At 37.7% G+C, this 144,179-nt stretch overlaps 1 protein-coding gene and 2 long non-coding RNA genes across 4 annotated transcripts; 2 read left to right on the forward strand and 1 right to left on the reverse strand.

Annotated features, from left to right (window-relative positions):
• Positions 1 to 10,423: 10,423 nt before the first annotated feature.
• LOC106541764 (uncharacterized) lies at positions 10,424 to 15,808 on the forward strand. The gene is made up of 3 exons (XR_001312997.2): positions 10,424 to 11,308; positions 13,711 to 13,819; positions 15,102 to 15,808. It is a non-coding gene; the product is annotated as an uncharacterized LOC106541764 (long non-coding RNA).
• A 20,505-nt stretch (positions 15,809 to 36,313) lies between these two features.
• ELL2 (elongation factor for RNA polymerase II 2) lies at positions 36,314 to 77,410 on the reverse strand. Of its 2 annotated transcripts, XM_014057748.2 has the most exons (12): positions 77,138 to 77,410; positions 68,950 to 68,997; positions 59,457 to 59,578; positions 55,259 to 55,422; positions 53,469 to 53,728; positions 49,694 to 49,818; positions 49,474 to 49,567; positions 45,777 to 46,350; positions 41,776 to 41,842; positions 40,370 to 40,541; positions 38,885 to 38,929; positions 36,314 to 37,732 (listed from the first exon to the last, which is right to left on the reverse strand). In XM_014057748.2, the coding sequence occupies exons 1-12, from the start codon at positions 77,267 to 77,269 to the stop codon at positions 37,616 to 37,618; spliced, it is 1,920 nt and encodes a 639-aa protein (XP_013913223.1). In that variant the 5' UTR covers positions 77,270 to 77,410; the 3' UTR covers positions 36,314 to 37,615. The 2 variants fall into 2 exon arrangements, with proteins under 2 accessions (XP_013913223.1, XP_087571862.1); XM_087715736.1 differs by lacking the exons at positions 68,950 to 68,997; positions 77,138 to 77,410 and adding an exon at positions 68,587 to 68,673.
• Positions 77,411 to 85,435: 8,025 nt separating this feature from the next.
• LOC148045352 (uncharacterized) lies at positions 85,436 to 87,531 on the forward strand. The gene is made up of 3 exons (XR_015696682.1): positions 85,436 to 85,917; positions 86,483 to 86,593; positions 87,363 to 87,531. It is a non-coding gene; the product is annotated as an uncharacterized LOC148045352 (long non-coding RNA).
• Positions 87,532 to 144,179: the final 56,648 nt, after the last annotated feature.

Raw genomic sequence — 144,179 nt, forward strand, 5'->3', positions numbered from 1 at the left:
AAGACCAGATGGCGCAAGTGGTCAGGACCCTGGTCTCAGGCTGTTGTCGCTAAATGCCAGGTCTGTTGTACATAAAGCACCTCTCGTCCGGGACTTAATTTTAGACGAGAGGGCAGACCTGGCATGTATTACTGAGACCTGGCTGGGCCCAGAGGGAGGAGTCCCCCTTGTAGAACTGTGCCCAGAAGGATTTCAGGTGCTGCATCAGCCGAGAGCCCAGAGAAGGGGTGGGGGTGTGGCCGTTGTTATCCGGGAGTCGTTAGTTCCTCGTAGGGTCCCTGCTCCGGAGATTGTCGGGTGTGAGTCTTTGCTGTTAAAGTTGGACCTCAAGGGTCAAGTGGGTCTGCTGCTAACGTACCTGCCTCCCAACAGCGTTGCAGCAGCCCTCCCCTCGCTCCTCGAGTCGGTAGCCGAGCTGGCAATTGAGTTCCCTAGGTTGATGGTCCTGGGGGACTTTAATTTGCCGTCGCTCGGTGAAAACTCTGATGGGGCGCAGGAGTTCATGGCTTCCATGACAGCCATGGGCTTGACTCAAGTAATCCGAGGCCCAACCCATTCAGCGGGACACATGCTTGACCTTGTATTTCTCTCGGAGCAGTGGATGTGTGATCTTGGTCTGAGGGGGAGTGACATCATACCCCTGTCGTGGTCAGACCATTGCCTACTGAGGCTCGACTTCCGGAGGCCAAACCCCCACTGTAGGGAGGAGGAACCGACCAGGTGGTTCCGCCCCAGGCGTCTTATGGAGCCAGCAAGGTTCCAGACAGAGCTTGGGGTTATTCCTGACACTTTCGCCCACAGTCCGGCAGAGACTCTGACTGCTGCGTGGCACTTGGCAGCGTCAGAGGCCCTCGACCGGATTGCGCCACTGCGGCCCCTCCGAGGCGGCGGATCCCGGAGACCCCCTTGGTTCACCGAGGAGCTCCGGGAGATGAAGCGCCGGAGGAGATGCCTAGAGCACCGTTGGAGGTCCGATAAGTCCGCATCGAACCGAGCAATGGTAACCACCTGCACCAGGGAATATACTAGGGCACTTAGGGCAGCTAAAAGATCACACATAGCCTCCCTGGTCGCATCCGCTGAGTCCCGTCCAGCTGCCCTGTTTAGGATAACCCGCTCCCTATTGAACAAAAGGGAGACGGGGGAACCCTTGCAGGGCAGAGCTGAAGAATATGCCCAATTCTTAGCGGACAAAATTGCTCGGTTTCGGACGGACTTGGACTCCACACCTGCAGTTCCAGCCGAGGCACAGGGGGACCAAGTAGAACAGCTCTGGGTTGAGTTTCAGGAGGTTACCCCCGGGGATGTGGACAAGGCCATGAGAGCTGTAAGTTCCTCCACCTGTGTTCTGGATCCGTGTCCCTCATGGCTGGTTTCTAACTGCAGTGAGGTGACACGAGGCTGGATCCAGGCGGTTGTAACCGCCTCCCTTCGGGAGGGGAACTTCCCCGCCGCACTGAAAGCGGCGGTGGTGAGACCCCTCCTGAAGAAACCATCCTTGGATCCAGCTGTCCTTAACAACTATCGCCCGGTCTCCAACCTCCCCTTTCTGGGGAAGGTTGTTGAGAAGGTGGTGGCCTTCCAGCTCCAACGGTCCTTGGAGGAAGCAGACTATCTAGACCCCTTCCAGTCAGGCTTCAGACCCGGTTACAGCACAGAAACCGCTTTGGTCGCATTGATGGATGATCTTTGGAGAGCCAGAGATGAAGGACATCCCTCCATCCTGGTCCTCCTTGACCTCTCAGCGGCTTTCGATACCATCGACCATGGTATCCTTCTGCGACGACTGCGGGAGGTGGGAGTGGGAGGCACCGTGTTACGGTGGTTCTCCTCCTACCTCTCGGACAGGTCGCAGTCGGTGTTAGTGGGAGGGCAGAGATCGTCCCCAAGGCCCCTAAAATATGGGATGCCGCAGGGTTCGGTCTTATCCCCCCTACTATTTAACATCTACATGAAACCGCTGGGAGAGATCATCCGCAGGCACGGGATCAGATACCATCAATATGCGGACGATACTCAATTGTATCTGTCCGCCCCGTGCCAAATCAATGAAGCGGTTGACGTGATGGACCGGGGGCTTGAAGCCGTCATGGACTGGATGAGGGCTAACAAGCTTGTGCTCAACCCAGAAAAGACCGAGTGGCTGTTGTGTTTTCCTCCCAAAGATTTGGCCAATAATCCAACACTCAGGCTGGGGGGTCAAATTTTACACCCCTCAGAGAGGGTCCGCAACTTGGGAGTCCTCCTGGATCCACAGCTGTCATTCGACCATCATATAGCGGCTGTGACCAGGGGGGCATTCTCCCAGGTACGCCTGGTGCGCCAGTTGCGACCCTACCTGAATCGGGAGGCCCTCACAACAGTCACTCGGGCCCTTGTGACCTCTAGGCTGGAATACTGCAACGTGCTCTACATGGGGCTGCCCTTGAGGAGCATCCGGCGACTTCAGCTAGTACAGAACGCAGCCGCGCGAGTGATTGCGGGTGCACCCCGATTCACCCGCATTACACCTATCCTCCGCGAGCTGCGCTGGCTACCTGTCGATCTCCGGATGCGCTTCAAGGTGCTATTGATCACCCATAAAGCCCTACATGGCAGTGGATCTGGATACTTGAGAGACTGCCTTCTGCCAATTACCTCCCTACGACCTATAAGATCCCATAGATTAGGCCTCCTCCGCATTCCATCGGCCAGCCAGTGTCGGCTGGCAACCACAAGGAGGAGGGCCTTCTCAGCAGTGGCCCCGACCCTTTGGAACGAGCTCCCCGTAGAGATTCGTACCCTCTCCACCGTCCAAGCCTTCCGCACAGCCTTGAAGAACTGGCTCGCCCGTCAGGCCTGGGGATAAGGATTCCTACCCCGCCCGAATGTTGTATGCATGTTGTTCATTATTTTATTACGTGTTGTTGTCTTAATGTTGTATTTCCCCCTTCCCTGGTTTTCTGTGAGCCGCCCTGAGTCCCCTCAGGGAAAAGGGCGGCCTACAAATGCAAATAAAACCTCTAAACCTCTAAACCTCTAAATAGAAATGAGAATGCAATTGCCATTAATTTTTCTCCTTGCCCTACTTTCTGAGTGTGGCTTGAGACATTCAGTTCTTACGCTAATGTAGATATCAATAAGGCACCACCCGCCTTTTGAGAAAGAAGCATGCATGGTGACGAGGCCGAATTGGTGGACTTACGGTAAAATAATATCTTTCAACTTGGGTGACCCTATTCTCAAGTCTAAGGAGGAGCTAGAATCAGAAGGTCATATCTGCCATTGTTTTCCATATTTACAATTGAAAGAAAAATTTAAATTAGACAAGAGGAATTATGGGTTTAACTGATAAAAATGAATGGGAAATCTTAATGTGAGATAACGATGAACATATTATTGTTAAATTCTAAAAAATGTTATTGAATTTGGAAAATGAACAAGTAAAGCATTGTATGATTCAGTGGGCTAGGAACTTTGGCTATAATGTAATGCTTGAACAATGGGAGAATATGTGGAAGAAAGCTTTAAAATGTACTTTAAATTGTAGCATAAAAGAAAACATATATAAAATGATGTATTGTTGGTATTTAACTCCAGACAAGTTGTCAAGAATGTATAATGGTATTTCAAATGGGAATGTAAAAATAAAGAAGGGAGTTTTTATCAGTTATGGTGGACATAAATAGATAAAGCAAAGAAATATTGGAGTAGGATTCATATCTTAATACTGAACATTCTTAAGGTGACTATAGAAGCCCAGAGACTTTTCTTTTAATGGAAAAAGACCTGGGAATTTTTTTGGGGGAACTTTGATGTTATATATGTTGACGGCAGCAAGACTACATTAAGCACAGAAATGGAAGGCCACCACGATCCCCACAATGGATAAATGGCTGCAAAAACTGATGGAGTTACCAGAGATGGCTAAATTGAGTGCTTTGATCAAAGAAAGAAAAAACGTAAATACTTTTATTTCTACTTAGAAATCGCTTCTAGATTTTATGCTTGAGGTGGAATAAAAATGAAACTTTGACTTTGAGGTTTACTGATTAGACAGATTTGTTGTTATACAAAATGGCTAGTTTAAATTGTTATGTAAAGTAAAAAGTTGAGGTTTGATGTTTATGCCTTATTTATTGCACTGAAGGAATCATAAGTCAATACCTTTTCTTTCTTTTCTCCTCTCTTTTTCCCCTACTTTTCTCTTCCTTTTTTCTCGTACTATGTACTTTTCCATTTTATTCATATGCCACATTATAAACTAATAAAAATTGATAATATAAAAAAGAGAAAGAAGCATGCAAAATTAAAACAATATGTATATTATGTTTCAGACCATATAGCAGTTTTCTAACATTTTAATAATTGATAGACAAGTAAGTCCCTTAGATAATATAATATAAACAAAGGAAGGTTGAGTTGCGAAAGCATACATAAATATTTATTCTGCAACTGAAAGTTTGTTGTCCCCCAAATGAAAGTTTTAAAAAAGTGACAAAATTCCCCATCACAATACCTGGTTTTGTTCCTTATAGAACCTCATTCCTACAAAACAAGGCAGTGATTATCAGTACAAAGAAGCATCTCATGCAAAGCATATTCATTCCCATGTTAAGTTACCAATGCCAAAATGGACACTAACAATAAAACATAAGGTAAAGTGAAAGGCCTGGCAACAAGGACTGATAAGGTCTGTGTTTGCAATTCACCCTTGAAAGACTGTTTGCCAGGACTTTGCTGAATTCCTTTGCTAGGAATTCAGGTTAGCCAAATAAAAAGAGGTTTTTTGGGGGGGAGGGACAAGGATTGTTTCATGATTTTGTGAAGCCTAGGACAGAACAATCATAGAAATAATTTTAAACTACATAGAAAAGTGGCAAACAAAGTGGTTTGTTCACCTGGAGACAATGCAGTGGGATTCCATACTGTAAAGGTAAAGGTAAAGATTCCCCTTGCATATATATGTTTCCAACTCTAGAGGGCAGTGCTCATCTCTGTTTCAAAGCCGAAGAGCCAGTAATGTCCAAAAACGTCTCCTTGGTCATGTGGCCGGCATGACTAAATGCCAAAGGCGCACAGAACACTGTTACCTTCCCATCAAGGGTAGTTCCTATTTTTCTACTTGCATTTTTACATGCTTTCAAACTGCTAGGTTGGCAGAAGCTGGGACAAGTAACGGAAGCTCACTCCATTATGGGGCGCTAGGGATTCAAACAGCTGAACTGCTGAACTTTCTGATCGATAAGGTCAGCATCTTAGCCACTGAGCTTACAAGGCATATACAAAAAGAGGAGAAGGTCAAAGAACACAGGGCAGACCCAGAAGAAGATGGAGAGACAAAGGGTGTCCATACTACAACAGTACCAAATAACAATGGTTGAGGCTACCAGAAGAGCAAGAGCCAGAACTTGGTGCCTCCCTTAATACCTGAAGTGCTAAAAGAGAAAGGAAAGAAGAAGTTCCTTGCAGGATTTATAGGCTGTATCAGAAAGTTATAATATTGTGGTTCAATATTATTTTTAATTGGTAAAAATAATTAATTTTCAGACTTCAATAATAATTAGGGCAATGTTGCTTTTCACTACCTTTTCCACTGATTAAAAATAAACTTTGGACTTTTCTATTAATCTATTTATTTCTTTGGAGGTTAATGAGAACTCATGATGGATAAAACTGGAGATGTTGCAAAAAATGCTGGTCTTGCTCAGCGAGAACATGAGCAAACATAAAAACATCAGGATTTGTTTGAACATGAGTAAAATCTTCATGATTGCAGAATCTTGAGGACTAGAATGTCTTGACCTATGAGTTAGAAAGTTTAATCTTTTCCTGAAGAGCCTTTTGAGGTAAAGATTTACACATGTCTAATGTTCAGGTTTTAAAAACTATTAAGGAAGCTTAGCTTTTATGTGCCTTTTGAAACACCATTTTTTTTAGCCCTGTTTGCTCTTAAATTGACTTTTTTTCCCTTTCTAATGTATGAATAAAGCAAATATATTCCAGGAGGGGAGAAATGTATTATGTACCATTTTCTTTTTCCTCAGAAAGCTCTGGATAAGATTAAATACTTCTGATAACTGAAGGAGGCTTGTGAAAATATACAATCACAGTGTGTTGTTCCATCCAGTTTTTCAACCTGAACTTAATATTTACATTTGGGTTTCTTTTTCTTAAATATAAAATAACATTTGAAACATATTTGAATCAGAAGCTAACCCAAATATTGAAAGGGCATCCTATCCTGTGAGTTTTGTGTGAGATCAGAAAATATGAGCTAGTGGAAGGAAAAGACCTGCTTCTGGCATGTGAAACCTTTTGGGCTTTAGTATCATCACCACACAGATAATGCCAACTGCACATCTCAATCCTGGGTTACACAGGTGAGTTGTCAATATCTTGACCCAGTGTCCGGAGACTAGGTCTGGATAGGGAGGAATGGACTTTGGTTCAATCCTGCCAAGACTGCCTGGTTGTTGGACCTTCCAACTTGTGTATATTATAATCATTGATCTTGGATGTGATTGCACTTTCCTATTTGGGATTGAGGAAAAGTTTAATTCTATTTTAAAGGATTTTTAGCACATCAGGATTAGTCTACTAATTCTGATTTCAAAATAACTACATGAAATATTAACGAACCCTGAAGTCTTTATTTAAATGGAGATAATTATACTTGAGATGATTTTATTACATGATCTTGACAAAAACATTACCTTAAATCAGGAGTGTCAAACTCAAAGACTGGGGGCCGGATCTGGCCTATGGGGTGCTTAGATCTGGCCCATGGAGCCGCCCTGGGAACAGTGAAGGACTAGCCCACAGTGCCTGTGCCAGCAAAAATGAAGCTCTGTAGGGCCACTTGTGGCCCTCCCAAGCTCCATTTTTGCCAGCAGGGGGTTGCAGGAGGCTGTTGCAGCTGAAAATGGAGATCAGGAGCCCGTTTTTGGTAGAGTGCTCAGGCACGCACTATCCCCATCCTGACTATGGCCTCTCCGGCTCCCTGAGGCCAAACTCAACCCTGATGCGGCTCTCAATGAAATCGAGTTTGACATTCCTGCCTTAAATAAATGTGAATGCCTGTTAATTTTCTTTATTTACAGCAAGTATATCTGAAGGATTGCTTACATCCATGTTTACTTCCCTAAAGCTAGGGCTGTCCTCGAGGAGGGGGTGGTGGTGTTAAAACATCTTCCAATTTGCTCATTCATTTTTAGTACAATATTGCAAATTATAATGTAGTACAAAATTAATTATTGATTGATAATGCTTATAATTTTGAATGCCATCAATAAACCACCCTCCCCCTTTTTGTTATATATGTTTAGAAACACATTAAAATATTTTCCAGTTATTTTTGCAATTCTTTTTGGAATTATGTAGCATTGTATATACTTTTAATATATGAGCTGCTATGCTTAGCTATCTTTTCCAAGTATGTTTCTAAAGCTGGGAGTTATTCTTTATATGTCATTTAGATATAATATATAAGTGACAACCATTCTTTAGTCTGCTCACTAATATTTAATGTATTTTAATATTTTCCCTTTCCATGGTTTTGCTATTTTTTGCGACTCATTTTGCAAGTTCTTCCCTGAATGGGTAGAAATCTTTTAAATAAACAAAGGAAAATTCACAGAGTTCAGGCCACAATGAAGACTTTTCAAATAATTTTAAAATAAAGAAGCATAATACGTATCAACTGTTATTAACAATTAGTCAGATCACAGCTTATTAAAAAACAACCCTTTCTTCCCAACACAACTGGCTTGCTGTTGAGCATTATTTTGGAGGAATGAATATTCTGTAGGCCGAATGGGAATGGTGGAGTATCTCAGAGAATGTGGACAATGGATTAAGATGCCAATCTATCAATGGAGCAATGTTAGTTCTCATCATTCTCATGATTAAAATGCTGCAAGTCTTGCCACAGTTATAAATAACTTATTGTTGTATGTCAGTGTAGTTATTGCAACTACTTATTGTTGCAATAAAATGCATAGTAAGTACATTCAGTTCTCATTCCAGTTCTTTTAGTGTGTAACTTTCCATTTCGCTTTCTTTGGAGTTGGTTCCCTAAGTGTGTTCTGTGGTTTTGTTATCCTCAAGGGATCCCTGCTGACACCTCACTCTGGTTTCTCAACTGCCTTGTTGCGGTTTCAGTCCTGCTTGCATTTATCAAGTTACTCTGGTACTACCATGAGTGACAATGGATAGAACAGAAAAAAATTGATATGTAAGGTAACATTTATTTTATGCATTTTTGATGGAACTAGAAAATAGGTAGAAGAGATGGGAGAAGCAGAACCCAAAACCAAAATGCATGTTTCACATCAATAATCTTTTTCTAGATATATTTTTCTTTCCTATAGGCTTTGATAAAATTAATTTAGATGACATGCAGTAATTTCTTTTTGCCTTATGTAGATGAGAAATTATAGCAAGGAATAAAAAAGAGGAAAGGATTTTAGACAAGTTGGGTGCCTCTACAAAAGAATATCCCTTTTCAAAATTTACATTTTTATTAGTGCTGTAGAAGATTCCTTTATACCTGAAATCCAAAGCCTATCAAATAGTCATCAGACCAATATCAATGTCTAGAATGGAAAGTCAGCAATGGAGAAACATGAACAGGCTCTCCAAACTTTGTAGCACCGGAGTGTCAAACCCATGTCATCATGTCAGTGTCCCTTGGCATATTGGGACTTTCTCCCCCTTTGCTAAAATGGGTGTGAGCGTGGCCAGTGGGTGACGCATCCAACCCGTGGGCCTGGAGTTTGACAACCCTGTTGTAGCAGGTTAAAGTAGTCACTTGGCACAAGACAAGCTAGAAAAATGAAAACAAGATAAATATATTTGGCATTACCCCCAGACATCATTCCTGAGAAAAAATGATAATTGCCATGTAATTTTTTGTAGCACAATTAAAAAAAAGGTTTATAACAGCTCTAGAGTTAAAGCTGGAAGGTTGATAGCAACATGGATGGTTGGAAATATAAGGTTTGACTGATTGAAAGATGGCACACACCCTGCAAAGCTCAGCTAGGGATCTTCTGCAGACCATACAGAATGGAGATTTCAGTGCACACAGGTAGACTCTGAAACTAAGGGCGGGGGGACGACAAATGTTAGAATGAATGTGAATGAAAACTTGGGAATGCACAGATATTTTAAAGAATACTATACAAATATAAAGCCATACAAAATCCTGTTGGGTTATTTAGAAAGCGCAAGTAAGCCTGGATGAATGCTGACTGTCAGTGAGGGCAGGGTAAGAGAAAATGGCCCTGTGCAGCAAGGCGGCTCATGACTTGTCCTTGCTTATTCAGTTAGGAAGTCCATGAAACAGTAAAGAGGGAAACAAACGGAGGCAAAGCATCTAAGAGATGACTTGCAGAAGAGCAATCCACAGTTTAATCACAACTTCAAGATTTTAAATCAGATCTTTAATCCTGCTGACATGGAATACGTCTTATCAAACTTAATGGGGTTTATTTACCAGTATCTACACGAATGTGGTGCATAGTGTGTAAAACTTATAATGGAATCATCTTTTGTATTAAAGTATTTTGCATTAATTAATTAATTAAAGTAATTATCAATGTTGCCTCCATGACATTATCTAGCTTTTTCCTGAGCACTTCCAGAATAATTTCCCTGCATAACTTTGAACTACTCTTTAAATTCAGGGCTTTGATTCACAAAATAACCATAACCATTTGATATTATCTTCCATACATGCAATGGCCCAGATCCCATAGCAGAGGTGGTATTCAGCAGGTTCTGACCAGTTCTGGAGAACCAGGAGCGGAAATTTTGAGTAGTTCGGAGAACCAGTAAATACCACCTCTGACTGGCCCTGCCCCCATCTACACTCTACCTCCCAAGTCTCATCTGATTGGGAGGAAATGGGGATTTTGCAGCAACCTTCCCCTGGAATGGGGAGGGAATGGAGTTTTACAGTATCCTTCCCCTGCCACGCCCACCAAGCCTTGCCCACAGAAGCGTAATAATTTTTTTTAAATCCCACCACTGTTGCATAGCACTTAGTTATGAGGTGATTAGGATTATATTATATGCTCAGAAAAACAAGTAAGATGATCTGTCTAATATTTGTAAAGGGATACATTTAACTCCAAACAGCCCTGGTTCTGTTCAGAATTAAATTAACTCTCTTCAGCCAACTCTGAACAGTTCACTGGGAATTATAACTATGTCTCTCATATCCATTGGAAAACAACACAAGAAGCTTGTGAACACAAGATCCCTCATGGTTCTGTCTCAGTCTACTTAGGTGCATATTTCTCCACCTGATTATTAGAGGGCATGTCAAATGGAAAGAAGCCAATGTTAGTCTGGTGGAAAGAAACAGGATACCTGATTCTTCTAATGGAATCTTCTTGAGGAGCAATCTACCTTGATCTGAAGCAGTTAATCAGTAGAAAAGGGTCGTTTAAAAATATCTTTCTTTGACACGTACAGGACTTCCTTCTTCTACAGCAGGGCTCTCCAAACTTGGCAAGTTTAAGACTTGTGGATTTCAACTCAAGCTGCTGGCTGAGGAATTCTGGGAGTTGAAGCGCATAAGTCTTAAATTTGCCAAGTTTGGAGATCTGTTCTACAGGATGTATTCCTTTAGGAGCTGTCCTAAGTTCCCATTTTTATGGCTTTAGGAAAAGTTTGGCGAGATTCTTCCTTTACAGCTTCTTTGAGCTAGTTTACAATAAGGCTGTTTATAGTAATTTGAGTTAGTTTAGAGTACTTTAAATTTGTATATTTTGTGTGCTGTTAACTTTTTAGGTACCTTATGGGTTGAAAGACATTATATGAACCACAATCACAATAACAATAATACACATTATTTTAAAAAATATGACATGCCCGAAAGGTCATGGGAGCACAAAGTGGAACAAGTCACCGAAAATGGGACAGTGAAGATCTTGTGGGACTTTCGAATACAGACTGACCATCATTTGGAACCCAATAAGCCAGATATCATGGTTGTTGAGGGCCAAAGCATACAGTTTATTGACAAGAGATGCCAGAGTCGAAGAAAAACAAAAAAAATTACAAAATATCACTACCTGGCCATCAAAACTACATGGCTATGGATGAAACATATAACAGTGATACCCATTTGTCATCGGGGCACTTGATACCATATCCAAGAACTTTATAAAATACACTAATAAATTGCAGCTTCCTGCAATAATACCAGCAGAACTGCAAAAAACTGTGCTACTCGGAACATTGTACATTTTAAGAAGATACTTGGTTGATACCTAGGATGCTGGCAGCAACCCATATCAACCATCAGTACCAGTCAAAGGTATTTGTGACACATTTTTAAAAGTTCAGTTGACTGTGTTTCATATTTAATGAATTAAAGAGATAACAACAACAACAAAACAACAATAACAACAACAATAGCCTCAATAGTTACAGGTTGATTACAAAAGGTTAAAAGGGTTAAAAATATGGTTTTCATTGACTTCCCCTTCAGATCTAAATTTAAAGAAAGTAAAGACACTGGAGGTGAAACAAATATTTCTTTAGAGTTAAGCAGAATTGAGGAAATGTACATATTTTAAGACAATTTATAAAATGAAGCCAAGGTATGCAAATTTGCCCAGAACCTATGAAAAGCTTCGAGGAATGTGGGTGCATTCCAAATCATCAACAAGGTCATATGCTTATAACCCAAAGTTGGGTGCATATATAGACCACAAAATTGGAAGAATTTCCTCTCTTTATACATGGTCTCCATAAGGCAGGATGAATATACCTAATAGGTTATTCTTATGCACAAAGTATCATTAATGAAATTTTTTGAGGATATAGTTCATCCATTTATGTTATGTAATGCCATCTTGCCCTGTAGATGGCATCATTGTTCCATTATGTTACATTTTCTAATTTCATTAACATAGAAAAATACTGCAATTGATCAAAGTTTTAAGTCTGACCTATTGCGAAGTTTAATGAAGAGCTTTGCACAGTTTAAAGAAGAGCTTTATTTTGAACAATTTCCACCCAGTTTTACCAGGCAGAATATTCAGATAGAAATAAAATAGAAAGAAAACAAATAAAATGAACACATTTCATAATTCAGAAAATAGTAATCCATGTTGCTATCATGTTTCATATAATCTAATACTTTGGGCTCCTGATCTAACACTGGTATTGCCTGGTATGTTCCATTAATGGCCCTGGACAGATATTCACATCTATTACCCTGTTTCCCCGAAAATAAGACTTCCCCGGATAATAAGCCCAATCGGGCTTTTGAACGCATGTGCTAAAATAAGCCCTCCCTTGAAAATAAGCCCTCCCCAAAAATATTGCAACACAGCAGCAACCATGAGGTGGCCACGCTCACTGCCTCCTGTACCTCAAAAATAATAAGACCTCCCTGAAAATAAGGCCAAGCGCTTATTTCAGGGGGTCAAAAGAAAATAAGACCCGGTCTTATTTTGGGGGAAATACCGTAGTATCCACTGATCTCAGGGAAACCTATGAGTATTGTAAGCATTTGCAAGCACATTCACATGAAATGTTTGCACAATTTCCCCCTACCATATATATCATAGACACAGGCTGATAGATTGTTTTTAGGGGGAAATAATAGAAGAAAAAGTATCCAGTAGATTCCAGTGAAATTAAACAGGGATTAAGAGTTTATGTGGCATTTATAAGCCATGGGATCTATTTAATTTGGGGGGTGAGCAATGTGTAGCCTTTGAGTTATAGTTAGCCACCAGCACCTGGGAGCTAAAGCCAGTTTGGTCACTGATCAAAGAAAAATGGGCTGTGCTGAATCATAGCTGGAGAACTATAGAGCTTGTAGTCTTCATTTAATTGGTAGTTACATAGCTGTTTTCTGTGTAACATCTGAACATTTCCTAAAAGAACTGCAATGAATATATTTATTTAAAGGATGTACATCACAAGTTAGCAACACAGAGCTTGTAGCCCTGGCGCTTGTGTTATCCTTCCAAAAAGAATGTGCCTTCCCCAAAATTAATTGTTTGATTTTTAAGAACAAACTGCAGGATGCGTGAGTGATAAACAAGGCTGGATTTTCTATACCCAGGCTAGGATTATTTGACTGATCCTGGCAGGAGGAAACAAAACACTGTTATTCTTCTGGGAAGACTCTCATCTAGCATTTCAGCCCGGTTTAGTCCATTAACTTTTTGCAATGCTCATGCTTGGAAGGTTTGTCTAATTTAACTGGTTCTTTTTCTTCCTTTCCAACCCAACAAAGGTTTTTTTTTTCTGTTCATCAAATAGAATATGAGCAGATTTGATGGATGTATCTTGGTGGGAGGAACAGTAAAAGAAAGATCAAGTTTTCAAAATGGGTTAAGTCAGATGAGGCAATTTCCCCTTCAAATTCTTTCAGTGTTTATCTATGGCAGTGGTTCCCAAACTTGGCAACTTTAAGACTTGTGGACTTCAACTCCCAGAATTCTCCAGCCAGCAGAGGAACCACTGATCTATGGAAAAGGCAGATGCAAGAGACTTACAATATTATTGCCTCCTTCAGTCTAAGCCCCTTCCACTTGGTCAAGTGATCTAGGCAGAAGAATGTGCATCCTCCCCTCAGCTTCTCAGCGCACCCACATACACAAATGTCTTGTCAATGCTGATAAAGGACTTGGGGAACCATGTCAGATGTCATGCTTTAAGTGTTTTCCCTGTCTTATTTTATCTCTCTGTTTTATCCAGAGGTACTTTAGGGTACTTTGATGAGAACGGCATCAAAGAAAAACCAGAAAGTCCAGTTGCCTTCAGAAAAAGCACCTTTGGGACAACTATGATCTGGATGACTGAGAAGGTCCATAAACATCTCCCTGTTTTACTTTTTATAATAGTTCTGTCAGATTAAGTACAGTATGTTGAGAGAGTTTGGCCCCAGGCAACACTTAATAATCTTTATGAATTGAATTATTGAGATACTTAAATATCATCTGTTGTATACAGTTTTCATTGTCTTTTTCTCCGTCCCCTTCTATTTCCTGAGATTTTAGTTTTCGCATGTCTTAGAAAACATCAATATCTCACATGTACTAAGTTAAAATCCTCAGGATAATAGAATTTAATATTAACCAGTATCCATCTGTACTTTCAATCATTTCTGCATGCATGGAAATGTACACCCAACAAACTTAAATATTAATTTACAAATTATATTTGACTAAAACAAGAACAGACTGAAAAAACACACTGTCTTAGGTTATCAGTCCAGCATCATAGCTCACTTTTGCCAGGTACTTTTCAACCATCATGTTTCTGTATCAGGGGTGGGTTTCAACCGGTTCGCGGCGGTCCCTGTGAACCGGTTGGTCGCTGAACCCGGAAGTAAGTAACTTCCGTGAACGGCGAAGGGTGCGCCCGCCCGCCCGCCCGTGGTCCTTACCCGGTTTTGACGAGTTCTGCGCTTCCACACATGCGCAGGACACATACAGCGCCTGTGCGATCGTCCAGGAGCAGCTGGAGCGTCGCGCAGAAGCTAGTACGCATGCGTGCACTGCGCGCGTGCACGAGGACGCCGCCGGCCCCGTTCCAACCGAACCGGTTGGAACGGGGCGAGAAACCCACCACTGTTCTGTATTCTCCATTGGACAAAAAACTACAGTTTTCTTCAAGGGTGAAAGCGTATGTAGTTTTTAAAACAGCACAGAATACATTATTCTGCATAGAGCACAGCTCTACCCCCTCCCCCATGTCCCAATAGCTGATATGACCATAAAAAGCTCACTAAGACCATTAAGTGGTCTTAGTTTAAAATAATGCTGTGAATATTTGTTTCATGAAATAAATAAATTAAACAATAAATGCCAAATAGAGGGGGATGCGTTACTAAAATCATGTTTTTTTTATGAGTCAGTAACCAAGGAAAGCTTAGCTACCTTCCTAGATTATTAGCTGCTCTTTGAGGTACACACGCTAGTTAGATATGAAACAAAATGCTATTACATTGAGGAAATTCCATGCCCCTAATTGACCTTCTAGCCTTAGGAGCAATACTACTTTTAATTAAAACCATTTGATATGTTCTCTTTAAATACTTATATATTGGAGCTGAAATGATTATGTACTTCAAAATGTCTTTGCAGAACTCTGATTCATACACATGTGATTCTGTTGCCAGTCTATCAACAGCCTGGAGACACATCTGTGCATCAATAGAACAACCAATAAACAATGAAGTATTCCAGTGTCAATGAACAATGAAGTTGTCATCAATGTAGGAAAGAAAATTCCTACCATTTTCTTCTGTTTATGTGCAATATATTGCAAGTTATAAGTAAATTGAATCAGAATGCAGAGAGAAACATTGGAAAAAGTCACAAATCATTAAACATTAGGGTAACAATCAGTGAGTTATAAATAAATAATGTTTATTTTTGAGTTTTATACCAAGGTCAAACATTTTAGAAGTTCTCTGATATCTTAGTATGCCATCATTTGAAAATAAACTTTCAAACAAACTGTCATCCACTAAGCTTGCTTTCAAAATTGATTCCTGATGTATTGCATGTACCTTGACCGGGCACAATCTTTCTCATGTATGTATCTGTCTGTCTGTCTGTCTGTTTGTCTGTCTGTCTGTCTGTCTGTCTGTCTGTCTGTCTTTCTACTGGCCGATCTGCCTCTCTGTATCTCCCACACAGATTTGAAGTGCTACATTAACAAAGTACCATCTGTTCTAAGGGGAAAAAAATAGTAGAAAAAATAAAACAAAACACAATTTTAGTATTCATATGGCAAAATGGTAGTAGAAAGAATGTTTTTATACAATTTTTTGTTTGTTTGATAGCTTCTATTCTACTATCATAATTCCTGATCTGCAAATTCCATATCCTGTTTTTTTTCTTCCTATTTCTATGGATTTTTCTTTAAAAGAACCCTAAAACTCATCCTAATTGGCCAACTTATTCAATGTATATTTAAATAAAGGAACGGAATGTGGAACCAGGTGATTCATGTTCAAATCACTCAGGTGCCACTTGGTGACAATAAATGACACATTACATCTAAGAGTAGTTTATGCAGAATAGTTGGAAGACAAAACAATGGGCAGAAGACTATTAAATATGCCTTTTGAATTGTTTGATGAACAATGGAATGAAAAATAAACCCAAATTAAAAGATGAGTTTGTGTTTATTTTTATGCACACATACAAACAAACAAACACATATACATTAAATGTTATCTAATTCTTTATCATTGTTAAGTATTATCACTGTATAGGAATTCGGGCTTCTTTGGCATCAAAATAAATGCTAGGTGATAATTTAAAAAAATGCAACTCAAATTAATTTAGTACATCCTTGAAGAGTACACACTTCCTGAATGACAGGAAGGCATTATTTTTCTCTACAGCAATATATTGTGGACTCACAATTTTATAAGGCTTTGGATTTTAAGAAGCCCCATCACAAACCTTGATCTTGCTATAGAAAAAAAGTCTACTGCTGTTCTTTCAGATCATGACCTGAATGATTCTCTGGGCCTTACAGCTCTCAAAATTCTAGTTTTGTGGTGTGTGTGGCATACAGCGAGGAAGAAAAACAAAATTTCTAAAACACTTCAGTGTCAACCTCTGTGTCAGTTTTGAACAACAATTGCAAAATCTCTTTATGTTTCATTGCATCTACTGAACATTTGCTTTTCATGATGTGTGCAATATTTGCTTTTGAAAGATAGCATTTTTTCCAGAGAGTTTATTCATGCTGATGCAATAGGATGCCTTTAGGGAACCAGCCAAATAGGGCAAAGCAGGTTGGAAAGGATTGGGGACAATATGACATATATAAATGGGATGTGTGTTGATAGAGCAATTGTGACTCAAAAATATTTATTGTGGTAGTGGGGATAGTTTTTTTAAATTAAATTAATAAATTAACATTTTGAGAAACAATCAGTTCAGTGCTAGTGAGAAACAGAAGAATATAGTTAATAGTTTCAATTTCATTTAATGGTAGGAGTTTGAGAAATCTTGCTAATATTACCATTATTTATTTATTTGCATTGTAAGTCTGTGGATTCAGCTATTGCAATCACCCGTCATCACTGATATTACCGTAACATCGTGGTGGGTTTACTCTAGAGAAGTGATTCTCAAGCTAGGCAACTTTAAGTGTATGGATCTTCAACTCCCAGAATTTCCCAGAAAGCATGGGGAATCATGATTAGTACTTTTAAAAATTAAATATTTTTCTATTTAAAAAGTTTTCTTTCTTCTCAGACATCAGTTCCTGATTTTATCTACCATTGCCTCATGTTTCACTTGAAAAGTTACTTCCTCCTACTTCATGGGATGGAGTGAGTAAGATGAAGTAAAGCTGTGCATTTGTCAAACCTTACAAAGATTACAATCCATAGGACTGAAAACAACAACAAAAGATGCAGTATCACAATATTTGAGATCAAGCATAATCTACAATGACACCACCATTAAAGACGAATAATAATTGTGGCAATCCTGTGCATATCCCAGGATGATGTAGACTATATGCAAGCCAGTAGTTAATTACAAACAGGCTTTGCAATCCTCTGTTGTCCTACTCATTCAGTGAAATTTCCTGATTCACCAAGTTTGAATACCAAGCTGAGGTTGGGCTTTCATAAATGATGTGCTGTTTGTCATCAGCTTCCTTGCTTTTATAGCAATGCCCTGTTTTTAATGAGCTGATGCTTAATTCTAATGACTGGTCTCCACCCTGGGAGGTGAGCAGCAGCACAAGAAAATAAGATATGAGGTTGGGTTTGCTGAGGAAGGAAATTTACTCATCTGAACTAGGAATGATGCTCTTCTTGATTTCAAAGACATATTTGAACCTTTGGAAATCACTAAATTTTCAAATTGGACTAGCAATAATGAGGAATGGAGGGAATTTTAGTACAGCCACAATTTCTACATCTCCAGAGTGTGTATGTACAATTCATTACAATCACAATCCAGATAAGAGATTCAACTTAAAAATACATATACAAACATTTATTTTATGGAGAACTTTTTTATGTTTAAAGAGTCAGTTTGGCCTAGTGATTAAGGCACCAGGCTAGAAACTGGGAGACCATGAGGGTCCCGCCTTAGGTACAAAGTCAGCTGGGCAAATCATTCTAGCTCAGCCTTAGGAAGAAGGTAAAGGCAAAACCACTTCCCAAAATGTCTATGGAGATGCTTAGTCATCCAGGTATTGGTTGTCACAGAGGTGCTTTTTCAAGAGGCGATTGGACTTCCTGGTGTTTCTCTGAGGCGAAGAAGCTTCTGGATGAGAAGCAAAATGTCTTCAAAGAAAAACCAGAAAGTCCAGCTGCCTCTTGAAAAAGCACCTTTGGGGCACTTCCAAAAATATTGCCAAAACAGCAATAACCCTGCAGGGACTATGCAGTCAGTCAGCAGGACTTAATACTAACTAGATCTAGATAGGTTAGATAGACAGACAGACAGACAACAGACATAGACAGACAGACAGATAGATATCACTTATTTAAGAATGAAGTGTGATGACTGCATGGTTGCCAACAGGCAATATCCAGTCTTTAGGGTAGGCTTCTTTAAACTGATCCTCTTTAGTTGTGTGGTGCTACAACTCTAATTTGACACAATAGAATGGCCAATGAATGTGCTGATTGAAAGAATGATGAGAATTTTAATCTAAATATCTAAGAGGATACCAGAGTAGGCAGACTAGTCTAATGGAGCAAACTGTATGTGCCTTAAAGTCACTGCATTCCAGAGGGATCCTTAGGGGTGGGGGTAACCAGTACAGCAAGTGATATCACACGAATCATGCTACAAATTATGCATGTTGCATCTGCCTGTGACATAATTGCAGTTTATACTTATTATTTTCATGGCACTTAGAATTCCTGTGTCCACCACAAGCAGCAGTCAATGGTTTATTGAATAGGCCACTGTTGGCTAACTTCACACATTGTACTAGCCTATAAATCATGGCTGGCATGATTTGCAAACAGCTGTGGTGTACATCACATTACTTTTAAACATGGGATGGATACAGACCTGCTTTTTGTAGGTCTTGGCCAATAGACAAAACAGCATAAGCTCACATCCCAATCCTCTACCATATTTTCTCTGGTCCTAATGTTGCTTTGGCCTTTTTTTTGGGAATAGCTATGGCAGCTATGGGGAAACAGGTTCCATACAGTAACAGCATGCAGTATGAGTAGGTGATTATCTTCTAGTACAATGATGGATAACCTTTTCGACACAGAGCGCTGAAAGCATGCGTATGCACACCTATAACACAATGCGCCCCCCATGCATGCATGTGTGACCCCTGTACAAGTGCCCTGCCCTGTGCATACGCATGCAGCCCCCTGCACACACCCCATCCCTGTGCATGCATGCATGACCCCCACATGTGCCCCCTGCCCCCATACATGCATGCACATCTCTTGCATGCCCTTCGGCCCCCGTGCAGCAGGAACCTGAAAACCAGCTGGCCAGTGGGAGGCGTGCGCGTGTGCACTGCGGAACTGAGCTGGGATGACGGTTCATATGCTTGCAGAGAAGCCTCTGCCTGCCACCTGTGGCCAGCGTTCCCTCTAAGCTGCGTGCGTAAGCGGCTGCGCAGGTAACAAAGAAACATTGCGCACAAGTTTCAAACTGCAGCGCAGTGTTTTTTAATGTCTTTACATGTGACTGAAAATATCCCCCTTCCCTCTCTTCTGAACTCTGATTTCTGATTGGTGAAATCAAGGAAGACTCTGCCTGGAGACCGATGACGCTGCAGAAGGGAGAATTCCTATTGGTCCTCTGGGGCTTCGTCAGTTCCTGGGAAAATGGGATTTGCTGGTTGTAGCCTGCGTTTCTCTGCACATCCGGGGTTTCTCAGGCATTGTCTCATCTGAAGCCCCGTTCTGAGCTCAGCATTTTTTCTGCGATCCCTTCGCTTTGGGGAGAGAGGGGAGCAGCATGGGATTGGACTGCCTGAGCCAAAGCGGTCCACGGGATCTTGAGACTTGATTTTTGAGCAGTACCAATCCTTTCCACTCTTTCCTTTTCCTTTCTGTCCTTCTTCTAACTTCCTTTCTTTTTCCTTTTCTTTCTCTTTGCCTTTCCTTTTTTTCCATTTCCCTTTCTTTCTCCTTTCCTTTCCTTTTTCCTTTCCTTTCTCTTTTCCTTTCCTTCTTTTCCTTTTCCTTTCCTTTTTTCCCCATTTCCTTTCTCTTTTTCTTTCCTTTCCTTTTTCCTTACCTTTCCTTTTTCCTTTCCTTTCCCTTTTCCTTTCCTTCTTTTCCTTTTCCTTTTCTTTCTCCTTTCCTTTCCTTTTTCCTTTCCTTTCTCTTTTCCTTTCCTTCTTTTCCTTTTCCTTCCCTTCTTTTCCATTTCCTTTTCTTTCTCCTTTCATTTTTCCTTTCCTTTCTCTTTTCCTTTCCTTCTTTTTCTTTTCCTTTCCTTCTTTTCCATTTCCTTTTCTTTCTCCTTTCCTTTTTCCTTTCCTTTCTCTTTTCCTTTCCTTCTTTTCCTTTCCTTCTTTTCCATTTCCTTTTCTTTTCCTTTTCCTTTCTCTTTTCCTTTCCTTTCTTCTTTCCCATTTCCTTTCCTTTTTCCTTTCCTTCTTTTCTATTTCCTTTCTCTTTTCCTTTCCTTTCTCCTTTCCTTTCCTTTTTCCTTTCTTTCTTTCCCATTTCCTTTCCTTTTTCCTTTCCTTCTTTTCTATTTCCTTTCCTTTTTCCTTTCCTTTTCTTGTTTCTCATTTTCTTTCCTTTCCCTCCCCCTCCCCTCCCTTCCTTCCTGGGGGTCTGAGGGAGAGGGAGGGGACCCTTTTCCTCCTTGTCCCCCTCCCAACATCTGCTCTGATGGCAATTATGGCTAAAAAAAATTCAGGTGCTCAGGCATGAAAATGTGCTGCTCGAACACTATACTTTTCAGCACACACAGAAAAAAAATTAGAGGGAACATTGCCTGTGGCACCCATGCCATAGGTTCGCCATCATGGTTCTAGTAAATGGGTTCTATAACAGCAGTTAATACAAGCAGAATTAAGATTGTTGAAACCCTATTTTTTAAATTCCTTTTATTAGTTTGTGGAGTGCAGTATAACATAATGACCAGTGAAAGCAGTATATATATTATAATAGACAATTCATGTGTGTGATAAATAACAGATGTCCTGAGGTTATGCTGATCCCATTCAGTAAGCAGAGAAGTTTCTTTATACTGCCTGTAATTCTCCAATTACTATGTTTAAATAGTCCTAAAATGTACACCTGAATTTTCTAACACTTCTAATCTTCTAACACTCAGTTATTGCTAAAACATTTCCTATTACCTTCATCATGATCAGACTTGCTTGGCACCAGGGCTTCTCAAATGACTACTGGAACATTTCATGAGTCAGCAGTCTTCAGGATTCCCTCCCACTTAAGAAGATGAACAACAACAACAAAAAAAAAATAGCTGGCTTATATGACCAGGAGTTAGAAGTACCTAATTAAAAGGGCTTATGATACTGCTGCATTGATTAATTTCTTATGTGTAGAAACATTCTGCCAACCTGATTTTTACCTTTATATAGGCAACCCAGGGACACAGAAAAGCAGTAAAAGAGAATCAATGAAACATATGGCTCTTGTCACAACTTGTCACAGTGCAGGGTGTCTACTATCTGCTTAATCAGTCCTGTTTTATTCCTGGAGACTTCTTCCATTTTGACCCCCTCAGTTTTAATTCTTTCAACCAGCATTGCTTATCTACTAAGCTTGGGGTCTTGCTTTAAACAGGATGAATTCCTTAAAGACCCCCCTTTTTTGCAAAAGGGTGAACAGTTCAGCTGCTTATACAATAGCTGTCAACCTCCCATCAGTTGCCTTAGAAAGGCCACCTCCCCTTAAAGGTCCTGTCAATCATAGGAAATCAAATGATAAATACATATTTTTAATTTGTGACTGTTTATTCTTGTTCTCTGTAGGATTATTTTGTTATTTTGAGGGGTTCCTAGCTCCTTGCATTTATTTGGACCCCCTCATTCTTCCAAGGCTGCCAATAATTTTCTTTGGTATGGAAGAGACAGTGTCAAGTGCATAAGAATCCACAGTTAAAAAATGAACTTGATTTTATTTGTGATAGGTTCAAATCCAGTCATGGAATTCACCAAGTGACTTTGAGCTAATCTCCAGTTAGCATTTTCTATGACGATAAGAGAAGAGGTGGAGAACCAAGAAAGATTGCTTCTCCTTCTGGACGATGCAGATTCAAAAATACAAATTGGTGTTGATAAGAAGCCAATGGGAGGGGCACCCTCATAATCCTGACCAGCAAATCAATTTACAGTTCTACTACACTGGTAAGCATTATTTTAGGATTGAAGTAATCTTGAGCTGTTTTGTCCAGTCCTTTAGGGAAAGGGTTAGGTTTAGGGTTAGGGTTAGGATTAGGGTTAGGGTTAGGCAAGCATGTTTGTAAGGATGTAGCATTTGAGGAAGAATTACCATGCCAGCCAACAGAACACATGATAAACAACAGTGTAGCGAGACAAATACCTAGACAAGCAGGAATATCATATCTCACAAAATACTGGCATTTTTATTCTCCTGAAGCTTCAGACAGGATCCAGGAAATAGTGGATGCCAATGACATTGTCATAGACCTAAGCATATCCAACAGAACTGAAAGCACAATTAGAAGTAGATGCAAAAGCACTATATTTTATCCAATAAAATATGGTGGTGGCAATACCAGCTATATGCCTTTACCAGCTTCAGTTATTAATTCAACCACAATACTGGGTGGACTTGGAGTCTTTAATTATTTAATGAGATTATTATAATTTATTGTAGGATGCGGTTCATGTTTTGTATTAAACCATAAGGTAGTCTCGGTGGCTTTCGTTTAATATCCAGCCATTCTGATTTTAAAGTGATTTTTAGAGCTGTGATAATCTGACTTCTTCTTTAGGGCAAAAAATAATTTTGTTCCCATCTCTTCATCTGATTAAATCACATCTGACTTTCAGAAACATTTTAGTTCAATTCTATCCATTCTTTCCAATGTTTTGGAATTTTATTTTCAATTTTCTAGCACCTCCAATCATTCCATCTAGATATGGTTCAGATTTCATATATTTCATGTGTCAATCTTTTTATTTTTTTCCATTACCAACAGTGTTTTTTTTCCTAGGCTTCATCAGCATTGCAGCATTTCAAGGTTGTTTCCCTTTCTGTGTTGTTTTTTCTTAGACCATTAGTAGTATGTAATTTAACTGAATGAATACATTCCGTCACATAAAAAAAAGAATAATTTTCCCACAGTGTTGTCCAGTTATATTTAATGGGAAAACCCAAGGGTTTCAGGTTTCTTGAGCCTAAACTGTAGTTTAAACTGGGCTCTAAATTGGTCCCTCCCTGAATCTTATCAGGATTTGAAAGTGTAATTCATAAAAAAAAAAAATTGGGTTGGAAGTTTTTAATATTTGCCTGCAAGTTATTTGGGTAGGATGAATGAGCTATTGGCCTAAAATTCAATTAAATGTACAGTACAGTGTTTGCCATGTAAATATGTATAGTAGATCCTGCCCACATCCCACTAATGACTAACCTCATATTTATTTTATAAAAAAAGATTTGTTTGCAATGAGTTTGAAATGAAAGCCTGCATTATTTACAAATGAAGAAGAATGGAGCAAAAACGCCCTTGGTTCATGAAATATGTCACAGTGGAGATACACTATATTGCCAAAAGTATGTAGGTTGAGTAAATTCCCTGATGGCTAAAGACATTTTTTTTAAAGAAAGCCACATGAAAGCAATTGAAAAGTTAAACGTTGCTTTTTAAAAAAAAATTGCCAACCTGTCCCCTGGCAGACCCAGAGAAAACAGAACTGCAAATGTGCATCTTTAGAGAGCTAAATTAAACTCTGGAGAACTTGATAACCATATGCCTCTCTTATGGTAACAACTTCCTTCCACCCTCCCCCAATGGAGCATCGCTTCTTACCTATTTTAGAGGGTGTAAGAAGTGAAGTGAGGACTAAATAGAATGAAAGACAGCAGGAGGAAGGGAAAACAGAGCACTGCCTCACTTTATTTATTTATTTATTTATTTATTTATTTATTTATTTATTTATTTATTTATTTATTTATTTATTTATTTATTTATTTAGTCAAACATGTAAAAGATAACAGGTATAACTATAAACATGGATATGAACAAAGGAAATGAGTACAAATAAATGGGGACAGTAGACAGGGATGGTAGGCACTCTGGTGCGCTCATATACGTCCCCTTTACGGACTTCTTAAGAATGGGGTGAGGTCCACGGTAGACAGTTTAAGGTTGAAGTTGTGGGGGTTTGAGGATGTAACAACGGAGTCGGGTAGAGCATTCCAGGCATCGACCACTCTGTTGCTGAAGTCATATTTTCTGCAACTGAGTTTGAAGCTGTTAACCTTGAGTTTGTATCTATTGGTTGCCCTTGTATTATTGAGGTTGAAGCTGAAGTAGTTGTTGACAGGCAGGACATTGTGGCAGACAATTTTGTGTACTATGCTTAGGTCAGACCAAAGGCGGCGTAGTTCCAGGTTGTCCAGGTTGGTGCTCAGACCAATTGAAAATATCTTACTTACACACAGCAGCAGCAGGAAAGTAGGGCAGCAGCTTTTTGATCTTGCCGTGCCCTTCATGTCCTCCCTTAAGCTGAGAAGAAACAGCTCTGGGCCCATGGATTGATGACACCACAATGTGGGGCAATGGGCACACCTGCCCTTCAGCTCCCCAGCATGGAGCCATTTCTTCTCTGCCTGAGGGTTGTGTGCCTGGCAAGTTGCTGCCCTACTTCGGGCAGTTGGTCCTAAATGAAGAAACCAGACTAATGTTCCTTCATTACTTATTCAGTTATTAGCTATATGGAGCTGTTATTAGGAAGATATATTAAGCCTGATTTGGACTATAGCACTTTTTATTATTAAGGGTTATTTATATAACTGAATGCATTTCCTGCATTCCTAATTACATGGGTTACAATTATTTTCAGATGAATGTACATAGAGTCTTTCTCTTTAGTTACTCATGTTGAAAACCAGGGTGAAATTAAGAGAATGGAGGGAGGAAAGGAGAGAGTGAGGGTTTGATATAGTATCCCAGTTGCTTCTCCATAATTAGAACATAGAATAATAGAGTTGGAAGAGACCTCGGAGGCCTTCTAGTTCCTCCTGCTTGAGCAGGAGACCCTATACCATTCAGACAAATGGTTGTCCAATCTCTTTTTGAAAGTCTTCAGTGATGAAGCACCCACAAGTTCTGAAGGCAAGCTATTCCATTGGTTGATTGCTGTCACCATTAGGAAATTTCTCTTTAGTTGTAGATTGTTTCCCACCTTGGTTAATTTCCAACCATTGTTTCCTGTCTTGCCTTTTGGTGCTTTATAAAATAGTTTGACCCCTTGTCTTTCTAGGAGCCCCTAAAATATTGGAACAGTACTATTATGTCACCCCTAGTCCCTCTTTTTAGACTAGACAGACCAGTTATAACAGTTCTTTGTATGTTTTAGCCCAGTGGTTCCCAAAGTGGGTGGTACCGTCCCCTGGGGGGTGGGTGGGATGGCTTAGGGGGGGTGCTAAGAGGCAAGGGGGGCAGCAGAGGAGTGCTGGAGGTAGCCCCCTCTAGCGAGCCATTTAGAACCAGTTCACTCACTCATGCCCGCCCACCCGGAAGCTGCTTGATCACTCGCTCCCCTCGCCCGTCCGCACTATGCTAGCCCTGCCCACCGCTCACTGATTGGCTGACTCACCAATCACCCTGCCCGCCTCTAAGTGCCCTATCTAAACCCAGTTACCATTTTCTGCTTGGCTTTCTATAGATAGGGCTCTTAGAGGCAGGCGGGGCGATTGGTGAGCCAGCCAATCAGTGAGTGGTGGGCAGGGCTAGCATAGTGTGGATGGGCAGGGGGAGCGAGCGATCAAAGGGAGGCCCCTTCACCTCCCTTCGCTCCCACTTTGTCTTGATGAGGTTGCCGCAGCTGCCGGGTGTGGGCAGATGGAGGTAGCCAGAGCGGCGGGCCAGCCCAGGTGGGTGGGCGAGCAAGCCTGATCCTCCATCGCTCACCCACTTGCCCACCTGGGCCCCTCTGGCTACCTCCATCCGTCCACGCCTGGCAGCTGCAGCGACTTCATCAAGACAAAGTGGGAGCGAAGGAAGGCAAAGGAGCCTCAGTGCCCTGCAGATCCTCCTTTGCTAGCTTGCTATTTTGCCTGCATGGGGTACCTCGGTGGAAGCCCTTTGCTGGTGGCCAGACCTCCCCCCCCGGTGACAGGTGGTAGTTTGCGCGGTGTGGCCAGTGCCTAGGAGATAAGCTCCCACCGCCGTCCCTACCCCCATGTCCGTGCTTGCAGGCCGCCATGCAACCTTGTGCTATAAGCAAGCCTGGGATCCTTGCAAGGTTGCTGAATCCTAAGGGACCAAAATTTGAAAAACAGATGAAATTCTTTCTGGAAATCAGAAGCACGCACACATACACACACACACACAGAGAGAGAGAGAGAGAGAGAGAGAGAGAGAGAGAGAGAGAGAGAGAGAGAAAGAGAGAGAGAACGCAAAAGTGTCTGGTTCTGAATATAATCCTCCCTAGTGCTTGGGAAAAAAATAGAGGAAAATTTGGATATACATTTTGAATTAATTTGGAAAGAAAATTGCTAAAATACTGATTCATGCAGTAGCATTTCTTGTTGAATTAGCAGAGTAATATTTACAACAACCAGCTAAGATAGTTTTATCTGTCTTATAATGTGCGTGGGTAGAGGATTTAGGCATGTGCAATGTTTGCCTGTGATTATATAATAAATTCACAGCTTATACATTTGAATTAGATGTTTTTCAATTCATGTTTAACCAATACTTGATATACTTGTATTCAATACATAAGGTGTTAATTATGTCAATGGAAGAGATAGGAAACTGCATTAGTGATATATGTCAATGCGTTGATTTGTACTAAAAATGTTTAGCTTAAAGAAGTTATAAGGAATCACAAATATGAGTGTGGAAAATGTAATGTAGTTGTGGATGACCCTTTGCATGAGTTGTATTGGGACAAATAAAAAAATCATAATAATAATAATTAAAAAAAGAAAATGATTCCCCAAAGAGGTAAAAGTCTACATATTGCTAGAGTTATTCTTGCTTCCAAACTGTTGAGGAAGGGGATTGGACTCCATTGTCTATATTTCCATTTCCATCCTCCTAGTTCTTTAGTGAAAATTAGAACCCAAGAACATATAGATTTGTTAAAATGTTCCCATTCTCACTTTCCATATTGGGAATCCCTAGGTACCATGCAATAATCTTATCAAATAATTCAAGCAAATGTTGGTGACATTGAGCTGAAGCCAAAGTTCAAGAAACCATACCAAGAGTTTTGATTACAGAAAGAAATTTCTGATTACTATTCTGCACTATGGACAGTGGTTAAGAAGCTCCTTGTTGCATTTCCAACATCATATTTGGTGGAACGTGGCTTCAGTGTGGTCATCCAACTTCTCTCCAAGCAAAGAAATTGACTCCAGATTACTGAATGTGGTGATTTAAGACTCCTGCTAAGTGACTTAAAACCAGACATTGAGAAACTGGTATCCCTTCATCAAGCCCATCCATCACATTAAGAATTTACTGAACAGTGAAGTAGTTACTAAATTTTTCTAAGTTTACTAAGTTACTAGTTACTAAGATTCTTGATAAATGACTATCAGACTTTGAAAACCTGGTATCATTGGATCATGTTCAACAATTTTGTTGAATTAACATTAACTACAAAGGTTTTTAAATTGGATTTTGAATAAATGTGCAATTAATTGTTACAGTTTTGAATTTTACTGTTACTATCTTCCTTCCGTCGTGCAAACCACCCAGTCACATGACTCCCCCAGCCATGCCCACCAAGCCACGCCCACAGAACCAGTCATAAAAAAATTGAATTCTACCACTGGGTGGGGGGCACTGAGGATCAGTTTGTAGCACCAGTGGGGCAGTGGACTGAAAAAGTTTGGAAACCACTGTTTTAGCTTCTAGCTGCCTAATCATTTTTGTTGCTCTTTTCTGCACTTTTTCCAGAGACTCAACATCTTTTTTTTATATTGTGGTGAGCAGAATTGGATACAGTATTCAAAATATGGTCTTAATAAGCAGTGACGTGCGGTGAGCTTCATGGCCAGTGAGGCAAGCGTGAAAGCCCCGCCGAAGCCCCGGCGCCGCGTCCGCCATAGAGCGGGGCCCTCACCGGCCATGAAGCTCACCGCACGTCACTCGGCAGTTCAAACTCTGATCTGCAGCCCAAACTTTCTCTTCCCAGCAACTTGGCCTGTTGGACACAGTGGTGGCGGGGGAGGAATGGGCTGGGGGGGCTGGCTGGCTGGGGAGGGGGGAACCCTTTAAAGCCCTGCTGCCATGTCTTCCCAGCAAGACTTCCTTTCGGCTCGCAGTTTCCCTTGCCTGCCTTAACCAAAGCTTGGCGCCCTGCCTCTGCTTTCGCGCTCTCCCTCTCTCAGCTGTGCAGCAGCTTCGGCGGCAGCTCTCGGCCTACGGCAGCAACATCGTGCAGGCTGTGGAAGGAGAAGGAGGAGGAGGGGGGAACCAAAAGAGGCGTTTAACGGGCGTGCGCCCCACAGCCAGGACCGTCATTGCGCCTCAAGCTGCGTTTCTTCCTGCAAAGCCCTTCGGGCAACCCGAGAGCTCCGCCTGATGCCCGAAGGGCTTTGCAAGAAGAAACGCAGCTTGAGGCGCAATGACGGTCCTGGCTGTGGGGCACACGCCCGTTAAATGCCTCTCTTGGTTCCCTCCTCCTCCTTCTCCTTCCACAGCCTGTGCGATGTTGCTGCCGTAGGCCAAGAGCTGCTGCTGAAGCTGCTGCACAGCTGATAGAGGGAGAGCGCGAAAGCAGAGGCAGGGCGCCAAGCTTTGGTTAAGGCAGGCAAGGGAAACCGCGAGCCGAAAGGAAGTCTTGCTGGGAAGGCGTGGCAGCAGGACTTTAAAGGGGCCCCCCTCCCCAGTCAGCCAGCCCACCCAGCCCATTCCTCCCCCGCCACCACTGTGTCCAACAGGCCAGGCGTCTCACGTTTATGGCGGACATAAACGCGAGACACCTGGCCTGTTGGGACACAGCGGCGAGAACATCCCTGCCGCCTCCGTGCTCCGCCGCCTCGCCCCCCCCTGCCTCCTCCGACCCCACCGCTGTGAAGAAAGAAAAACACACACACACCTCACAATAAAAAAATTACAAATTAAATTACAATAAATTTGAATCCCCCCCTCCCTCCATCCGATCCACCTTTTCCAGCTGTGGAAACTCTCTCAACTCTCCTCTTGTCCGCCCAACTTAAGCGTGCTTAACGTAAGCGTGCTCATAAGGCATGATTCGCTGCTCCCCGATCAGGAGGCGGGAGAATCAGTGCCTCTTTTGCATATGAAAGTTTTCGGTTTTTAACTCCTCCTTAACTTTTAAAAGGCGAACAATTCCTTAGGCAAAAGAGGCCCTGAGTTCTCTGGCCTCCTCCCATAGTTAACACTGAGAGCAGATACCAAGCCACTGTGACTTTGAATCTGGTAGCAACTACCCTGGCTTTAATTATTTAAAAAAAATTATTTAAAATTCTTTCTTTTCCCTTAGGAGACTGGTGAGGCCCCGCCTCCCCTGCCTCTAGTGACTGCACGTCCCTGTTAATAAGGCTTTGCAAAGTAGTAATCGAATGTCACATTATTTTGATTCTATCCTTCTATTAATGCAGCCTAGGATTGCATTGGCTTTTTTGGCTGCTGCCACCGCATACTGATGATTCATGTCTAAATGATTGTCACTAGGACTCTAAAATACTTCTCACAGCTAGTGGCATTAAGTTAAGTTTCACCTAAACCAAGTTAAGCCAAGTTAGAATTAAAAGCTTGTGTCCTAGTTAATTTCTTCCCTTCTTTCTCCATCAATTTGTCTGAATGTATGCATGGGCCCTTTAGTTTTTTTTAGTTTTTAGTTTTATTAAACATTTATAGGCCGCCCTTTTCCCTGAGGGGACTCAGGGCGGCTTACAATAATAGGGGAGGGGAGTGCAGGACAAAACACAAAAGAAACTGTGTGTAACAAATAATTAGCAGTAAAAACACAACATTCATTCAACATTCGGGAGGGGCGAGAGTAAAGTCTTATCCCCAGGCCTGACGGGATAGCCAGATCTTGAGGGCTGTGCGGAAGGCCTGGACGGTGGTGAGGGTGCGGATCTCCACGGGGAGATTGTTCCATAGCTTGCCATAAGCTTGCAGGTCGACAGTATCTTGATTTTAATGTACGTATGTCTAGCACTTAGTACAAGGTTAGTACCTTGCTATAGAGGCTGCTGTTATTAGAGACATTGAAATCATTTGCATCATGAAGGTAAAGGGAATATATACGTATAAAACTGAAATTTTCCTTCCTTTGCTTTATTTCTATCATCCATCTCTGACGCTCATTTTGAAAGACAGAAAACATCAATGCAATTAAAGCAATTACACAGTGCAATTAATGTGACTGTGAAATGCAACTAAGGAAATTCAGGAAGATGTCTGAAGTTATGCTTCATCTCTAGTCAAGCCAGCCACACTGTCTGTCTCTAAGAGCTTCTGCCCTATTTCATATACTGTTGTAGCTTTCAGGTGAGAAATTGCAGGAAAGCACTATGTAATAGGAAAAAAAAACTCTGTTTTTGGAGAAGACTTTCCAAGAATACAAAAGTCCTTCTGTTCTAAAGATTAACAAACTGGTTTTTTAGGTGGAAAAAGAGATTATATATGACCAGTAGGCTTGTCTGTGTGAGGTCAGTTCTTCATTAATCAGTAAGTAGTACTGTATGCACCAAGTTCTTTGCTGTTTAGGGACCTGATTGTCAGGCTTTATGAAAAGACAATTAAGTCTTCTACACTTTTTTTCCTATGGCAATGCTAGAGTTAAACAGGCACCAGTAAGAAATTCATTTGCATAGCCTAAACTAGACTAGACACAAATATATAGGCATTAAGAAAGTGAACAAAGAGCAGATTGTGAAACAGCACCATTGCTACAGTGGGTAAAATCTCTCTGGAATTTATGCTTCACAAATACTGTTATATGGAATCTTGTATGATTCCACTTTACTGTACAAAACACTAATATTGTGGATGCAAAATCAATCAATGCAAAAATGTACAGTGAATAAGATTGAATTGGAAGCAGGCAACATACAAATCAAGCTATGGGACAGCAATTACAGGAGAGAAAAAATCATATTTTTTATAAAGGAAGCAAACTTTACATACTGTGTCATTCCGGTTTTACATTGAAGAAGTGTGGCATTTTTAAAAATGGTATTTATCAGCATGTTATTTGTACCCTGTTATTCCTAAAAAACTGATGAGCGTGATAATCTAGAAATCATACCAATCTGTCAATGCTACAAACAATATAAAATGCACCTAGCTTTTCAAACATGTTTCCAATTTTTTTGGGGGAAGTGAAATATCTTCCAGCTTGGACTGGAATTTTTCGTAGCAAAATTCTACCAGTGCCTTTTTAATCAGAGAATTCTGCAAGTGTATCTGCTGTTTGTGTGTGCATGTTCTCTGCAGAGAAATTATTGGGTCAGCAATCTGAACACCCATTGATTGATTGATTTGCCTTTTTTTTAATCCACTGAAAAGAGCCCTGTGCTTTTCCAAATACTGTAATTTGGCACAATCTCTTTATTTGACTTTTGTTCTGAACAAGGCAGTTGCTTCCTTACTTCCATGAAATATAGGAATGTGTTCTAATGTTCACTTTCCACTTTGTGCTGTGAGTATTCAAAATGCTAAGACTAAAAATTTGTGCAATTCATTACAGGCAGCATCACTGCTGAAACATTTTAATATCACCTCGCAATAGATAGCTTTTAGAGTCACAATATTTCACCATTTGCCTAAGCAGCAAACTATGACTCCTGGCATAACATCGCTGAATATGTAGGATTTCTTGTGTTCCTTTCTCTGATTTTGTTGTAAAATCCTATGGTTGAGAAGGTTAACTAAGGGAATCAGGACAACCACACTTCAAAATATAGGCCAGGTATAGGTGCTGATTTAATCTCATTTGTAGAAATTGTTCAGAGAAAAAAAATCACCAGTAAAAGTGGAAAAAATGACTCTGTTTTCTTATTTTCTCCTGGCAGTGCTAGATTTGGAGAGGGCTGGATAGGAGGAAAATATTTAAACTTACTTACATCACTAAAAAAGAACAAAATCCAGCCTAAAACAATGCATGGTCATGATGAATCTCAATTATTGTTGGTATTATAGGTAGTCCTCGACTTACAACAATTCACTTAGGGACCGTTTGACATTACAACAGCACTGAAAAAAGTGACTTATGACTATTTTTCTATGACTGCTACAGCATCCCCATGGTCATGTGAATAAAATTCAAATGCTTGGCAATTGACTCATATTTATGAGGGTTGCAGTCTCCCAGGATCATGTGTTGAAAGAAAAGTCATAAAATGGCGCAAAACTCACTTAACAAATTTCTCACTTAACAACATACATTTCAGGCTCAATTGTGGTTATAAGTTGAGGACTACCTATATTAGCAAAGTAGTCTTAGGTAGGTCCAGTTAAGACCTTTACTTGGCTATTGACTTCACCATTCTCCTGGGCCCAGATGTTTCCTTTCTGAGTGGGAACAAGGCTGGAGAGAGGGCTGCAAAAAAAATCATAATATAACTAATTTCGTTGGTTCTTCAGTCTAGGGCTGTAATGGCGAACTTATGGCAAGTGTGCCACCTGTGGCATGCGGAGTCATTTGTCAGGGCACGCGAGGCTTGCCCTGTCAGCTGGCCAGTGCACATGCGCACACTGGCCAGCTGACTTCAGCCATCTTTTGAGGCCATTTTTCACCCTCCGGAGGCTTCAAGCCTCCGGAGCGCAAAAAACCGGCCCTATGGGCAAACCGGAAGTTCAGGAACGTACTTCCAGTTTGCTCTTAGGGCCAGTTTTAGCCCTCCAGAGCCTTCAGGAGGCTTCCCTGAAGGCTCCAGAGGGCAAAAACTGACCCCACGAGCAAACTGGTGGGCCAGTTTTAGCCCCCCGGAGCTATCAGGAGGCTTTCCTGAAGGCAAAAAATGACTCTACTAGCAAACCGGAAGTCCATTCCTGAACTTCTGGTTTGGCTGTAAGGCCAGTTTTTCACACTCCGGGGGGGGGGGGTGAGGCTATTTTCGCCACCCCCAGGCTCCCATAAAGCATCTGAAGCCTGGGGAGGGCGAAAAAACCATGCCAAAAATGGGGGGGAAGCATTGGTCATGCGTCCATGCATGCTGGAGTCGTGCACATAGCATTATGGGTGTGGCAAGCCCGCACATGACCCCCCTGCTTTTGACACGTGAGCCAAAAAAGGTCCGCCATCACTGGTCTAGGGGCAAAGACTCTGAGTCTGACATAATACACTGTTGCCTCCACAATTGGAAGGAAGCAATGATGCTGCTGAATTCAAAGGGCAGGTAGTAAAGAAGTGTCAATTTACATTGCTTGGAAAAGCACATTGGGAATAGTCCTCTGCTCAGATAAAATAGTCTTCTCAGGAGAAGACTATCATTCCCGAATAGCCCTGTTTCTACAGTCAGTTCTGGTCATCATTAGCTGCATGTGGGTAACAGGCATTCAAATATTGGTGCAATTTTATGGCACTTTTACCTTATGTTTTGTTTTGTTTGTTCCTAAAGCCTAGTTAACCTTGTTTTAAATTGCAAAGTACATTGAACTCTGTTAAAACTTTAATAAGCCCAGTCGGGCTTTTGAGTGCATGCACTAAAATAATCCCTCCCCTGAAAATAAGTCCTCCCCAAAAATATTGCAACACAGCAGCCATGAGGTGACCACGCTCGCCGCTTCCTGCACCTCAAAAAACCTGAAAATAAGGCGAAGTGCTTATTTCAGGGGTCAAAAGAAAGTAAGACTCTGTCTTATTTTCAGGGAAACACAGTAATATAGAACACTTTAGAATTTGTTTCTAAAATATTTTGGATATTTTGTGGTGGGATATAAATATAGCTCTTGATTAAAATTCTCTAAAGCAAGGGGGTCAAACTCACATCATCATGGCAGGGGTCATGTGACATATCAGGACTCCCCCCCCCCCTTGAACAGGGTGTGGGCATGGCCAGCATGTGATGCATTCGGCCTATAGGCCGGGAGTTTGACAGCCCTGCTCTAAAGGAACTATAACTTATCTTGTGCTAGAGAATTCTAGAATGTAAAGCTTGGAAAGTATCTTAGGAGATCATGAAAGATCAATCTCCTGCCCAGGGCAAGAATGCAACACTACAGTTTCTCTGTCATTGGCTATCCAGTCTTAGTTAAAGTATTTTCAGCACAAGACAGTCAACCACTTTGTGAGACAGTCTGCTCCACTGTTAAATAGCTATTATGGTTGGAAACTCTTCCTGATGTCCCTCAACATCTCCTGCCTTATAATTTAAAATAATTTTTTTCTTGTCTACATTCCTGGAACAATGCAGAGCAAGTCTGTCCTGTCTATAACACGAAAACCCTTTGGATTTATGAAGACAGATATCATGTCTCCCTGTGGTCTTCTTTTCTTCAGGCTAAATTCATACTTTTCTTCTAAACCTCTGATTATCTTGGTTCTTTTCTCTGGAGATGCTCCAATTTGTCAATATCCTTTCTAAAATACAGTGCCTAGATCTGGATGTAATATTCTAGTTGTGATCCTACCAAGGCAGAAGAGAAAAAAACAATCTCTGTGGAACAAAGCTTTGCTTTCAAATAAGATGAGTTAAACAATGTGAACAATGTGATACACCTTTTCACTGATTTCATAGTGCGGTTTTCTGTTTTGCCGAGTTGTCCAGAAAGGGAATCTAGCTGACAGGGACACACAGGAAAGTTACTTTATTATGAATTTTTTTTTTGTTTTCTTTTGTAATAAGATACACCATTTCCACAATACACCAAAGCTGATTGTGTAAATGAATTAGAAGTGCCAGTTCAACTGGAGTTTTAAAATTCTTCCTTGTTAACCATTAAAATGAGTAACTAAATTATTGATCTTTCCCATACGGTAAGTACCCAGTATAATATTTTCATTATGAAGCAGACAGATATAGTTTCATAGGATTAATGTAACAGTATACATGAAGCAACACGATTTGTATGTGCAACATTTAGGATTTGGGATGGAAATAGCAAGAGACAAAGGTAATTTTATCTGATGAGTAAAGAGCAAGTGATCAATCACATTCTCCTTCCTGTATAAATGCTAGGACTGTGCAATGCTTTAGATTTCATTTGGATGATATATTTTGAAAGTGCAGGTGAACAAACATGGCTTGTGTCAGCAAGTCATGAAAGCACTGTGCTTTCCCCCCTCAACAATGCAGCTGTGGTAGGGAGCTTTCAATAGCAAGCAATGCAATCCTAGAAGCAAATGTAGCAGCCTCAATGACTGTGTATACGGTAAATTCTCATTGTATTTTCATGTCTTTTAAAATACCTCAGCTAAATCAAATCAAAACAAAACATTCTACGGCCTTATTATATACCACTGTTAAAAAAAGAGATCTGATCATTTATGCAAATATATATCATTTATGCAAAAATAACTGCATTTATGCAAAGCATAACTGAAATAAAATAGCATGTTTCAAGCAAATGTATAATGAATTGCTGCATGATTGCCATTTTCCATTCTGGGTCCATTGGCTGAAGATATTTTGACTATTGTTCTAGAAGTGTCTAGAGTGGCATTTTAGGACACTAGGTATAAAGCACTGTTCCAGTGGGTGTCATGGTCCCATCAGAGCCCAGTTCTGAGGAGGAGATGAAGCCAGGGTCAACAGAGGAAGAGGGTGTAGACTCTCTGGCCTAGGAGGAATGACCGGAGGAGGAAGAGGTAGTTCTGGGTCCCTCAGGCCTTGAAAGAGTCACCAGAGAGGAAGAGGGGGTGCAGAATAACTGAGTTAAGGGGGATGGAAAAGACAGGTAGAGGAGCTCAGAACTTCCAGAGATGAGCAACTGCCTTCCCAGACAATCTTCTAGTGTAGAGAATGGGAATGAGGCAGTGCTTGGATGTCTGTGTGAGTGTGCCACTTCCTGAGTTCTTCTGTGTACCTAAAACACTGCAGGATTTGGTACAGACTCAAAGCTGGCATATTATGAAGTCTGCTACCTTCCTCTCAAACCTGAGATACTATAATGGCTACAATTGCGCTGCCTCACTATTATCTAAACTTTTTTGTAAGACAATAATACACCAACTCAGATTCTATTGTAAGTTAGATTCTAGTAAGCAATACATGACAACAGAGTTGATGCTGAAGACAAGTTTATTAAAGATACTACCAAAATTTTTGGCAAACATTAAAAAAAATTAGATTTGTAAACATAATGCTTCCCTTTTCAATTGGCAGCACTTTGAAAGAAATATATTAAGACAAAAAGAAAAGACAAATATAAGTCTAAGTTTTGACCAAATAACTTATGTTCCCACATGATAAAATGGTTTAATTAAATTAAACCAATTAACACCATGAAATGAAAGTTTGTGCTGTTTGATGATCACAGTATTTTGTAGTTAAATACATCTTTGTTATATCCTGATCCTCAGGAAAAAAAATCTTTAAATATACATTTCATGTAGGCAATAGCTTCATTGCATATTTCTCTTCAAAAATACTTTTATAGCAGTATATAAATAGGCCACCTACATGTTTAATTTTATAATTTTGCTCCAAACTATAGAATTATTTTTAGAGTATCAATTCATCTCTGGTAAGAAAGCTGACAAATTTGTCCTGTACTAACACTTGTTAGTTACATCAACCTGAACATTTGGCCTATGTACCATTCCAGCCCTCATATTGTGTATGCATGCAACTCTCTTTCCTCTCTCTCTGTCTCTCTCTCTCTGTCTCTCTCTCTCTGTCTCTCTCTCTGTCTCTCTCTCTCTCTCTCTCTCTCACACACACAGAGTAGGCCACAGAATGCTCCCCATTTTACACAAAGGGAAGCAGTGTACTTATGGTAAAATTAATTAAGTATATTTTAGGTACATAAGAAAACACCGTAAGGCAACCACTGTAGTGGGGGTTGAAATCACAGGAATAAGTGTTTCTTGTTGATAGGTGTATATATATAGATATATATAAAAGTTATATACCACCTTTTAACCCTCCCCGAACAATGTATCATTTTTGTTTTATTTTGTGCAAATTTTAAAACTCGGTACCACTTAAGGCAAATAGTTTTGCATTCAGAAGAAAACAATTCAGAAAATAGACCTGTAGTTATTGAAAAGCTTTTTTTTTAAAACTACAATTTTTCATTTGAAAACTGTGTACAATCTCAGAACTATAGAGTCTGGATCCCCATTACCCAATGGTAAAATGATTTCCATGGATAAACAAGTAAGAATTAAGGAAAAGGGGACCAGAGAAAAGCAGCTTCAACTATGCAGAGAAGCAACATCCTCACCAACAACAAAATAGCAAATTCAGACTGCTAATGCTCCTGCCTTAGAGAATGTTCACTTATTTTTAAATCTTAGAATAAGCTGTATGGAATTTTAAATAAATAATCTTTAGTTTATTCACATCTTCTGGTCCAGAGCCCTAGTGCCATGACCCTGCTTGTTGTTGGTCAAATTCTCCTATAAGTCTTTTGATATGAGCCAACTTGTTATGAAGATATTCACATCTGTACTTTTCTTCATGGTAGTTGGGACTAGACTGTAACAGAAAATAAAAATAAAGTAAGTTTTTGACAGAACATCATTCTTTTAAACAAATTACATAGCTTTATTGTTTTTAATAAATACCATATTTTTTGGAGTAAAAGACGCACCTTTTTCCCTCAAAAAAGAGGCTGAAAATCTGGGTGCGTCTTATACACTGATACAGCATTTTTTGCCTCCTGAAACCCCGCTCCCTTCATCAAAATGGCCGTGCATTGCATTTAGGAGTCTTCCAGAGTGCTCCTGGGGGCTGGGGAGAGCAGAAATGAGCGAAAAAGGGTCGTTTTTTGCTCAGTTTTGCCCCCCAGCAGCACTCCTTATAGCCTCCTTATATTCATGCCCTTTAAAAAAAACAACAACAAAGGGGTCTGTTTTTGCAAAAAAACAGCTGTTTTGGGGAGATCTGCAGAGTGCAAAAACTTTTTTTTTAAATTTGCCTCTTCAAAATCTTGGTGCGTCTCGTACTCTAAAAATATGATACTCCCAAGGCAGCTAAAAATATAATTAGTATATTTCACAGATCAAACAAGAAATACAGAAATAAGATAAATTCATTAATTTCAAAATAATAAAAAATAGCATTTTCTGAAATTTACTTTAAAGAAAGGGATAAGCAGTGTATATTTAGTCAAATTTCAAATGAAATGACGCACCTAAAAGCTGCTATATGGTTTTATCTCTGTGCCTTTGTAGTTCCCACAAATATGAGCAACACAATTTTTTTACAAAAAGATTAAGAAACAATATAACATGAAACCACAACTTTTACTGAAAGGATAAAATAGCTTCTGTTACACTGAGCTCGCGTCTCAATCTGGCTAAGCTTTTCTAGCTGCCTATTTCAAATATTTCCCAGTGCTTTTTATATAATTTTTTTAAATTTTTTTGTCACATAGACAACACATACCCACAACAATGAAAAAAAAACAAAAAACAAAACAGAAAAAAACCCATCATTACATATAGCATGTCATTTGGTTACAAGTGTTTTAACATTTATCATTCCTATACATATATTTCCCAGTGCTTTTTAAAGTAGTTTTAAATCACATCCAACAAAATTAAACTTATACAGTTATATAAAGTAGACTATAACAACGCTAACTTAAAAATATGGTGTATCATTTTTAATAGAAATTACACCAACCTGTTTAATCTTCCGATATTCTTGTAAGACTTCCTCATGAAGGACCTAGAAGCAAGAACAATTCAATGGCTATAAAGTTCAGCTAAATCTATAGCACTTTGAATTTGATTCCATAAAAGTGTACATAGGGGCATAAAAACCCAAGTTTTTCCTGGGATTTTACAGCTATCACATGATCCTGGGGAAGGATGTGGTTGCTTAAATACAGTAGATAGTATGTAGACAGATGCTATTTTCACAGCCCTGTGTGTAGCAAAGCATTTTTGGGAATTGAATCAATACAATTACATAACTTTTAATTATTAACAGTTTCTTTGAACTAAGCAAGCAGGCAGTGTATAAAACATGTGCAGTATGAAGACCTAGGACGATGTATGCAAAACATTTCCCTTCTTTTTACCAAAAACTGGCACTTCTTCCCTCAAAGTTAGAGTGTTTTACATCTAGAGTCTGAAAATCCAAATGAGAGATCGCTCATTGGTTCCTTTTTCTATCATGATCTAACAAAAAGGAAAAATCTTATTAGCAGTGAGAGATGTGTTACTAGTACTGCCTTTCTGTAACAGAGATTTTTTATATCAGAAAATTTGATAAAGCTTTCTGACCATCATGCTAAGCAGACCTAGATAGGGCAGTTTCCTCTTAATTGTATTTCTCTGCTATCCAGTTCTTTTTTGTTAATAAATAATTAAATTAAATGATAATATTAACTCTTCCAGTTTATAGAATGGAAAAAAACCCGATTTGGACCTATTCCTAAGCACTAAATTACTTCTGTTCTGTTTCATCATCTGCACTCAGCACTGTAATTCAGTATTTTGACTATTAAAGGTATTATCAGAAATATAATAAATAAACAAACAATCCAATCTAATTATACCATTTTTGCAGCAGCCTTGAAAGAATTGAGCAAGATTACAACATCATAATAAATAATAAACAAAAAACAAATAAATCTACATAGTAGGAATCACTAACAGTGGAATATTCTTCAATAAATATTTTTATAAAAGTTTTACTGTATGAATCATTCATTCATTCTTTTGTTCATTCATCCACTCGATGGATTCTTTTAAAAGAAGCAAAAATAACCTGACTAGTATAGCCTTTATTGTCATTGTACATCATGTATACAACGAAAGTGGGTTTAGCCTCTCTGGTGCAATCCATGATAAAAAATACAAACAACATAAATAGTAGAAAGAATAATCCCAATGCAAGTAATTAGGAAAAAAAGAAAAAGAAAAACTAGTCATATGTTTCCACATGTGTGTGGAGTGATTGTGGTTGTGTTTAAGAGTCTGACAGCCCAAGGATAGAAACTATTTTTAAACTTATTTGTTCGGCTGGCTATGCTTCAATGTCTTCTTGCACCTGACTACTGCACGTAACTACTTGCACATTTGTATAATCCAGTATTACTATCTTAGCCATGAGGTAGACTTTTACGAAGAGAGTTTTAACAGTTGTAAATGCAACCTTTACCTGATATTCCTTAGTTCCCGGAGAGAGTAGTTTACGCTGTGCATCTAGTTTCATAAATCTCCGAGTTACACTCTCCATCCTGGCATGCAAAGTTCTGTACTCGTCATATTCTGCATTAAAATCATCCTTGTAACTTTGACGTTGCTCATATGAGACAATCGCTATGTATTTGCTGTTGCAAATAAAAAAACCAATGTTTTTATAATATTGCCCGGTCCTAAATATTGTAGAAATTCTTCAAAACCTTATCTAAAACACTTATAATCTTTAATCCATAACACTCATTGCATGATCATTATTAACTAAATTTTCTACACTTCAGATATATCTCATTCTTTTCATGGCTTCATGCAAAGCTATCTAATAAAGCTAATAGTTGAGATGATTCAAATAAGGTTCCAAGAATATTTAAAGAGAGTTAACTGTTTAATCCCTCTATGAATATATGTTCAAATTTCATACTTTCTAGAATTAATACAACTGATTCAACTTTGAAAACAAAGTTAATAAAAAGCCCAACTTATTTAAAGCAAAGGAAAATTATCCAACTGTATCAGAACACTCAGGACTTTATCTGGAGTTCTCATTATGACAAGCACTTTGCTGCCAATTTTTTTCAGTCCTTGCTGCTCTGCTGTCTCTAAAATCCTGCAGTTTTTTAAATTGACCCTTTGTCTCTCTCTGTATCTATCTATAACGAATTAGTACAACCCATTTAGAAATGCTAACAAACAAAAACCTTGTCCTATGCCAATTTTCAGAAAATATACTTCCCTTGCATAGTGTTGCAAGGATGAAAAACTAGATAGTAAAAAATAAAAAAGCAACATGCAACAATCTGTCAGTATTGGATAAAAGCAAACTTCCAGTGATTTTTAGCTCTTTATCTATCTCTCTTCCATCGCTGCCATTAATGTTACCTTTATTAGAATTATGCAAGCTTTAAAATGTTATATAAATGCAAGATTTTTTTTTGCAAAAGTTTTATTACACTTTCCTTTTTGAAAACTCCTTCTGTTTAAGAAAAAGCAATTTACTACAAATATCTGGACATACATTGGAAGGAAAAATGTCAGAATTCTGTACTAGCGTCAAGGTGGTAGCATCAGAAGCCATTTTTTTTTTGCTTGGCAAGCTGTCCAAACACCTTAGTGAATAGTTATTTTGTAAAGTCCAGTGGTAACAAAAGCAGGCACTTCAATTTGGAATAGTATTTGAGACAGGTGGCTTGTATATGAAGTTGTTTTTCTATACAACATAAATTGCATAATTGTGCAACATTTTTATGCAACTCTGATATAAAAACCCTGGTAACTCTTACATTTTAAATGTTCATCAATCTAGGTAATGCTGCATAAACATAGTTTTTTACTGTCCCACCCCTTTCTCCAAGATTAGTCACTTACACAAAGTAGTCTCGTAGTTCACTTGTTGACAAAGGATCTGTAGTGGCAGTACATGTCTTTTTAACACCTATAAAAATAGAAGTTTCAGATTTTGATGATGTTCCAAGTCAAACTTGATTACAATGCTACTCCTATTTACGGATTAGCTTTAAGCGAGAATCAAGAGCACCTTTCGCTGCTAAACTATTTATACTGCAAGTTATATGGCAAAATTTTAAATAACCAGGGGCAAAAATACAAATGCAGAAATAATGGCAGCCTGCATACAATATTCTAATCTACTAGACAAGCCTCTCAGAAGTTACAGCATCTTCCCAACTATTCAAAAAATTTGACATATGTTGGAATTTTACACAAACATCCGGCAGAACTGCAATAAAAAAGAGTGGAACGCTTAGTGTTTTCCTTTTCGTGGATTCTTCTCCCTCATCCAGTAACATAAAATTTTGAACATGCTAGATTGTAATGCAATTTACCACAGAACACGTAATATAGAGAAATGGAAATGCATAACATAAGATGGATCCATTACAGTAATCTTTAAAGTGGTATGGTTAAAATAATGGTTTGGGTTGTAAAGAATCTCTTGTATTAATGAGATTTGTAATACTTTCAATTTTGCTGCAATATCATGAAATGTTAAATACTGGAAGAAGAAAACACCAATTATGTTGTTAAGTTATATAAGGCAGATCTGGGTTTTTTTTCTTTAAAAGTGTATGTTTGTAGCTATCTTTGATAGCTTGGAGTATTATTTTGTATTATTAAACAAGAGACTATCAAAGCATTCGTAACCTATCTAAGATACCATATTAGGAGTTCCAGTTAATAAGACCTATTATATCCATTCAGTGATAAATTTTCATGTTATTTGTTATAACTTTTCATTTAATGCCTTTTGAGAAGGCTCATAATTCAAGATTTTTAGTCACTAGAAGTTGTTGGTATTCAATAAATTTAGTAAGTAACTAGCTTTGTTCTCTTTTTTTTCTAGCCATTGAGTCTTTCTGAAAAAGCAGAATATAATCTTTAGCAAAAACACTACAATGCCAAGCTGGTATAATGCAATGCTAAGACAGAGTTCCCAATCTTTCCAGCTTTGTGGCCCAGCAGGGATGGAATGGTTTCGTGCAAATGGCAGGCAAGCGCACACTCACAGCTCAATTTACAGGAGTGGTGGGCATGTGCGCCCATTGCTTGCACAAGTGTGGAGATGTGCACGCGCACTCGCCTGCCACTTTCTTGGCCTGGTTCCGAACAGCTCCAGGCCTGATAGTGGGCTGCAACCCGGGGATTAGGCACCCCTGTGTTAAGAAATCAACCAAATGGAATGCAGGACTGGCTCCAGGTATTAATTTATCTCGTGTTTATTAATTTTATTGATTAAATTTATATCCCACTTTTCTTTTATGAGGTAAGAAGGGCATATATAGTACCCCCCCCCCCCATTTCACTCCCGAACAACAATCCTGTGATGTAAGTTAGGCTGGAAGAGAATGATTTACTAAAGTCACCCCTTAATGACTCATGGCTGAATCTTACACTTGGGTTTCTCCAGGCTGATCTTTTTCCACCATAAAAATGCATGCATGTGCATTTCTAGAATATGACCCATAGTCATATAGAATATGACCCATAGAATATGACCCATTAACATCATGTAATCACTACACATTTATTTGACCAAAGGCTTATTAGAAATTATTAGAAACATTTTAAAACTATGCTTTAAATGTGGTCATAACCATGCCATAGCAATACAAGTTAGTGAAGACAAACTTTTGCCTTTAAGATATATCAGGTTTCCAGTTTACATCAGAGAAATCAGTTTACAATTTGGATTTTGCCAAGTTACACAGAGATATCTCAAAAACCCAAACCAAGCCTGTGTCAAGGCCTCTTCTCTGATTAGGAGCTGTAATAGACAAAGAGTTTATTTTGTGTTCTGATTCCAAAACTCCTCCCACATTCTCTTGGGAAGGAGCATGGTTCTAGTGAATGTTTATTTTTAGATAAGCACCAAAACTAAACTAAACTTGTAAACTACTGAATAGGGGATGTGTTTACTGGTTAATATTGCTCCTCTCCTTTGCTGAGAAATAAAAGGAACTTAGAATTAGAAATGCATGATTTGAGGTTTGGATAACATGGATTTCTAAGGTACAATAAAGTTAAGGTTAATGCAAAGTTTAAGAATAATTATATAAGCAGTGCCATATTGAAAATATGGAATTGACGTAAATCCAGGCCATGCCTGAAAATATTTTTATGGGCCTCAACACAAGAAGCATTTTATAAGAAAGAAACAGTAAGTAGACAAAAATGGTTAGCCTATCGAGAATGATTAGAACAGAAACATGGAGAATATAAAATGAAATTAAGAGATCAATTGACTGCACAGGGATTTAGTTTGTATTGGTTTTTGTGTGCATAGTTAAGAGTTAAGGTAAATAATAAGACATATAAAAGTGAGCAGAAGACAGAATTTGAAAGTGAACTATGTATAAATGATCAGTATGAACTTGCTAAAATGTATACATTTTTATTGAAATTTGAAACAGAATGCATGATAAAATGGACTACGAACTTTGAATATTATTTAGTGATAGAAAAGTGGGAATATACTGTATGTGGTTAAAAGGATTGAAATTTACATTATAATTTAAAAGACCATTTTTATAAAATGATGTATGACCATTTATAAAATTATTTATCATTCAGAAAAATGTCTAGAATTCATAAAGGTACTTCAAATTTATGTTGAAACTGGACAGCATGAGGGGTCATTTTATGATGTTTGGTGGATTAGTAAAAAAAATCAGAAATTTCTGGCTTCAAATACATATATTGCTACAAAGTTAACTTTCAACTTAAACCAGATATTTTCTTGCAGGAATTAATGGATGGTGAATTAGAAAAGAAGCCATGGAAAATTACTTTTATTTTTACTTGCTGCTTAATCAGTATTGGAAGTGGAGGTGGATTCTTGAGATGGATGTTGACATTGAGACTATTACATGAGTAAACAAAACACTGAAACACTCTGAAATAGCCACAATGGAAGGATGGTTGGTGAAGATGACAGAGCTAGCAGAGATGGCAAAATTAACTCATTAGCAAAAGATCAACAACTATGTGACTAAAATCCCTAATGGACCTTTTGCTGAAAAAAAGAAAAGAAAAATGAACTTTTGATTTATGGGTTTAAAAATTAGAAAGGGTAGCTTACGAAAAGGAAGAAATTTTGATCTTAGAGAGAGGGGATAAAATATAAATACAGTTGTAATCATTGTCAAAATGTTTGGAAGCTGCTTCTTTATAATATTTTCTATTTTTTCTGTCTTTTTCTATTTTTTCTTCCATTTACTATTCTTTCTTATTTTCTTTGCCCCCTCCCTCCACAATACTTGTATTGTTTAAATCTTTGTTAAAATGTCTTCAATAAAAATTATATAAAAATGTATTCCTATTCTTTCCTATCATATAGCAAATGAACATGATTTGTTGACGGAATGGAAAGTTTAAATACAAAAGTTGGTTGCAAATCATTCCCATCATTATTTGTAGTGGTTACTTCACTAGTTAAATAATTTAGTGCAACCACTTAAAATAATTAAGAGTAAATTATTATAAACAGCATTTTGTAAGATACAATTAACTGACAAAAAAGGCAATCTTTGCTCAAATATGACATTTCCTTCCCTGTAGATTTGCTCAGGATTGTTCTGATTAGCCTCTCAAATTTAGGAATCAGTTAAGTGCACATTAGATTCCTATGACATTTCTGCAACATGAGCGATACCTTCACATGTTCTGTTACCACCATCACCCTGACAATAGAAATGGTTGCATTCTGAAACCAACTGGGATCAGAGATATCAACAACCTATCCCTAATCTTTCTTCAATATAAATATTTCCAAAGAGATCTCACATAGCAATGCTAATGTAGTAATCTGGCCTAGCTCCCTTGCAGTTCAAAGTGAGATGCAAAAACAATACCTTCACTCATTTTCTGGCTGGAATTCTTCAGTTTGGTAATTTCGTGGCTTTCACAGTTTCTCATTTTCTTGTCTTCATTCCCAGTGTTATGGTCTTTTATTTGGTCCTTCTCCTTATGCTTCTTTGATTTCTTTTTGGACTTTTTGTATAGTGATGAATGTTTTTCATCTGTAGACTTTGGGCACACTGACAGACTTTCAGAAGGTGCTGGGATTTCCAGTGGAGTCCTGGAAGTGTATTTTTGATGCTGGTCCTCATAAATATTGCCATTCTGGCTTAAGGTGTCAACAGGCAGGTCTTGGGTACCCCGACCTTCGGGAGTGCTTGGGGAATTGGAGTTAGAACTTGCAGTCTGGGGAGGATTTGAAACAGGGAGACAAGTTGAAACAAATGGTGGAGCAGTTGGTGCTGCAGCAACTGCAGGAGGTGGTGGCGGTTGAGAAGTTTCAGCACTTTTTTCACCAGAAACAGGCAAATGGCTACTTAATGTTGGTTGAACTCTATTGGTAAGATGAGATATCCTTGGTTTTTTATTCATTAACGGATCAATAAAGTCAGAATCCAAAAGCCGTTTCTGTAATAAAATATGGTAAATACAATGGTTAGTTCTCTCTATATTAAAATTTCAATTTAAATCGTAGAGATTGCAATTACTAGGTTGTTTTACTTTGATGAGGAATAAAAAGAATGATAAAAATCAAGCATAAGTAGAAAGAATATTAGTTCAAAAGTGGTCAAGAACGAGATATAGTTGATTATATTTAATTGATAATAATGGTCATAGTTAAGTACAAGTCCTCAGTTTGGTTATTCCATTATTATACACAGTGCCTAGCAGATCAGCAATAAACATATTAGAAATAGGTTTCTTTCCCTAAAATCTGACCACTATTTCAGGCTTAAGGGAAACAGTAGAACCAGAATAATTAATAGCCCATGTAATACAGGGTTAGGGACCAGGCTTTACTATCAGGTTTCTGAGATAGAACACTATATATAAAATCTTCTAGCACTTTTAACACTAATGGGTTCAGCCCACAAAACTTAACACGCTTAGTTTTTACTTAATCTCATCCCTCTTAAAACATTTTTAAGAATCAAAGAGCTGAGTTTCCAGCCTCTGATTAGGCTCAGTCGTTCTTCATGCCATGTATTAAGTCATCACACTTGACTGTGGAGCTGATCTTATTTTAAAAACAAAGATTGACTGTGTGCCCAAGAAGATAAGGATACACACTCAGGCTGTGTGCTATTTATTAATTCAGAAGCTCCTTGATGCTACTTCAAGATACTTTGGTGTGAAATTGCTAACCTAGAAAAACAACTAATGGCAAGCACATGGCAACTTAGGTAAACTGGTTGGCCTTAAATCAGTAGGCACAGGGATTATTTCAGAATAATGCAGAAGCTTCTACCAGCTTTATGCTTCAGAATACAGTCCTATTTTTCAAGGGAGGAACAATAGGCAGTGAAACCAGCAGACCAAAGAGACAAATCCCTCCATTCTTATATGCCTTTCTGATTTATGCCAGTATGCTCCTTCATAAACCGCTGATATAGAAACTTCCTGAAGTTTTAGGAACATTACATTTAAATTTTCAGCATACTTCCATATGGCTCTCATAAACTCATTTGAAGAATTGAGTATACCTTGTTCATTGCAAGAAAGGTTTCAAATAAAAAGAAAAGTAATAATATGCTTTTCAAATTAAAATTATTTTTTGCACAAAGATCATTATAGTATAAAACTTAAGAAATAAGAATGTTAATATTTGAGGACAAATCAGATGCATACATGCACACGCACTTCCTTTTGTGGCTCTCATGTTGACACAAAAAGTGGAGTGCCGTGAGAGCCAGCTATCACTTGACGCAACACTAATGTGGCAATAGCTAAGTTGCAAAACATGTTCCTGACACTGAAGGAAATAGGATATGTCCTAGTGCTCCATATAAAGGATGAAAAGAGTTTTGGATTACATCTCTAAATAAATCAGTTTTAATGAAAAAAGTTTTATATGTTGCCTTTGGTGAGGTGGGCAATGTATAAATTTAATAAATAAATATTATATCAAATAAAATATTCCAAAAATCAAACAAAAATCTATTTAAAAAGTAATTAAAATTAGGGACTTTGCTGCTCTAATTAATCTCATTTGTAACTGTAATTATATAATTTCTATTCCAGTACTTGAAACAGTACTGACCTTAAAACTATTTTTACCACATACACAGCATGTAGTGGTGAACATGACATTTAGCCAAATTATATACTAACTGGACTTAAAGATTGAAGGGTAGCCTGAAGCCTCCCTGGGTTTCATTAGTGATCTGAAGAAACACTCTGACTGCAGAAATGAATTTCTCTTCAAATTCCTCATATAGCAAAAAGATACAGTATAATTTGTGATTGATATCTCTAGTTCCTAATTGGTAGGGTTTTTTTTATGAAAGGATCTATAATTATAATGTTTTTGGAAAGTAAACTGAATTAATATGTAGTACAACTGTTCCTGTGATTCCTCCCCTCCCCCCCTTTCTCTTTCTAAGGGTAAAAATTGTAGGAGAGATTTGATGGAATCTATAGGAACGAGAAGTGAGTTCTTGTTTAAAAATAAATGGATGTTTAAGTCCCTTTTTCTTTCAATTGCTGGCTTCATACACCTCACCAAAGCTCTGTTTTAAGAATTTTCTGTGGCTTTGTGGTCACAGCATAAGAGCAGCATTTTTTTAAATTATCTAAATTCCCAAGTCTCTGAATCTATCCTTCAGAAATTTTCCATGTGTCTTACTTGGCACTTCATTTTCATAAAAATAATCAAAAATAAAAGTATACAACATAGAGAAGAACAAGGAATAAACTATCCCAATCCTTCTGAAATACTGTATATTTCTTAAGTAGGTTCATTTTTCCCTATTGTATTTTCATAATCATCAACCTTTGGAAAAGATCCCGACTACTTTTCTTTTAAAAAAAAAGTATTATATTAATGCCACCTTGGAAGGATTTATATCTTCAAGGTCAGAATATAAACAGATAGCCCAAACTCATCTGCAAGAATACTTCAGAGACATTGTGGTGAGGATGCTTATCTATGTGTTTAAATTCTTGTGGCATTACCAAATCTTGCAAATAATGTTTGTTTTGACACTTGAAATCTTATGAAATATTGGTATAGCCTCAGCAGGAGAAATATACTTGCGCATTTTATTTAGTTCTTCAAAGATATGATATAACCATTGGCAATTTCATTTTACTTTTTAAAATTAACATTTAAAGGAACTATCATTTCTGTGGTGCTGATTTGGACGAGGTTTGGTAGGTTTCCTTCATCATATATTGCTATAAAACCAATATTTTTCATCATTATATCATAAAGAGAAATGCTATTGTTATCTGTCGATATTCCGTGAAACCGATTTAGAGACATATAAGTTAATACGTTGAAAACATAACATATATCCTGTGCAGCCAAATTATTTGTGCTTCTTCTGCAGTGCCGGCTATGTTAGCCAGCAGCAAGTCTTTCAATCCAACCTGTGTATACAACAGGACTGTACACAAATGATCCAAAGTTCAGAATAAGTCTCCATCACTCACACATAGATTTCTCCAACTGCTGTTTCCTCCAACCCTCAACTTTTGTCATGTATTATCTTATTACACAACGTAGAATTAAAGTGACAAGGAAAATACCTGAGAAGGAGAAGAAGATGCAACCTCTTTGACAGTCCTCAAAGGAGATCCCAGGTGGCTGGTGCTGGTGGCATTCTGAGATGAATGTAGTTTTCTGTAAAGATTATCCACGTTCAGTATTACAATGAAAATCAAAATGCCCTACACTAAATCAAGATTGTAAAGATTGTATTTAATTTTTTGGGATATCTACACAGGATGTGAAAGGCCTTGAACCTACCGAGAAAGTATTAATTCCAGCGACTGTCTATCTATTTCATTATATCCAGGCCAATCTTTTTGAACTTCCTTATAAACATATTCTTTCAAAGTGTAAGAGTTGTCTTTTGGATTCAGATTGGCTACCTACAGATTAGAGATAAAAACACAAACACTTAAAATTAACTACAAGATGAAGTATCTGAAAATATCACACTTAATATCTTGAATCTTAATATATTAATTTTATGGGTATTGTGGCCCATGATTAAATATTTACTTCGTAAATTATTAAAACCATGTTATTAGATAGATTTCTAAAAAAAAAGGATCATAAAATCTACCACTATAGTTTTATTATGTTTTTCAATAAAAAACCAAAACTAATAGAATAATAGAAAGAAGCCACTCTGTTAATTGGGGATCTACTGCAAGATCACATTTCTGGAAGACTACCTAACCTGGGAGGGTTACTAAAATCTTTCTCAAGAATGTTGGGTTTAGATTTTAAACAAAGGGGCAACTCAGTATTGACTCTGCCTTATGAATTAAATGAGCCTGGACTTCTGGCACAGGGGGACATGGCGGCTTAAACAACTTCAGCTTGTCTCAGCATGGAGTCAGTCCTTCATCTTTTTAGTGCTTCCTGCAAACTGTGATGGGATTCTTCATACACTCTGGACCAAAGAGGGAGCTGGAACCTAATCTGCTAGATCACTGGACAGCTGCTCCTTGAGAGTGAATTGCAAAAAAAGAGGTTCTAATAAACAATTTGTGAGTGGAATAGTCGGGGTATAAGGAATATAATATTGTTAAAGGTTGAGGTGCAACTTGTTTGTGAACATTCAAGTCCGCTGACACACGTTTCTATATCAATTTTGGATTTGTAATCTTTGGCAGTTGAAGAGAGTCTTCTCTTCAGCAGATAAGTATTTCTTTTTGTGTTTTTTTCTTTTTTTGGACTATTACATCTTAGAGATATATTAAATTAATCTATGGTAAAAATTGCTCATAAAGCAGAGCAACCAAAATGATATGTGGACTGATTTAGTTTTAGACACTCTGGCTGACATATGCTGGCAACTGCTGATAATTATAACAATAAGGTTGAAATTCACTTTTTTTCCTGGCATTATTTTATTTTTATTTTATTAGCTTGATCACTTTAGAATGGCAGCCTGTAAAGTTTCTGAGATATCAGAACACCATCCACTAAGTAGTTTGCTGAAAGAGTAATGCCAGTAACATCTATCAATTAAATGTGTGAGGAACTAGAAGCTAAGTTGACACATTCACATGACTTTAAACAGGATAAGTTTTCATCATTTGAAAGAAAGTTTGAAAAAAATGGACAAGATGGATAATTTTGTAAAAAAAAGTCTAAAAAAATGAAATAAGTGTCAGGAGAAATAAAGCAAACTAATGAAAGATTAGAAATTCTAGAAATAGATCAGGAATCAGAGATATAAAATTTGAAAGAGGATTGGATAATGTACCATATTTTTCGGACTATAAGAGGCACCGATGTATAAAACTCACCAAGATTTTGAAGAGGTAAATAAGGGAAAAAAAGCTTTGTCCTCCCCAGTCCCCAGGAGCACTCTGCAGGCTTCAGCAGGGCTGGGAAAAGGGAAAATGCCTCTGTTTTTGTGAAAAACGTCCCATTTTTCACCCATTTTTTTTCAAAAACAGGGACATTTTCCCCTTTCCCCAGTCCTGCTGAAGCCTGCAGAGTGCTTCTTCTGGGGGCTGGAGGAAGGAAAAAACACCTCCGTTTTTGCGAAAAACAACCCCTTATTTTTTTTGCAAAAATGGGGTGCAGGGGCAGGCTTCGGGAGGACAAAAATGGCTGTATTTGGTGTATAAGACGCACCAACATTTCCACGCTCTTTTTGGGGGGAGAAACGTGCATCTTATACTCAACACACACACACACTCCACTCACACAATCTGGTAGCTTTGATTGTAGTTTGGAAGAAAGAGTTCCATCTGAGATTTATAGCTATTTCAGAGGCTTCAGAGGATATCAGAAATAAGGTGGGCTCAGTCTCTGTCAGATCTTTTAGATTAGGAAGAGAATGACTTTGAAGAGTAAATTGACAAAGTGTACCAAATCAATTCATTTGCTACAATAAGAGATGTGCCAAGAGATGTTTTAGTATACTTTACAAGGAAAGGGATAAGAGATGTTTTCAACAGCATTCCATTTCAAAACTGAAAATTGACAATGAAGAGATAAATAATCTCAAACAAAATTCCCATCCAAATTTTAGATGAAAGAAAGGAGTATTTTTTAATTGAAACACTGAAGTGGAAAACTATCCAATTTCATTGGGAAAAAAATAGAAGGGATAACTTTTACTTTTCAACAAGAAAGATTTTGATAAAAACTGTCCAAAGGACAAGATAATTTTTGGAGGAATTTATATTGCAAGAGATTCAAAATGAAACCATAGAGAACATTAATAAGCAATTTGACAAAAAAAAAACACAAGATGTACAAGATAATGAAAAATACAATTTGGAACCTGGTGCTACAAGCACAGCTTTATCTAACCATGGAACATAAATGCCTATTTTTTAAAAGTTGAATTTAACTTGGAATATAAACTAGGCAAATTCCATTCATAAAATTTAGAGAATGTATTTCATTACATGAAGAAATTCAAACAAGATATAATTTGCTTACAAGAAACATATATTACAAATAAAGATGTTAAATCCTTGATCTATTAAACTTGGGAGATGAATTAGTTTCGCCAACACCAAAAAATCCCAATGCTGTTCTACACATTAAACTCCAATTAAAATCATAATTAATAATAACTAATGAAGACAGTAGATTTGTAAGAGTAGAAATTCATTTACAAGAATGTGAAACCTTTGTTTTGGGACTTTATAAACAACTTATGGAAAAATTGATAAACCTTTTATATGAGAATTGTTGCCTGACAGGCAATTGGAACAGTGCTGTTTCTCCACATGTAACCAACATCAGGAACAAAATTAAAAATTAAAAACACCTCAGGAAAATTATTAAATACTTTTTGATTTGTTGGACATTTCAATACTAATAGATATATGGAAACATAAAAAGGATAATTCTAGGAAGACACCAATTATTCTCAAGAATAGATATGATATGGATTTCCAAAAAACTGTTACTCAGGCCTCTAAAGTGAGGATTTTACCAAAGACTTTTTCTGATCACAACCTGGTGAATTTGTTTTTTAAAAAGAAATATACATCTTTTAGATCAGGGGTGTCAAAATCGCGGCATCACGTGGTAGCATGATGTATCACAACTTTCCCTCCTTTGCTAAATTGGGGTGGGTGTGGCCAACGCATGATACATCTGCCCTGCAGGCCATGAGTTTGACACCCCTGTTTTAGATAGAAATTAAATGCATTACAATGCATTACAACTGAAACATCATTATTGAAAGTCTAGACAGTTAAAGATTAGAAAAATAAATTTTGTGTACTTGATCTTATTGTAATGCATTCACTATTCTTTATATTAAGGTGTACAAATAATAACAGAGTAACAAAGGAAGAGTATGGGATAAAGAGCAAAAAAGAATCAAGAAATTTCAAATTCTGGACATAATATGTCTGGAATATCAAATGTTAATTTAGTGCTATATGGATGAATTTCAATACGCTCAAATTAAAAACCTACATGTGTAACCAGAAACTCATTTTGATCTCAGCAAAATAAAATTTTTGAAAGAATCCATCATAATTGATACAGTTATAAAACAAAGGAGAAAGCAGAAGTGTAAATAAAATTTCACCTGCTGAAGAATAGCAGCAAGGGAATTCCTATCTTTTTGACTAACTCCATCTTTTAATAAGCGGGCAAGAAGTTCTGGTTTCTTGTAGGTCTTCAGTGCCAATAAGTGAATTATTCTATCCTTATAAGGCCGCTGTGAAATACTGTTGTTCGTATGGGTCTTCCGTATTGTATTTGCAGGGTTGATGGGGGTAGACCTTTTCCTTTCAGGAACTGCATCTGGAATACTTTGTGGTGCTTTTCGAATTTGTACTCTTTTACCTACAAATTAAAAAAAAAACTGTTTTTAGATCTGTACACCTTGGACAAACCTGAAGTTTATTTCCCAACAAAAACTGAAAAAGAAATATAACTCAAATACAAGAGTTTTAATTATGTTTACAAATTATGAATTTTATATGTTTAATTTATATAAATCATTAATTCATGACTCTCATTGTTCAAGACAAATAATCATCTCTGATAATTTCAAGCACTATAATGTCTAACAAGTGATCAAACAGAATTATGAAATTATATTCTTCAGTGATAGCAACATGTTATTCAATGGAACAATCAAAAGCTATTTTTAGTGGCCAAGCCTATGGTCTCCTAATAGTTCAATAGTGCTTCAAAAATAGTAATTTAAGAATGCATGAGCTAATAGATTGCTAGTTGAAGAACAATGGGACACAAATATCTTCTCCCTAATCTCTCAAAAGTTCTTTAAGACCAATCCACAATTGTCTTCTACTCTCAAAACACTGAGAATTATACAAAGAATGCCATTTAATCACTCCCATACCCTGAAAGTGTTACTGTAAGTCTTGAAATAGTAATTTAAAAAAACCCCTCATTTTAATTCCCATTCCAAGAGGGAATTTGCCATTACTAGGGAGACAGGGAAAAAAGTGTGTCCCCTTCTCTAATCCATGCTCTTACTTTCTATTGGTAAGTTTTTCTGTTTATATGCCAAAAGAGAAAGAAGAGAGTAAGAGCGATAGAGCATGTGCATAGTTCATACAGTAGGAGCTGGAAACCTGTCACCTTATCTTTATCCTATTACAGAAGAACAGTAAGACAAAGTTATGTGATGAACCACCACCAACTCAGTTTTTCAGAGAAAGTATCAGATGACTGTGGCTTCAAACAGTGATTTGAAAGTGGCTTTGAATTGGCAGTCTTTGTTGGAATTACAATTCAATTAATACTATTTGACTATAGAAGAAATTAAAGACTGTTTAGGAACAGTATAATCAATTATTTACAAAACTGATTCTATAATGTAGAAGAACAACAGATTTTTGTTGTTGTTGATAAAACAGAGATTAAGGCTGATCTGGGGATTTGGTCTTCAAAAGAAATGCCAGGTTACAAAAGTGATTTTGAAGAAGATGTAATGGATCTGAAAATGGATTTTAAAATGCCAGAATATAAAAGCTACATGAAAAAAGATGGCACAATGGATTTACGAATGAAGCCAGTTGATGTCTGGATAATTAAATAATTATTAATAATAATTATTTATTTAATATGGAATAGTATTATCAATTAGTAATAATTATTAAAATAATAATTATTTAAATAAATGATTAAAGGAGACATTCAAATAGTAAATCAGAAGAATGAAAACTTTCTTAACTTGGATTTACAAAAGGAACATGTTAAACTACTGGAACCGTTACTGAAAAGAGCAAAGAGAAAATGACAAAAAAACCCAACTTTATAGAAATTACAATATTTTGGTATTAAATGATACAATAATTAGAATTTAATTACAGAAAAGAAAAGAAAAGAAAAACGCAATCATACCTACATATGGTCCACCCGGTTTTATGACTTTTGTACTTCGATTACGAGACTCTTCTTCTGCCTGGGTCATACGTTCTCTGGTCATTTGGTAAGAATCATTTGTTGCACATACAGTAATTTTATCCTGTATAAATCCCAGGCAACTGAGCTGTGATGATCCAGTACTAAGCAATAAAGGAAGAAAACAATTTTATTTGCAACAAATATGCAAAATGAATTGTCCCAATAATATTCAATATCTTTCTATACATATAATGGTAGTTATAAACTTTGAGATACTACTCGTTTTTTGCCAAAACTACATGAAAATCTGTAAAATTCAGCAATCTTTAAAAATGTCTATATAGGTTAAACTGGGAAATTAAATCAAATGAAGTAATTTGCTGCCATATTAAATCAAATGAGATCTAAAATGTTTTGTGAAAGCAAAATCATATTAATGAAATCAATTTCACTTGGATAAGGCTTTTTAAAAAAGTTATTCCTGTTGTTGATTCTCAAGCAACTAGTATTCCTTTCTGAATCTGGAAGAACCATACATTGATTATGAATAACTGCCATGTTATTTAGTGACATAATACTAAGTAATCATCACAATATTTTATGGGGGGAAATTAAGACTTTGCTATGAAAGTATTTTATTTTGTTTGTCCCTAAAAATAAACTAGACCAGTCATTGGTTTGTACTGGTTTTACTGATGGTTTGCTCGTGTGCCCTCTCTCCCTCTCTCTCTATGCTTCTGCGCATGCGCTGAAGTGTCTGAGTGTGTGGGTGGAGCCTCCCGCCGCCAACACTACCGGTTTGGCAGAACCAGCCCGAACCGGGAGCAACCCACCTCTGAACTAAACTGAATTGAACTCAACTATTGGAGAATACATGAACATATTGATGCTATTTTCTTTTCACTCCTACCTTCTGGGCTCATTTTTAAATTTCTTAATCTATTTGCAACTGTATGTCATCTCAACTCTTTGGAAAAGAGATGTACATTAATAATGCTTAAATAAATAAATAAGTCTTTTTCAAGAATGCTGGTCACATATATTTATTTTGACTGATCTTTACCAGAAGGCTGATAAAATTTCAGATTTTTTTTGGCTTTGGGTTAAAGAACAGATTTCATATTTCTAATGCTAGATTTCAATCTTAAAAATACTCATTTCCCTAAAAGATGCATATGACTTACATCCTCCATACTGTATTGTATAAAAATAACATTTAAATTGCTTCAAGGTCAAGTAATTTTCTGAACAAAATAACTGTTGAAAGATGCCTATGTGAAGCTTAAAGAGTGATTTAGTCCAAAGGAGATTAAGTCAATTTGATTTTTGATTATTATAAACTATTCATATTATAGTGAGGCATTAAAGCAAATCAAAAGCCTAAGAATTGCTTTGGAAAGTCTGGAAAGTGATTTAGAGATTGGATAGATTTTCTTATGCTTACTACTTATGCAGCCTCAAACATTAATGCAGAAGAGGAAGCTTCAGTAATACAGGAGGCGCTCTTGCAGTTTTGTTTTTTCCAAAACATCTCGTATCAATGAACTTTGAGGAGAGCTGCTCTGCTGTTTATGTCTCAAATTCTGCTAGAGGTCCATAAAAATGACAGCAACTTGCTGATCATGTAAAAATTTAGGAAGGTGAAACTTGTTTGGTCCTCAGATGCAAGATCACCAAGAAATACCAAGGTAGATAAAACAAAAACCCTGATAATGGTAAAAAATTTCTATACCATAGCAAATAAAAAAAACTATATGGGTGTATGCATGGGGTCACCAAGAGTTGAATTTGATTCAGAGTAGGCCATCAAGAACCATGGTAGTGCAGTGGTTAGAATGCAGTAACTAACTCACTGCTCACTCCAGGAATTCGATTCTGACCGGCTCAGCCTTCCATGCTTCCGAAGTCAGTAAAATGAAGACCCAGATTGTTGAGGGCAATACGCTGACTCTGTAAACAGCTTAGAGAGGGCTGTAAAAGCACTGTGAAGTGGTATATAAGTCTTATTGCTATTGCTATCTTCTGCTAGAAGCCATGTTGGCAGATGAGGGCGGGGGGGGGGGGAGAGGAAGAAAAATGACTCAACTTGATTCTGTTAGAATCCATTTTGGCAGATGGGGAAGTCGGGGAGGAAAAAAAGTGACTCAACTTGATTCTTCTGCTCTTTTCTGGATTGGATTTGTCCTTTCCTGTGCAATTCCCTACCTTGCTTGAATCTATTTAAATCTATCCTTCACTAACTCTCAAATCTCTTTATTTGACCCGTACGAGGACTTGTGACTACTTTGAAATTCTTTGGCTCTTTCATTTTCAACTGTCATTCCTTCATAGGCTATTTCTTCATACACATACTGAATTATATCTACTACTGGTAGTAGTTTTTGACTTATGACTGGTTTGATGACTATTCAAAGTTACAACAGTCTCAGAAATGGTGCTTTATGGCCCTTAAACCACTTCTGGATGTTGTCAAATGTCATGCCTCCCCCAGTCACATGATTCAGGCAGTTGTTAATAGGCTCACATTTATGATCAATTGCAGCAATTAATGGTTAAAAAAAGTCAATTTGGAGAAATGCATTTGCACTACTGAGACTGCATGATTCACTTAATGACTATGATTCAGCATTATAACAGCATGATTCTCTTCATGACCACTGTAAAAATAGTTATAAAATTGGGTCTGATCACATGGGTGTCTCAGCTTATGACCGTCACGACTTACAACTGAAATTCTGGTCCCAATTGTGATTGTAAGTCAAGGACTACCTATTCAATAGTGGTAATATATACATCATTTTTTTCAGGATTGATTTCATAATTAGCTCATAATATATTATTTCTACTGACAAACTCTGGCCAGAGGGTACCAACTTGGCAGACATTTTAACCTTAGTAAGAATTTATTTTAAAGCAGTATGAGGAGAGGGGAGCGGGGAAAATAGGTCATTTTCCAATTTGTTTCAACATTTCTGTTTTGTTGGACTGTTTTTTGGAAGTTATCAGGACATACTTCTCTCAACATGCTATTTTTCTGTTAAATGAGCTTCAAAAGAAATATTTCAAGAATTTCATTATGTGAAATTCCTAAATTGAACTGGCAGGATATAAAGATCTACCATTCTCTACTTCCATTCCAATCTACTACTACATTCCAATCATTTCTGATTCCGGTCTCAAGTTGGTTTAGATTTAATCATGTTACCTTTAAATCTCCTATTCAAATTAAATCTCTCTGTTTTGAATTTTAGATCTTGGACTCTAGTATGCATGTAATAACTCTACTTTTACTTTCCTTCCTGCATCAAGTTAAGTAGTCTAGTACATTTTTCTTTGAATTAAAAGATATTGAAAAGTATAGGAATAGTATTAGAGAAACAAAATGCAATGAATCTTCATTTTAAAATACATTTTACATTTGTAAAATACATTTGCCTAAGAAAGGTTTCATCTAATATAAATAATGCCTTCATCTATACAAGTATCTTTCAGACACAAATACCGAATATAGATTTTATTTACGACTTTTACATTTTTCCTGAAGTTATGTAAATAATTAACATCCTGTGCTAACTTTTGGTTTGGTTATATTTGCTTTTATATTTGTTCCTTCCTTTCTAACTCTTTTTTATTATCAATGTTCTGATTCTGTTCATCTTAATAAAAATTCTAAGATTACAAAAAAGGTAGTCTGATATCCTTAAAATTAAAAACCACATTTTCTCTTGATTTCCAGATGGTTTTAAGTATGTTTAATGTATGTAACTAACACACACATACACACACACACACTTTTGATCACATAATTATTTCATCCTGGATTCGTTCACCATTTCTAGAAGGCTGAGAAATAAAATAGTTCTTTCTCACTGTGAATTTTGTGGAATATCGCTCAGCCATGTGTATACTGTTACAACGAATGGAATTCCAAAGTAGACAACATAATTTGTCATATGTACAAAACAAAGGAGGACCAGAGGTAGAACTGGCATTTTCCAAAGACAACTTAATGAGATCTAATCAAGACAATTTCTCTAACTGTATTTTTCAGAAGACCACAACAATTTTAGAACTAGAGTTTATACTTAGTATTTGCTGAGTTGAATTCTTTTTCCACTGTTCATTGAAACAAGGTTACAGATACCAGCAACAATTAAAAAAAATTCACTTTTATTCCCATTAGTAAATCATTTACCTTGAAACAGTTTGCTGGACACAATCAAAGCTTCCCTGAGGATTATCTTTGCCAACATTTGACAGGTAGAAATCAAAGGTATGGACTTCATTTGGGACATCAGTTTTGGGAATCTTTACAAGCTGAAAAACAAACAAATGCAAATATTTATCTATAATGTCATAATTATGAAACTAAGCAGACACTTTTTCATATTTACAACTACAGTAATTTACAATATAGGATTCTGATATAACAAATGAAATGCTATTGACATATCCACTGAGTCCAAGAGAGACAGTCTTCTGGACAGAGAGTCTTCCAGCAGCCAGCCCACAATCATAGAGCGCATACCTAGAGCGGCCGCTGCTGGAAGACTTGGCAGTTTAGTTTTGGAGTTTGGAAGCCAGAGAAGTTATGCTCAGAGCGCGGCGGGGCAGAACAGGCACTCACGCAACCCCTTCTCAAGCCGGGCAGAGCTCCATGCATTGACCGAGGGGATATCTCGAATGTGCCAAGACGTGGGAACTGGGGGGTGGGCAGAGCGCCACATGGCTTGGTGCCTTAGGGATACCCCCTAGGTCAGTGAATGGTGCTCTGCCCGGCTGGAGAGGGGGTTTGCTGGGTGGCTGCTCATGAGCGTGGTCAACTCATGGCTGCTTTGCCCCTGAGGCTGTGCCCAGCTCTTCGAGAGCCAGCTCACAAGGGAGCAGCTGCCCGGCAACTCCCCCCTCCGGCCAGGCAGAATGCCACTCCCCAACCTAGCAGTCTCCCAAAGGCGCCAAGCAACATGAGCGCCTTTCCCCCCCAGCTCCCGTGGCCTGGTGCCTTTGGCATACCGCTAGGTTGGTGAGCAATGCTCTGCCTGGCTGGAGGGGTGTGTGTATCCAGGGGGCTTATTTTCGGGGCTGGGCTTATGTTTTTGCCCACGCAAAAAATGTGGCTAGGCGTTAGTTTCAGGGCAGGTCGTATTTTCGGGGAAACACAGTAATTGCTTCTGAAAATTTGCATCATTTTATCTTCAAGGTTTGCTCTGATGCAATATTCGGTCACAGTGTCTCCACAGTCACATGATTACAATTCAGGCACTTGGCAACCAGCATGCATGTATAAGCACCGCAATATCCCACAAATACCATTTACTGTATATACTCAAGTATAAGCCTAGTTTTTCAGCCCACTTTTTGAGCTGAAAAAAGCCGCCTCGGCTTATACTCGAGTCAGTGAAAAATTTGCCTGAAATGGAGGAGAAAAAGGGGCGGGGCCATGCCGCTGGGTGACGCTCGTGAATGGCCCAGCGCCCCTGTGAGTTTCCCCTCCCTCTGTGTCAGTTTGCCGCGCAGCGTGCACCGCACCATCCCCCCTCCTCACGTTCTAATGTAATGCAGGGCTATCTTACGATTCCCCTTCCTCCCCCTCCTGCCGCTCTGCAACGATGTCCCACCTCCTCCTTGTTATGGCAAGCAGCCACATAGCGATGTCCCACCTCCTCTGGTACAGTGATCCAATGATAGGAATCACTGTGCCGTGTGTCATAGGAGGCGGGACATCATCATCACAGCGGGACATCAGCATCATGAGGTGAGTGAAGTATTTCATTGAATACACCGGTATTGTGTGATAATAATTTGTTATGCAGAGCAAATTTTTACAATGGCTACTGTATATTTAATGGGCACAGGCAGGCTGTATATGTTATTCAATGGGCAATGGCATTATTGGTATCTATTTTTATTTTTGAAATTTATTGGTAGCTGCTGCATTTCCCACCCTAAGCTTATACTCGAGTCAATAACTTTTCCAGTTTTTTGTGGTAAAATTAGGTGCCTCGGCTTATATTCGGGTCGGCCTATACTCGAGTATATACGGTACAACCTGCACAGTAGGTTTCCGACAAGTACGGTCAATGGGAAGCTGTTAGGAAGTTGCAAGTCACAATCACATGAAATTGTATTTAACAACCTGTGGTGATTCACTTAACGACAACAACTGCACCACTTAACAAGCTAGTAGTCAGTCCCAATTGCGGTTGGTAAGAAAGGATTACCTCTATATACAGATATTTAGGATTGCTAAGTAATATTAAAAAAAATGGGTAAACGAAAACTGAAAATGTCTTCCATTAGTGCTATATATGTGTGTAGCATCTCTCACCTGCCAAAAAGAGGAGTGCTGCATTTTGTATCAACTGCAATTTCTGAGTAGTCCTCAGTCATGTTATGACCCAGGTGGTCAAGGAAAGGCAGATCTTTAGAGAGTCTTTTACTGCCCTCAAGAAGCGGTTCAAGAAATGGCCCCCCAAAAATCAATAAGGCTCCACCCCATACTATTTTGAAGGCAGCCACCCCACAGTCCCCCAAACAACAGCCCATATAATACTAGGAAAGTCCACAAGGCAAAATCCAGGCATAAGGCAAATGGCAGTCCTCAGGGCAAAGACAAGCTACATGGCAACGGCTGTTCTGGACGTAAAGTACAGCAAAGGGCAAAAGTAGTCCACAAGGCATGGGCAAGACAAATGGCAGTCCCCAAAACAAAGGCAAAATGGCACAAATCAAAGCGTGTGTGTTGTGTGTGTGTGTGTGTGTGTAATCCAAAACAATTAAAAATTGACCAAGGTGGTGCAGTGGTTAAATGCAGCACTGCAGGCTACTGCTAGATCAGCAGTTCAGCGGTTCAAATCTCACCGGCTCAGGGTTGACTCAGCCTTCCATCCTTCCGAGGTGGGTAAAATGAGGACCCAGATTGTTGGGGGCAATATGCTGACTCTCTGTAAACCGCTTAGAGAGGCCTGAAAGGCCTATGAAGCGGTATATAAGTCTACTGCTATTGCTATTGCTATATTGCTATAAAATTGTTCCTGCAAAGATTAACACAGCTTCCCCTTAAATCACTCCACTCCAGGTGTGAGGTGGAATGGGACAGCCTTCTCCCAAGTACCCTGCAGACCTTCTCTGAGCTTGCCTATGCTCTGTTCTCTGTGCCCTTGGATCAGTGAAGGAGGCAGATGTTCCTCATAAGAGGAGATCTGCTGTCTATCAGCAACTTGTCAGGAGCCAATTCTCCCATGTCTGTGAGGGCAGGAAACTCTCTGTCTCTTGACCACTTCCCCCAATGCCTGAGGGGACGAGGACAGCAATGTCCTCAGCCTCTGGCCTCTCCAAACATGCGAAAGAAGATGTTCCATCCCTGTCAGCCAGCCAGTTTCAACTCCTCCTCCTCCTTCAAACTGGGCTCTGATGGGGCCATGACAAGTCAGTCTTATTTGTAATGTATTGCAAAAATCTGAGAGATGATGAGAATATCAGGCACTGTTGCCAGAACCTCTTATTACTTCTCATCCAGACATTATTATGCCCAAGTACAGACACCCAAACCCATAGAAGAAATTAAGTTGGCTGATAACATCATATCTTATGTCAGATCTCTGGATAAGTTCTTTCATTTGATTCATGGAGATATCAGGCAATACATGGAATCCAAGCCAAAGCTGCTACTCCTGCATCTCCCTCCGTAACCCATCCTTTTAAATATGTGCATATGTATCAGTAAGCAATGCCCCTGCCCCCAAATCTCAAAAATATATCCCAAAGAATATCATGCTGAATTTGTTTAAATGCCAAATATATTGCTTTTCCTTTCAGCAGAGAGCCCAACAAATGTTTCTAATCTAAAACCACTCCCATAGTCAAAGTAAGAGTCAACCAAGAATAAGTTGGCAGCCATCAGTCAAGTATATTGCTGAGACAGAAGAGAACATGCCTATATGTTACTTCATGGTGTACTTGAAAAGAATTGAATGGGTGTAAGATTCCATAGTTTATGAAACCTATGTGAAATAGTTGTCTCAAAGAAGGCAAATGATAAGGAGTAGGCTGAGGTAAGCAATACCTGAGTGTTTCACAAGCCTAATCTGCATCCTAAATTAGCCTCCTGCATTCAGTGTCTGTAAGTTTTTGTTAAACTACCAGAGTTCAAGTAAGAAATGACTGCCAATCTATGTAGTTTGCTTCTATACATAATTATATAGGGAGGGGCTTTTCCTTAATAATGTAGAACATGCTTTATGTACCTAAAACAAAATTCCTATTTTTAGCTTATTCATTTTGAGAAAAGCTTGCCTGAGAAACTGCTGCAGCTGATCCTAAGATAAGTAGCTATCATGAGTAATCTATGTGTGGAGTAGGAGCGTTGCATATACAAAGAAAGAAATGGTCTCCTTTTAAATATATTTTTCAAAGGTTTTCATAAAGAAATGTTCTCAGAAGAGCATTATTTGCAATTATAGATAATACCCTTTACTGTTCTATTAGGCACACACAAAAAAGAATAGCTGCAGTTGAAGTGGCAATAAAAACTAAACATATTCACATATGATTGTGACTGACAGCACAATATGGTTCCACATTTGATACATGAATATCAACAGTGCAATCTAGCACCAATAACCCATTTAGCAAGGGCAAAGAAATTAGTGTGAACTTATTTATAAAAATAAAGAACTGAAATTTAGCATGTTTAATAGGCAATATTACGTCTAATAAGTCTTTTATACTAATACAATGCTATAAATTACAAATATTGTTTTGTAGCCTAATTTTTGCAAACTAATGATTACTGAATCTACTGGTTATAGGAAAGACAAGAGTAGTATGATCTGCTCACTTGATGACTGATCAATGTACAACTGTAGTTAAATAACTTGAATTCACAAATAGGAATAGAAGTACTGTGCTTCATCTTTAAGCTAAATAAATAGGAGCAAAGAAAGATTTCCCCCCCCCAAATGCTTTAACAGGTGGCTAACCAAAAAGTCATGTTTTAACAATCAATATTGATTACAATTCTATATCGCCTTGTCAGTATTATTATATAACTAACATCCAAACATGTTAATATAGACCTTACTTTATCAACCATATTATTACTACTGTAGTAGCAACTTTGGAAATTAGAGAGAACCACTTGGTTACTGAAAAATCAAACATATGGTACTTTGCAGTCTAGAATTTACTTTGCATTAAAATATCTTCAATAAGCTTGCTTATTAAATATTTCTCACCCTTATCCTGATATTTGATTTCATTTTGCTCTTTCCCATCACTTAAGAGTAGTATTGGTTTATAATAAGAATTGTGGTAATGTTTCTGTTTTGGGCAAATTCCAAACCTTTGGCAATTTATGAAAAATCTGGGGCAGAAAGATCCAGAAACACACCTTTTCTACTTGAAAGTGTTTTCCAGAACTCTGCCCCCAATATGTTGAGGTATTTATTTTTAAAAAGGTATTTTAAAAAAAACCCTTTGGAAAGTTGATTGGGAAAGGACTTGATAAAAACAGGAAAATGGCAAATAATGTACTTAGCTTATATAAACTAAATCCAGCACTTATATGATTAACCCACCACTGACTACATCTATTGCAGCCTTTAGGGTAAATGATGATGTAAGTGTTTGTGTGTGTGTGATTATTCACCTATTTTAAACAATATATTTTAAACAATATACCCTATTGAAATAATATTGCTATTGCTATAAATAATTTTAACTAGTTTTTCTATATGAAAGACATCTTTCTACATGCCTGTTTTCTTCATATCATTTCTCTCCATAAGTCCCATTTGGTTTTGATCCTACAGTATTGAATGTATACAGTTTAGTATACCTGTGTGGGATGACCTCTTTCCCTTTTGGTCTACTGATTTATATTCTGCTTGTCATGTTGCATATTTGACTCTTGTCATGCACAAGACTCAATCCACTCTGCTATAAAATTAAACAGCCAATATTTGACCCTGCTAAGGGCCACCTTGACTGAAACCCTCTGGGTACACAGATAAGAATGGCACATAAATATTGAGGAAATAGTCTGAGCAAGCAGTTTCAATGATCAAAATCAAAATGGTATGTAACTCAACTCTTCCTCATACTTATTTTTATGACAAATTTCTGGCTATTTGAGAGACCGCCTTCTGCCAATTACCTCCCTGCGTCCCATCAGATCGCACAGGGTAGGCCTCCTCCAAATCCCATCCGCCAGTCAGTGCCGACTGGCGACTACGCGGAGGAGAGCCTTCTCAGTTGCAGCTCCGACGCTATGGAACAATCTCCCCGTGGAGATCCGCACCCTCACCACCGCCCAGGCCTTCCGCACGGCCCTTAAGATCTGGCTATCCCGTCAGGCCTGGGGATAAAAAATCTTAGTTCGTCCCCTCCCGAATGATGAATGAATGTTGTGTTCTATTTTTTAATATTATGTATTGTTTTATGGTTTTTGTCTTTGTACCCCCTTTCCCGTGTTTTGTAAGCCGCCCTGAGTCCCCTCAGGGAAAAGGGCGGCCTATAAATTATAATAAACATTCTAAAAAAAAACATTCTAATTTCAACTCCTGATAACTAGTTATCATGAGAATTTCATATGTGCAAAGTACTTTAACTTTAATAAACTGTATTTTATTGTGGCACAGTAGTTAGGGTGCAGTACTGTAGGCCACTTCAGCTGACTGTTACCTGCAGTTCAGCGGTTCAAATCTCACCAGCTCAGGGTTGACTCAGCCTTCCATCCTTCCGAGGTGGGTGAAATGAGGACCCAGACTGTGGGGGCAATATGCTGACTCTGTAAACCGCTTAGAGAGGGCTGAAAGCCCTATGAAGCGGTATATAAGTCTAACTGATATTGCTATTTTAAATAAGTGGATCACATACAATCGAACAACCTATACTGATTGCCATGAAATTGGGAATAGTTCATCACTCCATAATAGTTTCTTTTTCTTTTTTTTTCTTAGCTCAAGCCAAAAAAAGATAGGCACTTTACCTCTTTCTCATGTTACATACTGAGAAAATGTTTTCTAAAATCATACTGTGGAAACAGCAACTATTAGAATGGGTTACCACCAGACCAATCTGGGGCATGAAAAGGCTATTTCTGTAATGTTAAACACAATCCTTGAAACAAAGTAATCACTCTGTAACAGATCCAATAAGAATACTTTGAAGTTTTTTTTTATTATTATTATTATTATTATTACTGTGAGCCTTATTAATTATAGAGTCCAAGCCAACAGGACTGTGCAACTCTTTGAAAATAATTAGAAGATATTTCAAAATTAATAGAAGAATAATCATAAGAGTAGTCTACAACTTTTTAAAACAGCTGCACCTCTCCCCAAATCACAAAACTGTCCTCTTTAATTGCCACATGATATTGGGAAACAACACAGCTGTTTTAAACAGTTGCAGACAAATATTACGTTCACACCTTTCTGCCTTCAAAATCAATTCCAAAACTTAGTATAAAGCACTGTACAGCCATAAAAGCCAGTACATAAAAATTCCCAAAATGGTTTGAATGTTTTATATACAAGCAAAAAATAACTCAGATCTGTTTTGAGGAAAAAATACACTAAAATGTAGTTATTGAAATCATTAAAAGCAAATTCATGAATATAGGATTTTTGTGTATGTGTGTGCTTTTTATTTTGTGTTTGATTTAATTTAATTTTCTTCTAGTAATCATAGCCATAACATTCAAAGCATCTTACTCTAATTAAAAAAAGCTATTCATCTTCTATTCCATATTTCCAAAAAGAATTAAGAAAATTCAGGTAGCTAGGAGACAGACAACAAATGAATAACCAGGTAGCCATCATATCCACCATACACCTGAAATTTATAGACACCTATAAACATGAATATGCTTACATGCCACATTTTGTTATATTTTAATAATTTTTATTACTTTACAACATTTTATAACATGCAAGTACAATTGTGCTTGTGTAATTTTGGTTACAGTTTATGTTCCATTTAAAGTACCATATTTTTGGGAGTATAAGACTAAAAAGAGAATGAAAATATGGGTGTGTCTTATACAATGAATACAGCATTTTTTGCCTCCCGAAGCCCCGCCCCTTCATCAAAATGGCTGTGCTTAGCCTTATGGAAGCTTTCAGGGAGCTCCTGAGGGCTGGGGAGGGCAGAAATGAGCAAAAACAGGGCATTTTTGCCCCCCCCCCAGGAGCACTCTATAAGCCTCCATAAGGCTTTGCATACAATTTTTTTGACAAAAAAGGCCGTTTTTGTGAAAAACGGGACTTTTTTGGCTCATTTTTGCCCTCCCACTCCCCAGGAGCACTCTGCAAGCCCCCCCCAGGCTATTCATGCCTTTTATTTGAAAAAAAAATGGGCCCGTTTTCCTGAAAAATGGGCTGTTTTGGGGAGGTTTGCAGAGTGCAAAAACTTTTTTTTTCCTTTCAGAAAGCTTTTAGTTAGAGGGATTGATGAGAATTACACTGGTCAAGTGCTGTGCCAGCAGAAACAAAGGTTTAGGTGCTACAGGTTGTCAACGATTTCCTTCTCCAGCACATGGATAAAAACACCTGGTAACATCTACCTACCTACCTACCTACCCTCTCTCTCTCTCCCACCTATCTACTGTATTCCTCTCTATTTTTCTCTCTCTCTCCCTCTATCTACCAACCTACCTACTCTCTCTCCCTACCTATCTACTGTATTTCTCTCTCTCTGTTTCTATTTCTCTCTCTCTATCCCTCTATCTATGTACCTACTTTTTTTTTTAAAAAAAAGCCTCTTCAAAACCAGGGTGCGTCTTATACTCCAGTGCGTCTTATACGCCGAAAAATACGGTATTACTTCAGTTCATATTAGGCAGTGAAGGAGAAGTGTAGAGAAAGAAAACTACCAATATTATATTAAAAATAAATACAAGATGAATTTGATCACATACATAACTAGAGTCCATGTTGCCTCTAATTTAATGCCTAACTTCTTTCTCCTAAATATTTAAACATTTGTCAAAAAATAAGTAATATGGCTGATAAAAATTTACATATGAATAATACAAACATGACAGTTTTTTTCACAGTCCAAATGATCAATATTTCAAGTGATATATTATAAACAAAATATTTAAAAGAAGTAGCATAAGCTGATGTAAATAGTAAATACTAAGCCAGTATTAAATGATATATCCAGCAATTATCAGAAATAATTACATAGCAAAACTTCAAATTTTTTTGGCTAATTTTAAATTTTTCAATGCCATTCTGCCTCCCAATATTCAAACTTACAAACTATTTTCATTCAAAAATAATTTTAAAATTACCAAACTAACAAGTACAAGAAATTACCATGATAACATAATGTCCAGTTGAATAAATAAAGTCATCCAGGTGTCTCTGAGTTTTAGGCTAACTTTGGGTCAGTCATACACTCTTAACTGAACCTACCTTAGAGGGTTTTTGGAAGTAAATGAGAGAAGGAAGCATTATGTTTAGTGTCTGACAAAATTCAGACATAAATCTAATAAATGAATAAATCACATGGTATTCTGATCATTTATCACAATATTATAAAACAAGATTTTCCAATATACAATGTTTATAAATGGCTTATTCAATGCATAAAATAATTTAAAACAGATGTAGCTCATTACTTAATATAAACTGCTTTAACTGTAGGTAGATACATTTTTTAAAATAAAAAATACATACCCCTTGGAGCCCTTGAAATTGTATTGAAGGTCGAGAAGGAATTAAATTCTAAAACAAAAAAAGCAAGATTACAAAAGTTTAAAAGTAAAAAATATTTTAGCAAAACATTATAAAGAATTATGTAAGTAATGCATATTTAACAGAAGTATGTTAAGAGATACCATAAGAAATTATATACTAAATAATTTCTAATATTATAGACTTTAGATATGGAATCTCTGAAATAACATTATTTGTGCTTCTAGTTAAAATAGAAATACAGTACTGATGCAAAACAAATAAAATTTAATTCATTTGGTTTCAATGTAAAAGACAAGCAGAACATTAGTTGATTTGCTATTAATATTAACTAATTAAGGATCTATTTCAATAGTTGCTAGACACATAATATATTATTAGTTTTAAAATGCTCACACAATGAATAGCATTTAAAATATTAAATAGTAAATGGCTTGTTAAACTGAAATAGAGCTCTGTCTTTCTCTCTAATTACCTAACTACATATACAGTATCTATTGTGGTAAAAGGAAACCAGTAACTGTGAATCAAAACACTGGAAGTTATATGAATATAAAATAGAAAGAATGGCTTTATTGTGAAAATACTAAAAGTCATGCTCTTCAATCAATGCAAAAATATTAAAACAGCAATATCTAATTATTAAAAAATCTATTTGTCTCTCATGAACCATAATTTTTATTAACACATAGCTCAGACTATAAAACAGCAAATGATTTCTACATACCAAGTCTCTGTTCAAAATTGTTTTTGAACTTTTGATTTCTATAGCCACCTACAGAATGTGACTTTGGGTGGCATACATAATTTTTCTGCTGCCTTTTGTATTAATGAAATATATAGAAGAAATTTTTTTTAATTGGGTTTTGATAACAATTATGGCAGTACAAATCTTTCAAAACAGATGCCTAGAAACACTTTGGTAGGTATACAAAGCACCATTTCTCAAAATGTTAACACAGCTACATCTTTTTCCTGACTCCTACAGCAGTTTTAGAATCTATTCCTGTCTGTCTCCCCATCGGTAATTGCTTTGCTAGGCAAAATGTTAGCTTTATGAGCTTGGAAAAAATAGCTTCCTTAACAATTAAAACAGTTAAAACAGCTATATATCCTGAACACCCCTTTCGAAGAATTTAAATAGCCCTAATAAGAATAACAAAAACTAACTGACCAATTTAGTTATTTCTTTTTTAAAAAGTATTCCACAGCACCTCAATGAATTCATTTCAGAAAAATATCAATCAATAACAACTCAATAGTTGTAAAATGATTTTTAAAATACTTTGGTATTGTTAAAATTTATAATATTAGGAAAAAATCAATTATAAGAAGTTTACTTTAAAAAGTAATCTCCCCTCTCCTTAGCTTCAAACTATAAGCTATCTATCTCCTCTCGACAAAAAGGCCAATTTTTTAGAATTTAACTCAAGGAACTTTATTTAACCACTGAGAGACATAAGGAATGGATAGTAGGGGCTTCATTACTTAAAGATTGGCTGTATATATATATATATATATATAATGCTAAATCATAGTTCAGTGCTGAGTAGATAGGCCAAAATGTATTCTCATCTGGCTTGGCTTCAAGAGCAACACTAGAAAATGTAGGTTTGGATTTCAATTACAACAAACTAGTAAAACGCTTTAGCTAGTTTATTATAGAAAACAAACCTCATAAAATATATTTGTATCCTTCCAACTTCTTCCTGTAGCTCTGTCAATGGAGAGAGTTGAATTGGGATACCAAAACAAGGGTGGACAACCTGTGACTGCACACAGCCTCCATGCAGCCCCCTAGCCTTACATTTCTGTAGCTCCCAAACATCTTTCTACTCAACTTTAATTTGAATGTAAAAAAGAAATGCTGGTTATACAACAAATGTTAATAAATTAAGAATTCAGTCCTATGCATATTTAACAACATAAGTAGCCTGCTAGATCAGGCAAAAAGCCCATAAAAATGTAGCTTTTTTAAAACTCAAAGAAGCCAACCAGATGAGAAATATCTAGCTCCTATTATTGTTCCCCTTGAACTGGTATTTAGAGCATACTGCCCCCAATCTCAAGACAAATGGCCTTTTTACAGCTAGTACTAGGTTTGTACAGTGCATCAACAAAAGTGTTGTCTGTGCATGGACACCCATGTGCAGACAATCAGAGTCAGTTTTTGAAGTAACCATTTCAAAGCAGTTTCTTTAACCCTTTAAAGAAGGATATTTCAATCAGACAAATACACTACATTTTGCAAAGCAGAGCTTTCAAACACACTTTTGCTCAACTCTATTTAGTGTTACATTTTAAAGTGATTATGCTATTTTAAACCACACTAAAAAATAAAAATGCAAAATAAAAGAAATCCAGGCTGATGGGCACAAGTAGCTGACCTTGGTTACTCTTGACAAATAAATTCTGTTCAGTCAGGCAGCCTGACTCATATTTGGACAGGAAACTATCAGGAACTACTAAGGATGCAGGTTAGATTGGGAAGTTGAAGAGAAAAAAAACCTTGGCAAGAAAGCATCGGCAAACAAATTCCGTATTTTTGCCAACCAAGCTACATGGCCATGTCCACAAAACTCAAGAACTGAAAAATTGCATTGTTACTTCAATCAATTCCAATTCATTTTGCTTAACTACATGCTTAACTAACTAAAAATGCAAATAGAGACGAATGTACCCAAGCTATCAGGTTCAAAGAACCAAGAACTACATGTAGAGTTACTTCTGAGTAGCTCTTTATTGTTGTTCAGCTATTAACAGAATCTTGTCAGACTAGAGCAACTATCTGCAATAACAATTAGATTCATTCTGTGAACTCCTGGGGGAGGGGTTGCCATCTTTGCCCTCTTCCTGCTTCCCAGACATTCCAAACTGGGAACGAGCCCCTCCCGCCTGCAACTGTGGATTACATTCCATCACATAAACACTAGGAAACTGGACAACAGCACTGCAGTAGATTGCAGTAGATTATATGCAGAACTGCCATAACTCAATTTCTCAAGCACCATCCAGCTTTTGACAATGTATATAAAATAATGCTAATATTATTTGCATCTATTTGTAGGATACTTTTATAAAATCTATAGAAACTCATAAAATAATGTTTTTAAGAATATGTTAGAAATAATAGATTCTTGCCATTACTCCTAGATTTTGTAGGAATAAAATCTATTCCTAGATTTTAGATAGAAAATCTAATGCTCAATCACAAGTCTACATAAATCTATTTAATAAATAAAACAAAAATCCGGATTTCACAGGCAGCCAACTATTCCCACAAGGCATGTTTTTAAAAAAAGTTAACCATGAACTTCTTTTCCCGACCGTATATGTCAATCATTAATAGAACAGACTTTTCTATTGGAAAGTGATTGAACAGTGATTACATATTTGGTATGCTAAAATGGCTTCCGGAGGAGCTTGAAATTAATAAAAAAAAACCTGGGAATACTGGTATTAAAACTCATGTGGGGGGAGATAATTCCTCCCCCCCTCTTGTGGGCATTTATGTTTCTCTTCATTCTCCCTTAATTTCTAGGGCTCAGCCAGATTGACTAGGGGCAATTGAACACCTGCCTTGTTCCTTGGAAGCTTGTGTTCTGACTAGTTCTGGGATAATGATCATGGCCATATGTGGAAATTGAGCAGAATGACTAAAGTTATCTTAGCTAGTGATAAGAGAAGCCACGTGCATACAGACTTGAAATCAAAAGTAAACACAGATTTATCCCTGCCATAGCTAGCAACATTAATGGAAGGCTGCAGATATAATAATAGATGCACAGTGAATGAATAGCTAATCCTACACTGGAAACTCAGAAATGCTGGAAGACATGTCCATTGCCTTTAATGACAATTTCACCATTTATTTTAAAATGCAGGATATTGATCCCATGTATACACAGTGGGAGGGAGTAACTCCTTCCCCCGAATAAGCCTATGACATTTACACCTATGACATTTAAAACAGTTCTAAATACCTGAATACAGAGATCTACATGTGTAAGTGGTTCCTTAGATAGCTTGGTCTGAAATTACTTGGGGATCTTAGTTCAAAACAGAATTCTGAAATTGGTTCCAGAAGTCTACGAAGAAACTTAATTGCGCCAGGATAAAATGTCAAAAATCAGTTGCATATGCATTTTTGTATTGACCATAATTACCATATAGTTATAAGAAGATAAAAAGCCTTGACATTCATCAAATTCTAACAGCATTTATTTTGAGGCTGATCTTCAAGAATGATTACATCTAGAATAGTGCTAATTAGAATAGTGCTAATGTATGCTTAGATACTAATATAGCAAGACTGAACACAGATTAGCAACAGAAAAAGAGTTGGTCACAGAGGTATTCTCATCATTATATTTAAATGAAATTAAAAGTTTTTTATTTGAGGAGAGACAGAGTCAAATATAAGACAGACTGTCATGGATTAATACTAGCATTAGTTTATTTTATTAATCATTACAAAGATGACATTTCAATATAGCTTAAAAGTTTGAGTGTTTCTATAAACAACATATGCATCTCATAGCTAATACTGCCTATTTGTAAGACAATAATGTGAAAGTTTCAATTTCTATATTGTTTATGCTATAGCATAATATGCTATAAAGCATATTAAAAGTGGTTTCATTTATTTTGAACATTACCCTGTCAGTTAACATCTAAATTTCTTTAATGAACACTATACCTTATTAATAACAGGCACGAAGGCCTACTAAATTAAGGAATTTATATTAAGCTTTTGCATTGTTTTAAATAATTTGTTTATTGGGATTTGTCGATACATATGTCTGGTTACAATAGTGTTAAATTAAGTCGTTTAGAATGGATGGCAATAATAAATGCAATGCAACAAATAAATAAAATTTATATTTATTCCTGCTATATATAACATCTAGTTATAGGAATTATTTCTTCCTATTCTATGTTTAAGAATATTTTGCTGCTGAATTAGTTCAGTAATGGAAAAGCTAATGTAGATTACCTTTTCAATATAAGCAAGGTTAACCCTAACTTTTGCTCAGAAATTGATGATTTTTAAGCTATCAAGAGCTAGTTGAAAGCTCTATAGATGTCTAAATAATGTGCAACTTCCTTTGTATCAAAAGTGCTTTGAAAATTACGTTTTGAAGAATTCAATTTTAATATCATTTTATAAGACAAATTAGATGGGTCATTTTATGTTTTTCAACTAGTTAAGGAACCTGTTTATAACATTTAGAAATAAACATTGTATTTACAGTGTGTGTGTGCGTGTGTGTGTATGTATGTATGTGTATGTATGTGTATGTATGTATGTATGTATATATATATATATATATATATATATATATATATATATATATATATATATATATATATATATATATATATGCATTCTCAGAAATATGTTCTAGACTGAAATATTAGTATAGTTGTTCCCCAATGTAGAAAGATTGTATACTTAGTTTAATTTATAATACTTCAGATTCCCTGTCATCCTTACACTTTTTAAATTAATCATTTAAATTTTATAAGGCAAATGTAATTATTTTCCATATAAGAAAGTTGAGATTAGCACACATTTTATATAGTCACGAATGTGGAACCCATGTCACTGCTTCAGCTAAAATAAATTATTTTCCTGCTTTAGGATATATTTTTAACAATTAAAACTGTATTAATTGTTTAACTGATAAACAATATATTTCAGAGCAAAGTTGTATAGGGGACTAAAAATATTGTTTAAAATTTAATTTTTACCTTTATGTAGATTTGGTATTTCATATATATTAAAAGTTTTTCTCAATGTTTTATTTTCTATAAAATAAACTGCTTCAAAAAAATAACTCCAAGTGTATGACAATGCAGAATACCTTTGATCATAGAAAAGGTAAAAGTAATTTGAAGACAATCATTTTCAATCTGAAATGAACTGATAGTAATTTTAAAGCTAACCTAATACGCAGTACAATAAGATTAGATTTTCCTGATACAAATATTAACTGTTTTTTTCCAAGAGGAATAAAACTCTTTTGTGTTACATTTCATTTAGCTGAAATAGAAGAAACTAAAAATATCTGTAATGGTGTAAACTTTCAGGATTAATTTTCTTCTTTAAATATTTGATTTAGAAATCTAGCTAAACTGCTCTAGTTCCAAAAAATAAAGGGAAGGAAATGTGGTGCTACATTAACAACCAGCAGCATTTTCTGCATTGTTCTTGAATAAAAGTTTCATGGTAAAATAAGAATAACTGCAGTTTCAATTCTTCAACAAACATATGCTATAGCTAAAGCTCCAATCTGAAGTTGATTTGTAAGGGTTATTTGACAGAAGTAATAATTTCCACTGGTGCTTAACAAGGGAAAGAGTTTGATGTACTAAGTAATTATTCCATATATATTCCGAACTGGCTATAGTTTGCTGAATGGGGAAAGAAAGTTGACCCAGTCACACAGCTACAGAAGAGTCAGATTCATTGAAGGAGACTTATTTTGTTCACTATTTTAGATTTACCCTGCTTATTATGAAAAACAACCATTAGTCATAAGAAAAGGCACAATTTAGAGGTCAATTCTCAGAAAACCATGTCTGACTCATCTTTCTGCAAGAAGAACAGCTAGGAGAAAACAGGGCGGAGAATGGGGGAATAGTCTGCCATCTGTCAAGAACCTGTTATTTAAATTCTGTCTGGTTTAGTTATGTTCTCAGCTTATCTATTGCTGTTAGGAGGTTTAAAGGGAAAGCCCTTTTGAGAGAAGCCTGCTGGCAAATGACTTTACTAGAGTATTTAAAAATAAAAGAAGAAAGTTTGATCAGCACCTTTTCCCTAGAATCTCTGCAATTCAACAATTCCCCCAAGATTTCTCTGAACACTCAGAGAAAGCCAGTAACAAAAGAAACTTAGGTAAAAAGAAAGGGAAGCAAATTTAATTTGAAATTCCATGTTAAAATTCCAGTTAAATAGAGCTTAATCCTTCTTGCTGGGCACAGGGTAGCACACAGGAACTCTAATGTGCTTTGAACAAACACAAATGAGGGCTCAAGTTTCCACTGGAAAGCTGCAGCTAGATAATAAAAGAGATCAGCAACTCTCCTGCCTCCTACTTCTGCAAAAGAAGATTAACACAGATCCTACAGGTCACTTTTTGTTGATCTGATCTCCGATTTTTTTTAAGTGTCCCCAGACACTCATATATGAAGCTAATGCATCTTAATATTTAATCTTTTTTTTTTTCAAATTAAATATATTGCACTGCAAATTTGAATAGCTGTTAGGGCCACTTCAAATAAGTGACACAATTTGGCCCCATTTCGGGGATCGGGAGAAAAAAGCCAATGGGGGAAGGGAGTTCGGATGGCAGGAAGATTTAATATTTGTGACAGCATTATAATGATGTACAATAAAACTGTCAATGTTACCATTGTCACTTAAAAACTCAGCCACCAAACACGCTTCAGAAAATCAAAAAGAAAACCGAGTTCCCAAATGTACCCACACCTATTTTCTCCCACACACATTTAATGGCAGCGAGAGGCCAGAGGGAGAAGAAGACCAAAGCCCATAAATAAATGACAGCTCAGCAGAATCGGTTTCATCTGGGAACGGCCGGCACTGGTCACGGCCAGCTCCGGAGGTACAAGCTGGCACCGACACCCAGAAAGGCGATTTTCTTGGGTAAATGCCATTTTTAAAAGATGGCATTAACCCCAGGCGGCGTCACCCTCATCTCTTTCTGCCTGAAAGCAGCTGCGGCTCGGGAAACTTTGTATCCCGTAAAAGTTTTCTTTTTTTCTTTTGAAAAGAGATCGTAAGTGGGGAGGGGGATCGAAGAACAGGGAAACAGATTTTAGGAAAAAGTTAAGGCTCTGGACTGATCGGGCAGCCATAGAAGGAAACTGAAGGGGATCCTTCTCTTAAGGAGAACCTAAAGTGGCTCCCGAAGTTGCTTCCCTCTCAACCTTCTTTTCCTTCCAAGCCCCGATCCGATGAGCCCCCGGATAAAGGTTACCTCTTTCCATCAGTTAGTTTTTTAATTTTTTTTCCTTTTAAAAAAGGTCCTTAAGTCTCCGCGCTAACTCCAGGGGGAATCCCCGAGGGTCACCGACCTCCTAACCCAGGCGAAGCGTCGCCTTCTTCGGCGGCTAAGACCAGGTTAACCGGGACTCTCCTCACCTTGCTCCCCTGGTAGTTCTCCAGTGCTCGAAAGGCGGTCTCGGTCAGCTTGACATGCAGCACCGTGATATTGTCCTGCGTGACTCTACCGCAGGACACGCCATACCTGCCCCCTTCCCGCAGCGACGCCATTTTACGCCACCTCCCGCCCCACAGCCACCGACGGGGCCGCGAAGCCGCCACCGGAGGCTGCTGCTGCTGCTGCTGCCGCTACAGCCACTTCGGCAGCAACAGCCATCCTGCCGCTGACGTACCAGGCAACGCGCAGCCGCCGCCACCGCCGCGGCACCCCGCCCACTCAGCCCAGCAGCAGGAGCCTCGCCGCCCCTTCCCCGACACCCCAGGAGCGCCGCCCCTTTTCCCCCACGCGCCCGGCCTGGCCGCGGCACGCAAGACCCGCCCCACGCGCAGGCGCCAGGCCACCGCTCTTTCTAACTCCGCGCGGAGAAGCTTACCCGAGGTCAGCGGGAGGAGGTGGGGCTACCTGGTGACGTCGGTTCATACGGTATTTGATCACGTTTATATCATTATTGACGCTTGGGATTGAGTCACCTGTAGACTCATTATGTACGCTTGGTCTGAGTTGCCCTGCGTTATGTGGGCTCCCTTTTCCATCACGACTCTGGTGCTCACCGGGATCAATTGTAAAACCTTTGAAGCCTAGCTTCCTCCTACAGCAGATCTGTAAAAAAAAAATTAAATACAATAAATGGGTCAACTTGACTTAAATGGTAGGGTCTCCTGCTTGAGCAGGGGGTTGGATTAGAAGACCTAGAAGGTCCTTTCCAGCTCTATTCTGATTGAACTTCAGAGCAGCATTCCCCTTTATTGCAGCAGCAGCAGCACAACTTATGCCATTACTATATATATATATAAAGTTGAATGCCTCAAGAGTGCCTTCTTCGTGGTGTGTTTTTCTTTCTGGAGCTCAGGTGTGCCATTATTCCCTGCCTGCTGTAGTTGTACATAAGTGTGTAGAACTTCCATGTGGATTGGCCTACTGACTAGACAAGGTTGTTTAATCAGAATGGAGCTGGAAGGGACCTTGGAGGTCTTCTAGTCCAACTCCCTGCAGAGCCCTCCTTTTCTAAATCAATCTTGCTTAATGAGAAAATGTTGTGACTTCTTGAAAAGTCACAATTGTATCATTATGCATACTTTTGTGAATTGATAATGTGTACTTAAAGTGTCATAAAACTTTTTTTGCTGAAAAAAAGTAAGGGCTCCTTCATGTACATGGGTTCACATGGGTGAAAATAGGTATGAGGCAAGGCAGGAGTACTAAACTAGGAGTATACTCTCACGGTTGATTTTTTTTCCCAGTAGTACAACTGGAAGGGGGTTATAGTAAATGTTAAGAGCAATCTCCCCTCTGCTCTGGATTACTTTCTGGATTACTGGATTACTTTCATACTACTAAACTTGTTTATTCTAAAGTAACCTTATTCTTGGCGAACTTGTGATGATGCCCAGTATGGGAAAATCTCTCTGATATGACAGACTCAGCTATTTTCTGTCTTTGTATCTGATGAAAATAAGAATAGAATAGAGCTGAATGGGACCTTGGAGGTCTTCTAGTCCAGCCCACTGCTCAAGCAGGAGACCCTTTACCTGTGATGGTGAACCTTTGAAACACATGCCAGAAGTGGCACGCAGAGTCCTCTCTGTGGGTACACGTGCCATCGCCAAATGGTCTTTAGGTTTCCGGCGCTCTGGCACATGCATGTGTGCATGGGTTCTGGTTTGGGCACTTGGTGCCGAAAAGGTTCGCCATCACTTCCCCATACCATTTCAGACAAGTGGCTGTCCAGTCTCTTCTTAAAAACCTCCAGTGATGAAACACCCACAATTTCTGAAGGCAAACTCTTTCACTGATTAATTTTTCTCACTGTTAGGAGGTTTCTCCTTAATTAAAGGTTGCTTCACTCCTTGATTAGTTTCCAACTATTGTTTCTTATTCTGCCCTCTGGTGCAGTTAATTGTTAATAAATAAATGATAGATCTTACCGGTAGTTCTGTAGTATAGTGCAGATACTATGTTTAGAATTACAGTTTAAATGATCACCATTAATTCTTTCCAGCCTCTATTGTTAAAGTCCCTAAATCACAGTTCAGTGTCATTTTTAAAATGTTGATCCATTTTATCTCCTGCCTTAATATCACCTGTCTTGCTAAGTCATATAGACGCTCATATTTAACTTACCAATAATAGATTTCTTGGTATCTTCAACAAACCAAAAGCAAAAAGTATGCTTTCCTCTACTTAGTTTAAAGCCAGAATGGATTATGGTTCTAATTCCTGTATATTGCACAATTTTCCTCCTCTTGGCTCACTCTGCAATAGCATGTCTAATAAACTCTGTGTTTTTGTGGCAGATTGAATATGGCCAATGAATTAAAATAACAAGACCATTTAAAGATCTTTAACAGTTGCATGTTGACAGAGATGTATTTATTTTGTCTTAAAAACTTTTATTTGGTGTAAAGAAAGTTATTAATATGCTTTTAAAGGTATTGTTGGAAGTTTAGTTTCCAGTTATATTTATACCTATTAAATGGGACATATTTTTATACAATACTTAGTTTCAAGACTGAAACTCTTACTAGAATGTAATCTGATATGAAAATAAATGTACTGCTGTTATGAGATTGGCTACTATATTGGGTACAAATTTAGAACATCATAGTTTTTGATACATATACCGAGAAAGGGAGGTGATGGTGATCTGCTTGGTAGCTGATTACAACAGATTGGTTGCATAATCCTGTTTTTCCAGGATTAAATACTGCTTCTCTGTGCATTAGGATTTAATGCTGGGTAAGTATTTTTCCCCAGAAGTTTGATAAAGAGATACATTATGATTGCACTCCACCAGATCACCAAGTAGCATAGCTATTAAAGTTAAAAATATATGGATGATTTAGGTTTTAGAAAGATTAATCTAAGGATAATTAAAGATAAACATATTTGCATGTAATTGTATTCTTTGCAGAGTATTATTGTGCAAGATATTATTGCAGAACATTCAATGCTAGCTTTCTAGCTTCAAAAGGAAAAATTTATCAAGACAAAAAAGCTGCTCGGGTACCCAATTAGGATCAAAAGCATGGCTGAGATTTTAAATTTGCTTATGTCTACCTAAGGTTTTTACAAGCTTTTGTTTGTGGAAATAGTAATTCCTTTCCCATTGGAAATAGTAATTCCTCTCCCATTGGAAGTACATAATAAAGTTGAGGAGAAACATCTGCACTTATACCATGAAAACATAATGATAAGCAGTATGAGTGCAGGATTCTCATATGCCAAGGTTTAGACTATGATTAAGTCCATTAAATGTACAGTTTTAAAAATATTTGAAGCATATTTCAATTTCACTCGACATTGGTCCTGTGATTTTTAGTCCCCCACTCCAGTATCTCCACATTTTTGAACCCAAATGAGATAAAACAGGAAGAAAACGTCCTGCCATGTGCTCCTTGTAGGAAGGGTCATGGGAAGTAGAGATAGCAAGTAATGGTTAACAAACAATACCTCTGAGCTTTTTAGAGTTTTACTTATCCTGATGGAATGGCAGCAGAAGTATCTTCCTAGTGACCTGATAAAAGCTGGGAGGAGAAATTGTGGAAAATATTTGTATGTAATAAAGTTGGAAGGGCACTGTGAGTCAGTGACACATCCCAAACTTCTTGAGGAGGTTTAAGTAGCTTTACTACAGTTACACTATATGTAGCCATTTTGAATAATAATTACCTGGTCATTATTCATTTCCTTCATTTTTATTGTATGTGTTCAAGAATTCAGCTTGGGGAAGAACAACTTCTAATTCAATTTACAAGCATGGTTAATGGCATGGTGGTTAGAATGCAGCATTGCAGGCTAATTCTGCTGACTGCTGACTGCCAGCAGTTTGGCAGTTCAATTCTCACCGGCTCAAGGTTGACTCAGCCTTCCATCCTTCCAAGGTTGATAAAATGAGGACCCAAATTATTGTGGCAAAATGCTGACTCTGTAAACTGATTAGAGAGTGCTGAAAAGCACCTGAATATATGTATGTACTGTAAGTCTAGGTGCTACTGCTATTACAACAAACACAATTAGAATAGGAACTGAAAATGGGAGGGAAAAGAAGGAGTGAAATTGCTGCCAATTTTGCCATTTTTCAAATATGTAAGTGATGAATACTCAATAGGGCAGTTGTACAGACACAAAAGAGAATTAAAAATAATTTTTTTTTGTGGCATGGTGAGAAAAGGATTGTTATGTAGTAGTATATTTGGGTGACCATAAATATTTAACTGATACTTATCTGTATGGATATTTTTCAGCTTTCAATAGAGGGCAAGATATTTGTGTCATATTTCTATAAAAATCTGACTATTTAAGGCCACTCACCTCACAAAAGGAAAAGGAGGCAGAATAAATGAATGAACAAATAGACAACAATCTTGTGAATTGACCTAGGGTTTCCAGTTCATCTGAATGAATTCTGCTGGACCAGGACAAAGATAGTAATTAAATTAATAAATTTTGATTAAAATTAATTGCCTATTAAATGAGGTCCTTTATTTATAACATTATTTTTCTTATGCATATACAAAACATTTTCTTGTGTACATATAACTTCAGAAGTGTATGTGTTTATATGGGTGCATGTGTGTTCCTGTGTGCATAATATACGAATACTTGCTTAAATTTACATACATAAGCATTCACACATTTTTTCTTCCCTCTGAGAGAAACAGCCCCACAAAAGAATCTGAATGGAAATGTGCTAAGAGGTAACTACTGAAAGGAAGGGAAGAAAACAGAAAGGGTAACAAAACAGGCTGGGACAGTAATAGGATGTAAGGAAGAAATACCTGCCAGAGAGAAAGAGAGATCCTTGTAGCTATCACAAAAGGGTTAAAATGCATTAGGAAAGCAGCTCCACCCAAGAATTGGTAATCTTGTGGCTCATCTGTAAAGGCACCCAGACTTCAGGATCTGCAGTCATTTGCACCTCTGCCCATTCAAACTCTTTGTTTTTAAGAGCTTCTGTACTTATCAGGGAATGCAAGGTGAATGTAGATTCCTTCACTTGATAGGGGTTGTTTTAGGGAAAAAGTTCCTATGGTAAATACTGTACTTTTAAGTTAGACTCAATGCACCTAGCTTTCCTTCTCCTGCTCTCCAGGCTATTTTTACTTCCTTTCTTAATTTTGTACACGGCTATGGAAAATGTGTAATTGCTAAAAAAAAAAAAGAGGGGGGGGGGGTTATCATGATCAGTATGGGTCTGAATTAGGCTACACCTTACATCCTTTGTTGATTGTGTGTGTGTGTGTGTGTGTGTGTGTAGAGGAGACTTCTGTTTAAGGCAGAGATGCACAAGGGACACCAGAGCTGCATATGTCCCTCAAAACTTTGCAAATATATATAACCATCCAACTGTAAGGTTTAGTGAATATAGGGAGTGCAATCATAATAACTGCAGATAATTAATTAAATGTTTTCACTTTAAATGAAATAAAAATGTTTTTATTTAGTGCCTTCTGTTTGGACTGCAGTGCCCAACATTCCAGTCTAAGGCAATTTGATTAAATAATTTTCCACATTTATTTCTTTATTTCCATATTTTTAAGTATTTCAGATTTTCAGTTGAGGTTACTATAAGACTTCATTACCCTCTGGTCTTATGAGGATATGAGATTTTTTTGACAACAAGCCAGTGTGAAACAGGTTCCATAAAGATGTGTTCTATGGAATATGTACTTTATTTAAATAAAATTAACAGTTGAACTTAACCACACCAAGAATTATAAATACTTCAAAAACAAATCTAACAGAATTTTTTTCAAGTGAGCTCCAGTGATAAATTATAGTATAGAGCAATGTTTCTCAATATTGGTAACTTTAAGACGTGTAGATTTGAACTACACATTTAAATTTGCTAAGGTTGTAGAAGAACAAATATTGTCAAAATAAAATAATAATTAAATTAATAAAATTAAAACTGAAATAGAAATATATATGTATGTATGTATGTATGTATGTGTGTTTATATGTATGTATGTATGTATGTATGTATGTATGTATAAGATTTTTTTTTACAACCCCTGTATGCCCAAATATGGGAGGAAGATCACTACTTCCATTCTCTGTCCTTTGGCTCCTCACAAGAGACCATCCAGGCAGAAACCCAATATTTTTACTGTTGCCTTTTTGCACAAATACAACATACATACATACATACATACATACATACATACATACATACATACATACATATATGTACACACACACATACACATACATACACACACAATTTAACAGAGCAAGCATTGTACAATAGGTAGCATTGGTTTGGGGATGTCACAGCTATGAAGCTCAATAAATGATTTTATGTCCCTTACAGTTTTTTAACTCAATCCATTTGCACAATTACTACTAAAATCCAGAACTAATGCTTCAATCAAGTCCTTTCTCTAGATTTTTCCACTAAGATCTAGGTAAGAGCTACTGGTGAAATAATAATGATATTTCTTTTCTGTACAATTTCAGGCATCAAGTGAAAATATTTATTTAAAAGTTTGATACGATATTACCATATCAATAGTGTTGCTTGAGAGTTTGAGGTGATTGATGTTATTTTTTTATACTGATGTTTTTAAATGCTGCAATGTATACTTATATTTTTATTGTATTGTAAGCTGCCTAGAAAACATATCTATTGAGCAATATAATTAATTAATAATAAATGACTATAGATAGATATCTTACTTCATAGTATTTTCATGAATAGAAAATAAATATAAAAATGGGATCTTTGGAGAAAAGATAGAATAACAAACAAGGACAAGAATTAAACTTTACTGATTGTGGCCATTAGACTCTATGGAATACGAAATTACTGGATATGGTAGTAAGTGAAATGAGTGATAAGAATTTATTTTTTCTGGGAAAAAAAATGAATACATTTAAAAAAGATGAACCCAGGGATGTCTGCAGAATTATGGTAAAAAAAAATCGCCATGGCAGCCACAATGCACATAAAAAACAGGCAAACCACCATCTTGACTTATTTTTCCATACATTTGGACATTCTTATATATACTCAGTCCTGCATAAACTACATGCATGCTTCCATTTTGCCCCCTTGATTAAAGTTAGTTGTGCTGTGCAAACAATAGTGGAATAAATGACTGAAAGCTGCAAATAGTGTCCCAAAATATTTGAATCCTGATAGTAATGTGTAATTGTTTCTTTCCATATAATTAATGCTGTAAAACTAAAGTATATATATTTTACCTCCCTCTTCAGTGTTCCTTTAAGTTTAACCTTTCAGATGAAAATAAAATGTTTTCATTGTCTAAATGCTGCACAACTCTCATCTATAGCATCTATACTAAGTCTTCTCTTCTTTGGAGAGTCTCTATTCTAAATATTTATCTCAAATCCAAACAATGATCAGTGGTGAATTTGTAAGATTGAGGGCAAGACCATTTAAGAGAAATGCACAAAAGGAAAAGAGATAAGGAGAGAGGAGGAAAAACAGGTTTGAGCACTACAGTTATATTTTTAAAAACAATATTTCTGATTCTGTGATAAATGTTAAAAATGGTGGAAGAATATAATATTTATAAGGGCACCAATGATAGTAATCTCAGGCTTGACGCAGGTCAGCAGGAAAGCCCTTGCTGTCTATCAAAAATAACAGATATCTAGCTTTCCCCTTCCAACACATGTTTGAGTAAACCATTGATTTTTGAGGAGTTTAGAGGTCATTTAATTTGCTGTTATGCTGAAGCTAGAGGGTCCTGGTGGCTATAGGATAAAGCAATTGAGATCCCTTAGAGAATTAAATGAATTGTTCTAAAATAGATTTCTTCACCCCATTTGGCCTAGCATTGCATCTTTTTGGAAGAGTGCATACTGACCTGATTATTTCTTCTACTTTCAGGGGAGCAATTTGACTTCTTAGCAATCAGTACTTTCCTCATTGGAGGAATTATTTTCTTAAACTCTCAGAGGAAGCCAAAAGAAAAATGTTTGCAGCACATTCATATTCTTACTCCTTCAAATAAAGTTCTTCGTTCAAAGCAAATATGTCATAGATTACAGACATAGATATACAGACGTAAAACAATTCAAAAAAGTCTTTGTAAAACTAAAGGATGAAAGCAGTCTCCTGCTCAATAACGCATGGTTAAAATCCATTGAAATCAATAGAATAAATTAAATCTTTGAGGCAGAGCATGCAGAGTTGCACGGTGGATTACTTTATGATTTATGTCTCTTGCTGTTGTCTTCCTAATTCCTATCAATACTGTTTGGCAGTGAGTCCAGTTTTCTGAAATTTGAACTCCCTGTGAGTTTGAGAGAATAAAAGTTTAGTGAACAAGCAGTAATGGCTGGTTGTGCAACTTTTATTTATTTGTTGGTTTTGTGGCTGTACTGCTGGCTTTAGTGGACTAAAACAGGCTACATTTGCCTCAACACAACACTCCTCCCCCCCCCCTTCCATTACAAATCAGAAATACTTTGTTCAGGACAGGACAAAAGGCTCAGAATCCTGCTTTGGAAAGTGTTTTGTCTATGGAAAGGGATTTCCTAAAGTACTTTAGCTTCTGATATAGAGAATTCCCATCTGGAGGGGAGTATTGTTAAAGTCATTTTGGTGCCGGAGAGAACAGTGATAAGAACTACAAAAGAGATCAGGGAAAACCTTCAAAAAGTCAGACAAAGAAAACAAAGAACTTCTACAGTGGAAACCAATTGGATGGGAGCGGTCTCTCCCAAGGTCAGTGACACAGAGTGTGCATACATCATTGGCAGCAGACAATTCTAAAGCTTAGATTTGCTAGATTAAATATGTTTTATGTAAGCTTTTCACCTGCTAAGCAAAGTGCAGTAAGTGCTGTGCTTCAGTGATTTCTTTTTTTAACATTGAATCTTTGGGTGCCAAATCCACACAAAGTAAGCTTAAAACTGGCTGGTAAAGAAGCTTTCCATGAAGTAACTTCCCGATGATGATAATAAGATGTTAAACTGCTGCTGGATCACATCCAGCAACTAATTCTTATGATAAAGTAAGCTGCCACAGCATGCTGTTAAAGGTAGGAGAAATATCCATGTGCTGTTAAAGGTATGAGAAATATCCAGGTTGAACAGGAGTGTCAAAACAGTCAGTCTTAGGGCTGATTCCAAATTAAAGTAAGCTTAATTAGTGAACTAGATTGAGAGTACAAAGAAAATGAGATGAAATTGGCAGATGGTATGAGAACAGTTTATGTCTGTAGTTTATTTGTTGTACAATTATCTTTGTTATATTGAATTTTATCTTGCTGCGTGGAATTTGTTCTTAGGTTATAAAAACACAATTGTACACAGCTTGGTTAAGCTGAAACAGCAAAATCTTATACATGTTTGCTCAGAAATCGGCCTCACTACATTCAAGAAGCCTTTCTCCCAGATAAGTATGCAAAGGAATGCAGTCTTACACAAATGTGTATTCTTCTACATCATAAATGTGTATTTCCCTTTTTTTAGTACAAAATGTGCCTTATAACCCTGCATTTCAACAGAAAATCATTGACCCAGTAGAGGGAAAGTAATTAAAAAGCCCACAGCTATAATTGCTTTATTTCAGGCAGCTGTAGCATGTAGGTAATTTAGATTGAAACAAGACATTTAATTTTCTATTCTATTTAAAAATATATATATTTTTACCAAATGTTGAGATAGAGTTCCTTAAATGGGACCTACTTTTCTGTTTTTGTATTTAAAAGTCTCTATGGCCCTTGAAGCAACAACATTTATTTTGTTTCTTTTCCTAGAAAAAAAATTCAGTCACCACTTATGTCTACATTAGTTCTGTCAAAGCAGTCTAACTGCTGTCATATTTTCTAAGATGTCTAAACTTCAGCTATGCCGGTATTCATGCAACTGAAGCTTGTAAAGTGGTCCTTGTGTGGTTTTCATAAATATTGTATTAAGGAACCAACAAAATTGAGTTGTTGAAAATAAAATGTAGACCTTCTTTTGTGTGATCTTTTATTATAGTTACCTAATAGTTAGATTAAAGTCTTGGGAAACCTAATTAGGGAGTAAGACCATCTCAGTGAGCACAAACACTCATTCTTGATCTATTTTCTATGCTTTGTAGCAGTACATTTTATAACTCTTGAGCCTGGACACTATACAGTACTTATTTAATCATTCCTCTCCACTTTCTTATTCCTATAGGTACTCATCAACTAATGACCGTAATGGAGCCTGAAATCCCCATCATAAGTCTTGATAGTCCTAAATTGAGGCACCCACGTGATCAGATTTAGTTTCATTACTTCTTTTGCAGCTGTATTAAGCCAGTGTCACAGTCATTAGTTGAGTCCAGTGATCATTAAATACTTTGGTTATTAAGTAAATCTCTGTATTCCTATGGGTGTAATAAGCTGACTGTAAAGGTGAGCCAGTGGCCAAGTGACCTAAATGCAGTCCTATGGCCATGGAGTGTCTGTGTACAGCAATTGAAATTCTGGAACTGGCTCATAAATAGCTTTTTGAGGGTCTGTTAAAACTTTAAACAGTCATTAAATGACCAATTGTTAAATGAGGACTACCTGTATACAATTCATTATATTGAGGTTTTGGGATCATTGAAGTCAGTAGCCTAGTAATCAAGAAGTGGTGAAATAATTCTTATATTTAATGTATTAGACTTTCTTTTCTGTATGCAAAAAATAAAAATAAAAATAAAAAATAAAAACCTTACCCAACAACTAACCACCACCAAAACAAAAATATCTCCTAGAATATAAAACAAAGTATGTTAAATTCCCAAAAATCAAATTATATTTTCCTTGAGCCCCACTTCATGCATGAAAGAGAAGCTTTTGTTATTCCTCCCTTTTGAAAAGGCCCTGCTCCATAGAACCAAGCATGCCAGAAGTCAATTTCTATATGTCACATCTTGTATACTGCGAAGCCTGTTTGATTTTCATGGAATCCCATTTTTGAAGTTGCCAAATTTAGGTCAAATTAAGTCTTAAATATTGATACACCTATTATTTCATTCTGATTAATGCTTCTACAATTTTTAGTCACTAGAAATCTTAAGAGTGACTAAACACATTTATTCATTGCATTGCAGGTAGGTAATAGCAGACAAATAAACAACTAGCAGAATTGTGAGGATGTTTAGAATGGAGCCTTGGAAATAGCCTTAAGCCAAGATTATGCAACACAATATATTTACACATTGCACTAAATTATAAATAAGCAAACCATATTATGCCTTAGCATAATGTCTGAACCTTGGTTCAGATTCTCAATGCTAGTACTGAATAATTAATATAATTAAGATAATTATAACACACACAGAGATTTTGCACACACATCTACCTGCAGTCTTTCATGTTGCAGAATGCAACAGTTTTGTATTAGATATCTCTGTAGTGAACTGTGAAGATTCCCTTTGAAAATGCAAAGCAGAAATAAGGTTTATGAGGTTCTTCCTAAGTTTGTAAGCAGATCCTAAAGCAATTTTATACAGGCTTTTAGTAGCTCAGAGATACCATTAATAAATGTTAATTAGGAGGGATTGGTAGACCTGTTTCAACCAGAAAGTTTACTAAATTACTTTGTTTATTCAAATATAGCTGATATTCCAATAACTCATCCGGCTGAGTAAGTACATTTCCATTTTCTACATTTTGCCTAGTGTTTTAGCATTCTTTATAGTATATTGTATTGTGGCTTTAAGATACAGCTACAGGTTTTGGGATCAAATATTTTCCTGGCTAGTGTAATCTTGGTGAATTCCTTAGCTCTTAAGATTTTTGGGGTAATTAAATATTAAATGTGTAATGATGTTACTCAGGAGAGCAGTTTCAATGGTTTATGTTTATGGCATTTCTGAAATATGACTTTTTAGATGCCATTTTAATTCTAATTTTTAATTTTTCTGCTTTAAAAAGAAAAATGAGAGATTTGGGATTAGCAAATTTTTAAACAGAATGATTTAAATATATTTATCTTGATCTTGTTCATAATTTAAAGCATTAGTCTGAGAAAAAAGATCGAGAACAAAGTAGGACTTATTCCTAGGGAAATGACATAGAGTTGATATGTACATTAGGCATGAAATCCTCTTATCTTCGCTACTGGTTTGGAACCGGGAGTGCAAGCTTGCGCGCAGTGCTTCTGCGCATGCACAGAGCGTCCGTGATGATGTCTGGGCAGGTGGGCAGAACGTCCCATCATCACCACTACTGGTTCGCCCAAACTGGGGTGAACTGGCAGAATAACACCTCTGGTGTACATGCAGATGTCTCTTTAAATAAAGAGAAAAAAGTGAGTTTTACAAAAAAAATGTGCCTCTTGCTCGTTATTTTAAAAAAAAATGTAAATATAGTCTGTTACATACTTAGGAGTATTATCATATAAACTACCATTACAAGGATTCTAAATTAATTCTAATGAATGGAAAAAATACATAAATTCTACATTTTTGTTTTTATTTGAAGAAGAACTAGATTAAAATGACAGCATTAAGTCACTCCACATTCTGTATCAAGCGTCATAATGAAGTTAATAGAATACCCCCCTAATTCTGGGAGGTTTTTTATTTTATTTTAAAAATACAGTTTCTCATTTTAGAATGGGAAATCCTTATAGTTTTATTTGTACAACATACTAATCCAAAGCCAATGAATAATGTTTACTGAATTAAACCAATTGCTAGTCTTTGCACAATCCTCTGAGGTACGAAATAAATATACTTGCTAAATTCACACAACAAGTTAAACAGTAAATCAACCAATTACATTTTAACCTAGAGCAAGGCATCAAGAGACTGTTTACAATATATTCACATGAATAGTCATAGAATAGAAATTCTGATTTTTGGTGGCTTGATTAGACATTTCATTATTTTTGTCATGAATACCTTGCTGTTTCCTCAGAACCAAAGTCTATGGAATTATATGGAATACATAGAATGGTGGGTTGCAGGTGGTACGTCCCAGTACGGACGTATCGGAACCTGCCCAGAGCCCCAAGTACCGTTCCGGTTCAGTGCTCCGGAGGGCCCACCCACCTGCCCACGCTCCTTACTGTGGTTTAAAGCTGTTGGCACTTCCGTGTATGCGCATGGTGCCTACAGCACCTGCGTGAGGCTCTGCTGAGCAGCTGGAGCGTCACGGAGGCTTGTGGAAGTGTCATTTGAACCTACAATGCATGTGTGCATGTGTCCGTGCACCATGTGCATGCATGTGGGTGACGCCGGGGCTGTTCCAACCGTACCAATTGGAACGGAATCCGGAACCCATCACTGAATACATAGTACAGAAAGATGTACTGTAGGAAGTTCCACTGTTCCAAGACTTACAGTTAACAACCTCTGCATGTCTTATGGAATTTTAAAGAAATGGATCTTCTGTCTTTGTAATAGGCAAAATAACCAAACTTCATGATGCAGCATAACTTTAGGTGGCAACATTACGTTCAGATTTCTAATAACTGAGAAGAAAACACACTGAAGGCTACTACCTCCAGTTGCATTTCATCATTTGCCTGTCCAAATAGGATGCTCTGATTTACCACAGGAACCGAGAGAGGTTTATTTTAAATTTTGCCATTTCCCCCTTAGTACATGGATGTCCAAAGTACCATTACTCTTTGTATCCTAGATTCATGTGCTGATCGAGCTTAAAGTGCACAAGCATCTGATATATTTTGCTTGGTAGCAAACCTGGAAATGAAAAATAGTATTAATGCTGGATGGGAATTGAAGTTTCATTTGAGTAATTGTTAAGTTGTGGACCTGAGGTCCTTCATGTTTAAGCTTCTATGAATTCTCCTTGAAGTGCTCTTTGGGTTCTCTTTGAATGTGGTATACTTGTAGCAAGTTCCAACGTATCTCCAGTCTCTGATATTGGCTTTTATGAAAAGAAACAGAAAAATTGGCAGCACTATGCTGGGACATATGTGTTTGTTACCTCAAGGACAAGCCTCATTACAAAGCTATATTGAGCAGTTGTTGTAATGTCTAACTGCTTAGGATGCTGAATCCCCATATTTATTCTCTTCATAGTTTTCATAGTTTCTTCTTTTTTCGTGGCTTAAAAGGAATGTGATTTTTGTGATTTTATACAAGGGAACTTTCCTAAAGTTGTTTCTATATTACTATATCATTAAAGCCTTTGTATTGTTGGAAGAAATGTCCTTCTAGGTTCAGTTCCAAGTGGGGTAAAAGACACTGGAAACATGGAGGCTGCTTGGAAAGATGGTTTTAATGGTGAAGAGGACCACATGGCTTGAGGTCCTGCGGGAAAAGGTGATCACATGTTTCCAGATGTTGGGTAAAGAACAAAAGAGACTGAGATGCTAAAAGTCCCTGGTTTTATGGCCTCTCTGGCCTTTGATCTTGATCTTGTATTCTAATTGGTTGTCAGACTCCCATGGGGCCATGCAGGGACAACTCTGTGGGCTTTGTTTTGAGTCCAAGTTTGGTTGAGCATTGCTTCTTCCCAGGTGCCCTGTGGTGAGATGGGTAAAGGGCTAATACTATCATGACTTAATCCCATCACCCTAGAGCTAAAGGGGGAAGATCTTTGTTATGTAGAATAGACTGACTCAGGCCTTTTAACTGCCCATTGACAAAGATGGGGACTATTAAGAGTGAGTCTGTTTCCTGCCTAAAAATATGTTTCTCCATTTCTTATCCAGAGAAATATAATATTCTGCCTTTTCAATATTCCCCAGGATATTTCATTTTTCTAAGAGACGGGTAGGCTTTAACTTCCTACAGTATTCCGGCGTTTCAATCTAGCAGGCACAATAATTGACAATGCTGCCTAGTTGGAGCTGTACTCGAGCACATCTAGTGTGTTTAATGCTGGGTAAGACTGGGGCCACAGACAGTAGATAAGTCAATTTTTCCATGGCTTACGGCATTACATTTTCAAAAGTCTAGGTATTATTTTTCTTTTTGCATGTAAAGAGTGACATATCCCATCCAGAACAAAACAGCTTTAGCATCTTGGCTACATCCTCCAAGTCACCGCTTGTTACGTTTCTGCATTAACATCTTAGTCATCACAACCTTTGAAGTCTTGTTGTTCCCAGGCAGGTTTGTGGGGAAAGTTTATTTACACATTTAAAAGCCAGTAAGATAAGCCAGTATATCGTGTGTGTGTGTGTGTGTGTGTGTGTGTGTGTGTGTGTGTGTGTGTGTGTGTATGTATGTATGTATGTATGTATGTATGTATGTATGTATGTATATAAGAGACTGCAGCTTTTCATAGTGAAGGCAGGTCCATTCTTGTTCAGTATTGTTTCAGGTTGGACTTGGGTCAATCCCTCTGTGGTGAGTGTATGCTTGTGGTTCGCTTTTGCTCATCAACATGATTCAGCATGGTTTATACTGAGACATTTTTCAAAGGAAGTCAGTGCCTGTAGGGGAAAAAACATTATACAATTTCTACAGATAGCATTTCACATGCAGATGCACCATGCACCCACATTATGCTACTCTTTACAAGTTGCCACAAATGCTTCACCTGACAGAATTTGAGCATCTCCTGTTGTATCATGTCTTTCGATATCTGATTAAATTACTACTGTACTAAGAGTTGTGACTCAGACAAACCTTGCTCCTGTGAGTTCTTTCCCTTCTGCAACCTTATTTTAGAGAAAGTAGTCTTTTTTTTATCACCATGCTATCTACTCTCTATTTGGAAGCACACTGCTGACTTGCAATTGAATTGAAAGCAGTCATAAAGAACCAGTAGCAAGGTGAAGAGACTCAGCTACAGGAGCAATGGATTCTCTATTGGAAAAACTGAAAGACCAGTTAGGCACAGCTTGTCATGAAAAAAAATGTATCTGTGCAGCTAAGAATTGACAACAATTTGATGACACATAATCATTTTAGAAGAAAGAGCAATTAAGTAGAATAAAAATGTTTCCTTCTGAAATGTACTAAACAAGCATTAAAAAAACCCAATGTGAAATACTGAACAAACCATCTTGGTTACCTTTTGTGCTTTAATTCTACACTGTTATTAATAGACCTTGGCAATAACATTTTGGCTATGTTTCAATGATTTGCCTTTATTCTGTACCTAAGGCAGATGTGATAGTTAAATCAGTCCTATTTGTACTGGTATTAATGTCTCTACTCCTTCCCACCCCCAACAGCTATAATGTGTGTAAAATCTGTTGTATTTTGCCAACTACAGTGTCTTTAACATATACATAATGAGCACAGCAGCGTTTGACATTGACTCAGTATTATAAAGGCAGGAAAATGGGGAACAGCCAAATTCATGCCAGTATATTTTTCTATCACGCAACATAAGAATAGGTGAATAACAGATTGATAATCAATCAATCAATCAATCAATCAATGCCAAACCTTAGTGATTTGTTACCTGCCCATGAACAATTGGGTCTTTTAAGTACATCTGATGAAGTGAGCAACAATTAATGAAAGTTTATGCCTTTTAATAAAATTTATTAATTGGAAAAAGAGCTAGTAGACTTCTGACTGTTGGCTACAGTAACACAACTCTCTTCCTATAATAAAATAGGCTAAGTAATTGCTGAAGATTTATGAGAACAAGAACAGATATTACAAGTACTATAAACATAAAACCACTGATCTTTGTTAATAGTTAACTTTGTTAACAGTTTTCAGGATTTGGGAATCAAATTTATAAATTAGAAGACATTTTCCCACAGATAGATTGAACCTCAGTTCTTATCACTCCCAGTTGCCATCTTAGTGATTGACCAGGATGATGGGAATTGTAATTCAGACATATCAAAGGGGCAGCAATTTGGAAGAAGGCTGCTGGAAGGAATATGAAAGAGAATCCTGAGACAGCGCACTGTTAACATAACTATCATTAGAAACTGCAAAAAATAGAAGGCAAGCCGCTTGTTAAAAAATGTCACATTTTATAAATAAGACGAAAGGTAAATTAGGACCTCTTGCAAATATCTTTCCAAATGACATCATGCCATTCATTGCATTACGTTCTTTTTCATGGTATGCACATTGGTTATCATTTAATGGATGTTCCTGTTTTTTCGTGAAGCTTCACTGAATCACTTATTTACCCCTTGATGACTAACTCTGCTACAGTTTGGTCCATGGACTTTGTAGATCCTCTTGCCTCTGGCAGGGAAATGACCTGAACATTCCCAGCTCAGTGCCGATTGCCTGCTATGGGCTTTGTATCATTTCCCCTGTGGGATTAACAGATCTAGATGAACAGAGGTTAAATTGTTTTAGTTTCAAATAGGTTAAAAGGAAGACGTGCTTGCATGACACTCTGACAAGTCAAATGAAATTACAGCTCTGAGCATTGGGAAAGAATGAAAGAGCAATCTTGATTTTCCTGTTTAATCATCCCTGTGTACAAACATTGTTATCAGGCTTTTGCCTCTGTTAAATGTCAGCAGCAGCACATTCATTTTTCTATACACTGCTCTGCTCCATCTGCTAAGTAAGAATGGGTGGATTAGGGCAGTCATGAATGTAACACCCCAGAGAAAATATATCCATATTCCTTTAAAAAAAAACAAGTAGGCTGTCAGGAAATAAGTTGGAAAGTTTTCACTTCCCCTTTCTCTCAGAAAACATGACGTAGGACCCAGTGATCAAAGGTAAGTCATCTCTGTGTACATGCTGGCATATATGTGGGAAAAAGAACTAGTGGAGGAGAGAGGCTGTTGCCTAAGTCTCATACACACATTTGTTAGCATCACTAGTGGAGATTTAGAATCCTGCTTTAAACTCCTCAGTTTCTATAGCTGAAATCTGTCCATCAGTTCTGTTTGCCTTGTTGGTCTCACTAGAAAAACATCACGGGAAGTGATAGTAAATGTTGACCTTCACTTTGCATTGTGAAAGCTAAATACGGAACAGTACAATCTTAGGAGAGACATATTTGAAGGAACATTATGTTGTTATTATTTTTGCTATACAATGAGTTCCCTTGATTCTCTTTTCTAAGGTAACTTAAGGTTTGCATTAATGAGAAACCAATAGCACATCAATGCTGCTTCTAGAATCAATTTAAACAGAAACAGAAATAATTCACAATTATATGATGGTTCCTCCTCTTTCACCGTGTCATATAATACATTTTTAAATGCCTACCTTGAGCTCTGTGCATATTCTGGCCTCCATAGACTTATTTACATGGAGGGTTTCTTGAAACCAGTCCCTTGTATATTATAGAAATACATGTAATGTAGAGTCTTTCTTTATTTTATATTTTTGTCATGTGCCTACAACTTTTAAACTCTAGACAACCTAGAACAGAGTAAAAATATAAATTAAAACAAAAATGAAAGCATACAGAGCAATCCCATAAACAGTGACCAGACCTTTTCAGTGAAGTTAGTAGTTTTTTAATGAAATATTTCAATATTTCTGGGACTTGCTTCCTTTTTAAATAACTATTGCCAAATTATTAAAATGGCTTTATTTTACTGTTTGTTATAAACACACCTGGAGTGCCATATGGCAGGAAAAGCTTTATTATTCTATTATACCATTATAATATTATCAGTCATGCAAGCATCAGCATGTCTGTGAAGTTGAATTTTATCTGGCTCATAGCATCAATTTAAATTGATTGCTGTTTGTTAAAGTTTATTTCTAAACTTTCTATCCTACAATTTCTCCAGGCATTCCAGAGTTCAGACACAGTACTCCTTCTTCTATTTTCTTCCCATAAGAATGACTGGGCAATGTGGAGTTGATTGAGTTATAGTGTTTTCCCAAAACCAATCCATAGCTATGTTGTTATTAATGCAGGCAATTATATTTATATTTAATTGTTGGATTGTCAGGGATTCTGACAAATCAAATTGAAATTTATTATTTTTTGTTACATTTGTATTCTACCTTTTGTAGCTAAAGACCGTGTACATAATTCTCTCTCTCTTTCTCTCTCTCTCTCTCATGTTTTTTCTAGCAATAATTCTTGATTGAACTCATGTCTCCCAATGTCTGTCTAATACCATAATCACAGTATAGCATGCTAGCTATTCAAAACCGTGACCCGACAAAAGGGCGAATGGCAAAACCGCGCCCGACTAAACCGTGTTGCTAAAACCGCGACGTCATCAACATGCTGACAACAGTGCGGCAACAACAGTGCGGAGACAGAAGGGTGCTTTACAACAGCGCGTTGACAGAAAGCCGATTTAACTTAAGGTAAGGGTTAGGTTTAGGGTTAGGGTTAGGGTTAGGGTTAGGTTTAGTTTTAGGGTTAGCGTTACGTTTAGGGTTAGGGTTAGCATTACGGTTAGGGTTAGGGTTAGCGTTATGTTTAGGTTTAGGGTTGGGTTTAGTTTTACAGCGTGCTTCTATCGCCGCGCTGTTGTCGGTGCGATTCAGCGCTCATTTGTCGGAGCGCTTTAGAACATGCAGTTTTGTCACCGCGGTTTAGTCGGGTGCGGTTTTGTTGTTCGCCCTTTTGTCGGTGAACCATTCAAAACAGCTTGAAAGACTGAGAAAGCACTCGTGATTTTCCTATTTAGTCATCTTTGTACCCAGATACATTTATCTGGACATTATCTGGCTTTTGTCTTTTTTCAATGGCCACTATGACATTGAACTAATTAAACCTTTAGTTAATTAATGTTTGATGATTAATTTTAATCATTATGGTATAATTGGATTAAAAGAGTTGACTTCTGGGAGAGCAGTTTTGGTTCTTTGACTTTAATTATAACAAGGAATGAGGAAAAGACTGGTAAATATGGCCTTAATGACAAAACACCTCTATTTAGTCCTACTAATTTCATTTGAGATATTAAATATCTGCTTAATTTTCTACTGAAATCAGTGGACTCTTAAAATATTTACTTTAGCTATACTGAGCCTGCCTAGGCATAACTTTTATTAAATGATAATTTAGCATTTCCTTGTAAAGAAGTTGGTGAATAAAATCCAAATGCATTGAAATATAGGACACTGTATTACATTGTGGTGGTACAACATCAGGAGGAGTCTGGTTGAAAAGCATAAGCTTCCATGGCCTATAGCTGATTTCACAAGATGTAGAGAATGGCTTGACTAATATAGGATCTAAATGGGGCGGGGGGGGGGAGGCAGGTTGGTTATGCAAATACAGGTTCCATATGGTGCAGATTAGAAGTACCTTATCAATTAACAATTGTAATGTGTTAAAAACTCATTGTGTTTGTTGAGACATTTTGAGATAAAAGTTCAGCAGTCTTGCTCAATGGTGTTCAAATCTCTTTCCCCCCCAAAGCGATCATTTTGAAATCTGCAAAACAGTGGCCTGGGAGTTTGAAATGTTTTGGCATTACTTTGACCTTGTTTTGAATCCTGATGTCAAACTTGTGCCTATTAATTATTTTGTGCAAAGTTTGTGTTGTTTATCTATGCAGAATTCAGAGGGGTAGACTTCTTTACATTTACTTAAATGTAACATTTGTTTACATTTATTTTTTCTTGTCTTTCAAGAATTTAAAGGAATAGTCATGATTCTTCCCTCCTATATATCTTACAAACAGCCTTATGAATCAGTTAGGTGAGCGAGGGCGTGGCCCTGTCCAAAATGAAGTTATGTATTTCATAGCTGAGTTTGGATTCAACCTTATTCTTCTTAGTCCTGCTTCAAAACTCTAAATGAATGTGGATCAGAGTAATTATTTAGATAACTTTATTTAAAAATTCTTAAGTACTTAACAGTCCTAAAAATACCTTGTTATATAACCAAGTCACAATCTCTTATTAAACACTCTAATTTAACCCAGTGGGTTAACTTTCACAAACCCTGGACAGCTGACCATGATATGAAGTTATAGTAATAGTAATTTGTATGATTATGTTCATAAATATGGGTGTACTTTACAGAATGAAAGAATTGGAACCTGCAGTTCAGGTATTAGAGCTCATTTAAGGTCTCATGAACAAATAGTACATCTGCAACAGATGCCAAAGCAGTGAATAAGCCTAGGTGAGGGAGGAGAATAATGAGTAGAGAGGAACTTTTAATTCTTGGGCCTATTTTCTATCTGTTCTGTTTAAAGCAAAGGCTGTCATTTACTATTCTAACAAACCACATTTACACAGAGGGAAGCATGCAGTGTGGGGTTTTGTCTTAGGCTCAGTACTCTTCAACACCTTCATAAATGATCTAGATGAGGGGATAAAAGAGGAACTCGTCAAATTAGCAGATGACACCAAGTTGGGAGAATAACCAGTGTTTTAGATAATCTTTCAGAAAGATCTTGAGTGAGCCTTACTCATGTGCATTTACATTTCAACAAAATGCAATTCAGTGATGAGAAAAGTAAGGTCCTATATATAAGCAAGAAACACCAAATGCACAGATATAGGAATAGGTGGTATCTTGTACAGAGAAGAGTTCAAACAAGAACATCAAGGAAGATTAGGGTTCTGGAGGCTAAACCATATGATGAACAATTGAGAGAATGAATGGCATTCATTCTCTCAATTGTTGGCATGTGTGCTAGAGGTGGCACGCAGAGCCCTCTCTCCTGGCATGTGCACTCTCACCCCAGGTCAGATCTCTGGTGTTTCTTTCATGAGCTTCTGTTTCCCTACAAACAATGAAACAGAAGCTCACAAAAGAAAAAGATCTTACCTCTTGCCGTGCTGCTAGTGTTGGGATGCCCCGCCTCCAGGGGTGGGTTGCTGCCGGCATTGCTGCCAGTTCGCTGTGTGTGCATGTGCAGTTGAGAGTAAATTGTTCTGCACATGCACAGAACATTAAAAAATGATTAAAACCCAAGTCAGTAACGGCCACGGCAACTGGGGAACTGGTTCCAGGGTGGGGGAGGGTGTCCATCCTGACCAGTTTGGTGACCAAGTCCCAAATTCCACTACCAGTTTGCCCAAACCTCTGCCCGCCTCCCACAAGCCAGCTGGTCTTCGGGTCTCTGCTGCGCATGCCTTTTCATAGACATGTGCATATCCATGCATGCACGCAGTTTTGGCACTCGGCGGATAAAAGGTTAGCCATCACTGGAGTAAAACATGCTATGATTGTTCTCTTCCAGTACTTGAGAGCCTGTCACAGAGAAGAAGAGGTCAACCTATTCCAAAATACCTGAGGTCAGGACGAGAAGTAAGGGTAGACTATCATTAAGAGAGATCCAACCTTTTTCAGACCACTTTTATAATAAAAATATAAATGTAATGAGTATTATGAGTATTAAGGTAGGTTTGTTTTAACTATGCCCTATTGAATTGCCTGAACTTGCTTTCAGTTCTGCAATTTTCTGTGTCTTTGGCACACTTTTTTGTAAACAATCCAAAGGCAGGAAAAATCCTGTCCCCCCCCCTTATTTTTTTTTTATTATGATAATGCGGGGTGAGTGGTCAATTCTCTCTCCCCTCCCAACCCCCTCTCGGATGGAAATGATAACAATAACACTACATATCTGTGCTGCAAGCTCTGTCCCTTTTAGATATGTGTGTGGCGTAATGAGGCATATACACAAATTATTGGGCTTGTGTTGCAATGTTGTTTTCATCAGGATGACCTATTTGACTTTTGGTGATGTCATTAGCCGGGAAAATAAATGTAATGACTATTCTGAGTTAGTCATTCGCCAGCCTTTTAGTGTACAGTAGAACTTCTGGTCACAAATGCTTCTGACCATGACCAAATCGGGTTCAAATAAAAAAAATTCACAATATTTTTTTCGCAACTGATTTCCCTTTCCACACCATTTTTTATGTAAGCGCCAAATTTCCAAAATTAGATTTGGATCATGACCAAATCGTTTTGCGACCAAAGTTATGGGATGAATTATGGTTGTGACCAGAAGGTTCTAATGTAGTTCTTTCGTTTGCAGGGTTTCAGGGTCATACAGTGTGCAAATACCCAGCCAGATTGTAAAAAAAAATCCCAAAACCTTTTTGAAAATGTCCTTGTGTCACTGATTTTGGATACGAACCTCTTTAGTTGACTATGCTTGTATTATTAGTCCATGTAACTGAGAGGTTTCAAACTCTCTTTTTGGCAAAGATATTAGTCAGCTAAACTGAAAGTTGACTTCATACGAGAGTTATTTAAATGATCTTGTCAATTCAGAAATGGCTTCTTCTGTTGCTTTTCACTTCTCCAGCACTTTGAGAATTTTGTCATGAAAGGTTGTAGGCTGTCATACAGTAGTTGCTATCTTTAGCTACTGGAAACTTCTACTGCTACCCACCTTTGGGGCTTTGGATTTGGGCCATATTGATTGCCTTGGAGCAGGTGCCAAGCTTTTTCTCTGGCTATCTTTGGATGAGTACATCGGCTTCCCATCAGACAGAGGAATGCCATTGAAATACAGTCATATGGTTGCGAAATGTCCAACATGCACTGTATATTCCTTACCAACAATGATGATGCCATATTCTCTCACCATGGTGACGTTGTCTTTTAAAATGTTGTGCATTTCCTGGATTAACCACAGGAGATCAGAAACACATTTGTCACTATGTTTCCCCCCCAGTAAATGTATGCAGTGGCTTCTGCAGGGGACAAGGAAAAAGTTGTGTAATAGAAAATAATAATGTTGCTTTTCTGTACACTTATTTTCTGCCTAGTAAGAGCAGGATTTCCCAAAAACCTTTGTTAATTCTGGAACAATGATATGCATATATTTATATCTGTCCATATATCTTTGTCTATATGTCTATGTGTGTAATGTTTCTGTAAAAATTACAAACTTTTATTCTCAAAGTAAATGCCAGCTATAAATCTATGAATGAAGCTATAAATCTATGAATGACAGGGAAGTGCTTTTTGGAAAATGGCGGCTTTCTTTGCAATCTAAACAGTATTTCAAGGAGATTTTTGTCAGATGAAGGGTTAGGGAAGGAGAAATAAAATTCCTCTTTTTAATTGTCCCAATTGTTCAGGCTACTTGGTCACATGCCAGTTTTATTTGTCCTTGAGAGTTTGGCACAACCTCCTTTGCCCAAGGATCTGGTGAACCATCTTCCCTCCCCTTTCCTTGGTATCTGTGGTCAGACGGAGGAGCACTGTGATCTATTTGTCATTAACCCTGAAATGTAGGTTTCCTATGAAAGCATATTTAGAACAGCAAAAATTAAGAGTAGGGTAGATTCCAGCATTTGGGTTTTTAAAAGTACAAAAACACTTTTGGGTTCAACTTGTACAATCACAGAGTAATGGCTATTTTTAAATTGCATCCAAATAAGTTTTCCCATGACAAAATTATATTAAGAAAATGAAATTCTGCAGTTGGGATTAAATACCACGAAGTGCTTCCTTCTCTCATAATTTACTTGTCTATTTACAGTATTTATGTTCTAGTTATTCATCAAGGAAGTGAGATTTACATTTGGTTATTTTTCAAATATTTTGAGAAGTGGCAGCTTAAGAGATAGTGGCTTGAAGAACAACTTTCATTATGTGCTTTGGGATATTTCCATCCCAATGTCCTATTGTTGAAGAATATAGTTTGGGTGCCAATATTCAAATAATATTTACAGCTCCCCATTTTGATTTATTATTGGGTTTTTTCCTTGCAGTCTGCAAACATTTTGTAGACTTCTCTTAAAGGGTTACTATGTAATCTACACTAGTAGACTTATTTACCAGAAAATGCTTAATAATTAATTCAAGCATCCCATAACTCAAGCAGTTTAAGAAGCTTTTATAGACAGATTTTTGTGAAAGTATTTTGCTGGTTCTAGACACAACTAAAATTGAATCTTAGTGAACAAATTGTTTGAAGTGTCCTGGAAGAAGCTAGTTTTCCAGTGGTGGATAAAAGGAAAATGCCAAACATCAGAAAAGCAGCTGGAGAAAAATTAATCTGGAAACCTAGAAGTATATTACTTCAGAATTGGATGTAAACCAGAACTGCTTTATTATTTTGAAAGCTGATGATATGATCTTCTGGCATTTTGAGATGGAAAACCTCAAAAATTCTAGCATAAACTCTAAAATTAGATTTAGTACAACAATCCTGTTTTTTTTAAAAACAAGATAAAAGATGGACTTAGTTCTGTGGATACATCATCAAGCTATCTACTCATTACCTCCAAATTATTCAGAGCAGTGCCTCCCCATAAAATGATGGTCCACTCCGGCTTTTTAAATGTGCTCTAATCTGGAAATCTCCTGCTGGAGTTTTAATCTAGATTTAAATGCATTTTCTTACTTGCCATGATTTCACCATTCAGTATTTTAGGTGAGGCAACTATTATGCAAACTATTTCCCCTATGGAAGTGAAGATTAAACCTTCAAACTGTTAGGCTTCTGTTCAACATAAAATTTCTCTTCCAATGTGCTATATGTATACTTCTGTAAGTATTAAAAACGTATTTCTTTGGCCTGTTACTCTTTGCTGAAAGCCACAATTCTTGGAGTTTAGTCTCAATACAACTAAATGATGCCAAACTGGAGAAGGCTGGATTAAAATAGAGTGGGGAAAGTGAGAACAATAGAGTTATTCTGGAACCTTATTATACACATTGCATTATTGTAGATAGTTTTTCTGAAGTGTAAGATATTGCTTCTTTCAAAGTTATATTATAAGGTCATTGAAGGTTATGCGAATATAATATTAGATGAAACATCCTTGTGTTTCAGCAGCATAACCAGAGAAACATTTATCAGTTCAGCACTTCAAAATAAAGCCTAGGTGGATCTGTTGAATGGATCCACCCAAATGTGTTCATTCTCATGAACTAGAGGAGTTTTTCTGGTATAACATGCATCCAAAGCATTAAAAGGGTTTAACCATTACTATTAGCACTGCTTCTGCTGATCTGTCAGACTATAAAACGCCTAGCAATTTCATTTGATGACTATGCCTCATCTTCAAAAGTTTGTTTTCAAGGCAGGTAAACTTCTGTGGATTCACAGTAGCATTTGCCAGTTGTTTTCCCCCCCTAGTCTCCTTGACTAAGGGTTCCATTGTGTGCTTGTTTGTTAATGGCTAAGAAATTACCTGTAATTAGCCTAGGCTGACCAAGGATTCACAGGAGAGTATTCTTCAAATATTTGAAGAGCAGTCACAAAGTAGAAGACAAAGACTTGTTATCTGGGAGGCAGGGCTAGGTGTAAGATTTAAGATACAGGTTGATAGATTTCCACCGAACTTTAGAAGGAACAAGCAAATAGTAAGAATACCTTGGCAGTGAAACCAATAGTTAAATATTGCGGCAAAGTGTCCCGCACTGGAGATGGCTGGCTGGACAGCCATGGGCAGCCATGCTGGAATGCTATAAACCTGATTTTCTACATCGAACTATGGATAGGGTTGGATTGGATTAGATTGACTAAAAAATTATTCCAGTGACAGGATTCTAAGAATTAACGATTAACTCATGCTAAAGGAACTTTAAAAAAAAAGAAAAGAAAATCTGCTTTTATTTACATTGTCATTTAAGATATTTTACAACTGAACCTGTGAACAAGGATAAGTTATTAACAACTAATAAAATTAGCCCATTAATGAGGCAATGATAATATAGTAGAATCCTGTTTTACAGTTCCTACCATTACTGAAATCTAAATTAAAAGCTAATATTTATAGAACTGTGTGAAGGAATATTTTGCTTTGATGAGCCTTTGGAAAAAAGTGTCCTGCTTTTAAAACTGTAGCAATAACCCAACAAGGCATGGTGGCCCACCTCAGTCATTAAGCTGAAGCTAATGAAGTGAACTTCCTCAGTTTTCCATACTATGGTGTCTGTTTATTCCAGGAAGTGGATAATTGGAATTTGGGTGACATTTTTCCACATTTACTTATTCATTTGTACATCATTCAGTGAAAGTCTTTGAGGGAAGATGAATGTCCATATTCTCCTGTTGGGATTTTGTGAATTGCCAAGTGCCTTCATTTTAATTCGATAGAATCTTTCCAGTTTACTGGCATGTTTTTCCCCCCCAATTTATTAAGTTTCTGTTAGACATTCTCTGAATTAACCTTTCTATATAGCAATAGCAATAGCACTTAGACTTATATACTGCTCTACAGTGCTTTACAGCCCTCTCCAAGCAGTTTACAGAGTCAGCATATTGCTCCCAACAATCTGGGTCCTCGTTTTACCCACCTCGGAAGGATGGAAGACTGAGTCAACCTTGAGCTTGGTGAGTTTCGAACTGCCCAATTGCAGTCAGTCAGCAGAAGTAGCCTGCAGTACTGCATTCTAACCACTGAGCCACCATGGCTCTAATATGCTTTTAAAGTAAAGGTTTGCATAGTGTTGAGATCTGCAGCCTAGATGGAACCTACTTTGAATTTTCACTCAATGCTTAATTGGAAGGCTGAGTCAACCTTGAGCCTGGTGAGTTTCGAACTGCCCAATTGCAGGCAGGGGGAGCGGAGGGGGGTTGTGCGCGGGCATGCAGCACCCATAATGCAATGCACTCCCCCCCAGCGTGCATGACAGGCACTCCCCCCCATTTTTTTCATGCTTTTTTTGCCAGTGCAAATGATTGACCATGACCTTAATTTTAGTCTTTGTTGATAGCTAGATGGATGGGGGTGGGGGGATGGATTGTTTGATTTGTGGAAAGTATACATTCTGCATTATTGCCATCTTTGCCATGATCAAGTATTTTAAATTAGCAAAGAAAAAATATGGTAAACTTTTTTATATCTGTATGTTTTGCGTTTAAAGGGAATGAATTTGAATTTCCACTTTTGTGAAGAGCCATATACATTGCTTTTGTCAAGGGGACAAATCAGAAGAGGTATTCAGCAGGTTCTGACCTGGAGAACCAGTAGTGGAAATTTTGAATAGTTCGGAGAACTGGTAAATACCACCTCTGACTGGCCCCACCCCCATCTATTCTCTAGTTCCTGAGACCCAGCTGATCGGGAGGGAATGGAGATTTTGCAGTATCCTTCCCCTACCACGCCCACCAAGCCATGCCTACAAGCTACACCACGCCTGCCAAGCCACTCCCACAGAACCGGTAGTAAAAAAAAATTTGAATCCCTCCACTGGGACAAATGTTTTTATCCATAATCATTGATTTGCTGGAAAACGTTTCCCAGTTTTAAAAAAAAGATTAGTGTAGACTTGGTATCTTTCTATCTTTCTCTCTCTCTGCTATGTTAGTTCTTGTACAGGTAGCCCTCGACTTACAATTATTTGTTAAATGACTGTTTGAAGTTACAACAGGACTGAAAAAAATGATTTGTGACCAGGTTTTCCACATATGACAATTGTGCCATCCTCCTGTTCACGTGATCAAAATTCATGCACTTGACAATTGACATATATTTGTGACAATTGCAATGCCCCAGGATCATGTGATCACTATTTGTAATCTTCCCAGCCAGCTTCTAACAAAAAAGTCAATGCAGGACAAGGAAATGCTTTACGAGTTGACAGTAGATTTGCTTAATGACTGCATGATTTACTTAACACTTTCAGTGATTCACTTAACAACAACTTGGCAAAACACGTTGTAAAATGAGGTGCAACTCACTTAACAATTGTTATGCTTAGCAACGGAAATTTTGGGTTCAGTTGTGATTGTAAGTCTTGGATTACATATTGAATTAACATGACTTTTTACAACTTCATAGAAATAAACTTTAACATTAATATCATTAATTAATATTATTTTACCAATGTAATGTTTTCTATTCAGAGAATTGTGCTATCCTGCACTACAGTTGCATGTTTTAGAAATTGATCTATTAATATTTAGGTTCAGTCTGTTATTTTTCCTATGCAGAAAGACAACAAACCTGTAGATATTACTCTAATAAACTCCCAGGAACCCCAGGTGGTATGACTAATAATAAGGGCCATGGATATGACAGTTCAAGCAGCATTTTGGAGGGTCACAAGTTCCCTGTCTCTGCTTTAAATGTAGGATTTATTCATTTTATTTCTTATGAAATCTATCTACTATCTCAATCCTCATGAACTCTAGGCAGTTTACAGATATTAAAATAGCAACGATAAAGTGCATTACAGTATTAAAAGTTCAATCATAAGAATATAGCAATAACACTTAGACTTACATACTGCTGCATAGTGCTTTACAGTCCTCTCTAAGCAGTTTACAGAGTCAGCATATTGCCCCCAACAATCTGGGCCCTCATTTTACCCACCTTGGAAGGATGGAAGGCTGAGTCAACCTTGAGCCTGGTGAGATTTGACCTGCCAAACTGCTGGCAGCTGGTGATCAGAAGTAGCCTGCAGTACTGCACTCTAACCACTGGGCCACCACGGATCTCTATATAAAATATAACTTAATGTAATAAATCATTCTCTCTATGTTTCTCCCTGTCCGAAATAGACACTGATAGCTTTCCTGAAAGTCCTGAAAGACGTTCTAAAAAAGCCAGGTTTTTGCTAGCCTTTGAAAGACTATGAAGATAAGGGCCATTCTTCCCTTGGGGGACAGGTTCTTCCACAGGAGTGGAGTTGCAACTAAGAATGCCTGCAAAGGACCCATTTCTGCTGAATCTCCTGGTGGGAGGAAACCTCTAGTAGTGCTCTCTGGTTATCTGATAAAATGGGAGAATCAGTATAAAAAAGGTAGATGCCCAGGTCCTGAGATGCATGGGGCTTCAAAAGTGGTGACCAGTCCTTGAATTGCCTCAGAAATATCCCGGGAGCTGGTGCTGGTCTGCATTGGTGCTAGATCGTAGCAGTACTGCGAATAGCCAGGAAGGAAGAGGCTTACTGCTTCTGGACCAGTAGAAGCTTCTGGTGGATCTTCAAGGACAGCCCATGTAGAGTAAAATTCAGTAATTTAATTGGGAAACTATAAGAGCATTACTCGACAGTCCTCAATGGGAGTAGGTGGAAAAAGCATCTGTGCAATCTTTACATTGAAAGGAAAAGAGGAATTGGTTGGAATAGGAAACAAACAAGAATTCCTTTGTACCTCCCCTTTCCCTTTTTTCTTTTTATTCCCTTTTTCTTATTTCTTATTTCTATTTTTTATCTTATATGGACTGAATATGCTCACATCTCTAGGAAATACTTATATAGTGGTGAAGATCTCAACCATATTTATTCCTAACTTAGCACATGAGATGATGAGTAATCTTTTTATTTTTCTTTGAATATGTTGTTATATTTGAAGCCCTCAGATTTAGAAGATTTCAAGAAGACTTCTTAAGCAATGTACACTAGTGGCATTTCTGAAGAAGACAAGATGAAGAATCCAAAAGTGGACTAAACTACATTGTCTGAAAGTAGAAAGCAAAGACTTAAAGCAGTTTTAGATCTGTGCTTCCTTCAAATTTTACTATGAACTCAGTTGAAAATTGGGGGCATTTGGTTAAAGTATTTCAGTATCAGCCACCTATTTTATCTATCTTTTTTTTTAGCAATAGCAATAGCAGTAGACTTATATACCGCTTCATAGGCCTTTCAGGCCTCTCTAAGCGGTTTACAGAGAGTCAGCATATTGCCCCCAACAATCTGGGTCCTCATTTTACCCACCTCGGAAGGATGGAAGGCTGAGTCAACCCTGAGCCGGTGAGATTTGAACCGCTGAACTGCTGATCTAGCAGTAGCCTGCAGTGCTGCTTTTTAACCACTGCGCCACCTTTTTTGGCACCAGAGATCTCAGACTTAAATAAAGAGAACAATAGCAGAATCTTTAATTGCTGAGCTGTTTTGTACAATGTCTTGCCTGATTTGCCTGAAGCATTATCTCAGGAAATAATATTTGAAACATCCACACCCAGAATATTAAATCCCCTGTACAAATATCACCCATGAGTTCTCATTAATTGTCACAAAATATCTTTTACCCAGAGATCAAACTGTGATACAGCTAAGGGGTCATATTCTCTATCACATATTAGCCTTCTTCAACCTGGCACGTCTAAGATATGTTGAACCTTATCATTGCTATACAGCATTACCACGACCGGCTGAGAATGATAGGAGGTGCAGTCTTAGAAGCAGCAGATTTCAGCAGGCTGCTAGTTGAGGACAAGTAGTCCTCAACTTATAACTACAACTGGGACTTAAGTTGGTGTGGTCATAAGTTGAATCATCGTGTGACCGGACATAAATGTATGATTATTTTTATGGTAGTTATTAAACAAATCTCCACAATTGTTAAGAAAACCACACAGTTGTGAAGCGAATCCTGTTTCTCCATTGTATCAAGCATCCCACTCAGTCATGTAGCAGAGAAAGACTCCTGGCCACTTGTTTTGCCATGAGTATACTTTACTGAAGCTTAAATGGTTGCAGAAGTAGCATAAGCTGAATCTGAGGTTTTACTGTGTGAACAACACAAATGAAAGTTCCCACTTCTCCCTCGTCATCCTCTGGTTATCTGCAAATGTCCAATCAGGTGCTTGTATATTGTTCAGGAAACAGGTTCTTGGTCCCCATCTTTGCATATTGTTACTTAACTTTGGCTGACTTTAGCTTGTCACATGGCTCAGCTGGGCTTCCACCCCTCCCCCCTTTCTTTACATTTCAAACTCCTCCACTACCCCCATGCTAATGTCAGGCTGTCAGCTCATGAAGCTTGGATAGGTGAGATGCAGCCATGACATTGGATGCTTTTTGCCAGGAACCAGCAAAAAATATGATCACATGACTGCACAATCCTGCAAGTGCCTGAATTGCAATCACATGACTATAGGGATGGTATGACAATCATAAGTGCAAATACAGGTTGTAAAGCAGTATTTCTTGGTCCATTGTAACTTCAATCGTTAAATGAATGGCTATAAGTCGAGTACTTACAGAACTAGTATTCCTATCTATCATTTCATTATTTCCCCTGCTCACTGAAAGAAAGAAAAAATCATTAGAGAACTGAAGACAGAGTTCTTCTTTTTCACTATGATTATATTCAGAAGGAAATTTAGGGGCCCCTCCCAGGGATTTGAACTACATTTCCTATCACCCCTCAATGCTAGCTATTTTGACTGTACCAGTGGTCGGTTGCTAACTGGTTTGCTTATGCTTGCGCGCATGTGCAACGCTTCCCGCCGCCACCACTATCTGTTCGGCTGAACTGGTAGCAACCCACCTCTGGACTGCATCTATTTTAAACTATTTAAATAGTATTTAAACCAATACTTTGGCCACCTAATGAGAAGGAAGGACTCACTGGAGAAGAGCCTAATGCTGAGAAAGATTGAGGGCAAAAGAAGAAGGAGAGGACAGCAGTGGTGAGATTCAGCCAGTTCAAACCACTTCGGGAGAACCGGTTGTTAAGTTTCTGAGCAGTTTGATGAACTGGCTGTTGGAAGAAATCATTAGGGCAGAGAACCGGTTGTTAAATTATTTGAATCCCACCACTGGATAACAGAGAATGAGGTTGCTGGATGGAGTCACTGAAGCAGTAGGCGTGAGCTTAAATGGACTGCAGAGGATGGTAGAGGACAGGAACGCCTGGAGGAACATTGCCCATGGGATTGCAATGGGTCAGACACGACTTCACAATTAGCAACAACAAATTTGAAACTCTAGTTTAACATCAACAGAACAATATGTTTATCATTGGAGATTAAATCCAGGGTGCCAAATATAATCTCCCATTTGAGTGTAAAACATTGGTCTTTCAGCAGCACATCAAGGGCAACTCTAAGAAATAGAAAGCTAGGTTGGATAAAAAGCTGGATTTGATTCAATTTCTTTTTCTAAGTGGACCTGATTTGCATTGGACTTTTCGTTTCTGTTTCTTTCGAATATGTCATGCCTGTTTTAAAACTTACAATATACTTTCCATATCCACAAGTTGGTGTGAAACCATGTTGTTAATTTGGGATAAGCCTGTTATTGTGAAAAGAGGACTTTAATCATGGGTTGTCCATTCCTGGGTACAGAGTCACCATTAATCTGATGTTAAGATTGTTCAGTCATCACTGAGTTTTAATTAATACTAGTATACCAGATTGTTTATGTGCCTACAGTCAACAAATGGCATTTGTTATTATCCTGCTATATGGAGGTAAATTAAGATTCCTGAAGGCAGAATACAGTATAACAGCTGAAAAGCATTTGCTTTCGTGACAATATTTTCCCCTCTTTTTCCAAGAAGTGTATCCATCCCCCACAACAAGAAAAAGCAGGAAAAGACCACTCAATGTAACAGATAATGGTAACCATTTATTTATAATCTAATTAAAATCTAATTGTCCTACCTCAGGGAAACTCATGAGTCAAAACCAAACAGAGAAAATAATAAATGATTATGTCATTGGATTCAACTGATTTGTAACAAAAGAATCCCAGAGCAAGTTATTCTCCACTGCCTTTTTCCTCTCACATGATGTACAGTTTGTGTCTGTCAGCAGAAAAGCATGTATAGCTTCAACGATGCTCAGGGAAGGAAGAAGCTTGTTTAACCTGCTTTAAATACTGTCCTTGTGTAAGTCAGAATCATGGTCAATAAGCACATTTTATAATGTGCTGGTGGAGTGTAATTTTGCCCAGTATGTTTTAAAACACTGCCTAGGTCTTTGGGCAGTGAACTAGTGAGAGTTTTTGCTACAATTTTATCACTAGTTTAGTTTTGTAAATTAGGCACTGCAGGAAATAAGGGCTACAGATTTATAGGGATAAAATCCACAATTCTTAATAATAGAGCCCAGAAGTGTGAATCAGGTGAAACGTGATCAAAAGGGAGAAAAAAGCAGGGAAGGCAGGAAAAGAGGACAGAAGTCCATATGCTGAATCTTTTCTTACTTTGAAAAATGGTTCAGTTATGCAAACAGGACACATGTGGTTATGGAATGTGTATAGGAGAAAAAGTTTTAGAAGGTTCCAGTAAAACTTACCGTGATGCTTTTCTGAATACTGATATGTTCCTGATGATACTTAGCTCTGACATTTGACATTGTATATATGTTAATTTAAAGAAAACAAAGACAATTACTGTATTTTTTTCTTCCTATAGGTTTACTTACTTCATGCTTCTGTTAGTTCACCTGCTCGCATCTGGATGCACTCTGTGTCAAATTCGACCTTATAAAGCATACATAAAACAAAGTCTGCTTGACTTCTGATGTGTCTGATTTACATAGATATTGATCACTGTATAATGAAAAATTGATGTGACAGGAGTTTTAAAATTGGAAAATTGGACAGTGATGGCAAACCTTTTTTGGTTGCCATGCCAAAAGCGGGGGGAGCACAGGAGGGTTGTGTCCTGGCATGCTACACCCATAATGCTATGCGTGCGACCCCCCAGCGTGTGCACATTTGCGCTATCAGTGACCCCCCCCGCTTTTGCCGGTTTTTTCACCTTCCCCAGGCTCCAGAGGCTTTCTAGAAGCCCGGGGAGGGAGAAAACAGTCTCCCCTGCTTCCTTGAAGCCTCCAGAGGGCAGAAAACGGACCTACAAGGAACCTGGAAGTTCAGGAATGGTGACTTCCTGTTTGTCCGTAGGGCCGATTTTCGACCTCCGGACCCCTCAGGAGGCTTCCCTGAAGGCTGCTGACCTTTCTGATCAACAAGCTCAGCGTCTTAGCCACTGAGCCACCATGTCCCTTCAAAGTGGCTATTTAATCTGAAAGGCAGACTTTCTGTGAACACTTTTTACAGAAATGGGCAAATCTATTTATTCTTTTTGAAGCTTATAGCTGACACAAAAAAGGCAACTTCTTCACTGGGAATGCATAGCATAAAACTCTATTGGTATTTTAGAACAATAATAAACTGTGACAATTGTTACATTGCTCCCCATTGTTCTTTTCCAGGCTGCATTTCTTCTCCAGTGTATGTATTTTCCCCAGTTGAGTTTTGTAATTTATGTTTAATCCTCTTTGCATACAGTCCAGTAATTCTGAATATAAATAACCATACATGTAGTGGTTCTTTTGGCTAAAAAAAAGCCCAACATTTCTCAAGTTACAATAAATATTTGGGTAATTCTCAATTAATTCTCAAGTGGAAACTTGCTGAAAATGCAAAGGGAGAACCTCTGTAAAACATAGGCATGTTTTTACTGTTAGGGAAAATAACAGTAAATCCCAGCTGGCTGAAGAATGATAAGAGTTGAAGTCCACAAGTCTTAATGTTGCCAAGTTTAGAAACCCTTGATCAAAAGTGAAATGCTATCTGAATACTGAAAATCATTTGATGTTACATTTAAAGAAAATACAACATGAAAGGATGAGTTTTCCAAACTCAGAGAAGGCAGGTTACAGCTGTTATGACTTTTTATATCAAATATTTTTTACTAATGTAACATAACTAATTAGGAACATAAATCTGACATTAGTAAATATCAGTAGATAGCTGAAGGGGGCAGATAATATGCACTGAGCATTTAAACAGCATTTTCCTCTTTGTATTGTACTTTGTTTGTTATAACTCTGTAATCTGCATGATAACACTATCAATCTTGGCCAGTATATTTAACCGCACATTTTGCATCAAGGCTGGATCTGAGAGAAAAGCTTGGTTTAATAATCTACTTTCAAATTTATAGCTGATCTGAGATTTAATCCAGGTTTTTCCAGATCTTCTAAGCATTTTTTATTTGGACCAATAACGTCTATTGATTGATGAGATTTGGAAGACCTTGAAAAATGAGAGTAAGTCTGATTCTGAACTAAAACTTGGTGGCATCTAGATTTTAAAGATGTATGCCTCCTGCCTTTAAGGTATCTTCAAGTTTACTGATATCTTGTAATTTACTACAATTGCTCACACAACGCAGTTTAATTCAATTCTGAGTAGATATCAGCACTTTTATGAAACATTTAAAAATATGCTCACTGTACTAACTTACGGTGTTACCACACATTACTGTGGAGATAAATTCTTACTGTACATAAGTTATCTATTACTGCACTGATGGCAAAGTGATGCTATAAATAGTTGTTGCTGATAACAGGAATATTTGAGATTGGCACTTTTAAGAAGTTTCATTATTCAACCAGGAAAAAAAATACATGTTTCTGATAGGAATAGGCTCTGCTTGAAGAACAAAGGATTGAAATAATGTATGAAATTCATTATAGTTTGATGTTCTTATCTCACCCTAACTCTGGCAGATGTGAGCAACGTGAATGTCAGGTGTAGAATTTTTAAGGTTTATTGTGATGTCAATTGAATTGATTCGGATTATATTCTGCTTAGAAATATCCAGATTTCTGAAATGATTCTTGATTTAAATTGTTTTTTTAAATTTCCCCTTGCCATGCAAATTTAGATATGTCTTTCTGCCATTGTTTAAATGGTACAGTTAAATGGTTCAGATATTGCCTGAAACAAAAATAAAATTCTAAGAAATAATAAGACTGACAATAATAGTTTATCCTATCTTGACATATTTTTAAATTTCATTTATTTTGAAATAACATACAATTTATATTTGTCATAATTATATCCAAATATTTTACTTTTCTTTCAATCTTAAAACTCATTTTATTCTGAGTTTTTTTGTCAATTCTGTTTGCTCTTGTATCTTCATTTTTTTATTAACATTTTTGTATTCTGTTCATTAACCCTGAAGCCTTCTAGTGACCCAAATTCTTTTAATTTACTCATCTGGATAAAATAGAAATCAATTTTACCCATTCTATAAAATTCTCCCCAAAATTCATATCTTCTAAAGCTCTAAACAAAAAAGTCCAGTTAAAATTATCAAACGCCTCCACTGCTTAAAAAACAAAAGAGAGGGAGGGAGGGAGGGAGGGAGAGACAGAGACAGAGAGAGAGAGAGAGAGAGAGAGAGAGAGAATTGGTCTGTAATTTCTTACTGCAGTAAAATCTTATTCCTTTTTAAATATTGATATTAATCTCTTTCCATATCTCTGGCATTTTTCCTCCCTATAAAAGAGAATTCATTGTGCTTAGTAAAAGTTGCAAAAGTGAGCATACTGGGTTATTGTTTTCTTCTTATTTTACTTTTCTCCTTGCCACCCCTTTGCCCCCCAAATAACAAACAGAAGCAAATTCCTATGGGACGGTAACCCTCAACTTCAGATACCCTGGTCACAAGCCCAATTTCATATTTCGATTTCCTATGAGCCAAGGTGGCGCAGTGGTTAAATGCAGCACTGCAGGCTACTGCTAGATCAGCAGGTCAGCGGTTCAAATCTCACCGGCTCACCGGCTCAGGGTTGACTCAGCCTTCCATCCTTCCGAGGTGGGTAAAATGAGGACCCAGATTGTTGGGGGCAATATGCTGACTCTCTGTAAACCGCTTAGAGAGGCCTGGAAGGCCTATGAAGCGGTATATAAGTCTACTGCTATTGCTATTGCTATTGCTATTCATAAATAACTTGATGAAGCCCTTAAACTGAACCTGAATGCAAATGCACTGTGGCAGAAGTGGTATTCTGCCAGTTTGCACCGGCTCGGGCAAATAGGTAGTGGCAGTGGCACGATGCTTCGCCCAACCACCCACCCTGACATCAACATGGACCTTCTGCGCATGCACAGAAGGTTCTGCGAATGCCCAGACGTGCGTGCTCTCTCTACCAAACCAGTAGTGAAGAAAAGAGGATACCATTACTGCACTGCGGATGGAAGAGGATCAATTTAATATGGCTCAAACTGGTACCAGAAAACTTTCACTTCCTTTTTACATACATACATACATACATACATACATACATACATACATACATACATACATACATACATAACCTTTCACTTTCTTTTTTCACACATAAGCTAGTTATCCTAATAATTTTCCCCAAAGGAAAATAACATAGCAAAGGGGGGGGGGATAATAAGGTTGGAACAACAGATGTCTCTCATCTAGAACTGACAATTAACTGAAGCACAACACTGTTATAGCTCAAAGACTTCTTAGATTCTGCTGCTACAGAGCAGTGCTAGCAAAGTCACATAGAGTAATATCACTGCATACTTTTTCTAAGAATGTAAAGTAGTTTCACGCATGGAATCATTGTGGCAAAAACAGCTCCTGCTTTTTTATTAGGCATATATGAATCTTTCCTAGCCTGGTTCTCTCTGGTATGTTGGACTTCAGCTCCCAAATCACTAATCAAAACGGCCAAGCTATTATTAATATTTTTATTAAAGCCTTTCGTGAATCATTTTAATAGGCCAGAAGCCTATTTCCTTATTTTTTAATTTAGTTCATATTTAATCAGAAGACTTAAGGATAAGATTTAAGATGGCCAATTAATAGATAACATTCAGTTAGAGTAGAACTTATAGGAACAAGTCCATAAAATTTTAAAGCAAATTCATCTCTGTTAGATCGGGTGAATGAAGGCACACTCAGGCTTCAGAGTAACAAACAGCTCTTTATTAGCACAATTCAACTATGTACAATCCAGCGAAGATTCAGTCTGACAGCAGCCCTTTTATAGGGAGCTGTCAGACCCTTTGACCAATCAGATTGAATCTCTGTCCCCGCCAGAACAGAGGACCTTGGTGTAAACCATTACCAATGTTTCTGGTATCTAACACCCCTCCCCTCTTAGATGGGCTCAACCAACTTGTGACATAGTTACGTAGGTAGGCGGGCTTTCTGGTGGTTTGCCCAAACCTGCGCAGTTCAGTTGGTGGATGTTCTTCAATCAGATCGGATGGACCTGTTGCCTCTGCGGCTTTGCCGGGTGGAAGCTCCTGGAACTTCTCACAGGGTGCGGCTGGAGTTTCTGGAGCTGGTTCACTTGGAACTTGCTGCGGGCCTGCAACACTTACAGATAAGTGCCTTGGTACCTTCAGGATTGAGTTATCTGTGGAAGGTGTGAATTCGTGCTCCTTTTGTGTAGGGCTTTGGCTAACTTGTGCAGGAGTTACCTCTGGTTGCCTAAGACTGGAGTTGGAGATGCGGCCATGGAATTGGTCAATGTGCTGTCTCCAATTTTGACCGTCCTTGAGCTCTAATAGGTAATGAGGACTGTAACTTTCAGCTTTTTTGGTTGCTTCGTGCGGACCTGGCCTATGGAGGTGTGGTATGTGACTCTGGTGTTGCCTTCTATTCGCCGTGGTGGCGGCTGCCATGCCCCTTGGTTGGGCCTCTGCTGGTGGTTAGGTATGCTTCTGGGCTTCCAGGTTGTAGCAGGCGATCGCTTTTGCAGACCTTGGCGATGTGCCCTTTGCGTTCACAGTGCTGACAGATAGCATTGTGGAAACGGCAATGTGTTCTGAGGTGGTTTCATCCGCAGCCAGCACAAGGCGGGAAACGCAGTTCAAATTTTCGTGTTGGCTTGGTACGATCACTGCGCATGCGGTAGCTGTCATCGTCCTTCTCTGAGCCTTCAGGCTTTGTGGCCTCGTGATGCATGCTTGTGCTCTTCTGCACGCTCTTTGGACTATTTTGGCGCTGCAGGGTTTCCGTTTATTTAATTAAAGACTCGGTAGGCCTGGCTTCATCTAGGGCAATTTGGAGAGTAAGATTAGTTTTTTCTAATAACCTCCTCTGCAAGATATTGTCCCTAACACAGCATATGATGCGGTCAAGTAGTAGTTCATCAAGATCTCTAAACTCGCAGTACACTGCAGGCTTTCTGAGCACCGCAACATATTTGTTGATGGATTTTCCTTCTTTTTAGTTACGGATGTTGAATTTGTACCTCTGGACATATTTAGATGGTCTTGGATCCTAGTGTATCCTCAGTGTCTGTTGTAGAACCGACCAAGCGATCGATTGGAGTGGCGTTGGCTCGGAAAAATCCTTCGCCGTCTCGAACACCTCTGGTTCGCAGTAGCTCAGGAACATATTCTTTTTCTGGCCTTCAGAAAGGCCCATGAGGTCATTGGCTTCGAGGAAGCAATCGAACCTCATCATGTAGGATTCCCAGTGTTCGGCTGGGTTGTATGGAGTCGGTGGGGCGTGCGTTGTCATCTTGTGTTCCTGAGCGCATTTGAATTTTCCGCTCAAAGATGGCTGCTCGATGCCGCGCCATGCTCCGGGCTGGATTGTCTTGCTGGATTGTTGGGCTCTTTTTGTCTGCCTAGTTGCCTTCCGATCCCACCCTCGTCACCAGTGTTAGATCAAGTGAATGAAGGCACACTCAGGCTTCAGAGTAACAAACAGCTCTTTATTAGCACAAGTCAACTATGTACAATTCAGCAAAGGTTCAGCCTGACAGCAGCCCTTTTATAGGGAGCTGACAGACCCTTTGATCAATCAGATTGAATCTCTGTTCCCGCCAGAATAGAGGACCTTGGTGTAAACCATTACCAATGTTTCTGGTATCTAACAATCTCTATCCCAGGGAATAAACTCTCATCTATAAGAAACAGAGAGAATGGGTGGCAGACTGGGTCTGAGTCAGAAGAATATACCGAAACTGGAAATTAAGAAGGAAAAAAGATCTATACATTCCATCTGAATGGGACAGGAATAAAGCAGATAGAAACTTGATTGATTTTGTGCAATAGACTTTTTTTAGCAACCACATAAACAGGTTTTCTCCATGACAGTCTGTTGCCTGTCCATAATAATCTTTCACATCTTCCAATGGTGTATTCATCATCAGTGAACTCAGCTTATCCATTTTGGTACTAGTTGTCTTCTTTCTTTCTACCTTTCCAGCTCAGAGCCTTCTCCATGGACTAAGTCTTCATATAATTTATTCCAAGAAGGATTAATCCTGGTGTTTGTGCCTTGAGTAAGAAGTCTGGATTGGGTTGCTTGATAATACTTTTGTTTGAATTCTTGGCTATCCATAGTAGTCTCAGCACCAAATTTCAAAAGCATAAACTCTCTCTCTCTATCTTGCTGCTTCAATTAGATAGGAACTGACTAAGCTGCATGGTAATGTCCATGCAACAGAAATCCTGGCTACCAATATTGGAGAGTACGATTTGATCCACACAGGAGAAAATATATAGTCCTGCATTTTAACCCAAGTCAAGGTGAAGTTTATTACTTAGGCCAGATCTTTCTGGTCTAAGTAATACTTATCCTAAACTATGTGCCACAAGTAGTCTATTAGTCAAGGGATTTTCCATCCCAGAATTTTAAAATTAGTTTTTCCTTTAACAGTCTCACGATAATTTGAGCACATATCTTTAAAGAGAAAGACGTGGTTTTTACAAACAGATCTTTCTCAATTTAATGAAAGTGAATTTGTTTTAGAATTTTTCTCAAGCAGCAAGTTTTGGAGAAATGCTCACGGGTGCAGATATTGTAGCTCATCTAATGGTTAGGTGGCCAAGAAGCTTTCATTTTAGACACATCTCAGGAGAGCTTGCCAGGGAGGGCAGGGATCAGACAAATGACCAAGCAAATATTGTCATGCAAAGTCCTCCTTTTTTGTATATGCATTGTGATAGGACAAACATGTATGCAAAAGGGGGACTTGCATACCATGTTGTAATACACATTTTTTTTTGCATTTTGGCAGAACTTCTCGATTCAGCAAATGCCTGTGCAGTATATCTCCAGATTCTTCAGTTTCTCCTCTAACTTCTGGCATTTCAATTAAATCCTAAGGGAAGTACTGTAAATATGAGCACAACCTTTCCTTGGGTTATTTTTTCCCAGTAGCTGTGCTGCTATCATCATCCTGAGCTGGAGAATTTATCCTTCCCTGGAGAAATTTGGAGAAATCATCTGTTATTTATTTTGGGAGAATGTTGAATGGCATTCTTTAATGCAGATGTTTATAGTCATTTCTTTAAAATATATCCTCTTTAGCTATACCTATAATAATCAGCATTTCAATGTAGGCAAAGTCAAGGAACAGGCATGACATAGATTCCAGAATGCTCTTTATTATTGTAAAGTAGAATTATAAAATCTTGACAGTCTGTCAGAGTTTATAGCTGCTCCATGTTATTCATACCAAATCATTTTGTGTTTTCCCCCCACTCTTTTTCAGGACTAAATAATCTTTTCTGAAATCCTCCCCTTAACAGTTTACCCTTTCCTGCCCCATTTCCAAGGCTACCTCTACTTTCTTTCACAAAATATATAAGATTATATAAGTGAAAAAGGGGACATGATTATTTTCTTGCAAAGTATTCATCAACATGAAATAATTTTCTATTCAGCAAAATGATTTAATTATTTCATGCAATCATTGCAGACAGGGATGAGATTCAATTTTTTTTACTACTGGTTCTGTGGACGTGGCGTGGTGGATGTGGTGTGGCTTGGTGGACATGGCAGGGGAAGGATACTGCAAAATCTCCATTCCCACCCCACTCCAGGGGAAGGTTACTGCAAAATCCCCATTTCCTCCCGATCAGCTGGGACTCGGGAGGCAGAGAATAGATGGGAGTGGGGCCAGTCAGAGATGGTATTTACTGGTTCTCCGAACTACTCAAAATTTCCGCTACTGGTTCTCCAGAACTGGTCAGAACCTGCTGAATACCACCTCTGATTGCAGAGAGATTGAACTCCATAATTAATATACCAGTGAAGAGGGTGGGTTTTTTTGTTTTATGTCTACAATTGCTTTTCTTCTTTACTCTTCCAGTAGCAAGACTGGGCATGGGAAGAATTCATCTCAGCAACAAGGAGACATTTTGCACTTATTTGCAACACTGGTCTGAAACTGAGCACATCCAGATGTTTGAATCTTGGAATTGATGTAAATGCATGTTAATTTTTGGCTGCTGAATTCTTTGGGTATTGCACATGGAAAAAATGCTCAGGAGTCTGTGGTTTTAAGTGGCAGATGTTGTAGATATAGTGATCTTAAGCTTTTAAAAGTAGAAACACGGGAAAATGCGATTAAATTTAAGTTGGTGTTCTCATAGTTAAAAAGCACATTTTTACTTGACAGCTGTAATTGGCAAATATTTTAGTTCTTAATGGGCTAGACACTGGATCACTCCTTTTCAATTAAGAATATGAAATGCTTTGAAGATTAAAAGCAGTGTGTAAGTATTATTGTAATTATATGAAGAGATGGAACTATTATATCAGTCATTACTGTCTGCAAAGCATCCAAGCTTCAGAGACATCTGAGAGGATGTATAATTCTAATATCTATCTATATGAATCTACTGTTTTCTATATTAATTATGTGACTTGTTATGCCACTCAACTTAATCAAACAGGACTCTATAAAAAAGAAAGAGAAAACTCTTACTTTTATGCACTTTCATTTGGAATTCTACTGTATCTGGTTTAGTTATTTGACTTACATGTGTTTCACACAAATAAAAATTTATTCCATTTTCTCATCTCAGTATTTTGGACAACTTAAAACTGTTGTACAAGATGATTATAAACCCTGCTTATATGTTCAGTGATTTATTAATCATATTGAACGCTGGTATTTAATTTTAAACTGATAAGTGATTTTCCATTTAGTATGTTTGAGTATTCCTTTATAGTATAAAACCAGGACTGTTGTTGTTTGAGTTGTTTGAGAAAAAAAGAAGACCAAATGATGTTACATTTTTAGATAGTGATAATATTTAGCTCTGTGTTTTTCTTCTGCTGGTTAATCAGCATAGCGTGCCAGTTAAATAAATGTTTGCAATCCACTATTTTTGACTCACTCCTAAGAACTTGTATAGTTTATTGCATGGTTCTTAAAACCAAGGAATAAAAATAAACTGTAAAAATAATGTTAAAAAGCAACAGTGGAATTTGAGTGAAATTAAAACAACAAAACTATTCTTTATCACTCTTTGAGCCAGAATAACCACAGCCATCTAAAACAAACAATTGGTGTACTTCCAAATAACAATCAGTTCCTGAGTTGACAAATCTCCTTAAAGTTTGAATTGTACAGTACTGGAACTCAATTTCTACACTCAATTTTCTTGCAAAATATTATGGGAGAAAAAAGTCCAGTGTATCTTTTTTTCATATTTTTTTGAGGTGTTCCTTATTGAGGTTCTCTTAGACCCATGCTCCTCTTTCATTAATAAAATGCCTCAAAACGGACAGCAAATCACTTATTGTTAGTGAATACAAATGAAATATCTTCATTTCAATGACCCAGTGATTGGAGAAACTGGGTAGTGCTCTCTGATTTTCCACTTCACACTGTGTTGGTGTTATTGTCACTACATAAACCCAGTATGGCTCAACATAGTGGTTGGTGGTAGTAGCCTCAACAGCGCAGAACACATTTTCTGCCTCAGTTTTGCTATAGAGTGGATAATTAAGCCAGAGAACATACATTGGAAGATCTGTTTGCCTTGGCAATATTGAATGGGCATACAACAGAATAGCATACACAGAAAGGGGGCAGGATTTGCATTGTGAGGTTACAATGCTGCTGGCACCTCCTTGTCATCTTTGTGGATACTGCTGGAATTTTGGCCAATCTTTAAGAACAAATCCAAGAATAATATTCTATGGACCTATTCATTTCATCTTGTAGCTCTTTCTTTCCTAGGGTTGTATTGATAGAATCATTGCTAAAATTAGACTTTGTTCTTGGAAATTGAGTCCAAATTATCTGATTCCTAAGTTCAATTCTTTAAAAAGTTATTGTTATCATTCAGAAAATTTATTCCTCTTTTCGTCTATTCATATGAATGGATATCATTTGTTGATTCTCTGGGTCAACTCAGTCTGACTACATGAACAATGTTCATATGAAGAAAGTCCGATAGGAAAACTATTGATTCTTAAAAGATTGTCTCAGCTAATACAGCCATTGTTATGGAAATGCATTCACTGACTTCTTTGGTACACCCTTATGGTAATTCCTTATGCCTAGTCTGTAAACAGAAATAACAGTTGCACGTGGGCATATAATATTTTTGTGTTATATCTGGAATGAATGGCAAGATGAATATGGGTGATGGGTCAAAGGGAATTTAAACTATCTTAGCTGCATAGGTATTCAATTATGTTTTTATAAGTAAGGTTTAACTTATAAAATGCTCATTCAGTAATGTCAAACCTATTGAAACAGTTCTTTTTCTAGTGAAGTTCATGTTCTATCAGACAAGTGTCCACTTTGGATGAAGCAGAAATAAACCGTGGGTGAAGCCTGAGTTCAAATGGGATGAGAATATAGGGCTTCTGTGTGTATCTGGAAGGTGGATGGGTGGAGATAAAAAACAGTCATGATATTTGTGTCCATGCAATAAAACTTCCATCCCCTTTTTTACATGGACTCCACATGTAGTAGGTGTAAAAAAGGTGTAAAAGACAGTGTGGTGATGGCTACCATCTCTACTTTTAGCACCCTTCTCATCTTTTAAATGCCCCTGGATGGAGATAAATTCTTCCTTTTACCTTTTACCATGGACAACCTTGTTCACTCAACAAAGGATAGGAAGAAAGAAGAGATAAATGTCAATAAAAATCTAAACTTCAGGACACTTTTAAAATTAAGCTGGGGAATTATGAGCCATAGATTGTTCCTCTGTGTTAGAGCCATTGAAAGTTGGGCAGCATAGACATCTGATAAATACATTTTCTCATACTTGAAACATTTTGGAAATCTGGATGTTGCAACTTTACCTTAGAATAGAATAGCTTTTTTTGCTTTTGGTTATCTATCAAGAATTACAACTAGGGTTTTTCATGCCTGTCCCGAAAGTGAAGTGGAAACAAAGAATGAGCTGGATTCGTTTTTTTGTGGTCCTGTTTCTCTTTCATGTCATACCTGATTTTGCATTAGCAGTTTCCTTTCTTACTTTCTTTTCTTACTCTTCAAACAACAGACCATCAAGAAGAGGAGAAATAGCATTTTTTTCAGAAGTTTGAATTGACCACATAATGGCTTTCTGAAATTAGGCTGAGAGCTACATATGGCTTGAGGGTATAGGTTACCCAGATTTGAGTGACACTTTATTGCAAACATTGTGGGCATGAAAAATAGTAGCTAGAAGCAACTACTTATTACTGCCTGGAATATCAGACCCCAAAAGGGAGGCCCAAGCATTGTGGGTGCTGCAATAGCTTTGACTGTAGCATATTGGGTGTGTCAATTGAAAAGACATAACTATGGCAATAGCTTATGAGGCCAGATACAATTTGACTAGACTCAACCTCTATTCAATTTAGAATTTGCAAATCTATGATTTTTTTGTATGTATAATTATGCATAGCCCACTGTGTATTCATTATATCGCCATTTTCCTTAACGTCCCTCATTTGTGTCAGAAATAGCAACAGTTGTCCACACAATGTTTGTTCATGATAACTCAGAAATTAGTTTAATGCTGTTTTAAAAGATATGGAAAACTCACTTTCCTATTTGCCATTGTAACCATATCTAAAGAGAACAAGCTTTAAAGAGCAAATAAACAAACTCTGAACAATATGATAAAAGAAAGTTCTTAGAAAATATCTGCTCTTCTTTGGTATGTGAACTTGACTTTTACCTAGATTGCTGCTCATAGAAGAGGAAGACAGTTCCATTTCTACAGAAGATATTACAAATGTGTCTACAATTCTATTAGAAGTATGATTGGTCCATAAAAAGATAAACAATGTCCATCAGCTGGAAAATGAGAAATTATTTTTCAATAATTTAGCTGCTGCTTGATTACGTAAAAAAGGTTTTGACAGATTAGTAAGACATAAGTTTATTTAGAGGAAGTAACTCTTGACAATTGCTTTCTCATCTTTATTGGACTAGAGATGATGGGGATACAATCAGAGAGAAATGAATGAATTTAAGAATAAAAGAGGAATCTTGCTGGAGCATATTTCATTTCATTCTAATCATTTTGTCCTAGCAATTTTGGTGTCCATTTTATGATAAAGCAAACTAAAATTTCACATTCATTTTTCAGATTAAAAAGATCCAGACATTTGAAAGGATGCAGAGGTGATAGCGAAGGAGGACATTGATGCTCAGTATAGACACGAAGTAAAGAAAGTGCATTTGATTCTGTTTCATGCATAGGGCTGAGGATTATTGTTTAAAATATAACCAATAAACTCCTAGATGAAGAAGAATTGAAACTGATTGTTGCAGTTCACAGTTTGTGCAGTCTTGTTTTCAACTTGGTAAGTGGTAAATTAACCATAATATTCCTCTGTGTATCCAGACCATCAATCTTGAAAGAACAACAATTCTGCTGTCAAGTAGTAGCTTCTCTTTAACAAGAGGTGACTTTGGGAGTCAGAACACAGAATAGATCTAGAGATCCCATAAATGTATGGAGGGAGCCTGGTAGAATATTTTGAATGTTTTGAATAGGCAAGATTCAAAATTAGAACAGGCCCTTCATATCAATCTCACTATCAAAATGCATTAACTAGACTTCTGAATTAGACAAAAGTGATATCAATAATACATTGCTGGCCTTTGGGATTGAAACGCTAGGTCAAGTCTCTCTCTAACCATGAAAGCCAGCTGGATGATTTGGGGCCAGTCTCTCACTCTCAGCTCCACCCATCTCACAGGATTTTGTTGTGGGGGAACCAAGAGGAGGAAGCTGTTTGGAGTATCTTCATTGCCTTGAGCTGTTTGTAAAAATAATAAAGGCGGGATACAAATTAAAACAAAACCAATCAGCTGCCTAGAACATTCACAACACATAGTAACATTAGCCATGAAATGGGTTCACCTGTACTGCCAGGACCCCAAGTTAACTGGCAAAACCAGCTTTTTACTGCCTTGCAAAAGGACAGCAGGTTGGAGCAAACCTAATTCCAGAAGGGATGATATTCTTGAGGGCAGGTGCCACCGCAGAAAAGACTCTTCCAGGGACTTCCTGGGCGGGACCTTGCTGATGGTGGCAGCTTAATAGAGCTGCTCCCGAGTTCCTGGTCGCGTTATCTGCCTAGACATCTGACAGATACCTCATCCTTCAGGCAAGAAGGGGAGGAGAGAGAACCAGCTGGCAAGTGCCTTTTTTTTTCAATCTTTGCAGCTTTTTTGTCTGTGAAGAGAGGGGGGGCAGCCGAGGCTGAATCATCTCCATGCCGGAAACTACAGCTGTACAACTAGTGGACAGGACCTGGAGCATGCCTCTCCTGGATCTAACAGAATGGGTAGATACTATTCGGAAGAGACAGTCCCATAGTAATCTGGCACTGAGCCATGAAGGGCTTTAGTAACCACCAGCACCTTGAGTGATACCTAATGCAGTTTGTGGAGCAAAGGTATCGCATGTACTGAAAGACTGACACTCATAACTACCCGGGCCACTGCATTTTGCACCAATGGTATCTATCATGCATTAGTAACTCCCTGCCTCATCCTCCAATACACTACACAGGTCTGCAACTTAAAAGCTGTTTGATTATTTTCATCTAATTTGCATGTATTTTGGTGTGCTGAAAACAAATAAAATATTGAAAAAACTCCTAGACGTCATGATTTGCCACAACATGCAAAATTGTCTTCAAATTTATCAATTTTTTTAAATTTTTTGGTATTTTTTATATTATGGGTTTTTAACCAAATTTAAAGTCCAAATTACTATTAATTAATTCACATAAGTGCATTTAAGATATAAAATTGCCCAAAAAACCCTTAAAGGGTTTGTCTGAGTCATGTGGAAAAAAATAGCACTGTAAATCTTATGGTCAGCAATATATACATAAGCTAAGCAAGTTTTAAGTCTGTGCTTCTAATGGTAGAAGGGGTTAATCTTTCCTGAAGAATCCAGTGGGAGGGAGAGACAGGGCAGATAGCAGCATCTGTGGTCAGTGTAGGGTGCATGGCCAGCACTGTGACATCGCGTGTACAGACACAGAGCTGCTCTCTCCTGCTTGCCACACTTGTGCACGAATCATCATCAGGTTCTTGGTTCTAGGCTGTTCACACTTTTTCATCGCAATTCATGTTAGCTCGTCATTCTTCAACCATTATGTTATGGCTCCGCGAAAGTATATTAATTCGCCGGACAATTTCTGTTTCATCTGTAGTGAATATACAGTGTTGAAGCAACAGCAGAATATTACAGACTTTGTGAAAAAAGTATACTTTGCATACTTTGGACTAAAAATTGGAGATCAAGATAAAGTTTGGGCGCCTCATAAAGTGTGCAAATACTGTGTTGAGGACCTCCGAAACTGGTTCAAGGGTAAGAAAAAATATTTCCGTTATGGAATTCCTATGGTATGGCAAGAGCAAAGAACCATAGTGATGACTGTTACTTTTGTTCATGCGATGTGAAAGGGTTTAATTCCAAATGGAAGCATTCCATTTCATACCCCAATCTTCACTCAGCAATTCGTCTCATCCCCCATGGCACAGATATACCAGTACCCAAGCCCCCTGTTACCTTGGAAGAGATACCTAGCTCCAATGAAGGTGAAGTAATACCTGAACCAGATGATGAATCAAGTTCTGACTTTGAAGATGATACAAGCCAAAAATTGTTTTCTCAGGAGGAGATGAATGATTTGGTAAGAGACTTGAATCTTCCCAAAGATGCTGCTGAGTTACTCGGATCAAGGCTGAAAAGCAGGAATTTATTGTTGCCAGGAGTGTCATCTTCATGGTTCAGACATCGTGAAAAGGAGTTCGTTCCTTACTTCGCCCAGGAAGACAAGATGGTTTATTGCATCGATGTCAAAGGTCTGATGGGTCAATTTAAAATCCAGTATGATTCAGAGCAATGTCGTCTTTTTATAGATTCTTCAAAAAGAAGTCTCAAAGCAGTTTTACTCCACAACGGTTTTTACGCTTTCATTCCTGTAGGTCATTCCGTACACTTGAAGGAAACCTATGAGAACTTGGAATTGGTTCTTCGTAAACTTAAATATGAAGACCATGGTTGGCAAGTGTGTGGGGACTTGAAGGTCTTGTGAATGCTGCTCAGGCAACAAGCTGGGTATACCAAATACCCTTTTTTTCTGTGTCTATGGGACAGTCGAGACCGACAAAATCACTGGACCAAGAAGAGTTGGCAGCCGAGGGTGCTAATAGTCGGTGAAAAAAATGTCCTCCAAGAAACTTTGATACCTTCCCATAAAGTTCTTCTACCACCTCTCCACATAAAATTGGGATTGATGAAGCAATTCATAAAATCACTTCCAAGAGATGGAGAATGCTTCAAATACTTGGTCACCAAGTTTCCATGCCTGTTGGAGGCAAAATTGAAGGAAGGTGTGTTCATCGGACCAGACATTGGAAGGCTTATAGTTGATCAAGAGTTTGCCAATACCATGACGGATCCTCAAGAAGAAGGGTAGATTGCATTTAAAGAAGTCATACAGAAATTTTTAGGCAATAACAAAGATCCTCACTACAAAAAGATCGTCGGAAGAATGCTGAAAGCATTTCAAGCTTTAGGTTGCCTGATGAGTTTGAAAGTGCATTTCGTCCAGTCCCACCTTGACTACTTTCCTGAAAATTTGGTAGCTGTGAGTGAGGAACAAGGTAAATGATTCCACCAAGACATTAAAGAGATGGAAAGGAGATACCAGGGAAAATGGAGCATTACAATGATGGCAGACTACTGTTGGATGCTTCAGGGAGACATTCCAAATGCTACTCACAAGCATAAATGCACCAAGAGGAGCCTCACAAGGAAGAAGAATCGAGTTTAGTGTGTGTAGGTGAGCTCATTTCAGTTCAAAAAAGGATTTTCATGAAAATATTGTAATAAAACTTTAATTTGATAAGTCTATTTCCATTTATTTTGAGGTATTGCCTTATTTAACATAGTTACCTAAATTGTCAGGAAACGTGATGTCCTATGACAAAATGGAGGTCATTTTAAGATTCAGCACACCAAAAAACATAAAGATTACATGGAATAACCAAAACAGCTCTTGAAATCTTTTTTTTGCAGACCTGTGTATTAAGCTTTTATGTTAAAGCAATTTCAGTGGCCACAGTTGATTGCATTATTTTGACAACTATGGCAAATGTTAAACTAATAAGGGTCAAGAGACATACAGTGTGTTAAATGAAAGGATACATCTTGGAAAGGCATTTTGAATAAGCTGTTCAGTTTTGATTATCACATTTTAAGAAAATGATAAAAAATAAAGTGGGATTATAGAACACAAGAGCAGTTTATTTATTTAAAAATGTATCTAGCCCCTTCCCCTTCATCTTATATTGAACTTTGGACAGCTGCCAACCAATAACTAAGGTAAGATCAATCATAAAACAATATAACACATATATCTATTTAAAGCCACAAACATTAAAACCTGGCACCAAGGCTAAACTTTCACATGGAGTTAAGCCCTGATAAATTCATTCGTACATCATCTCCCCAAAGCAAAATTAACACAAACACCCCTTTGATCTACAATTTTTATGCTTACAACTTAGCTTCTATGATCCCACACTTTTTCCTATTTGGAATTTAATAACTTTAAGCAAATAAAATGCACCCAAACAAATGTGGTAGCATAGTCTGGGAGATTGAAGATAATACTTGAAAAGGTATAATAAAATAAAACGATCTAATGTTGGGAGTGGCTATTGTGTGTGGCATAAAGTAGGCATTCCTGAAAAGTGTGTCCTGTAAAAAGGAATGCAGCTGGCAGAAAAATACGTTGTTATTACACTCTCCTAACTCTTGAATACAGAGATATCTGGAAATGAACCTTGGGTGTAATTTTAATGAAAACTATCAAAGCCATTGCGATGCTCAAGGGAATTATTTGGGTTGCATCTCTCTTGGTATAGAAATCCAAGATTGTTTCAGTGCCCCAACCAAACGTCACAGTAGACTGAAATAAATTCGGAAGTGATCAGAACAATAAAGACAGGCTGAAATTGTCCAGCTCAATTCACTCAGCCAGAATTACCAGGAAAATCTCTCACCTTTTTCTAACCTCAGAACATTTCTCTAATTCTAATTCAATGAATGCTAGATTGAAAAGGGATAAATCCATATTCCAAGCTTTTTTTCTGAGTACGTTTATGGGTTATCAATATTCTGCTGGGTAGTTTCATCCAGAGTGGGAACCCAGAGTGGGATGGAACTCATCAAATGGCTTATTTGATGCTGGTGGGGGTATTGTTTTTTTTCTTCTTCTATACTGTGTTTTATTGCTTGTTAGCCACCTAGAGTTGCAAGTAGGCAGCTATATAATTTTTTAAAATTAATTAATTAATCCAATGTGAGGTCAATCACCTACAATAAATACACAGTTTTTAAAAATCACTTGACTGATTATCTTTTCCTAATATGCAAGCAAAGGCAAGTATATTTAATCATGTGACCGGGTGTCAAAAAATTAATTCAAAGTAATCTTAATAAACTTACTTAAAAACAAAGTCAACATTGTTTTGAATATTTAACCATTATTCTCACCTTTCCTGCCTGTAGTTATCAAAACATAATTCAACCCTATAGTCTTAAAGTCACAGAGCTATATGTTCTTATTATTTCACTGTTTATAATCTTTCAGCCACCAAGTTGACTGACCACTTCTGTCATGGCAGACTTCACTAAATACAAAACACAAAGGGGGAAAATTGTAAGAGTTAGGGAACAATACACCTCAATCCATTTCTTTCTTAAAACTAGCTCTAACCAACTGAATGAAATACCTAAAGCAGAACAGACTGTTCTGACAATAATGCAATTCAAAGCCTAATTGAAAGTTTTAAAGTTAAAAGTATCTTATATTTTGACACGTTATCCATGAAGAAAATATTTGACAGTACCCTGTAATTACAACCACAGAATGTGGAGAATGTCAAGTTGGGGAAAGTCCTTCTGCGATGAAATTCTCTGGCTCTGATGATAAAAATTGGTATTTCCAAAACTGCAGAAAATGAAAAGGTGGTCATTTCTGTGGTATCAAGTGATCACCACATTCTCCAATAAGCCAAGACTCCTTCAAATATTCATATATTCACAGTTAAATGAGAACCAAGTAACATATAGCCTGTTTCTAACCTAGTTACTTGCTCAGTAAAATAAATCTGCGTATAGATTTGTGAGAATCTTTCTTTCTAGATTGTAAGCTGCTGCAAAGAGACTGACACAATAAGCTAACAAGTAACTTTAACAATATTTCTGAAGCACTTTCTAATGTTCCGGGCTGAGCTGGAATAAGATTTGATTATTTTGATTTTAGCTGACTGCATGGATTTTTATGAGACTTGAATTAACAATCTGCACTGGGGTCTGATGTCACTTTTTGAATGTTCTAGTCCTAGCTTCAGTCTTTGGAGAGAAGGTAAGGAATCAGAGAAATAAGTATGGAACTAAAAACATATTTGGAACTTAGGTTTAATGAAAATAAAATGAAGTAGTCTCTCTATATCAGGGGTCCCCCAACCTCTGGTCTGTGGACTGGCACCAGTCCGTAGCATGCCAGCAACCAGGTAATGGAAACAAGCGAAGCCCCATCCACTGTATTCAGGCAGCATGCAAAACCATGCCTCCTCCGGTCCACAGAAAAACCTTTATCAATGGAACCGGTCCCTGGTGCCCAAAAGGTTGGGGGCCACTGCTCTATATGACTCAGTGTACCTTTTCTTCCTTGTGTGTTCAGTCTGCAGTTTTCAGGAAGGGATTGGGCATTGTGGCTGACATTTGTGGGCTGGCAAGGGAACTACAGTTGTAACCTAGTTGTATTAATTTGTGGGTGAATTCTTAACTCTCCAGCTACATTACTGATGCTATGAAATGGTTGGTTACATGTAGTTTAGTGAATGTGCTTGCAACCCATTCACTAAATCGTACATGTGCATGCCTAAGCTAAGCTTTTTTGTTCAGAAAGAAGTCTCTTAAGTATTCTCGCAGTTGAAACAAAGACAGAGAATTAGTTTTAGCTTATTTTTTCTGGACAGACTTTGAATCTGAAAAATATCCTTTGTATAAATCTTACATTACCAGAAGAAGTAATTAGAATTATGCAACATTCCCAATTAAGTGATGTTTAGAGGCTGATGTTAACCATTAATATTCCAAATACTATCTGTTTGAAAGTTGGAAGGTAATTTTTGTTCCCATGTAACTCAACTGCTGAAATTGCAGTATCCATATGTATGATCTATATTACAGTTTTGTAAACCTAAATAACACAGTTACCAAAATTGTCTAAGAATTCCCAGATGGCATCTATTCATACAGTTTTATTTGAAGCATTGTGGGCAACTTTCCAAGTGAGCCACAGTTTGACTATAAAGCTTTGGCTGGCCAGAGATTGATTATATCATTGCTAACGTTTACTCTATAATTACTGTGTCTTATAGAAGGCAAAGCTTCTGACTTAGAGATATCTGTGGTATGGCAGTCCAATTACATTTAGCCTTTCCTCTAGTCTGTCTAATTTTCTGGTGCCACATGTAAGACAAACTCTGTGTCTGAAAAACTGATTTGCCCTTATCAAGCCATATACTGATGTTAGTCTTCAGGGTAATTGATCACATATCAAATAGAAACTGTAAACAATAGAAACAGTAAGGTGGAAACTGTAAAAAAGAATTGGCTAGGTGTAACAAATTTAATTGGTATAATTTCTTTGCATTCTCTAAGGCTATTTAATTAGGATAGGAATGAGAAATTTGGAATTGCCAAAATATTCAGATTAATCACCTATCTAATTCAGTTGTAGCTACTCCAGCAATAGAAGCTCTTAAAATCTCAAGCCAAATTCTTTCCCAACTCTGGTAATTAAATTGTCAGAAGGAGAAAATTGATAGAATAAAAACCACTTGAATTATGAATTTACCTTGATATTTTTGTCCTTTACGCTACCTCTTTTTGGCTTGTAAAATGAATCAGATGTAACCATACATTAAGTTGGGATCAGTGTGCTGGAATTGATGCAGGTGTCTCCTAAATCTGAGATCACTGATGATAATTAAGGGACAAGCAACATAAGACTTATTAAAAACAAAGATAACAGTAGTGAAAATGTACTTTTTAACTTTCTTGCACATAATTAAATGTGTTTGAAGTATACATTATAGAGGCATTACAAAAATAACCTTTTCTTTTAAAAAGTTTATATTTTAAAACCTGGGATTGATCTGGTTACCAAAGTGAGAATAGAGGTTAGGCTAGCAGGTTAGAAACTGAGCAATTGTGAGTTCTAGTCCTGCCTTAGCATGAAAACTAGCTAAGTGACTTTGGGCTAGTCACTCTCGCTCAACCCAACTCATCTCACAGGGTTGTTGTTGTGGGAAAATAGAAGGAGAAAGAGGCTGCCTTGAATTGCTTATAAAAATAATAAAAGGATATGAACAAAGTAAATAAGTGTCACTGAATTATAATTTGTGAAAAATATTTTCAGCCATTTGGCATATACTTGCAAGGGATAATGCTGGATAAAATGTCATTTGGACAATCGGAGACTGCCTAGGTAGGATTCCAGGCCATTTAGGTGCTTACAACGGAAGTGGGAAACCTGTTGCTCTCCATAATACTTATACTTGCACAGTAGACATGATGATTAAGGCTAATAGGAATGTAGTCTAACAATACCTGAGCAGGTATTCATAATTATATATGTAAATATGCACATCACAAGGTTACCCACCAAAAGTCATGTGTGCACCCTGGCCTCACAGAAAAAAGTCTCTTGATTTGAGCTTAAATCACTGTTTCCAAGTGCTGTATGCAAAAAGAAGTCTGTGAGTCATCATTCCTTCCCTTTCCAATAAATTTGCCTTCCAATAATCAAGAACATATTTGTGAAGGAGCAGGGGTACTTCTCTTGAGCTTACATTTAGCCTGAACATATTACCAATAGAATGTATCAGTTTAAAGATTTCTTGGAACCTCTGGGCTTTTAGTAACAAAAATTATGCACAGTTCTTTTGATATAAAATAAAAGCATAAATGCAACAAAGAGCCATCTTGCTTTGGAAGCCAACTTTTTGTCCTCTTCAAAATGTGCCTTGAAATCCTTCCAGAATACAAAAACTTCTTTACTTTGAGCCTTTGGAAGAAATAATTGCAGAAATGCAGAATGGTAAGTTATAAAAGGCTTGCTTTTTAATTTATGACATCTCTGTTTTCCAAGATAATTTTCATTTGTTGAAATTTAGTACAGGGGAGATAAAAATGGCTAAATATATAGGACAAGCCTTAAAGCATTACTTAAAATACTGTGCTCTGAATCCATCCCAACCCTTCATCATATGAAATGGAGATACATACCTCCAAATAGGCTGCATGGATCAAATTCACATTGCTCAAGAAACCAGATTTTGGCAGTGTTATCTAAAGGGGAAATGCAAACCATGTTTATGTATGTTTTGGCTTTGAATGCTTCCAGTTTTTCTGATGTTTGCATTGGCTCTTAATTATGTTAAGCCATGTCACTTTATTACAGTTCTAAAATGTGACAATATCCTTGCATGAACTCTGGGAGAATCAATGCATTATTTGTAATGGAAGTTAAGGTTTCAAAGAGGGACAAGTTGGTTCCATTTCATTAGCTGGACTGCACTAGGGAGAGAGTCAGAAGAGAACAGTCTGCAATATCTTGAAACACAAGAACTTGCTCTTTCTAGAAATCCAGTAGAATTCTGGAGTTTTTGCTTGGAAGTGTGACTACCTGCCTAGGTAGAAATTGGAAAATAAGCTGTGTGGTGGTAGAGAAGACCCCGTGGGCTAGGAAAGTGATCCGGTATCTTTATATTTTCCTTTTTATTAACTATATTGTGGCTGGCTGTGCTCACTTTTGCACTCATGTTGTAAAGTAGTCCCTCTCTATGGCAGCCATTCTACATGCGTGCAGGCTCTCTGAAATTAAAATATGCTTGTTGGACCCAAAGTTTGCATATTCCTGTATTTGATTTAGATTTGACCTAGATATGTCAGCTTGCACTGGAAAACAGTTGAAAACTGTGTGCAAAACTAGTTACAATTTGAAGAGCTTTGAGGACCAAGATAGATGAAAGAATTATGACTTAATCCAGAATAAACAACAGGTAGTTTGGTATCAATGTCACAGAAAAATGCCAAGCCAACCTTTGTTGCAAACAAATCAACCTCTTAAACTATAAGTTTTCAAAAAAAAGCAACCCCAGATTTCTCCCACTTAACCTGAAGATAGGCAAGAATTACAAAAGTGTAAAATTAAAAGTGCAGAGGGGGTACACACATTGCTCCTAAACTGCAACTTCATTGTGATTGTTATTTATTATATTTATTTTTATACTGTCCCACTGCAATATTTTAATTCATTCATAGTTAATACTTTATAGAAATTCTCATTAATTCTTTGAATTAGAAATATCCCAATTGGACTTCAACTTCACACCCCCACAGGATTGAAAATCAGATTAAACCTGACAAAAACCATATCCCAAAGACTGAAAAATAAAACTCTTTTCTACACCTTTCCAAAACTCAATGTGGGCAGACAGTCCATACCTGCAGGAGCAACTGTTTCCCAATGATGGAGCAACCACCAAGGTTTAACTCCAGGTTGCCAACCCCTTCGCTTCATGAATAGAACTATCTGAAGCTTTTCTTTCTGGGATAAATACACAAAGATTCTGTTCAAATACAGTATCAAAAACCATATATGACTTTTTAGATTGACATTTGTTTAAATCAGAGCCACAATGAGAACCAGAAAGGCATCTCCAATGAAGAGTTGTGCTGCAGTAGACCTTCTTGATGAATAGAAATTCATTGTGATTGTGGAGAAGTCCTGATCTTGTGAATCAGTATAACTTCATTTAGCAGAATAGGATTTTTGTTTAGAATGTGCATACTAGGAATTAATGGATGGGGCTGAACGTTGGTCTCAGAAATCCATCATCGCAGGTGGTGTCCAAAATGTCTGTTTGCCTTACGCAGAGTTTATTTGGCTTTTATACAGTTTCAACAAGCAAAGCAAGAGCATAGATAGTAACAGCATCTTATTGGCCTATTCTCCTTGTCAGTCTCTAAGACCATCCCAGCCAAGGTAGAGGCTTCACATAATACAATAGTTCCTGGTACTGACTGGCTCCTAATTAGGTGAGGTCACAGGTGTTGAGGTAACCGGTTACTGAGATCATAGCAGTTTGCTGCACATGTCTGTACATAACCTTTCCTCTTATTCCTACAGCTGATATGAGCATATCCAGGTCCTCTTTTATTTCCAATGTCTCTATAATTTATACTTGATAATATCTACTGTATTTTTTGGACTATAAGACACTCCAGACTATAAGACCCACCTAGCTTTTGGGGAGGAAAACAAGAAAAAAAATCTGCCTCTGCCTCTCAGCATCCATCCGATATTCATCTGGCCTGTTTGCCACCACCGATTTGCCGCTGCTCCCCGGTCGCTGCTGCCCATTCAGAACAGCCCATTCGCCATTGCAGCCCAATTGTCCTGGCCCATTTGCCTCAGCCCATTCTCTGCCTCCTGTTTTCCATGGTCCATTTGCCGTGGCCTGTTTGCCATTGCCTGTTTGGTGTGGACTGTTCGCCGCCGCCACCCATCTGCTGCCACCGGAGCCCATTTTCAAACAGCTGATTGGTGCCGCACCAACCCCCCTCCCCCACTGTAATATTTGCTATATAAGATGCACAGACATTTCCACCCACTTTTTTGGGGGGGGGAGGAGTGTGTCTTGTACTCTGAAAAGTACGATATATAAGACAAAGAGGACCATTACTCCTCAAGGAACAGCTGTTGAGTGAGTATAATTATGAGTATAACTTTTTTTCTGATTCAAATGGAGCCTGAATTTGAGACTTAGAAAGAATTTCGTGACTGGAACAAAGGAAAGCTTGCCTTGGCAATGACATATAATTTATAGAAAAAATATCTTTTTGGGGGTTGGCACTGAATGGTCTGGAAAAAAACCATTAGATTTGAAGGAGGAATAGATAATAATTTACATGAATCTGTAAGTGATTTGCCTTATTACAGGAACTGAATTATATACTGTATTTTTATTATAGTTTTTAGTTCTTTTTAACTTTCCTCAGTGGACTTCAGTGTAGAGGGTTGAGAGGTATTTGAAATGTCTAAGACAATGGTCCCCAACCTTTCTGGCTTTGCATACTGGCAGGGAGAGGGGGTAGGAGAGGTAATGATTCTGTGTGAGCAGCAGGCACACACGTGTGCGCACAGCTCCATTTGTGCAAGGGACAGGCACTCACATGCATTTGAAGCTCCATTTATGCAAGCAGTGGGCCCACCACTTCCACAAATGGAGCTGTGTGCACAAGTGTGTGGGTTCCAAATGGGCCATGACCAAGTACTGGGCTGCAGCCTGAGGGTTGGGAACCCCTGGTCTAAGGAATACTCCCTTACAGGCTTTAGCTACAGGGCAGCCTTCTCCAGTTGGAAGTAATGCAGGAAAATCTTATGGTGATCTCCCCATTTTCATGAGGTACTTAGCATGAAGATTGTAGTCACTGCTTTTCTACAGCAGCACCTGTACTCTGGAAGAGAGTCCTATTAGAAACCTGGCTAGGTTATCTTTACAGGTCTATTCTTCTGATATAGTAGAATGGAACTCTTCTGGAGGGCATGCCACATCACTAGTTTGAGTGATTGGTAGGTTTGGTTCTAGGATTTACCTAATTTGTTTTTTAACCTTACTGTGGATATTTTACATTTATATGTTTGTTTGCTTGTCAATTCCTGTGATGATTTTGTTTTGTTAATGGTGATGATGAGAATGGGGACAATTATACCTGAACAGAGGGAGGGGAGAAGCCACTTTCAGGACCAGGAAAAGATGTGTTGCTGGCTGAAGCAAAATCTCCCTCCCACCACCTTGTGTCCCCAAAGCCAGTTTAACATGGCCAGTTTAGCCCTGGCCATAAGACATTGTCCTCCAGTGTCCAAGAGACAGCAGATCAGACCATACGAAGCCCAGAGCTCTTTCCCTAAATCTTCCTTGCTTCTAAAGCTGAAAAAGCAATGGCCTCACCTTGCCATGTGGTCAGGGCACCTCTGGGTTATGGAAATACTGTTCTAAAAAAATACTGAAACTGATAGAACACCCACACTCAAAGACACACTTCTAGTAAACTGTCAGGCATGCTTGGTTAATATGTTGTGTGCATTCAACTTCTGTGGTTCTAAGAAGTGACTTATAACTGGAGATACTGTGACTCAAACAAACCATCGTTAAAACAAAGTGCAGTTCATTGTAGAGGTCATCCCAGAGTGTATTAATTTTCATTAATTTTGTACTAAATGTGTTTATCTCTTTGTTTTAGGAGAAATGATGTCCTATCTAGAAGGTGAGATAATGAGCCCAAACATGTAAGCAAGTCTACAGAGAACGGATGAAAAAGAACAAATTATATGTTTTGGAACGACCAAGTCAAATTCCAGAGCTAAATCCCATTTAGCTATCTCTAATGTGTTATAGAAGGACATGAAAGAGGAGCTCATGTTAGAAACTCCTCAAATATTACTGTAGTCACGAAGCTTGCTGTGGAGAAATGGAATGAAATTCCTGCAGGATGTTGTGTATTGAACACCAATGACAGGAAATCACAGACATGTAGCTAAAGGTGTTGCAACCATTTTTTGAATCTAAGCAGGCAATTACTTTTTCACACTGCCACATCCTTTGTTTATAAAATAAACATAACAAGTACCAAACTTTAGTGTTTTTACTTCACTCAGACTCTCTTTATCTATTACTTCCCTCAGGAAGATCTGATAATATTCAATGGCTGAGATATGCACAAATTATGAAAGGGAAAAATACTCTTTCTTTGACCTATATTATAATAACAGACTGATCCAAACTATGACTTGGTCCCCATACCTGTCTAAGTTGGAGGAGGGTGGAGCAGACAATGTGTTGATGATTAGAGGCTACACTATTTTTGGGGTAAATGCTGAAATGCTACCATGGGTAGGGCACAGATAAAAATGGGTAGTGCTGCATTTCACATTCAGGTAGTCCTTAAATTATGACCATTTGTTGAATAACCATTCAAAATTATGACACTGCTGACAATGAATGGTACTTATTATGGGTCCTAGCAGTTCTGACTATTACAACGTTCCTGTAGTCTTGGTCTGTGATATAGGCAATTGGCACCTGGCTCACAGTTACAACTTCATTGTGAGTTGCGGTCATGTGATTGTGATTTCCAGTGTTGCCTGCCAGCTTCCCACAAGCAAAGTCAATGGGGAAACCTGCAATAAGATGGAAGCCACAATCATGTAAGATCCTTGCTTAACAACTGTTCCGTCCTTGTTTAACGATGGCAACTGGGACTGGTGGGATTGCTGTCAATCAGGAATGTGGTTACAGATATTGTGCTTTACAACCACATTGCTTAGCAATGGAAATTTCAGTTCAATTACTATTGTGGCTCAAAGACTACGTGTATGGAACAGAAAGTGAACATTTTTTTTTTGGAAGGAATAAGCAGGTATTTCTGTTTTTCAAATGTGTTAAATCTAATTTATGCATGTCTTGTGTTCCTTTTCCCCATTTTGAGAATCAATTTGTTTTTGAGCAATTGCAATCAGTTATGACTCTCTTGCAGTTAGGGATGCAAGAGAGAGCACCAAGGCGACATAGTCTGAGGCCCCACATTGCTTATTATCAATTGAAGCTATAATGTGATTTGTTTGTTTAATGCATTGTGGGAACTCAGCCATTGTGACATAAACAATAAGCTACAGTTAGCCACAGTTAAGAAAACCACAAGTTAGCATGGATTGTGAATCCAAATTACCTCTGCTCTGCTTGCCATTTCACTATGAAATAGAATCAAATGGCAGACCAAGAGATTTAATAGAATGATATTATGTGTTCTGTTCCAAACATTTAAATGTTTAGAGGTTTCCTTAGCAATTAACTAAGCCCTGGAAACTCAATGCCTCATATTGCTTAACATCCTTGTTTATTGTGATGCTTAAACACAATATTTTGGGCCAGCAGAATTGCACAGCTTTCTGCAAGGAATATCATGCAGAAATGTTTTGTTTCCCATTTTATTGGGTCAGTATTGTGTCATGGAAGATCTATTTAAAGATGAAATATTACATGAAGATGAGCCATAACAACAAAGCAGACAGTAGTTCCTAATAATTTATCTATAAAGCAAGATACTCTTAATGCTATTGATTTTTTTTCCATCCATCAAACTGCAGATATTCATGAATGAAGCATTGATTTTCAAGATTGAACTACAGACAAACAAAACAAGAGAATTGCTCTTGTATTTTAAAAGTTTTAGATCCAAACTTCCAGCAGAGACAAATATGAAATTAGATAATGTGGAAAACATATGTTGCTATTAAACTTCAGCCCGAAACCTGCACATTAAATTTAACATACAGGAATGGGGCTTCCTTGTCAAAGGATAGCCCTATATTTTGGATGGTTTCCCCCCCCCCCCCACTTCAAGCAAAAATTTAGTATATTAATTCAATTAAATTCTACAGTTGTGTCTGATAGTACTAAAGATCTTTTGGGCATAGCTTAAATCAGCCTTCCTGTTGTCCAATGGATCACAAGCCTAATAATTCCCGGCCAGCAATAAGAGGAGAGAATAACGTCTGGGAAGACTAGTTAAGAGGCATTTTAAAATTGCAGTTATATGTAGCAGAACCATGGACTTTAGCTTTTTGCAGCTTTCTAACACTTTTATCTTTTTTCTTTGGATATATACTGTTAGGATAGTTGGATCAGTACACATATAATTATTAACTAGGATTTGTTCTCTTAAATGAGCTATACTTTTGCATAATAACAGTAACAGTGGTGGGGTTCTATTTATTTTACTACCGGTTTGCACTCACATGTGCTTGCATGCTCGCGCGACACTTTGGCACATGTGCAGTGCATTTGGTGAGTGGGTGGAGCCTCCCTCTGCTGCCACTACCAGTTCACTCGATCCGGGGCGAACCTGCAGAAACCTACCTCTACACAGTAAGTGTAATCATGTTTTAGTTTAGAGTGATAACTGAACCTATCCATAGTATTAATGTTTAGATTTCTTTTTAACAAGGTCAGAATGTGCAATGTTTCTTGTTACTCTATATGTTTATTTCATTTTAACAGTTACCTCTGCCTAATTGGATCATCATTTCAGAAAAATGCTCTTACCTAAGCAAAGAAACAGAAGGACCATGGGCTGGAAGAAATCAATAGGAGTGAGAGCAACTTCCTGTTGGCTTCCCCATTAAATTTCTTTCAGGGAAGCCTGAAGTGAGAATTGGAAACCTCCCTCTCAGGGGTTTTGTGTTTGTGTGTGTGTGTGTGTGTGTGTGTGTGTTTCTGGAAGAGTATGCAGGGGTGGACAAGAGATGCTATGCATTGGGGGGGGTGGGGGTGGCAGGCCTGGGTTGCTGCTGGTTCCAGCAACCCAGGCCACCAAACCACTACTCGGTAGTAACCCACCACTGGTCACATGTATGGTAATAAAATAAGTCAGCCTGTTCTAAAACTGGACAAAAATAATTAGTATGAATTAGGGAAAAATCAATTTTCAAGGCAAGCTGTTCATTATAACAGCATTATTTGAGTATAATCATTTCTTGGATGGTCTTTAAATAGTACAAATAATACACAGATCAAAGCTTTGATTTCTTATTTTCTATATTTGTCAAACTGATCCTGGCAAAATGGATTTGCAGTTGCTTTTCTAAATATTAGCATTTAAAATTATTTGCATTTATACCTAAGGCCTCCCTTAATGGTTTTGGAGAGAACTACTGTTTCTATAGGGTATTTGAAATGAAGGGAAAAGGGAAAGGGAGACCCAACAATAATTATTTATTTAGCTTATGTCATATACAGAGGTCATGCAATCACTGATACACCAATGTAGTTGTAATAACACATCAGCAAGGGGGTGTACACACACACACACACACACACAGCAACAATTGTTCCTTTTCATAAAAAAACATTTCCGCAATCTCCATATTGAAACCAAATGCTTAAAAATTGCAATATGGTTTTGATTATGAAAAATATTGTTCATTAAAAAAACATTTCTGAAAATAGCTTCTCTTGCTTATTCTAATCTCAAAAACAGTTTATTGGTAGATATAGAAACACATGTAAAGGTCCCCTGAATAAATCTCTTAGGAATACGCAACCATTTAGGCTTTTTTGACAACATAGGTGTCAGGGTTCCAAAATTAAATCAGATTCCAAGGCAAAGTATTGCTCAAAGTTCCAATTTATTAAAAGAGTCGTGTTGGCACATCTGGGAAAACCCGAATCTGAAAGCTTCCTGGCTTTCCTCACCCAGTTGAAAGTTCAAGATCTTGCCTCCACACCCACAAGTCCATCACATGGTCCAAATTTCCACTGCCATCCTGGCAGTTCCACCCATCCAGTTCCGGTCAGGTGCAGAGGTACCAAGACAAAGGATGACCTTGGCAACCTAAAAGGAATTTTATTTTGGTTGCATCACATCCTACTCCTTACTATCCCCCTCCCATTTCCCCACTGTAGAAATAGCATAGTAGATAGAAGTGTGTCAGGCCAAAGATCCCAAAAGGAAGCTGGCAGCAGGCCTGACAGTAGGAACAGTTTATCTTTGCCTTTTTTCCAGCATGTTGTTTTAACTTCCTGGGCTCATCTACAGTTCTGTGATTTCCTGGTACCTTCCCATCCGCAAACCAGTTCTGACCCTATTTGGATTTGTTTCATAACCAGTGCAGACCTTTGTCATTCCAAGGCACTAAATGCCAAAATATATTATGCTTTCTATGCTTCTTCATTAAGAGTTATTATGTTAAGTAAAGGTCATTCCCAATAACATCCCTAATCTTGCCACTTTAGAAAGAGAGAAAACATACATTTCAGAAGTAAGCCACCCAAACTTCATGTGAATGTACTCTTACCAGATCTGAGAGAGGAAGCGAAGGGAGTAGAAGGTGGGAAGGAAGATGGGAGGAAGGGAGGGAGGGAGGAAGCCCTGTTCATTTTTCAGTCCATGCTGCACACTCTCTCCAACTTGTGCCATCTTCCTGCATGCCTTCCTTGACCCATGTGGCACCCCTTGCGCTTCCACACATAACCCATCCCAACTTGCACCCCCGTCTTCTCCAATTTATGTGGCATTTCTTATATCCTTCCTAACCTGCACTACCCCTCATACACTATTCCTAATCTGCACAGCACCTTTTACTTCCTAACACCCCAAAGCACCCTTCCTAATCTGCACAATCTTCCCATTTCTGAGCAATGCACCACCATCTTGTTTTTTGCTTCTGCGCATGTGCAGAACAATTTTTATTGCAGTATGTATGCATGCACACGCAGTGCGCATCAAATGCACGAAGCACCCTGCCGGAACATACCCCTGCACGTGACATGTATTACAAATACTTGAATATTAATTCTAATTCATGTATCACATTCATAATATGTCATGCCTTTTTATATACTTATTTGACAGAATAAATCAAAGGAAAACATCTGTACTATTGGAATGGGGAAATACTGATGCATTTTACATATAACTAGCTTGATTTCGTAAGTTGTTGACATTAATATCAAACCAGTGATACTATCATGTACTAGCTGTCATGTGTTTTAGACAGATGTACTGGCATTAGAAGACTTGTGTTCTGGGACTTAGCTAAAATGAGTTTAGATTCTTCAGGTCATGCTAAATTTGAACACATCATCATCATCATCATCATCATCATCATCATCATCATCATCATTTCTGTCCTTCCTCCCAGGAGCTTGGACTGCCATACATAGTTACTCAGCCCTACTAGTACCACAGCACATGCTCAAAGACATATTAGTTTGAGAAGAATTGGGCAAGTGTCAACCAGTGAATTTCATGACTAAAGTACAGTGTTACACTCCCAGACTTTTCTACCTTGGGTTTTCCAGATATGGGAATCATAACTCCCATCCTCCCAACCAGCAGAATCCAATGGGGTGGCGGGTTTGGTATCCTAGCAAATCCACAGGGTTCTGAGCTGCCTCCCCCAATTATACCATAAATGCCTGCCTAATCTCAACAAGGAGTAATATGTGTACTAGCTGATACCCAGAAAACCAGTAGTTTTCTCTGCCAGCCATCTGTAAACATCTGTGAATATTTTTTTTCAACTAATAAAATGACATACAGTGACTGGAAATTCTTCAGCCATGGTTTATAGCATATCTCCAACCAGCATCGAAGAACAGTTTCTGCTTCAAAGCCTGGAATGTAGTGGGAACTGATGGTAAAGCATAGGAATGTTATGGCTGGAACAGCTGGGCAAACATCTTTTCCAAGCATGTCACTTGCATTTATATGAAACTGGAAAATAAAAACAGAAGAGGGAAATTATTAACTGCAGTTCTTCTAATAACCAAGTAGATCAGCTATTGCAACTACAGTTATTGTGCTTTCTTAGATTCCTGTGTATGCACAGTTGGGAGATAAACTTTTAAAAAAATTCTCAGCCTTCACTAAAGGGCTAGTGTTTTTATCAGACTTATTAAAACATTTTCAACCTGCATATAAAATCAAAGAGGTAGCCATGTTATAGTGCATGCTATCCTCACTCTGCCTCTTTTTATAAATAAACATTATGCAGTTTAGCTTTCAGCTTGTGAATTAGAGAACCACTTTTCTAGAATTGTTCGTTTATTAATTTCTTATGGTTTGCTTATGCATAAAAATCCATTCAGTGTATGTCAGATTTGAATTATGCATTGCATTGTTCACATATTTGAATATCTTGCAACAATTCAAAAGTTTAACAATGTCAAAATGAATTATGTAATAATTAATGACAATAAGTAATAAAATATAAATTATAAGCCAATATAAAAGGTTGCAACATACAATGATGTGCCATTTGTGTGTCGCCTGCTCACTCCGGCAGCGCATGACATTTCACCCTTTCCTCCTGATATTATTTTTCCCTTTTAAAACTTTCTCCCCATTCGCAATTGACTATTTTTATGACAAAACTTTTGGAGAGGTTTAGCTTTGGTTCATAAGTTTTTCTGTGCTCCAAGCACAATGTGATTCAGTACCATGATCCTCAGAGCTTCAGTATAGTACTGGGAGAAAATGCACACTGTTTACATTAACAGTGAAAATCAAGCCAACCAGGATTAGGATTGGATTTATTGGGAAACTAGTATTGTGAAATTGAGTTGGTATTTTATAAAGGGATGACTGACGGAGAAAACATCTGTGCTTTAAAACGTCTGTGGGCAGCAATGGATCAGATACACACAAATATTACTAGACGACAGCAAATGCATATCAATAGAGAATGAATGGACACACTTGCATGTTTAGAGAGGAAAAAAATGGACTAAAAATGGGAACATACATATGAGGAACCAGAACTCAGAAATGATGTTTCAATGCCACCAAAAAGCATGTGGTTTTTCTAGTACCTCCTGCTTCTTCCACAATTACAGAATGCAACCTTCATGCTTATATACTAAAC

This window comes from Thamnophis sirtalis, unplaced genomic scaffold, assembly GCF_051295495.1.
Source record: "Thamnophis sirtalis isolate CommonGarterSnake01/CBP01778 unplaced genomic scaffold, rThaSir2_p1.2 scaffold_5, whole genome shotgun sequence".
Taxonomy (NCBI): Eukaryota; Metazoa; Chordata; class Lepidosauria; order Squamata; family Natricidae; genus Thamnophis; species Thamnophis sirtalis.

Bases quoted from the DNA above. Each gene is read 5' to 3' on its own strand.
- ELL2 (XM_014057748.2), bottom strand. From the start codon at position 77,269: ATGGCGTCGCTGCGGGAAGGGGGCAGGTATGGCGTGTCCTGCGGTAGA. The intron at 49,819-53,468 runs GTGAAATTTTAT...TCTAATCTGTAG, and splicing joins TTGCTGCTATTCTTCAGCAG to GTAGCCAATCTGAATCCAAA. The intron at 46,351-49,473 runs GTATTTTCCTTG...ATTTTATTACAG, and splicing joins CATCTTCTTCTCCTTCTCAG to AAACGGCTTTTGGATTCTGA.